At 45.5% G+C, this 144,179-nt stretch overlaps 1 long non-coding RNA gene across 1 annotated transcript; it reads right to left on the reverse strand.

The window, feature by feature from the left end:
- Nucleotides 1-20,673: 20,673 nt before the first annotated feature.
- LOC138467128 (uncharacterized) lies at nt 20,674-85,097 on the reverse strand. The gene is made up of 2 exons (XR_011268059.1): nt 84,763-85,097; nt 20,674-20,820 (listed from the first exon to the last, which is right to left on the reverse strand). It is a non-coding gene; the product is annotated as an uncharacterized lncRNA (long non-coding RNA).
- Nucleotides 85,098-144,179: the final 59,082 nt, after the last annotated feature.

The following is a 144,179-nucleotide window of genomic DNA, read 5'->3' on the forward strand; positions in this document are numbered from 1 at the left end:
TCCCATATTTGCCTTGTAATTTTGCAGAGTAACATCCCTGTATCAACTGAGCTCTGATCTCGTCCTGCTGATCGACAGGCAATAAAGTGACTTCCAGATGGCATAGTAATGCATCATACGCATCCAGTGAGTACGTATCCCTTTAGCAATCTGACCTGAGTTGGAATCTCATAATCCACATTCACTAACAGATTAAAATGCGCTGACAGCGCTTCCATCGTGGCAGCGTAGGCGTCATTGATAGGATGCAGCATACTGAATATATTGTGTACAGATTTACTTTCCATGTCGAGAAGCATACATGTCTTTGCTGTACCTTTACTCGTGATGGTAGCCACACGTGAACCTCAGGATCAGCTTTGCACACCAACGTTTAATGGACTCTACACACTGGACCTTACACGGGAGCCTCATAGTGAAGTCACGAGCTGTTGCTAGGGTGAAGAACACAGGCCTTCAACGAGTCACCTGTGTAGGTGATAGCAGTGGGCGCACGTGCACTCCCAAAGTGACATGCTGCTGCATTCCTGAGATATTAATGGGAGTATTGTGCCACCTTGTATGGGACAGATTTGCAGACGACTAGATATGTAATTGTGTCTATCTTGCCAACTACACCCTAAAGAGCCCCTGCACGCTTTATTGAGAACATGAATGAAAATTAAATACAGTAAATTAGGCTGCCACCAGTCTACACATTTTAGAAAAAGGTTGCCTTGGGGTGAAACGCATAGGGCAGAAGATAGCAAAAGACGCAAAGAGGGTAATGTTATATTAACTTATCTTATTTCATTGGGTTGTATACTGTGCTCTGCTGCCAAGTGCAAGGTCTCTTGATGCTGTGGGTCCTGGAAAAAGGGCAAGGATGCTGTATTTGGTTGGTGGTGTCAGAGGGAACATTTAGCTGTTCTACTACAAAGATATGTGCAGTTTATAATTTTTCTTTTAAAATGCGCTTAATACCAGAGATTGGTTTCAAAAAGCAGGATTGAGATTCGCACCTGTGTTGCTCTGCGTTGTCTTGCTCCCAAGACGAACGCGTTGGCCCTGAGCTATCCCCCCTCACAGTGTGGGATTACCCATGCACTGTGTGTCAGTCTGTTTCTAGTTGGTGCATTTCGAGAACACTTGGAAGTATCTCTGTCCGTAGTGTGAGGACATTCTGGTCTGGACTTTAAGTCGGTTGGAGAGCTGTAGTGTTATGATGTTTTATATGGGTTGGGATGGGGGGCTCACAGTGGTGGATAGTGATATTTTTAACTGAAAAGTCGTTAATGAAGGCGCCTAATATTTGGGATTGACCACGCACAGAGAGGTGGAACGTACCAAACAAGGGGGTGGAGGGGTCCTCCCTGCTGAGAAAGATTTTTAAAGAATGGATTAGGGTGATGCATTTTACGGCACTTACTGTGAAAAACTGAGTAAAAAGCCACAATCAGTTGTGTTTGGTAGCACATGAAAAAAAAAACTAATAGATGCAGTGCACATGGCCATTTTCCAGCTCATTTTCATGATGCCTTTGCCCACAACATATGCCATATATATAACATTTTCATGCTGTCTGTGCCCATTCATGGCCATGCAGACTGCACCAATATATGCCAGGATTACAATACAAGGACTCCCAGCCAGTAAAAAAGTGACATGCCACAGAGAGAAAGTATATCAAAACTTGATATACCAAGATAAGCCAGAGTACCATGTAATCACAGTTATGTATGCTTTATCCCTTGATACTAAGTACAAAAATGCCATGGTACACAAAGACTCGAGCCACCAATGTAAGCCAGTCTACCCATGTAATAACATGTAAAGCAAACATGATAAGTGTTATTATTATGTGGCGAGACTGTCTAGCCACATAATAGCACTTATCAGGTATCAAGTAACTGTGCATCATTGCTATTATTGTGTTATCTTATCATGTTTGCTTTACTCCTGAAGCACAGTAACTGTGCATCAAGGGTAAAGCAAACATTGTAAGTGTTACTGCATGGCTAGACTGGCCTACATTGATTGTAGGCCAGTCTAGCAAGTCTAGCCATATAGTAACACTTCACTTATCATGTTTGCTTTGATCACAAAATCCTTAAAAAGGGAATAAAACAACCAAAATAAATGTAAAACAAACAAACAAACAAAAAATAAACTACAACAAAGGGAGAACACATGGGGAAACATTTGGGTAGGAAATAGTGCACTTAGAACAAATACGTCAGCCATAGTTTGCACTGTGACTAGCTGAATGTGTCTCCAAAGCAATGAAAAAGTGTAAGGTTTATATATGTGATTCTCTATCTGTGCCTCTATAAAACAATGAGCTCTCGAATTTCAAACCGTGCACGTAGGTCAATCTGTTTACGGACTTATGTGTATGCATGATTCGCGATTTCAAAGGAAATAAATTCATTTTTATTTATTTTTTATATTAGAGATTTTTGAATATGTTAAGTCACAATTTGGTTGTTGATTAGATAAGGTGTGGCAAATACTTATTTGTAAGAAGGCTATATGTATGTTTTTTCATTATAAAAATATTCAGACAAATCTAAATTTGAGAATCATTTGTCAAATTTTAGTGCTGCCCACATTGCGTTTTGAATCGTGAAGTTAAGCAAAAAAGTATGTTTTGTTCTCTGTATTGAACTTTTTCCAAAAGACAGTGAAATTATCCATGTTTAAATTCTCCCTTCACATAAACAAAGTTATTTAAAGATTAGGATACAGTTTATAGTTCAATGGGTGTATATATGGTTCTCAAATCCGTGTCTTAATAATACATTATAAATTCTTGATTCTTATTAGGTGGGGATAGAAACAAGGTAAACTTTGAAAACATTGTTTTATCTGGTTCTCGAATCACAGAGAATTATCATATCCCTCCTTTTTTGTTAATTCCCAATCTCAATTATCAAACAGATAACATCTAAACAATATATGAAACTCATGCACAAACCAATATTTGGAAATTTGTATGTAACTCAGATGTGCTGAGAAAGTATTTTTTGTTACTCTAATGAATCCCAATCCAATAAAGTACCGGGAAAAGTAGGAGGGCTATATGGGTATGAGATCAAGATTTGTGATGAGTCGTTGAAGTGGAAATAAAAAACAGAAAGCAAGGATTTCACCTGATATGAGTAGTGTTTTCTCATTTCTATGGATAATGTTCATGAATTTAGATCTCATATCAGCATGTCCCTTTTCCTTGTCTCAGTGCTTTCGTAAATCTCGATCTGAGTATTATTATAAGAAAATAAAAATGTTCATATTTATAGGTAGTCCTTGAAAGGACTTTTGTGATTAAAATGTGTAATGTATATTTTTACAGAAGTAGAGTGGGAATGATTTAATGTTCTGTATGTCCGAAAACCTCACTATCGCCACTTCACTCTTTCTCATTTCAGTATCAGACTACCACCAACTAACACTCCCCCCCACTAATCATGTCTTGCTATTCACCGTCATAGTCCACAACTAACCAACTTCACTCTTCCTCATCATAGTGCCTAACTACCCCACCTCATTCTTCTTAGTCACAGTGCATAACTACACAAGTTCAGTCTTCCTCATCACATTGTCCCACTAACCTCACCACGTTCTTCCTCATTACAGTATACCATTAAAAATCCCATCTTATCTAGTGGACACAAAATTCAGATGAAATACTTGATAAACCCGATGTTGTGTAGCTCAATAACAGATATTGATAACAACGGATATGACATCAGAGATGATATCAGAAATATCTAGCTGTTCCCAGCACTCAATTGCATTGGTTGTTAGCTTTTTTTAGCCTCATTTTGATTCTCAAATCCAGGTGTTCCCACCACTCAATTACACAAATCCAGGTGTTCTTGCCATTCAATTGCATTTGATTGCTATCATGTTTAGCCTAATTTTGATTCTCAAATTCAGGTGTTCTCACCACTCAATTGCATTTGATTATTAGCATTGTCATATTTTGATTCTCAAATCCGAGCGCTCTCACCACTCAATTACATTTGATTATTAGCATTGTTATCCTGATTTTGATTCTCAAATATAGCTGTTCTCACCACTCACTTACATTGATTGTTACTATTTTTAGCCTGATTTGATTCTCAAATCTAGTACTCTCACCACTCAATTGCATTTGATTGTCACATGTTTTGCCTACTTTTGATTCTCAAATCCAGGTGTTCTTACCATTCAATTGCATTTGATTGTTAGCATTTTTTGCCTAATTTTGTTTCTCAAATATCAGGGCTCTCACCACTCAATTGCATTTGTGTGTCTGCATTTTGTAACCCAGGCCTTAGGTACGTTTATCCTTTCTTCTTACTGCTGCTCCATTGTATTGACTCTGTATTTGTAACTTAGGCTGCTAGGTTGCCTGGAGAGTTCCTTGTGCTTGTGCAGTCCTCCCATCTGCCCTTCTCAATCCCCCTTCCCACAGCTATGGTGCTGTCTATTTCTCCTATCTACTCTAATTTGATACTCTATCACCTTTCCTACCCCTCTGTCAAAGCCTGGAAGGAAGACATTTAACAAAGCACTCCTGGTCTCCAATCAAGGATTGCCCATTGCTGACACCTACGCCAATGCCTCCTCCAGTCTGACTATTACTGACATCCTCTTTAATGCTCTCTCCCCTAACCTATGGACTTCCCATATGGTGTCTATCCTCTCCCCCTTTTCCTCCTCGTCCATTAATGGTGGAACCATGTAGGAAGTTCTCTTGCCACACTTCCTATCCTCCAGGTGCATCATTAATGTCTACCAGAATGGCACTATAATGGCCCAGGGCTATCAGCACAACCTTCTCCTTTTTGACAGGCGACTTCCATCTCTTATTAACCTCCTCCCTTCCCCTGCCTCTCCCCTCTCTGCCCCACCTCTGGCCTATTCAGCCCCACCGATGGGTGTACCCCGCCCCTGTGCCTCACCTCAGAAAACCTTAAAAAGCTGTCTGTAGACCCCTCCTGCCCAGTGAACTACCATCCTACCTCCACTAACCCCTTCTTGAGTAAACTCCTGGAGAAGTTGGTCATCTCCCAACAAATTCATCACACTGAATATGTTGAATGCCTTCATGCCCACCAGTCTGGCTTCATAGCAGCCAGAAACACAGCAATGTCCCCAGAGCTCTGGTCCTCCCTAGGCATGGCTATTGCAACTGCCTCTTCCTTAATCTACCTCTCTCCTCACTCTGCCCTCTTTAACTAATCCAGAATAGTACTGCAAGACTTATCCTTGGCCTCAAGCCAAGGGACCACATCTATCCAGCACTAAAACCACTGCACTGGCTCCCAGTGGTTGCAAGGATCAAATTCAAGACCCTGTGCATCATCCACAGGGCTTTTGGGGCCTGGGACCACGCTATATTCAACTCCCTCTCCCCAAATACCTCCCTGCTAGAGTACTTCGCTTCTCTAGCTCCAACTCCCTGCAGGTCAGACATTTCTGCAAGCAGAGAGTGGAGGGTAGATCTCTCTCTTTGTCATGAACCTCCCTATGTAATGGCCTTTCTGCCCCTCTCCATCTTTAGCCGAATCTCCTTAAGTTCTGAAAGCTCCTCAAGACCTTCCTCTTCTCCTCCTCTCTCCCCCTACCCTGCTAGTCTCCTCCTGAGGCCATGACTGGATGGCTGTTGTCCCTTATCATTCTCTCTGGGATCTGGCCATCCTTCTTCCAGTCTCCCCTCTTACCCCTTCCTGCCAGCACTTGCCATTGGGCTCCCTTCCCTGATCACCTTCAGAGGCTGTTCTCCCCCTTGCAATATCACACAACCCTTTGCCTCCCCTGGCACTAGCCCCCCTGGCATGCCTTAGCACTAACCAGCTCCCTGGGTCCCCTCCCTCCAGCACTTCATCTCTCCCACTGGCCCATCCCTTCCCTGGCCTTCCACCCCACCCCAGCAATTCCTGATACTGAACGTTCATGATCTGAATGTCAAAAGGCCTAGTAGAACGATTATTTTTGTTCTATTCCATGTGGACCCCCCCCACCCTTTTGTCTTGTGGCGCCTGGAAATACTTTCTGCTGTATAGGCACCATCCAAATGTTCAATAAATAAATGCAAATAAGCATCACACTCAGCCTTTGCGCTTCGTGGCTGCCCGGACAGGCTGCCCTGGTTGGAATGGATTATATTCCAGTCTCCTATCTGGTGACCCCTAGCACCAGTCAATCTGGATGCACAGTGGTGGTTGAGAGGGGCTTAGGAACGACCCCAGGAATCAGTGTAAGCAGCTCAGAAAATACAGTCACTAAAATGCAGCCAAAATGCTCAGATGCTGACAAAATGGCCTTCTTTGCTAGAGGAGCTGCCCTTAGTACTGGGAGGTCCTGGCCTTAATGGGACACCTGGGAAAGCAAGGACAATGCCTGTGAGAAGTTTCATACGGCTACCAAGAATGTGTTTTTCTGGGTGGTGTTCATACTGGATTTGTGTTGTACTGTGGCAGTGGTGTATATCTTTCACAATGTGGTTGTCTTTCCTCTTAACAACCATCCCTGTGTGAGTGAGTACACATGTAGTGCTTGTCTGTGTAGATGTGCGGCCACTGCTAATAACACTTTTCGATTGCTCTTGCTGCTGATGATGTTCTGATTGCTAGCTCCTTGAACTTATAATAATGCACACCCACATGTTCATGTTGTCTCCCTCAATTAGTAGTGGGATCATCTATTGGAATGCTGTTAATCTGAATTTTTTAGACTTGATGTATCTTACGAGAGGTCTGACATACAGGATTGGATATCCAGGACTGGGATCAGTGCCCTGTCTTTTTGCAAATACGTATCGGAAATAAATACGTTGTTTACTTTCCTAGAATCTGACTCATAGCAACAGAGGTCTTCTTCAATTGTCTTACCTGGCCTTGGCTGTATCTAACGTAGTCTTTGGAGGAACACCATGCAGAGTATATGGAGTACCTACTTGTCTGGGGTAATATAATCCAAGTTGTGGATATAGGATGTTATTGTTCTCTCTCCTGGGCGGCTCGGCAGGCAGGACACCTCTGCCATACAGTAACAGTTTGCTGGATGATGATCCTTTTGTAATCTGTAATTAGTCGTAGGTTTTTTGGGTGAAGCACAAGTATCACTTGAAACCGCTTCATGGCGCTGGGTGAACAGCAAACACCAACGATTAACATGTAAAACATAAATGTTTAGGTTTGGCAGATTTTGAGCTTCATACAAAAAAAGAGTAGATCTGTTTCTATGCACATGTCCAATGGAAGAGGATCCCACTTTTTTGCAGCCAGAAAAACAAATGCTCTGCCACCAAATCTTTTTTTTTTGTATTTGGGATTTTCAGATAGTATGTGTTTGATGATAAAATACATTTTGGATAAATACTTATTTATAATGGTTGGATGAATGGTTTTGTGCTACAAATTATTGTATACACTTCACAGAGGGTTTTATAAGTCTACCCTGTTTTTCAAAAGGCAGCCTTGGAAAAGAAGCAATGACCTGCGGGAATTGTTCATTATTTTTCATTCCAAGGAGGATTCTGATTATTATTATTATTATGGTGGTTATTGAGTGCGTAACTTGCTTCGAGAAGCAACAGAGAGATGTACAGAGGTATACACCAATGCAAATACATAACGGAGCGCGTTAAAGCTGTGTACAACATTGCAGATGCATAACGGTGTGCTTTTCAGTGGTAACACCAGAACAGATATAGAGAGGGGCTAGGATACAGAGGGGCAGAGAGAAGGAGTACAGCTGTACCGGGTGTCAGGAGGGAGAGGGGCAGGCAGAGTCGAGCAAGTCTGGTCGCCAAGGTGTTGAGGAGGAGAGACTCCTTGAAGAGGTGGTTCTTGAGTTCTTTTCTGAATTGTAGGAGCCTGGGGGCAAATCTGATGCCAACGGGGAGGAGGTTCCAAAGTCTTGGGGCGTAGGCAGAGAACACTTGTTTTCTGGTCCTTTCCATTTTGCAGCAGTGGATTTTAAGTCTGCACATGTCCTGGCTTCTGGTCGAGCACTGTCCACCGGAGATGCTGAGTTTATCTGCAAGGTAGCTGGGTGACTTGAGGGCGACTGCCGAATAGATGATGCAGCAAGACTTGAAGGTGATTTGTATGTGCAGTGGGAGCCAGTGAAGGTCGATGAGGGCCGGGACGATGTGGTCATATCTGTGTAGATCCTTGAACAGGCATGCAACACATGGGGGACACTTCTCAGGGGCTCAAGGCAGGATGACAGGAGGCCATGGAGGAGTGCATTGCCCTCATCCAGGTGCGATAGGACCAGTGGTTGAACTGTGGATCGAAAGCTGTCTGGATGGAGAAAGGGCTTGACTTTTCGCAGGAGGGAGAGCTGATACTAAGTTGTCTCTGTTTTCTTAGCTATATGTGTCTTGAAGGAGAGGTGTTTGTCGATGTGGAACCGAGGGACTTGGTGCAGGAGGTGAGCTCGGATGTGAAGCCCTCAGAGTTCATGATTGATAGTCAGGTCTGTATGTCTGGGTGTTCAGTGTGGTTGGTGAGGAGTAGGAATTTGGTCATTGAGGGGTTGAGCTAGACATCCAACACTGGATCAGTGAGAGGCAGGTTTTGAGCCTATGGATGTCCTTGATGGAGTAGATCTTGAGGTATAGCTGTGTATCATCAGCATATTGGTGGATGTGGATGTTATATGTGGCTAGGAGGGATCCCAGCGGCTCAATGTTTAGATTGAAGACCACTAGGGAGATGATGGAACCCTGCGGGACTCCGCAGGTGATGGGTTGGAATTGGCAATCTAGAGGAGTCCATCTGAACAAACTGCTTGCAATTGGCGAGGTAGAACTTGAACCAGCATAGGACAAGGTTTCTAAAGGGTGTCTGTAAGGTCCTGGTGGTCTACTGTGTTGAAAGCAGCCGAGAGGTCGAGTAGACCCAGGAGGCAGGGGTGGCTGTCGTCAAGGATGTTGAGGGTGTCGTCAAACACTTGTATGGTAGCTGTCTCGATCCTGCATCTGGGTCAGAATCTGGATTGGTGGGTTTGTAGGAGATTGTTGGTGTCGATGTGTTGCTGCAGTTGTGGGCTACCACTTTATCAATGATCTTACCTAGGAAGGGAAGATGGGTGATGGGGCGATAGTTGCATAGGTTGTCTGGATCCAGAGTGGCTTTCTTTAGTAGAGGGAGGATTTGTCCTGTTTTGAAGGTCAATAGGAAGGTGCCTTGAGTTAGGGAGCAGTGGATATTTCGATGGAGTGTGGTATGGCAGGATTGTGTAGCCGGTTGACGCACTGCTTGACCGCTTTAAAGAGAGCTGTGCTTTTGTTGTCAGCTTCTGCTATGGTATTCTGATAGTAGGACGTCTTGGCTGTGTTGATTAGTTGTCACTGGGTTCCTTGGAGTTCCGTGAGGAGTGCCAGGTCAAATGCACTACTGAAGCGGTGCCAGGTTTTCTCTTGTTTCCTGCGGACTCTTTTGCTGAGGTTGAGTTCTTGTGTGTACCAGGGTGCAGACGGTTTCGGTTTGCAGGTGCGTTGTTTCAGAGGCACGTGTTGGTTGAAAGATGCTGAGAGGGTGAGGTTGAGTGCTTCTAGTAGAGAGTCACAGTTCGGTTGGGGGTGTTCGGTCCATGTAAGGTGTAGGTTGGCGAGGTCTTCTGTGAGGGCTTCCACTGGGAAGTTCTTGAATGTTCTGAAGGTTTGTTTGCTGGGTTTCTGCTGGGTGTGATTTACTGGGATGGTGTGCAGGATTTTTAAAGGCACAGTTAGGTGGTCAGAACAGTGAAGCGGGAGAGGAGAGCTGTATTGAAGGGAAAACAGTGCAGTGTTGATTAGGTTAAGGATGTTACCTTTCTCGTGTGTTGGATCTTTCGTGTGCTGCATGAGGCCTAGGGTGTCGAGAAGGTTGAGGAGAGCTTCCTACATCGGTTTGGTGGCCTTGTTGCCTGGGAAGTTGCAGTCTCCTAGGAAGACGTTTTTTGTGTGCGTGAGGGACATGGTGGTGACCAGGTTGGTGAAGTCTCTGATGAAGGCGGTGTTGGCTTTGTCTGGTCTGTAGATGAGATGGAAGGTGACTGAGTCAATCGGGGAGAGTGGGAAGTGGCAGGAGAGGACTTCAAAGGAGCCAATGTTGTCGACGTCAATTCTGCTGCATGGCCACGAGGTCTTGTGTATGACTGCAGGACCTCTGCCTGTCTTATTCGGCCAGTCTCTGTGTTGGATGCTGTAGCCGTCAGATGTAGGTGGAGGTGGGTGTCAGCCAGGTCTTGTGATAAAGATGGCGTCAAGGCAGTGTGTAGTGATGAGGTGAGTGATGTCTGCTGCATGGGTGATAGCTGAGGGGAAGTTGGCGAGCATCACCTTCCATGGATGGTAAAGGGGTGTTCATGGGCTTGAGGCTGATGTGGGTGAGGTTGCTGCATTGCGGAGCCCATGCCTTAGAGGAGGGGTAATGTTTTTGACGTTGGCGTTGCCTGGTGATGGTAGGGATGGAGGTAGAAAACACATGTCAGTGCATGCTTACTTGTCGTCTGAGCATGGGTTCGGTCCTGGGTCCTCCCTGTCCAAACAGACTCAAACAGTAATTGCCCTTTTCTTCGGCTGTCCTTCACTTTGGATGCCTTATCTAGAGATGCTCTTGATTTAAGAGTTAAGAGCAGAAAGGAGGAGGCATGGCTAAGAATGTGGGTGGGTCAGGTGACCTAGATCCACTTGCACCTGCTCACCAACTGGAAAGGAAAGGAGGCTGGAGGGCTGCTTAAGTAGGGAAAAAGGACAGGAACACAGGAAGCCGCCAACAGTTTAAGGTGAATGACAGGTGGGTGGGGCTTAGATCAGGTGACCTAGATCCACTTGCACCTGCTCACCAACTGCATTTTGTACTCTCTTCAGACTCTGCATCAGTTTATCGGTTAGGCCTAGGTAGGTGCTAGTCCCAAAATCCAAAGGTGGTGACACAAGCGCAGTCACAGCAATAATTCTTTGAGCAAAGGAATTTCAAGAAAGATAATATGTGTCATAACCTCCATAGTTGGCAAAAGCACAATATTGCCACCTGTGACAATCAATGATGATACTTCGATACCTAACTAAGAAGGAGTAGGGCATGGATCAAAAGAAACAGGCCATGAGAAGGGACTGCCATTGCCTTGATAGCTAGCACTTCAATGTTGCTAGGGTTGATTTTAGATGGTTTGTGTCCATCCAGTTATTTTTATTTTTGCCAGCCATTCTCTCAGTTTAGAAAGTTTTACCTCTCTGTTACAGCACTGTTTTACTAGCGGCTGAAGGTCATAGTTCAATAGTTCATGGCGCAGTGTCCAGACTGCCCGATCAGCTCTATAAAGGGGCTTGTGTATAGGTTGAAAAGATGTGTAGAAAGAGGAGAACTCTGTGATATTTCATAGCCAAGTGATCTAATAACAGAGAGTATCAGAGAGGAAAGTACTCCCTTGTATCATTAGTGACCTGCCTGAAATAAGACATTGGTTATTTAAGAGCAGCAATAGTGATAACATGACTTTACAGATGTTTACTGTGTCAAATGCTGCAGATAGGTTAAGCATGTGCAATTCTACTGCTCCACCTCCATCCGCTTCCTGACAAACTTGGGCCAAAATAGCCATTGTGGCCATTTCTGTACTGCAGCTTTCTTGAGCATAGTTATTTTTTTATTTTTTTATTTTTATTGTATTTAACAGAATTTAACAGTTTTTACAAAAGAGGCCTTTCCTCATGAGCTTTATTTTGTTTCTTTAAATTGGCTTGCGAGGGTTAAATCCTTTGGTAGTGTCCTTTCTAAAGGATAGAGTCCAAGTCGAGGCTTTGCAAGAAATTTCCGATTGCGATGCCCGGTTTTCGATTTAACCCCTTCACCAGGAAAGCCCACCGATAATCTTCATCCAGCCTAGAAAATTGTGAGTATAAGTGGCCAAGATGGGTTTCTCTGTTAGAGACTAATGCTGGGCAGTTGAGGATAAGGTGCTTCAGGCTTTCAATTGTGTTAGACTCGGAACAGAAGTGACAGGAGTTTGTGTCCGTTTTCTTTCGGATTCCCAATATCTCATTTTTTTTAAAGATGTTTAGGGCCTCATTACACGGAAGGCGGTAATCCAGGGTGCTATTAGCACCCTGGACCATGCCGGTAAATTACCGGCACCGCCTTGGCGGAAAGGGGATTTACCGCCCCATTCCAAGGTTGGAGGGGCGGTAAATCCCCCTTCCGCCATTGCCCTTCCCCATTCCCATTTCTGCCCCATAGGGCTCTATGGGAATGGGGAAGGCGCTAATTACGGCACCGCAATTTTGCGGTGCCGTAATTAGCTCCAAGGTCCCTTAGCGGGTTGGTTTTTAACGCCTGCAAGAAGCAGGCGTTAATTCCTCCAATCCGCAAAGGGACCTCGTAGTACGGCGGTAAGGGTTAACGGTCACCGTTGCCATTAACGGTGACCGTTAACCCTTACCGCCGTCCGTGTAATGAGGCCCTTAGTCTTGCTCTCAAAAAGGTTGAGCGGATTTTCTTGTTTGGGAATTTTAGTAGATAGTTGATGGGCTCGTTTATTTTTTGTGTGTAAGTAGGCAGGTGGACAATGGACTTATAGCTCATTGCTTTTGTCTGCGTATCACACCAGTCTGTTTCCTTACATTTTTTGCGGTTTTAGTTGGGTTTGTCAAAAGTTCATCTTCGGTGCTTCCTATCTCTTCTAGGATCGCTGGGTTTTTACTTGGAGCATTTTATTGGTGCCTTTCTTCATTTCCTCATGGATAAGTATGCAGATTTTTTCTGTGGAAGATCTTGTTTTCCTATACAGCATTAGACTGTTGAGAGTCACTGTTCCTTTGAGCGAGATGAGACTAAGCTCTCTTGTAATCAAAGCCATCGGAGTGGAGGCTGGGAGGCGCAGCAATTTCCTCCAGAGAAAACCTTCAAGTTTGATCCAGATGGTTTCAGGGATCATAGGCATGGCTTCCGCTCCATAAGTGAGTCTGGAACCACCTTCGCCTTATAGAAGGTGATTGCCGCTTTGAGCGAGAAACAACCAGATCTTTTGTCCATCAAGATAATTTGATTGGTCAAGGTTTTATTTTTAAGGACCAAGGTTTCTTGCATCGACAATTCTCTAACTTTGTTACTGAAGGTGATTCGCAGATATCTGAAAGTTTTGACATCTTCTAGTCGTTCTTTAGCCAGAAACCATGCACCATGCTTTTTACGTTTAGATGAATTATCCAACCGCATCACTTTGGTCTAGACCATGTTGCTTTCTATGTCGTTGTTTTTGAGATATTCATGCAGATTGTCCATTTGTCTCTGTAGCCCGATCTTGGTTTGGTCAATTAAAATAATATCATTCGCATAGAGCAGCCTGCTGACCTTTTTGGTGCCCAGAGTTAGTGGAAAGGCTTTAACGTCTTCTTCTGAATGTTGATAGTTTCCTGTGTAAGCATTAGACAATGCCGTAGCCAATGGGAATCCTTGCTTGACACCGCGGCTAGTTGCAATATTTGTAGAAAGTAGGCCTGTACCGTTGAGTCGGACTCTCATAGAAGAATGATTGCGAGTAAAGTTCTTTTATCGGTTCCAGCTAAGGAGTTTCTTCCACAGTTTGTCTCTATTGACCTCGTCGAAAGCTTTAGAAAGGTCGATAAAGGCCAGGAACAAATGGGGTGCACCTTCCAGTACTTTGGCCTTAAAAATGCTAAGAGTGAATATGTTGGCCGTTGTGCCAAGGTTTTTTGTGAAGCCAGTTTGGAATGGATCCCAACATTCAGACGAGGAAACCCAGACTTTGAAGCTGTCCAAGAGAAATGATCCAAAGAGCTTCCCGATGCTGTTGAGCAGTGCGATAGGGCGATAGTTGTTTAGGTCGCCTCTTTCACCTGATTTGTATATATCGGCACCACGTTGACGGTCTTCCAAGACGAGGGAATCGATTTTGTTGATGAGCAGGATTCAAAAATTTCGGCCACTAAAATCGACAAAGGACCAGGGTCACACTTCAGGTCCATGTTTGAAAGACCATCTGGACCAGGGGCGCAAGATGATTTAAGCTTTCTGATTTTTCTTTCGATATTAGTTGTGTCAAGTTTGATATCCCATTTGTCAGCTGCTCCACAAAGTGTTATGGTTGAGTGCAGTGGTGTTGTTGTTATTATTATTATTATTATTATTATTATTATTATTATTATTATTATTATTAGGGTATTTCTAGAGCCTAGCTTCAGAAGCAATGAAACGCTTTAAAATCACAGGGGGAAGAACATGGTGAAGGAAGCAGAGAAACAGGGAGAAGAGAGTTAACAGCCATGGAGGGTTAGGGAAGTCATTTTGGCAGCAAGGAATCTACAATCAACCAGGGGAGGAAACAGTGGAAAGCAGATCGCCCAATCTCGCAAAGGGTGGGGAGTTACTGATGTGTGGAACTAGGTGTTTGGAAAGAGCCATTACTGAAGAGGAGGGTCTTGAGCTGAACTGTAAAAGCGAGGGTGCCAGTCTGATGTTGACAGCGAGGAGGTTCCAGAGACCTAGGGCATAGATGAGAAGGCCTGTCTTCTGGTTCTTTCCTTCCTAGACTGGCAGAGTTCAAGTCTGCAAATGTTCTTACTTCTGCTGGATCGTATGCCACCAGAGATGCTGGATTTCTCAGTGAGGTAGCTTGGGGACTTCAGGGTGGCAGCCATGTAGATGATGCAGTAGAATTTTAAGATAATATGGATTGCAGTGGGAGCCAATGCAGTTTGATGAGAGTTGGGGTGATGTGGTCGAATTTGCAGAGTCCTTTGATGATTCATACTGCAACATGCAGGACACATCCCAGGGTACCAGGGTAGTCTCTGGAAGGCCCTCCAAAAGGTCATTGCCACCATCCAGTTGTGAGAGGACCATTGATTGGACAGCAGATTTGACATTGTTTTCTGGGATGAAGGGCTTTATTCTACGCAGGAAAGCAAGTTGGTTCCAATCTGTGTGTGCTACATGCTATTTAAAGGAGATGTGCCTGTTGATTTCAAACCCAAAGGACTCAGTGTAGGTGGCCAGTTGCGGTGTGAAACCCACCAGCATCATATCAGAGCGCCAGGTCTCAATGCCAATGTGTTTGGTGTTGTTGGTCAGGAGTAGGAATTCAGTCTTGGAAGGTTTGAGTTTCAGGTAAGCACTGGACATCCACAGCTGTATCAATGTGAGGCAGGCCTTGAGCCTGTGGATGTCTTCGATAGTCTGTGGATGTTCCCCTTAGTCTGGTAAATCCCGGGGTGCAAATTGCTTTCACGCCCCAGTTGGGGGTGGACATGGGGTTTAACGGCATATTCTCAATTATGAGTATGAATACCTTTCAATCATTTATTTCCAAATGAAATGGGTTTTTGAAAGTTTAAGGCAAATGTTAATCAGATGAATTACAGGCAATATGAAACAAAAATATTAATTGAATTGAAATATTTGTTGTGTTATGGTGTAACGTTGATTACAGTTTACTGTGGTCAAAAGGCATGATTGGTACGGTACAGCTAGACTTCTGCTGCTGTGGTTTATTCTGATGTATTTTTCCCCTGGTGACTGAGTTAGGGTTCATCACTTCTGAAAGCCCTGTAAGGGTTTTTCTGGCCCTGTAGTTATGCTAGGCATGAGCGTGTCTCATGAAACATTAGCACCCGGTAGCATGGTCAGGATGCTGGGAATGCAGGATTCATGTATTTATCTAAGCCAGCAATCCACCCTGTTGGCCGGCATCTCCTTCTGCGTTCCTGAAGTTGCACATTTGCACTCCCCATCCCCCTGCTTTCGGACCACAGATTTCTGTTCCCCTTAGTCCCACTACACCAGTCTCCTGACTGATCTCTTCATACACTTCCTGCAGTGCCGTCTTTTCCCCATCTCCGCACCCATAATGTCGCCACCATTGAAATTGATGAGAGGCTCAGGCTGAAGCTTCCACAGCCACTTGGCAGTGATCTTGAGTGTAGTCTCTTTTTGTGAGAATAAACAGGTTAGAGGCATGGCACAGCATGTTCTTTTCACACACATAACCTGGGCAGTGCGTCATTAGCACCCGACATGGCCCACCTAATGAGGCATTATTAAAAAGAATGTGTGAAGAAACCCTGTAAGAGAGTGCTGGCTGTGGTGACAGTGTGGGGGCTGGAGTGTTGGGATGCATGCTACTGCCATTGCCTGGCTGTTAAATGCGTCTTTCAGCTCTCTGTGGTGCCACAGAATAAGCAGATGCTGCGTTAATGATAATGCTGGAATGTTTCATGTGTGATGCGGTTGTGACATTTAGGTGAGTTGCTTTTGGTCCTCTGTCGCTTTAACTGTCACTGTGGAGAGACGTCCAGATGTCTGGAGTGTTTTCTTTAAATCTAAAAAAGAATAACTACTCAACTAGCAGCTTCATTTTCCAAATAATGATAGTACAGAGATGGGGTTGCGGGGACCGTGGAAAGTAGGAATATGCACACAACTGAACAGCCTATCAGTGATAGGGGGAATCAGGGAAAGAACATTTAGTAATTAAGCACAGTTACTCTTAGGTTGACACTGTCATGAAGATAATATGATATTTTATACCAACTATGTATCTGCCAGAGGTGTTGCGGAGCAATGATGGTGTAAGCGGTTGTTAAAATGGATTTCTAAACTCTGGCCTGATGGGCAGAGGTTTGCGAGGCCACCCTCGGTTTAATGAAATAGGGGAACCTTCTGGACAAGCCAGACCAATCTAGGTAGCTTAGCAGATGTCAAGAATAAGGCCCTGATTAAGTGAAGTGTTTTATAATGGCACAATCCCATAGGAAAACGTTCCATGAATAAGGCCCTAAGTCTCAGGAAGGGTGAGCGTGATCAGAAGCCCACAATGAGCACACACAGCAATGAACCACAAATTACTCTTAGACAAGTGTATATGAAAAATATATATACATTTATTGTCGGCCAGACCAAATAGACACGAGTAACCTTAGCACTAAGAAAAACCCTTATCACACAAATCCTTAACGATATGAGATATATGCAATACAGTTCCTAATGCAATTTCAACTAGAAGAAATAACCACAACCTGTAAAGAGAGGGTTAAGTTAGCACACAAATGGTATTAGGCAATTCTTCAGAGTTCGGTCCCTAACTTTTGAGTCCAGCCCTGAGAAGTGGGGAGCCTTGTGCTCAACAGTACCGTTGTGCGTAAAAACGCACAATCGCGCAGATGAACAAAAAGCGGGTCTTCTTTTAGGGGCTTTAGCAAGTCAGGAAGGGGTTTGAGGCAATGAAGAATTGATTCCCACTAATCGAGCAGGCTTTGACCTAGGTGGCAAAGCAGTTTTCAAATGCAGAGAATAGCTAGGGAATGCAGGCTAACGCAGCCAATTTTGAATACCTTTAAGGGAAACTCGTGCGTAAAAACACTCAGCTGTGCCAGGGTGCCACCAGTAAATTATGCAAGTACTCACCGACCCTCGACACAGTCTGGACCAAACTTCACCATTTTAGTCGAGGTCGCTAGTAAATTCGAGTCCTGCAGTTTCAAGGTGCTCCGGCTCTCAGCGGCTGCGGTGGAGAATGATAGTCTGTGACAGAACAGTTGCCTTTTCTCAGCTTCCGAAGGAGGTATGAAGAAAATTCAAGTGCAGCTGGCTTCAGGGCACAGGAGAGCAGATCAGCAGGGGAACTATAGCGACCATTGCCAACAGGTAGTGATGCGGGAATCGGGATGCGGGCAGCATTATGCACTCTCCTTGTTCTGGATCCATAGGAGCTAGGCCTGCGAAATTTGGCGGGGAATGCATGGGACCACAAACAAGCAATGTCCCCAGTCTCGGGTCTGCAATTGAGATGCGGCAGTGATGTGGGCTACCCGGAGCTAGAGCTGGACAGTTCGCTGGATGACCCAGGAACACTTCCGCAGGGGCTCATTCGGTGGGTAAGCAGGGGGCGCTGTGAGTAGTTGTTCCCACTACTCCAAAGGGGCGAAGTGCCTTGGCAGGACTTCTTGACTGAAGAAGAAAGCAGGGGTCTGACGGGACAGCAGAGGGCGAAGGGTGCCAAAACCTGCCAAAGCATCTCTGGTGTTTTCACAAGTCTGTTTCTTCATTTAGGAGACTTGGCTCCTTCTGTAGTTCGTTGAGAACACAGGTGGTCGACCTGGTGTGGCTGCAGAGCCCCTTCTCTTATCCAAGATTAGCTTCATGCCACAATTGAAGACTTCCAATAGAAGATCTGCTCTCTTGCAGGCATCCCAGAAGTGGACCAATTACAGCCTACAGTGGTCTCAGTCATTCAGGCACTCCAGACATCCTGGCACCAGTAGTGTGGATTGAGACTAGACAGTCCCAGCCCTCTTCCTGGGCACACATACTTGACTGGCAGAAGCCTGCGAACAAGATCAGTTTTTGCAGGAGGCTGAATGCCCAAATAAGGAAAACCTGGGTTACTCGACCTGGGTAAAGGCAAGGGACAAAATGGCCATGGGACAGAACAAAGGACTTTGTGGTTCTGCCATTTTCGGACCTGGCCACAGTCTTGAGCCAAACGCGGTAAAACTGGTTTAACTCAGTAAAAAGAAGTAAAATATTATTAAAAGTAACTGCTGCCACCAGTTTGTCCCAGGCACACTCATACAATCACCAAAACATCCTTCAAAGATATCTAGGGCCATAAAACAAAAAGGGACCTCAGCGAATGGTACTGGAAGGTACATTGTGCACTGTTAAAAAGTTACCAAGAAATGGCAACATAGTCAAAGACTAAGTGAAACATAGTTTCCTAGAACTGACAGTCTGAAGGACGTGTCAGTTTCCCCATAACAAGTAAGCAAAACACCAGGGGAGTTCAGCTGAAGGCTGGGCTCCACTGGAAAAAGTCAGATTAGGATAGCCACACAGAAGCAAAAAGTTTGGGGGGGGTCCATAAATGGAGGCAAAATTGCACATCAATGAAATCTTTCCTAAGAGCAGTGGAATGGAAATTTGAAACATTTCTCTTGAAAGATGAGACAGGACTTTTGTCTTATCTTTTTTTGTCTATTCGAATGGAAACTGTACCCATTAAAATACAATTGGATGCACTCCACTGAATTAAGGCCAATATATGCCCTAATTATTTGCTCCTCATAAAACTTTCAAGAATGGAAGCTGTCTGATGAATTCAATCATGTTTTGTTCACAAGTTAAAATCATGTAAAATTGAGAATAATATTAAAATTAGCCTGTAGAAAGACAGGCTACAACAACTTCTATAATCGTTGCATGTTTGTTTTTTCTAGAAAATTAACAACCAGTAAGCCACCTGCAGCTAATAATATGCTGCAACATCACCCATTGTATAAGAAGACAATTTTAAGAATGCCGATGGTCCTGAAGAAAGTGACTAAATCATATTTGTTGCAGAAACCGGACAACCAAACTCCACGGGATATCCTGTACTTAATTTAGTTACCCTAAACAAAAGAAATATGGAATCCATTGTTTTGTACTAAATACTTTACCAGCAAAGGGCAGAATAAATTGCAGTATCAGCCCCCATCTGCATGTGTTTCTTCTTTAAATCATTGTAAGCCAAGTTCAGAAATAAATAATAAATATTGTGGATAAAGAAAACAAGGATAAAAAGTCCCAGGTTGACCAAAAATTCTTACTTTCCCTTTTAAATAGGTGGCACACCACCACGACCAAGAGTCTGTTTTCTTTACCAATAGGGAAAATGTAGGCCTGACCTACCGGGAGTTCAGGCCCCTATCAGCAGTGTTTTTATTGATGCACCGGCACCGTTAGCAACAGTGCCAGTGCTTCAGTGACCCCATTCCAATGGGGTTCTATCAGATTCCAAGGGAATGGGGATTTACTGTTTCCGCCGCCGGCCATAATATCCTGGTGGCACCAGGAAGTCAGGCGGTGGAAACAGGCTAATGGGGTAGACCGCCGCCTACCATCAGGTTTTACCAGCAACCCATTAATGAGGTCCACTAACCCACTTGATTATGATTGGTTATTTATAACACGCTTAATACACAAAGGTTTCTAAGCGCAGACCCGGGGATCGAACCTGTGTTGCTCCGCGCCTTCTTGCTTCCAGTATTGTGCACACATATTGAAACTCTTGCACACAGAAACACATAGCATAACAAACATGCACACAAGCACTCATGAAATATTTTATTTTAAAAATGTACCTTACCAAATCATGCGCTTCATTCTTCTCTCCGGGCCGGGCAACATTAAGAATGTCGCTATGGCTGTTCATAGAAGAACACTTGGTCAAGCCACGACCAGGACCTTAGTTTGGTTGCCGAGAAATCTGTTGGCAGGGCTGCAGGAGTGGCACTTGGATGTCCCTGCTATGCCCAGCCTTTTCCTGGAAGCATTTCTTGGGTGCAATTAAAGCTCATGGAGAAGGCCACGCCAGCCCAGCAGGCACCAGAGGCGTGTGCACCGGGACGTGAGGAGGTGACCAAGGGTGGCAGCTGCCCACTGCCACCTATCACTGCCCCTGCATACTCATTAACATTATTTCTACTGAAAATGTATGTGCAAGAGCAAGACGTGTATTCCTGCCCACTGGAGGGAGTGGCTTCTTCTACTCCTGTTAGTTTCACTTTGCCCACAGTTTTCAGGAAAGCAGGTATGGGGCCTTCAGGGACGTCATTTGGGGTTGCCAGGGGTCGCAGTTGAGACCCCTGAGTTCTCCTTTGCTACCCCTGTGGTCTCCCTTGCTACCCCTACAAAACAAATTCAAAATAAATCCTTTAAACATTTTTTATTTTATTTGTAAGATCCTGGGCTGTGGCCAGTGCCATGTGGCTCTTTGTTTCTGAGTGGCTGGCTTTCTTGCTCAGGCCTCTTCAAAAAAACAGTGGGTTCCACAAGCGTAACACTTTCAGCAGTGGCACTAAATAAGAAAGAATAGGAAAGAAAGAATTAGAGTAACAAATAATTTGTCTTTCTGGAATTCTATACAATAATTGCTATATTCATTAAAGGTTTATTTCAGGCACACTTCAACTCAGCCTTTCATCATTCTGAGGTCGCTAAATGAGTACCAGCACAGGTTGGGTGATATTGTATGTATATTAGTTCTATATAAAGCGCTTAAGCGTAAGTGCTTTATTATAACACATTATCATTTGGCCTTGAACGTCTGCTTGCAGTCACAGTAATTTGGTATTATGGGCCTATTCGCACTGATAATAACGATACATATGGTGATCCATTCTTGTATCAAATGTATATCACATTATAGTGATATCATGACAATTTTTTTCGTAGTGTATTTGGGAACAATGCTATGTGATGCCACTTCCTGTTTTGTCAAGAGGTGAAAGGTCGTGTTCCATGGCTTCCCGTGATGTCACTTTGGGATGGGGTCAAATGACATCACTTCCTGTGATGTCATCAGAGGACAAGGGCCATGTGATGTCACTTCCGCTACCCCTGGCATTTTGGTGAAATGACATCCCTGGGACCTTTAAATAGAGAACAGCCGTTATAAAACATCCTCTTTTTAGGGGTGGATTCAACTCTGTTTAGGGCCTTTTAGGGCCTGCTCCTGAAACAGTTTATATTGACAGTTGAGTTGTAGGTTTAGGCTATGGCAAATATATCGAAGTCCAAATGTATTTATTTTTTAGATTTCCTTTGGGAGCTTACAGCTCCCTGCCATGAGAGAGTGTTCTTAAAGCCAGTTCAAAAGGACTGCGATGCAGCTTCTGGCAGGTTGGGTTAAATTGTGAAGTCTTCCTCAGGAACACACACTAGAGGTCACTACCTCACCACTATGCTATGAGGATTGGACTAATGGACAGATATTCAGAACACAGGCACAATAAGAACCAGATTTAGCAATCAGCAGAGCTTGACTCCCTAGAAAGCCTAGCATCTTCATTAATATAGCCTTTTCCTCCAAGTCAGAGAGAAGGTGGAGAGAAAAGGAGAGGGATTGGCAGTGAGGCGAGAATCAAAACTAGAGAAGGGGGGAGAAAGGAGAGAGGAGGAGTGGGCAGAAAGGGAAAGGGAACAGTAGAGTGTGAAGGTGGTTAAGAAAAGACAGAAGAGAGAAGACAGCAGGCAGCAGGAAAGGTGGCACAACAGTGATATGTGTTGGTGAAGGAGAGAGGGACCACAGGAGAACAGACACAAGAAGAGTAGAAGGAAAGGCAAGTGTAGCAAAGGCATCAGAAGGGCATGAGTGTGAAGGGAGAAAGAAGAAAAGAGAGAATAAAGTTGTGAAAGAAAGAGAGCGGTAGAGACGGGAGGATAACATGCAGAAAGGCAAAAAGACATGAGAAAGAGAATATGTTGAGCGAGAAATACGTAGTGTCAGGGAAGAAGAGGTGAAAAATAAGATGGAAGGGAAGGAGAGGGAAACAATGGTATAATTTAACAAGATGAGCTAAGACAGTATGGCGAGATAACTGAGGAAAGGAAGGAGGAGCAAGGCCAGATAGAAAAGAAAGGATGCGAAAAAATGACCCTCATTACAACACTGGCGGTAACCCATGGCGCTATTAGCACCATGGTTGCTGCCGGTGTTGCAAATTGCAGTACCGTAATTACCGCGAAGGTCCCTTTGCGGGTGCCTACTTTAACGGCTGGTCCAGACCAACCGTTCAGGTCGGGTCCCGTAAAGGGACCTCGTAATTAGGCGCTAAGGGGTTAACTGCACTGCAACCTTTTACGGCGCCGTTAGCCCCTTAGCGCCAGGGTCGTAATGACCCCAATGTCTGAAAAGTTTTAAAAGACAGAAAAAAGCACTGTCAGACATTCATTTCCAAATCAGCACATCCCTCCCACAACCCAACCGTCATAATATTTACAAACCAAGACCGGGGTAAAAATGCAAAGACCCTTCCAAGTAATCTATACCCAGAAACAATACTACAGATTAAGCCAGTAGCACCGGACACCTTGATGCATTTGTGGCCTCCGGAATCAGGCATAATGCTGCAAATGTGACCTGAAGAACTACATACATTTCTGGGATGTGACATCCTGCAGAAAGAGACATATGTTAGGACTATGAACCGAACAGCAGAAGACTAACCAAATGATAGCCTCATGAACTGAACACGGTAACCACATATGCATCATCAGGAAGTAATGTCCAGCAATTCAGGAGCATTTGTGACATCAAAGAACACTTCTAAGCTATTTGGTTTTCTATCACAGGCCTGGTTGGAGAAGTTGGTCATGATTGGTGATGTGGCTGGAAGTGTGTTCATTTTAAAGTACATGTCTGAAAGTGTTTTTCCTGATTAGTAAATCTTTCTACTATTGTTATTCCTATGCTGTCTCTACTCACTGCACCTATAGCCTCCTTTCCTTCCACAGTTCTCTCCCAGTACTGGCTATCACACATTATTTTCTTTTATTCTTTACTACATGCCCTCTCCTTGCTCCCCATCTCATTTTCCCACCTCTCCTCCCCTGACCCTGCTTAGTACCCTATGAACAACTTCTCTCCATTTTTCCTTCATCCATAAATCCCTGCCTCACTTTTGTCTTTTCCTGTCACACTTGCTTTGTGTCCTTCTTCTTTCTCTCTTTCTCTTCACTACTTCAGGTTTATTTTTCCTCTCCAATCCAATGTTTCTTCTCTCTTTTACCCATACTTAGCTGCTGTCTCTTCCTGTTCCATCACCTCCTCCATCTCTCCTGCTCAGGTCCCACTCTTGCTCCGTTTCCCTCTCCTCCCTCTGTTTCTTCCACTTGTCTCACTTTTTAATTTCTCACCATTCTCTGCATGCCTTTGTCTCCTATATCCTCCTGACTCTCCTCAGTCCTCCCATTTCATCCACTTATCAATTTTCCCTTCTTCTTTTCCCCTTATCATCCAGCCTATAAGGAATTTAGTTTGTGTTGTGCACAATATAAAACCTTCTTCTGCAGATTCCTTACCTCCTCATCTCAGGGCACTCTTCGCTTCTCACCACACCCTCTCTAGCTTGTGCCTAAAGGCTTCGCTGATAGAGGTGCAAGGCTTGCTAGCGGGAAAGCTCTGATGATTGGTGAATCTGATTCCTCTGGTCTGCATACCAGTTGTGGCAAGCCAGAAGAAGGACTCAAACCAAAGGACATGTTTCTACAAAGTTTTTATTTACATTAAAACAACACCTCCCTGTCCCTACTATTAAAAGGAAGTTCCCTTCCTAATAAAACTTAACTAAGGTGCTGGTCTATGGTCAGCATCAAAAGTAGCCCTCGTTCAAGCCTATCCACTTAACTGGCCCTACCACTTAGGAAAATGTAAAAGGAAAAATAGGTTGCGTGCCCTGCACTCTTGGTTCTCCCCAAAGGTGTCTCTGGTTGTCCCAGGAATCCCTTCTGGGTCCCGACTCAATGGTTAGAAATAAATAACAGTTCTTCCCAAAGAACAGTTCTTGTCAGTTGTCCAATTTCTTTAGATGGAGGGATATTTCCCTGATCCCTCTCCACCAGTTGTGTGGCCCTCTCCCCACTTGGTTGAGGTAATAGGTGCCTCAGTGATCCCCTTGTATCTGTTCTCCGCTGTGTTTGTTGGGCCCCTCTGTCTGAAAGACTCTTAGTTCTCTGAGGTATCGGTAACTCCCCTCTTCTTGTGGCTGTTTTAGCCTGTGTGCATTTCTGTGACCATTCCGGAGATCTATCCTATTCCGGTTTCACAGGCTCCTGTAACTCTTTTTTATGCTAGTTTGGGGTTGCCTGCCCCAATATCTCATTTAGTTCTTTAGGGTCCCTATGACCCTTCTCTGCTTTTGGTTGTCTTAGTTTTCTCGGCTCACTGCGACCCTTCTCAAGTATATGCTGCTTGGATTTCATGAGCTCTGGCTAACCCTTTTCCTTGTCTCGTTCTCTCTCTTATCTCAGGTCCCTTTTGACACTCGGATGGGGCAAGGGTAGTACTTCCTTCTTGGTGCTTGCTCCAGTGAGGGTTGATCTTGTAAGCGACAGCAGCGTTCTCCGTGGCATGCTGCTCTTCACTTCTGGATGCTAGTGGCCTTCGCGTTCCACTCGTCTCTGCTCTCTTTCTCTGTCTTCCACTGGATCTCGGTCTGAGAGCAGAGGACCCAGTCCTCCCTTCATCCCTGGACTCAGTGTCTGTTTGTGAGCATTGGGCCCGCCACGTCATGTACGTGGTTTCGCTGCCAGGTACGTTTTGCTTTGCGCAGCTTCTGCTTCTCAAGGCTCACGTGTTGCTGTGTGGGGCAGACAGTGTGTTCTTCGGGCATCTGCTTCCTTCTGCGCTACAGCAGGCTCTGCTGTTTTGCCTGGCTCTGCCCCTCGCTGAAGTTCTCACTTCTGAGGCTTGCTTCTGCGTTGGGTTTCTCCTCTTCCACTCGAGGCTCAGCTGCCTTTTACTCTTGCTCTTGTAATGAAAGGAGGAGTATTGTTTACCACAGGTTGTCAAGCATGTGGAAGGTTCAGCATTCCTTTGAATCAAGTACATACATGTATTGTCAGCATTACCTTGAGCCGAATACTTGGATGCATTGTCAGCATTACCTTGCGCCAAACACATAGTTGTAATGTCAGTATTTCTTATTCCCATGTAGACAGATAATACATTATGCATAGGAAGTTCATCATGGGAATGGGGAGAACCTGCTTCCCCAAACCCCTAGGGAAGGTTTGGCTGAGCAGGCTCGCCTGCCTAGCCTCAAAGGGGCGTGGCAGTCCCCAAGGGGAGAAGGGACACATTCCCTGGATTCCTCACACAGTCCAACAGTATACTCTTCAAAAGCATTGGGACTCATCACGAGTTTGGCAGTGCAGGAAAAAAGGTGAAGGTAATTCCAATTACCTCAATTTTTCCTGTGCTGCCAAACTACATATTTGTCGGAATTACCACTGGTGGAATTACTGTGGTAATTCTGCATTATTTTGCAGGAAAAGTGTAGGATCTACCTCCAGTTTGATCGTGGAGTAAGTTCTTCACTTTTCCTCCAAAATTCGGTGGAATTCCCACTAGGTAATTCCGTCAGTGGTAATTCCACCAAAAATCCCCAATAGAGTCCTATGGACTCCAGAAAACAGGAATTTACACCACCTACCACTGTTACACCATATTTGCATAATACTGTCTGATTATGAACATTTGCCTACGAACATTCTCATTGTACAGAAAACCCCATCTAAAATGCCCTGAATAGGATTGACGAGAGCTGCCATTTTGGAAACATCCACCATTTTGATTCTAACTCCTGCTTTCTGTTCTGAAATGATTAACTGTGTTCCAGCTGCCAGTGAGCAGAGTGACCTTTGAGCCTATCTCAACATTAGGGCTGCCAAGAGCAGAATGTTTGTTCTGTGAAAAGAGACCTTGTAATCAAGATGAACTGCCATTCAAAGTGTTATCTGTGTCTACAGCCTCATCCTCATTCAAACAATGGCACACAATTCAAAGTAACTAAAGCAGTGTGCTTTGGGAGGAACCTTTTGTGCACATTTCTTGGAACAGGACTTACCCTAAAACTCAGTGAACAAGGAAAGATCCACACAGCCGACTACAACAAAGTTTGCCTGCATTGTATCTTTAAGGGCAAGACAACATGTTAAAAGTGTAAACCAATATTGTCATATTTGCCATGTGAACTGGGCATGGACCCTATTTTGTAACTTATTAGTTTGGAGATGGGCTGGGCCAGGACTTGGTATAAATAATGCATGATTTGTAATGTTGAGGACTCTATCCCCTCACGGTGTCTGCTGGTACACACTGCGAGGCGCTTGAGAGCCAGATAGCTATCTGCTTTCATGTTTGTATCTGTACAGAATAAAAGTTATACTTATTTAACTTTGACTTTGTGACCGGCAGATTTCATTTTTGGTGGTACTAAGCCTCGATATTCCTTGCTGAACTATCAGATGGCACCCAAATAGGCACCCTCACGATTGATGTCACCTCGCTGATCAAGGACGCGGCTACCGGACTGGGATCGGAGTGTGAAAAGGGGCCCCTTTTTGTATGAGACGCGATACTTCAACAGTACTGCACGATCCGATCCCTGGACGGTGAGCAAGCGGTTTGAGAGGACATCTTGACGAGAGTCCCCATATCAAGGCAGATATTTTTGCCGAAATCGCCAGCCACTTCGATCCTTTGTAATCAAATCGGACCTCCTTTGTTTGAAATCAGGTGAGTGGTGCCCCGACGCCTAAGAAATCTGATATTGGTCACAGATTTGTTCTTATGAGTACAAACGACGCCAGGTAACACCAGTAATCTGACATGCCTGGGAAATTGTCTTCCTGTTTCAGGGTTTATTCCGCAGAGATAGACAATCTTTGGGACGAGGTCAACTGGCACCACACATTGGGTCGCCGGCTTGTTTAATGTACTGTAAGTACAGCCTAAATAGTATTGTATTTAATGATATTTGGCACAGACAAACTAGACATGCTCATGAATTCCAGTGGCCAGTCTAGGGTAGTTTTGAAATTGCTCACATAGAGTATTTAGAGTTTATATTGTTGAAGAAAAGGGCTAGGCCTGCAACTTTTGATGTAATTAAAGATTGGAGAAAGGAAGCTATGCAGCAACTTAAGAGTAAAGAAAAATATGCACGTAGACACATGTCCAATACTGAAAGCATTATTGTATGATCAACAGAAAAAGTCATAATCCATTAGAAGTATGGATAGGGCTTTTCAACTTGGAGTACAAAAAATAAATCCGTGTCAGGATTTTCATACCTCAGATGAGCTGTTTAATAAGCTATTAAATGAGCGTAGAAATGTTGCAACTGCACCTCCTCCTTTTGTGCCTCCTCCTGCTGTTGCACCTCCTCCTGCTCTTCCTGCTGTTGTTCCTATTCTTCCTGCTGTTGCTCCTCTGCCTGTTGTTATGCCTCCTCCTGCACCTCTACTCTTACCAATAGTTACCATTCCCTTAATTCCGTCTCCACCATCAAAGGTAGTGTCTCCAGTACCTATTGAGCAAGATTTGCCTGAACTTTCTTTTCCAAGTGGTTCTGCTCCACCTCTAGTGATTGAAGGAGCAAGTGCTGATTCAAGAATAGTAACTCGTAGCACAGTATCCAAAGCTAGAAAAAGAGAATTGTATGCATGGGCTAAGAAATATATTGAAGAGGGTGAAGGATCAGATGTTGTAGTTGTGATTTCTGTCCAAGAAAGTATTCCCGAACAGGCTATATTGATAGAAGGGATGGGAACGCACTTAGCTGATATTTGGAGTGATTGGATGGACATGAATGTCCCACAGGGGTTGAGGGATTTGAATGCCCTTACCCATTCAAGGGACAGTGCAGAGAAAGTACATGAGCATGCTGAGAAGGTTTTTGAGTTTAAAAGGGAGCTAGATCGGTAACAGAATGATGAATAAGATGGTAATAGATTGGAAGCCTCATATGTGCAGAAACAATTTCTTGCTTCATTGAAACCAATGAGTGAAGAAATGCGCATTTGCACAAGGGACGCTCTTAGATGGATTTCGGGTGTTTCAATTTCTCCCACTGAAGTGCATGACACGTTTAGTCAGTATGCTCTGGCAATGCAAAGGAAAAAGTTACAGGTGATGGTAGAGTATCTACAAGATGAGTTTATGAAGAGAAAGGTTTGTCGTCCCACAGATTTGATGGTCATTTATAAGAGAGCATTTCACCGGATACTGCTTTGACTACTTTGTCACTTGATTTAGCTTTGTTGCTTAATGAACGTTCAGAATTGCCTACTTTACAATTGCTAATGAGGGAGGTTCCGCTGACATTTGTTCCTAAAGTAGAAATTCCAGCTAACACTGCAACAGGTGCAGCAGCCACTACTATTGAAGCACATTATGTCTCACAGTTTGTACATGTTCCATTTTCCAAACAAGTAGTGAATACTATTAGACAAACAATTCCAGATATTAGGAAGAATCCAACAGGATTTTATAAAGAAATTGAATCTGTCTTGCATTCATCAGTTTACACGCTGGATGATATAGATGTGATGTTCCCTGTGATCCTACCTGCTGATTTATGGAAACAGATTAGAACTGTAGATGATCAGGCAGTGATAGGTGATACATGGGTTAACTTGGTGCAAATAGATGGGGAAAGGAACGCTGGTGAGAAACCGCCACAGGTGATATCAATGTTGCCAGACAGAATAGTAGCTAAATTGAAAACCTCGGTTCCAGAAAGAAGAATAGTTTTGGACAAGCTTACAGCTTGCATCCAAGGGAAATCTGAAAGTGCTACTGAATTTTTTAATCGATTTGAACAAGTATTTTCAGACTTCAGTGGTCAAGACTTAAGTACAGAGTCAGGAAAAAGGCTGTTTGTAGACAAGTTTGTGCACGGACTGTTGCCTGAAATCCAATCACAAATTATGACTTCTGAGAGCGCTTGGCAAGCAAAATCATAATCTGAAGTATTGCATATGGCTCAGTATTATAAAAATAGAGTTAATTCAGAGAAAGAAAGAGTGGAGAAAAAGAAGGGAGACTTGAAAACTAAAGTACTGTTGTAACAGATTGTTAGAGGGGCCAGAGGTGGGACTACGCAGTTTAGAGGCCAATTTACATGACAGAGTAATGAGCAACTGGGTCCTGTACAGATGAACCAATGTGCATATTGTAGACAGGAAGGTCATTGGCGAGCACATATGGTGCCATAGGTAGGCAATCCATGGGCCGTCCTGGGATAGGGGTCCTGGTAGAAGTCAGTTTACTCAGAATCAAGTCATCTTCACAGGATATTCAGCAACATAGTGTCAAAAGTGGGAACATTTTTCATAATCCTTCGACTGTTTATTTTTCTGAGTAGCTCGCATTTGAATATATACTGTTCCGCTAGGACAGCCCGAAGCAGAGTCTGGAACCAATGCCTATTCCCGTTGATCCAAAAGGGTCCTACGTTGAGATGCACGTGGGGAATAGGAAGCATCTATTTTTGATAGTTACAGGAGCACAGAAGTGTTCCATTGATCATTCACGGGTTCCGGATATTCCTCTGTCAGGGCAGAACAACATTTCTGTAGGGTTTTCTGGTACGCCAGTTGTTAGTCCGGTCTCTCAGCCGGTACCGATTGCACTGGGGCCATTTACTGATTCGTGTCCATTTCTTTTGATGACAGATTGTGGAGAACATTTGTTTGGGTTAAATTTGTTGAAAGAATTAAATGCTGTAATTTACTGTTCTGCGGATGGAGTGCATTTAACGAATTCACCTCAACAAACTTCAGTTTCACAGTTTTTGTCTAGACCTTTACCATCTGAATTAGATAAGGTTTCCACATGTCAATGGGCAGTTAATGACAATGACGTTGGTATTTTACAAATTGAACCAGATAAAATTGTGTTGAAACCTGGTGTTAAATTACAACTATTCCGCAATATAAGATTTCGGTGGAAGGTGAACAGGCTTTGAAGAGCATTGTCTCTGATTTTGTACACATTTTGGTATGATTGAGGAAATTGCAGGGAGTGTGTTTAATAGTCCAATTTTACCTGTGTATAAGAGAGGGGATACTGTGATTCCTTTCCGCTCCATTATTGATTTGCGTGCTATTCATAAGATTGTACCCCCAACAGTTTCCGATTGTACCTGATGTAACTACACTATTGACAATGATTCAAGCCTTAGTTACTCATTTTAGTGTTGTGGATTTAAAGAAGCCCTTCTTTAGTACTCCTGGACATGTTGACAGTAGATATTTGTTCGCGTTCACCTTAGGGGGACGCTCATTTACATTTACTCTTGTGCCACAAGGGTACACTGAGAGTCCAAGCATTTATAGTAGAGTGTTGAAGGAACAGCTTGATACGCTTGTATTGCCTTCCACTTGCACGTTGTTGCAGTATGTCAACGATCTTCTTCTAGCTGCAGATTCTGAAGTTGCTTGCAAGGAGGGCACCGTGTTGCTGCTTAATCATCTAGCAGAACATGGGCATAAGGATAATTTAAAAAGTTTCAATATTGTCGACAGGAGGAGACTTACACCTGAATGGATACAAAGCATCTCTAGCATGTCTGTCCCAAATACACAGAAAGAGGTCAAAGCCTTGATAGGTATGGCTTCATACTGTAAACAGTGGATCCCACATTTTCCATTGTTGCCATTGACAAAGAAGGGCATTTCTTTGCCCTTACTGTGGAACATGGATTGCCAGAAAGCTTTTGATCTGCTCATGGCTGCATTGTGTTCAGCGCCAGTTTTGGGCACACCAAATTATGGAAAGGCCTTTCTGTAGTATGTACATGAATGTGAAGGATGTGCTTTGGCTGTTTTAACGCTGGAGCATGGGGGAAAGAATCGACCTGTGGTTATTTTTCCTCCAAGCTTCACCCTGTTGCATGCGCTTTGCCGAGATGTTTGCGAGCTGTTGCTGCCGCCGCTCGATCTGTAAAACAGAGTGAGGGTATGGTTCTGTGTCACCGCCTAACCGTGATGGTACCTCACTTTGTAGGCATTCTATTAAACAGAAAGCAAACACAACATCTCACATCAGCACGATTAGCAAGATACGAGCTGATTCTATTTGCACCGCATATTCAAATTAAGAGATGTTGATCATTAAATCCGGCCAAACAATTGCCTCTCCCACAAGAAATTGCTTGCAGTGACAAGATGTCACATGACTGCCTCTATACCACAAAGCAAGAAACTGAAGGCATAATTGATTTCAATGATACACCCTTAAAGAAACCACAAGGGGAGCTGTTTTGCGATGGCTCCTGCTTCTAAGTTCCGGATGGTACATCCACTGCTGCTTATGCAAGCACCACTTTAAGCACGATAGTGGAAACCAAAAGAATTCTGCATAATTCTGCGCAGGCCGCAGAAATGATTGCCTTGACCAGAGATTGTGAACTTTCTGAAGGGCTTAGTGTGAACATATATACGGACAGCCAGTATTCCTTTGGGGTGGCTCACATCTTTGGTCGACTATGGGCAGAGAGAGGTTTCTTGACCTTGCATGGAACTAAAATACAACATGGCACCTTGATTGTTCGGCTACTTTCAGCACTTGCGCTTCCTACACAGTTAGCAATAATGAAGTGCGCTGCACACCAGAAAACAATAGACGATGTGAGAAAAGTAAACACTTTTGCTGACAGGATAGCCAAAACAAACTGCCATTAATTTACATTCTAAAATGTATGTACTGGACCGTATAAAAGGGGTCAATAACACTTGCATGATAGATGAAAGGATTGGTTGCATAAATGAAATTCAGGCTGACGCTACTCCAGATGAAATTAAACAGTGGGCTGAGGGTCCAGCAAGTTTAGATGATGAGGGTTGTTGGGTAGACACTGAAAAACTAAACTGGATGCTGCCCAATCCTTATGTTACCACTATGGTGACAATGACTCATGGTCCAACTCACATATGTACCAAAAAAGATTTGCAAAATGTTAGAACCTGTCTGGGTTAATGTAAATATTCCGAAGACTACTGAGCATCTTGTCCAAAGTTGCATAGTATGCCTACAGCACAATAGTGGCAGAGGAACTTCGACACCAAGGGGTAGTTTTGGCCTCCCTTCTAGGCCATTTTTAAGATACCAGAGCACAAATTACTGAAAGATGTCGAAAATGCACTTCTTTCTGACTATTGTTACCATGTTACCAGTTAACGCAGAACTTGTATTTTGATTCATCAACAGGTGCGAGAAGCCCTCCCAGTAAAGTACAAGGGTCCAGGTCATCGACTTCGACCTGCTGACTGGGTGCTCGTGAAAGTAAAGAGCTTCCTGTCTCGCACCACGCTGGAGAGGACCACATCAAGTCCTCCTGGCCACACAGACTGCCATCTGAGTGACTGACAAGAAGAACTGGATCCACCTGACACACGTAAAGAAGATTCCTTTTCCTTTGGCCTATGATGGAGGCAAGGAGAAGGGAACTGTTGACCTTGGTGCTCACAACAAGCCTGTTCTAACGGACACTGAGGGTGTCCCAGAAACCCTTCCTGAGCCTGCGCGGCCTGGGGAGATTGCTGCTTTGTCAACGGAAACCCTTCCTGAGCCCGTGGGGCCTGGGGAGATTGTTGCTTCTTCTGCAAGATCTTCTTCACCATTGAGCAATCTTGCTTCTGCTCCTCGATTTTCTTCATTGCCTTCAGAAAGCGACGACACTCTGTTTGCAGATCATACCGTACCTGGAGTCTTGAGGTACGATCTGTGGCCAAGAAACCGAACTTACAGCACGACATTGGCTGTGCCTACGATAGACCATCGTTGAGCCAGTCCCTCATCACTCTTCTGCTGAAAATAGATAAGATGCAGGGACTGGCAAAGTTACCTTCAATCAAAATAGGCCACGTGGTCAGGGGCCACCGGCGGATGAACTGTAAGCATAAGAAAGAAAGAGAGGGAGAGACATAGATAGAGACACACACACAGAGCGAGAAAGAGAAAGAGAGGGAGCAAAAGACATACGGAGAGAGACAGAGAGAGAGTGAGAGACATGCAGAGAGTAAACAAAATGTATTGAAAGACATAGGGAGAGACCCATTCAGAGAGAGAATAAACAAGGGAGACAGAGGGGGAGTGAGAGACATAGAGAGAGGGAAAGAGAGGATAGATATAAAGAAAGATAGGGAGAGATATAGAGAGAGGTAGACATAGAAGGAGACATGCACACACAGCACAAATGAGAGAGAAAATGGAAGGGAGAAAGAGTGAGAGACATAGGGAGAGAGAAACAGGGTGAGAGAGAGACTGAGAGAGAAGACCGTGCTAGAAAGAGAGATATAGGGAGAAAGAGAGGAGACAGAGGGAGTGATAGAGCGACTGGAATCTGGGGTTTATTTTGCAGATACTGTACAGCTCACTGCTCATGAATCCCAAAATGTAGTCCCCCAGACTGAGATCAGGAATACAAGTCATGTGCCTGATTATGTATCCACACACTAGTATTAAGAGTTAGTAAAGGGGTATGCAACCTGTAGCTCTTCTGATATTTTGATACATTAGAGTACAGCTCCCATGATCCCTTACCACTGACTATGTTCTCTAGAGCTGATGGGACTTGTAGTCTAAAATATATAGAGATCTAAAGTTGTCAATCAATGAGTTAGTGTAATGAAGTATGCCTAATGCTGCATTATATGAAAAGGGACAAGAAAGCCCCTTTTTAGGCTATGTTTTGATGGTTTCATGTATGTTGTCCACTTCTGCTAGAGCTATGGCATGATAAAACTGAGAAGGTTAATATTCTGGTATGCAGACTTAATAAATCTGCCAATTGGCATGACCATGGTCATCTTGTTTCTCAAAGCATCAAAGCATCAACCACTATTTGCTCAACAGCAGTGCTGACAATAATTACAGACTCTGTCATTGTCAACTTTTAATGTTTTATTGTACTTCCTAAATACTTTCCTTCTAGAGCCCTCCTCTCGTCCTCCTCCAACTCTCTACGGGTGAGCCGCTTTCACAAACATAGATTTGGGGGTAGATCGTTATCCTCTGTAGGTGCCCCCCTGCCTCTCTGCGTCTTGAGCCGGAGCACCTTAAGTTACAGACATTGGGCCTCATTACGAGTATGGAGGTAGCCATGGCGCTCTTAGCGGCATGGCTACCCCATACCGGGTACCGGGTACTGGGTCCAGGTTCCAGGAATGAGGAATTACCGGGCCATTCCGACCTTGGAGGGCCAGGTAATTCCCTTTCCTGGGACATGGACCTGGTACATCCCCATTACCATTCGATCCCCCATAGGCTCAATGGGTATGGCGAGGATGCTAACAACGGGCCCGTTAATGACAGGCCCGTTGTTAGCATCCAGGTGTGCTAGCGGGTCCCGCTAAGGACGACTGGTTTTACCAGATGTCCTTAGCAGGACCCGCGAGCAGACCTCGTAATCAGGCGGTAGAGGGTTAACAGCGCCGGCAGTTCTACTGGCGCTGTTAACCCTCTACCGCCTTCCTCGTTATGAGGCCCATTGTAGTTTGTAATTGCTAAATTGTGTGTAGTAAAAGATCTTTTTTACCATTGCCCACTATTTCATACACCTATGCAACACCATCGCCCCCAAATTGAACCCCACAACTCATGACACATGACAACTGATTCTGGCTGCTAGCAGCCCCCAAAGATCCATTAGAGAGGTGGTTGGCAACCACTCCCATGCATGGCAATTAAAATGACTTATGGGGAGGAGTAGAGAAATAATAACAATACCTTTCATGAGCCACCAAAGGGAAGCCACTGGCCTGATAGCAGTCAGTTCCTGAATAGTGCTGAATGTGTTACCAACAGGAGAGCCCTAGAAAAATAAATCCCCCCCCCAACTAATGGCCAAGGCACATGAGACAAATCTGTTCAATGCAAACCACAGATCCAACAAATCAATTCCTAGAAATGTCTCTTTTTTCACCAACATCTTCGGAATACCAACCCCATCAATTCTACATAGGAAATTCAATAGGTCGGTCTGATAAGAGTTGAAGTTTGAATCATCTCACAATCTGCAGCTACAGTCGGCATGTTAAACCCTGGTCACCTGCACTTAGTATTTGTTCAGTATGCTTTATGTCATAAATCCTCTTGACACGTATTATGATTTTCTTGTACATATTTATTGAGGTTTCATACATAAGAGCTGCAGCCTCCTGCTCACTTACCTTCTCTCTAATAGGTCTCCCAGTCATCTCAACCCGTTCTCTCATCAACATTCCATGTCTTGAGAGCACGGGTATTTCACTGTAAACATTCCACCATCACTAGGCAACATGGCCTTGCATGAGACAAATGATCATAACTATTTGCAGCACTTTAATCCATAACACAAAACATACCATAGGTACAGTATGTTTATTAATGGTTGTAATGACGAGCAGTAGAAACAGGACTCCATCTGTAAGAATGTGTATGTTATTAAAACATAAAATAATAAACACACTAATAACAACATGTACCCAACACATCAAGGGATAAATAAAAACAATAAATAGTGAACAAGTAAAAGCAGGGGATTAATAAAAGAAAATAAATAAAACAATCAATAACACAAATGTAAAATGTACTATTTACTGAATGCATTAAAAGTAACAATGATGGGGCAAATCAAATCCAGGAACTCAATTAGACATAGGGGTTGTCATGTTGTGATTAGGGCATGGAGCCCACCCTCATCGTTGTGAGGGAAGGCCAATGTTCAGGCCAGATCAATGGGAAATTACGTTGGGCTAGGGAGGGGTTGGGACTTGGAAAAAAGGCGGCTGATTCAGAAAAGACATTGGCGTGCAATAAAGATGTACGTTTTGCCCCGGCCTTCGTCTCGCCTCATTATTGAAGGTAATTAGGCCACCCACCTGAGAAGCCCTCAGCGCGGGACCAGTAATATTTGACAGGGGTCATCCCGTTGATGGGGCATTCTCCCAGCTGATGAAGCCCATACCAAGTTTGAAGCCTGCGCCCCATTCTATTATAGATGGACCAGGTAGACTTTAAACCCTAAAGCTACCGCTGCTATAGAACATCTATGTGCTTGAATGGAGGCCCACACCACCCTCTCCTCCAACTCGCAAAGGTCCCATTGGCAGGGCCAGTGAATTAAAGTATGGGAGCATCCACTACCTGTTAGTGGCAAGTTTCCACCTAGTCATGAAATGATTAACAACATCTTTTAAGGCTGCATATGGGATGTATCAAAGATGAATCAGGGCAAAAATATTGTTCTCATGTGTAGGCAATGTCACCAAATTAAAACCATTTGTTCAAAATTGTAATTCTACAGCTCCTTTTCGTAAAATCCGACCAAAGAAAGTGACTGCCCTCCTGGTTGTCTTCTGCCCTGAAGGTATTTAGGAATAATTAAAGAAAGAGTGAAAGCATTGCAAAAATGTCTTAAAAATATTAGAAAACACAAATTACAACTGTAAGCATTGCTTTCCGTTTTTCTGTTTTCATCAACAAACACGTTCCAATCTAAGAATCGCTGAAGGAACATTTTCAAATTGTCCAATCCTCTCTTAATCCCTGTTGTGCCTGTAATTCCTTAATCTCATCCAAAGAAATAATGCAGTTGTTATTTCTCATGTTGAGGCTATTCACAATGATTTAATTTCTCAGAAACTGTAGGTTTCCCCTTCCATGATTCACGGTACACCTGTGACAACTCCCCAATTTGACTTCCAGCTTGTTTCCTCAGAAGAAGTCCAGAAAATTCTACTTGTTGGCAGGACGATTGCTTACCAGCTTTAGTCACTGTTTCTCATGCAACAGTTCTGGCTGTTCCCGTTGATAGCTTTTTTAATCTTTCATTACAACAGGGAGTTGTCATTTAATAACTAAAAGAAATTTTAATACCGAGGCTAAAAAAAACTCACTTGACCAGACAAAATTGTAAGCCTATTCTACTATTTTGGGCCTGCCTTAGCCTGCAAAAATACTGAAAATGATTCTCACTTTGCAGCTTCAGAATCATATTGGAAAATGTGGTATTTGCAACAGTTTTCATTTGGGTGGCCATCTAGGGAGGTCCTGCTTGCCTCTTGTCTTATTGGACCTCTGCGGCATTCAATACTGTTCAGCCTGATATTCTTATAAGTTGATTGGATTCCTTGGTCGAAGTCTCAAAGGCTGCTAAAGCTTGGTTCAATTTGTTCTATCTGGAGAATCCATGCTGTAAAACTGGGCCCACCTCCTCTCAAATCTTTCTGGTGTGCATTGTGAGATACCCCAGGGGTCACCCCTTTTCTCTTGGTTGTATAATATTCACATTAAGTATTTAATTGCCCTTTTTTCTATATCCAGGATTCATTAGCACTCCTATCTGAATGATACCCAGGTACACCTTTACGATTATAGGTATAAGTACCACACTATACCTCTTTTACAACAGTCTGAATAAGAGTCTGAATAAGATTAATAACAGGAGGCTGCTTAATGGTATACAGATGAATCCACCCCCAACCTAATATATCTATATATCTTTTTGGGATACACACATCTGACTAAAGACCCCACTTGAGCCTTTCCTCCATTCCTTTTGGACTCCCGACCGTCTACTGGGAAAAGAATAAGAATGTATGGGCCATCTGTCATTTTTATCTGAGTAGCCACTCTCAGATCAGTAAAGTAGCTAAGACAGCTTTTTTCAGACTGCTGCAACTTTGGCACATTCTTCCTTTTATTTTTATTGGATCTTTGATCAATTCACAGCTGGATTATGCAAATGCAATCAACCAGCTGCAATCTGCCCAGAATGCAGCAATTCGGTTGGTTGTCGTACATTCTCAGTTATATCTTTTAAGAAGTGCCTTCTCCGGCTCCCGGTAGGCCATACAATTTGCTTTACATTACTATTAATTACTTTCAAATGCATCAATGGACTTGTCCCTAAATATCTTTCTAAGAACATTTCTTGTTATCAGCCCAGTCGAAATAGCATTCAACACATGACCTCCTTCTTGTGGTCCCCTAGACTAGCTGCAAGAAATGAGTGACAGGAGTTTATGAGTTCTTGGACCTCACTGATCAAATTCCCTTTCCATCCTTCTTCACAGGCAGCCATCATTGCTGTCCTTCTGCAAAGCTTTAAAGATGTTTTTGATAGATTATGTATTTTTTCTTCTTCTTTGTAATTAATGTCTTTATTTGTGCCTTCAACGCCTGCCCCAAGTTGCAGTGGATTCTGCTCATCTCTGAGCAATATAAATGTACAAATATCAACATAACAATGAACATTAACAAAATTCTTTCTCTATGGCATTGTGTTTGTTATGCCCAATATTTCTTTGCGACTATATTCTGCTATGCAAATCCACTTCTGGGACTCTGAATGATTGCCTTCACATGAAAGGCTACCTTTGTCCAATTCCTTTCATGCAATTTGGTTTAGTTTGCCTTGCTACAGCAGGCACGAAAAAATATGCCTTCTCACTGTATTAATTTCCTTACATCTTGTATGGTGTTTCCCCTATCCGTTGTCTCCTGCTGAACACCACGACCACCCCAAGCAAGCTGCAAACCTTCTGAATTTTCTTGAATGGGGGTTCACCCCAGCCATGCCCACATTTTGCTCCCCACTCATAGACTAGAAATGCCAGTATCAAGTTTGCTTAGGAACTCAAGCGTGCATTGGCCCAAATTCCTTGACCTGTTGATACTGAAAATTGGGACTTTAAAACTACTTTTGTCCACCCACTTCTGAAATATGTAGTGATTCAGTCAATCTGTGATTTTGATGATTGAATGTCACTCAAATGGATTATCACTAAATCTGCAAAACCCAATGACTCACAAAAACAAAGATAGAAACCCCAAAAAGATTCCTGATTCAGCCACCTTTAAAGCAGCTGGGGTGAAGACTACTCATCCATTGGATTTAGAGATGGGGAGACAGAGTTTTGCTCCAATAATGTTAAGGATTAACAGACAGAGAAGATCCTCTGTTTAAAGGCAACAGACCACTTTACAACCAGGCATTGTGGCAAGGCCAATAATTTGGCCATATCAAGAGGGGACCAGAACCCATCTCAGCTGGGTATGGGAGGCCTACCAGGGAGCCATCAAGAGCCAGTCCTACTCCTGAGGTGACGGCGCTAGCAGAAAGGATCCCCGTTGCTGACTTCCCTTGTGCCGAGCTGCTAGTTTGCAGACCTCTGTTAACTCAAACCATACCTCTGGTACAAGATACCTGCAAGCCTTTCTCGTTTTCTGACACAGAGAAGCATCTGAGATGTCTTGAACCCACAACACATATTCAGAGAACCAGATTGGCCGGCAAAGCACCAGAGTATCACCCCAAAGTCACAGAGAGCATTGACAGCAGACATCATCACCACCAAGAGCGACAAGCAGCAGCGAGAGAACCAGCTGCAGAGAGTAGGCAGCATGAAGCGTGGCAGACCGCAGATCTAGGATGCCTTGCCTTAATGGAACAAAGAGTTCATGCAAGAACAGACAGGCCCCCCTAGACTACTGGAGAAAAAGGTGAGAAGTGGATTCCTTTGCCCCTAAGCGACTTACCGAGACACAAGACCCCAATGTCTGGGAACGTTTACATGTATACTTTGCGGCCCTGGCTGCCAGTTTGGAAATGAACCCTTTTCTCATTTGTGCAGTATTAATGATCTTCTCAAAGAGTGTGAGTTGCCGAACCACTTAGGGTTTAGCATAATACCCTTTAGTCGCAGGTATTCAAAAATTCCTATATTTCCCTTTCCCATCATTTTATGTACCTCCTTAAATCCCTTAAATTTTACCTTGGAGATGAACTGTACCACCGTTTCAAGTCCTATGTCCAACCACCTCTGCGTCCACCTGGATCTCAGTTGGCGTAAGTCAAACAGTGGACCCCAAAGTGAGAACAGGGGAGATGGACATGATGATAGATGCTTATTTCCCCGATTAGCGTTCTAAATGAAGCGAATCATCCCCCTACCCCCACTCCCCGGCAGGTATGGTGTCTCTAAATTTCTTAGGGAATTATTCTTTCAGGTGCCCAGAAAATATCTGTGAGCTTTTTCAGATGGGTTTTACAGTCTTCCAATAATAATATAATAATTGAAGAAATCTAGAAACCCAAAACTGCCTTCACCTTTCGGGACGGTCAAGGTCCCACGTCCCACTCACTCCCTTTTAGATTGTAAAATAAACCTATACAATAGGGAGTCTATCTCTTTAAAGAATTTCTCTGCAAGGGGTGTGTGAAGCATTGTGAACAGGAAGTGGTGACTCAGATAAATGTTCATCTTAACTTCTTTCATTCTGCCTGACCAGGAAAGAGTCCGTTCGGATCACCTTTTCAGATCTTGTTTGAATGCTTCCACTATAGAGTAATAGTTAAGTCTGTAAAGTGTGCCCAAGTAAATTGGTACCTTAATTCCCAAGAACATTATAATGTGTTCCTTAATGGTCATCCTATACAAATTCTCTCTCGTCCCAGGTATCACTCTATTTTTATCTATTGGGAAGATGCAAAAATTGTCATAACATATCTTAAGAACCGCTAGAGCCCCATAGAGTTTCAGGGTCATTGTCATATCCCACAGGGATTCCATTGGCCAGCCAGATACCCCAGAATGTCATCCGCGAACAAGAGGGTTTAAATTCTATCTCACCCCATTCAGTGCCCTTTATTCTGGGGTTCTTTCAGATGGCTGCTACTAGAGGCTCTATTACCAGGGCAAAATAATTGGGGACAGAGAACATCCTTTATCTCTGGAGACTTCACTATATATGGACCTGTAAGCCTTTCGGGTACATTTACATTTGGAATGAATTCAATATAGTCCCACATAAGGGCATGCCAGAATGTTGAGAAAGAGAGAAAGTTTGGATGATCTGTTGATAAAGAGTAAAGGTGAAAGAACACCTGGTGGAAATCCGCCAAATACTAACACAGATACAGAACAGAGGGGCTAAATTACTACTACAGAAAGTACAAAGGTAGGAACTGAAGTAACCTTTAAGGTCATGAAATCATAACTGAGCCCTTTGACCCTCAGCAAAAGAAAGTCGAAGCTTCACTGGAGTTGAAGCAACCCACAAATGCATGTGAATTATAAAGCTTCTTAGGACTGGCCAACTACAGTTATAAATTTGCAGAGAATTATACAGAGCTCACGCAGCCCTTAGTCCATCTATCGAAAGCAAGGCTAAAATGTGAGTGTCGTGATTCACAGAGGCTGTGAACCAATCGAAAAGAACCCTTCCCCAAGCTCAATCTTTGGCTTATCCCATTACAACAAGGAGTTCTTCTTGCAAACAGGATTTTCTGACCCATGTTTAATTACAGTATTGTATCAGGTGCAATAACATAATTTCCTATGCGATTATGACATTGGGCTTCATTACGAGGTTGGAGGTTGCCATGTCCTTAATAAGCACTTGAAGGACTACTGTTCCTGATTGATATATAAATGTACACTTTCTACTAACATCCACCAGTCTCTCTTGCTTTGTTCTTGCCACAACTCTCTTGGACTGGGGCACTTTTTGAAATGAATGAAAATGTATTTCTAAGTATTTATGCCCCTTCTCAGTTCTGCAAAATATCCTTTACTCAAGAAATGTTGTTAAGCAGTTACCTTTTACAAGCCTAGCACTACATTTCTAGTTTGTTTTCTGTTTTTTTTTGTTTAGCTTTTCTTTTCTTTGGATTGTAGAACAGACTTGAGACTTATGCTATATTAATGTCTACAGCTCCCTTTCTTTCTTTGCCCTTCCTTGATATCAGGACACCGCACTTTGTTTTTTTTGTGCTGTTTATGATATAGGAATACAATTAATTGCATACCAAATTCAAAGTATGGTCCAACTTTGTCAGGCGGCTACCCCCTGTGTGACATACTGTTTACCCCAGCCTTAGGTTCCGCCTTTATGGTCTGCCACTTCAGTTTACATGTCCTTAATAAGGGCATGGCTACCCCAAAATTCTGGTCCGGCTCCGGGTCCTGCAAAAGGGGAATTACAGGGCTATTCCGACCTTGGAGGGCCTGGTAATTTCCCTTTCGCAGGACCCAGAGCCCTTACGTCCCCATTCCCATTTGAGACGCCATAGGGCTCAATGGGAATGGGAAGGATGGTAGAAGCGGTACCATTCATAACGGTACCGTTGCTACCATCCAATTCTGCTCGCGGGTGCTGCTCTGCACGCCTGGTTATACCAGGCGTGCAGAGCGGCCCCTGCGAGCAGAACTCGTAATGTGGCAGCATGGTAACAACGGCGCCGGTAGCACTACCGGCGCCATTGTTGCCTTATCACCACAGACGTAATGAGGCCCATTGTCCGGTTTGGAAGTTAAACTCAGTGAATGTGAAAAAGCATTCCAGGCAATAGTATGGGCATTGCAAAACTACCACCTATTGATCCATGGGAAATATATTATAGTTAAGACCCCCACAAACTTCTGAAATATTTGTAGAGTGACGGATACAGGCTGGCAATGTCTCCAATTCAAGGATTAACTCCTAGTTTCGTTCTATTCAAGGCTACCATGTAGAGATATGCACAAAATAAAAAGTGCCTGATGGCCTGAGGATTAGCAGACCAGACGGATTATGTCGCAAATCATGGTCAAGAAGAAGATTGAAAAGCCACTGATAATATGGAGGCATATCTAACTTCCCTCACAAAGTGTATGTAGAAAACGCATTGCAGGGGATGCCCAAAGTTTATGTGGATGGATGTTGTTCTTTTCCCCTTCCCCCTCTCCCATGCACTTGCACGTTCTCAATGTCACTGGGTCTAGTAAGATCGTTGTTTTGTTCTCCCCTGTTTCCCCCTCCCTTTCCTTGTCGCGCTCTGAAACACCTGTGTATGAGCACGATATACATAAAATATCATATCATATCATGTTATTACAGTATCATTGAAAATGATGAAAAGGAATGAATACTTTGCCTCGAAAATGCTTGAGGGTGGGAGGAAGACCCCTGAGCCCTCTGTCTGGTACAACATTGGTCCCTGGACCACTCAGGTAGCAGAGCTGAGGGCCATCTATCCAGCTGTTCTCACTGCCATAAATCATCAAATATAGGAACTTGTGATACTTATCAATTCAGATTATTTCTGAAATCGATTTGTTTGAGCTAAGAGCAAATCCTTAAAACATGGTAAGGTGAGAAACTGTTCCAAACCATGGATGATTTGGTGACGTCAAACACTAGGATGATGTATTGGAAAAAGATTAAAGGTCACTCTACGATAGGGGGTCCTGACTAAATGGGAAATGATTACAGTCAGGCATGAATGTGAAAGGGGGCAGCAGGTAGGACAGAATACTAAGAGGCAAAAGATATGCTTTAATTCAGCAAGAAAACACAGGAATAGTGCTGAATGTGTTGACGACAAGAGAGCCCTAGAAAAATAGATTCCCCCCACCCAATGGCCCAGGCACATGAGACAAATCTGTTCAATGCATTTGACAGTAGGTCCCAACCACAGATCCAACAAATCAATTCCTACAAATGTCACTTTTTTCGCCAACATCTTTGGCATACCAACCCCATCAATTCTTCATAGGAAATTCAATAGGTTGGGCTGATAAGAGTTGACGTTTGAATAATCTCGCAATCTGCAGGTACAGTAAGCATGTTAAACCCTGACCCCCTGGACTTAGTATTTGTTCAGTATGCTTTATTTCATAAATCCTCTTGACACATATTATGATTGTCTTGCATATATTTATTCAGGTTTCATACATAACAGCTGCAGCCTCCTGCTCACTTAGCTTCTCTCCAATAGGTCTCCCAGTCATCTCAACCCTTTCTCTCATCAACATTCCATGTCTTGAGAGCACAGGTATTTCACGGTAAACGTTCCACCATCACTAGGCAACATGGCCTTGCATAAGGCAAATTATCATAACTATTTGTAGCACTTTAAGCCATAACACAAAACATAACATAGGTACAGTATGTTTATTAATGGTTGTAATGACGAGCAGTAGAAACAGGACTCCATCTGTAATAATGTGTATGTTATTAAAACATAAATAATAACCACCCAACACATCAAGGGATAAATAAAAACAATAAATAGTAAGCAAGTAAAAGCAGGGGATTAATAAACAAAAGAAATAAAAAAATCAATAACACAGCTGTAAAATGTACTATTTACTGAATGCATTAAAAGTAACAATGATGGGGCAAATCAAATCCAGGATCTCAATTAGACATAGGGGTTGTCATGTTGTGATTAGGGAATGCAGCCCACCCTCATCGTTGTGAGGGAAGGCCAATGTTAAGGCCAGATCAATGGGAAATTACGTTGGGCTAGGGAGGGGTTGGGACCTGGAAAAAAGGGGGTTGATTCAGAAAAGACATTGGCGTGCAATAAAGATGTACGTTTTGCCCCGGCCTCCGTCTCGCCTCATTATTGAAGTTAATTAGGCCACCCATCTGAGAAGCCCTCAGCGCGCGACGAGTAATATTTGACAGGGGTCATCCCGTTGATGGGGCATTCTCCCAGCTGATGAAGCCCATACCAGGTCTGAAGCCTGCGCCCCATTCTATTATAGATGGACCAGGTAGAGTTTAAACGCTGAAGCTACCGCTGCTATAGAACATCTATGTGCTTGAAAGGAGGCCCACACCACCCTCTCCTCCAACTCGCAAAGGTCCCATTGGCAGGGCCAGTGAATAAAAGTATGGGAGCATCCACTACCTGTTAGTGGCAAGTTGCCACCTAGTCATGAAATGATTAACAACATCTTTTAAGGCTGCATATTGGATGTATCAAAGATGAATCAGGGCAAAAATATTGTTCTCATGTGTAGGCAATGTCACCGAATTAAAACCATGTGTTCAAAATTGTAATTCTACAGCTCCTTTTCGTAAAATCCGACCAAAGAAAGTGACTGCCCTCCTGGTTGTCTTCTGCCCTGAAGGTATTTAGGAATAATTAAAGAAAGAGTGAAAGCATTGCAAAAATGTCTTAAAAATATTAGAAAACACAAATTACAACTGTAAGCATTGCTTTCCGTTTTTCTGTTTTCATCAACAAACACGTTCCAATCTACGAATCGCTGAAGGAACATTTTCAAATTGTCCAATCCTCTCTTAATCCCTGTTGTGCCTGTAATTCCTTAATCTCATCCAAAGAAATGGTAGACACATTTAATGCAGTCTTTATTTCTCATGTTGAGGCTATTCACAATGATTTAATTTCTCAGAAACTGTAGGTTTCCCCTTCCATGATTCACGGTACACCTGTGACAACTCCCCAATTTGACTTCCAGCTTGTTTCATCAGAAGAAGTCCAGAAAATTCTACTTGTTGGCAGGACGATTGCTTACCAGCTTTAGTCACTGTTTCTCATGCAACACTTCTGGCTGTTCCCGTTGATAGCTTTTTTAATCTTTCATTACAACAGGGAGTTGTCATTTAATAACTAAAAGAAATTTTAATACCGAGGCTAAAAAAAACTCACTTGACCAGACAAAATTGTAAGCCTATTCTACTATTTTGGGCCTGCCTTAGCCTGCAAAAATACTGAAAATGATTCTCACTTTACAGCTTCAGAATCATATTGGAAAATGTGGTATTTGCAACAGTTTTCATTTGGGTGGCCATCTAGGGAGGTCCTGCTTGCTACTTGTCTTATTGGACCTCTGCGGCATTCAATACTGTTCAGCCTGATATTCTTATAAGTTGATTGGATTCCTTGGTCGAAGTCTCAAAGGCTGCTAAAGCTTGGTTCAATTTGTTCTATCTGGAGAATCCATGCTGTAAAACTGGGCCCACCTCCTCTCAAATCTTTCTGGTGTGCATTGTGAGGTACCCCTGGGCTCACCCCTTTTCCCTTGGTTGTTTAATATTCACATTAAGTATTTAATTGCCCTTTTTCTATATCCAGGATTCATTATCACTCCTATCTGAATGATACCCAGGTACACCTTTACGATTATAGGTATAAGTACCACACTATACCTCTTTTACAACAGTCTGAATAAGAGTCTGAATAAGATTAATAACAGGAGGCTGCTTAATGGTATACAAATGAATCCACCCCCAACCTAATATATCTATGTATCTTTTTGGGATACACACATCTGACTAAAGACCCCACTTGAGCCTTTCCTCCATTCCTTTTGGACTCCCCACCGTCTACTGGGAAAAGAATAAGAATGTATGGGCCATCTGTCATTTTTATCTGAGTAGCCACTCTCAGATCAGTAAAGTAGCTAAGACAGCTTTTTTCAGACTGCTGCAACTTTGGCACATTCTTCCTTTTATTTTTATTGGATCTTTGATCAATTCACAGCTGGATTACGCAAATGCAATCAACCAGCTGCACTCTGCCCAGAATGCAGCAATTCGGTTGGTTGTCGTACATTCTCAGTTATATCTTTTAAGAAGTGCCTTCTCTGGCTCCCGGTAGGCCATACAATTTGCTTTACATTACTATTAATTACTTTCAAATGCATCAATGGACTTGTCCCTAAATATATTTCTAAGAACATTTCTTGTTATCAGCCCAGTCGAAATAGCATTCAACACATGACCTCCTTCTTGTGGTCCCCTAGACTAGCTGCAAGAAATGAGTGACAGGAGTTTATGAGTTCTTGGACCTCACTGATGGAATTCCCTTTCCATCCTTCTTCACAGGCAGCCATCATTGCTGTCCTTCTGCAAAGCTTTACAGATGTTTTTGATAGATTATGTATTATTTCTTCTTTTTTGTATTAATGTCCTTATTTGTGCCTTCAACGCCTGCCCCAAGTTGCAGTGGATTCTGCTCATCTCTGAGCAATATAAATGTACAAATATCAACATAACAATGAACATTAACAAAAGCCTTTCTCTATGGCACTGTGTTTGTTATGCCCAATATTTCTTTGCAACTATATTCTGCTATGCAAATCCACTTCTGGGACTCTGAATGATTGCCTTCACATGAAAGGCTACCTTTGTCCAATTCCTTTCATGCAATTTGGTTTAGTTTGCTCTGCTACAGCAGGCACGAAAAAATATGCCTTCTCACTGTATTAATTTCCTTACAACTTGTATGGGATTTCCCCTATCCGTTGTCTCCTGCTGAACACCACGACCACCCCAATCAAGCTGGAAACCTTCTGAAGTTTTTTGAATGGGGGATTCACCCCGGCCATGCCCACATTTTGCTCCCCACTCATAGACTAGAAATGCCAGTATCAAGTTTGCTTAGGAACTCAAGCGTACATTGACCCAAATTCCTTGACCTGTTGATACTGAAAATTGGGACTTTAAAACTACTTTTGTCCATCCACTTCTGAAATATGTAGTGATTCAGTCAATCTGTGATTTTGATGATTGAAGGTCACTCAAATGGATTATCACTAAATCTGCAAAACCCAATGACTCACAAAAACAAAGATAAGAACCCCAAAGGATTCCTGATTCAGCCACCTTTAAAGCAGCTGGGGTGAAGAGTACTCATCCATTGGATTTAGAGATGGGGAGCCAAAGTTTTGCTACAATACTGTTAAGGATTAACAGACAGAGAAGATCCTCTGTTTAAAGGCAACAGACCACTTTACAACCAGGCATTGTGGCAAGGCCAATAATTTGGCCATATCAAGAGGGGACCAGAACCCATCTCAGCTGGGTATGGGATGCCTACCAGGGAGCCATCAAGAGCCAGCCCTACTCCTGAGGTGGACGGCACCAGCAGAAAGGATCCACGTTCCTGACTTCCCTTGTGCTGAGATGCTAGTTTGCAGACCTCTGTTAACTCAAACCATACCTCTTGAACAAGATACCTGCAAGCCTTTCTCATTTTCTGACACAGAGAATCATCTGAGATGTCTTGAACCCACAACACATATTCAGAGAACCAGATTGGCCGGCAAAACACCCGAGTTTCACCCCAAAGTCACAGAGAGCACTGCTAGCAGACATCATCACCACCAAGAGCGACAAGCGGCAGTGAGAGAACCAGCTGCAGAGAGTAGGCAGCATGACGTGTGGCAGACCGCAGATCTAGATGGCCTTGCCTTAATGGAACAGCGAGTTCATGCAAGAACAGACAGGCCCCCCTAGACTACTGGAGAAAAAGGTGAGAAGTGGATTCCTTTGCCCCTAAGTGACTTACCGAGACACAAGACCCCAATGTCTGGGAACATTTACATGTATACTTTGCGGCCCTGGCTGTCAGTGTGGAAATGATCCCTTTTCTCGTTTGTGCAGTATTAATGATCTTAAAGAGTGTGAGTTGCCAAACCACTTAGGGTTTAGCATAAGACCCTTTATTCTCAGGTATTCAAAAATTCCTATATTTCCCTTCCCCATAATTTTCTGTACCTCCTCAAATCCCTTAAATTTTACCTTGGAGAGGAACTGTACCATCGTTTCAAGTCCTATGTTCAACCACCTCTGCGTCCACCTGGATCCCAGTTGGCGTAGGTCAAACAGTGGACCCCAAAGTGAGAACAGGGGAGATGGACATGATGATAGATGCTTATTTCCCCGATTAGCATTCTAAATGACCCAAATCCAACCTCCCCTCCCCCGACCCTGGCAGGTATGGTGTCTCTGAATTTCTTAGGGAATTATTCTTTCAGTTGCCGAGAAAATATCTGTGAGCTTTTTTAGATTGGTTTGACAGTCTTCCAATAGTAATATAATAATTGAAGAAATCTAGAAACCCCAAACTGCCTTCACCTTTCGGGACGGTCAAGGTCCCACGTCCCAATCACTCCCTTTTAGATTGTAAAATAAACCTATAAAATAGGGAGTCTATCTCTTTAAAAAATTTCTCTGTGAGGGGTGTGTGAAGCATTGTGAACAGGAAGTGGTGACTCAGATAAATGTTCATCTTAACTTCTGTCATTCTGCCTGACCAGGAAAGAGTCCGCTCGGATCATCTTTTCAGATCTTGTTTGAATGCTTCCACTATAGATTAATAGTTAAGTCTGTAAAGTGTGTCCAAGTAAATTGGTACCTTAATTCCCAAGAACATTATATCGGGTTCTTTAATGGTCATCCCATACAAATTCTCTCTCGTCCCAGGTATTACTCTATTTTTATCTATTGGGAAGATACCCAAATTGTCATAGCATATCTTAAGAACCACTAGGGCCCCATAGAGTTTCAGGGTCATTGTCATATCCCACAGGGATTCCATTGGTCAGCCAGATATCCCAGAATGTCATCCGCGAACAAGAGAGTTTAAATTCTATCTCACCACATTCAGTGCCCTTTATTCTGGGGTTCTTTCAGATGGCTGCCACTAGAGGCTCTATTATCAGGACAAAAATAATTGGGGACCGAGAACATCCTTTATCTCTGGAGACTTCACTATGTATGGGCCTGTAAGCCTTTCGGGTACATTTACATTTGGAATGAATTCAATATAGTCCCACTATAACAATATACTTCCGGGCATGCCGGAATGTGGAGAAAGAGAGAAAGTTTGGATGATCTGTTGATAAAGAGTAAAGGTGAAAGAACACCTGGTGGAAATCCGCCACATACTAACACAGATACAGAACACAGGGGCTAGATTACTACTACAGAAAGTACAAAGGTCAGAACTGAAGTAACTTTTTTTTTTTTAAACATATATTTAATGATGGTCTCGACAGTTGCATTGGCACACAGTGAACACAATATACAATCGCATACATAGCAATATCTTCGTTAAATGATTAACAGTTGTCATTTAAATATTCGTTTCAGTGTCTGAAAGCATATCGCAGAGGTACGCCCTGAATGGGCCCCAGATGTCTTTTGGCCTACTCATGCTTGGTTGGGTCAGTACATATTGCTCCTCGCATTCATTTATGTAGGTTAACTCCCGTAGGAAGGCGTCCATTGTGGGGGCGGCCGGGCTCTTCCATGCCATCAATATACATTGTTTAGCTATGACACATGACACATCAAATAGCCTTCTGAATTTTTCGGAACATTTACCAATATCAACGAACAAGTATTTTTGTGGGGTCAAGTGCGGGGGGATCTGTGTGATTTCGTTTAGCATATTCGCAACCCTTTCCCAAAACCGCGCCACGGCTGGCCACTCCCAGTACATATGATAGGATCCCGCTGCCGGGGACCCACACTTGGGACACTTGCCTGGGTCGTCAGGCGTGAATGTAGCTATCCTAGCAGGGGTATAGTGCAACCTGTTTAGAATTTTAAACTGTATTTGCCGAAGCCCGGCATTAAGGGAGACTCTTTTCGTGAGCGCACAGTATCTTACCCACTTTTCTTCTGGTATTGGCATTTTCATGTCAGTTTCCCATTTCTCCCTCACCTGATTTACCACAACGGAGTGAGTCTGTATTGCCTTATAAAGTTTGGAAATTCCCAACCCGCCCTGTGTAGTGGCCAGCCGCAAGCACGGGTGAACAGGGGGTTCGTCTGGAAATGACGGCCAACGCCTTTGATATGCAGATCTCATTCGATAATACTGCAATGTCTTGAGCTGCCCACCTCCCACGCCTCTAGTGAACTCCGCAAGGGTCGTAAACTTCCCCTCTATGTACATGTCACCTATTTTCATCTCCATGCCCGGGTCCCAGGTTTCCTGAATGTCGGTGGGGGGGAGGCCAGGGTATTTCCACAGGGGTGCATCGGGGTTATACGGGGTCTCTATTTTCAGTCTTTTGTGTATTGCTTCCCAGGCTTTCACCGTACAACTCACAGGGTCAAATTCACAAGAGTCTTTGTGCCCAGTATTAAAAATCACTGACCTAATGTTCATGGGCTCGGTGGTGTATTCTTCTATTTGCGTATGAGGGGAGTTGTCACAGTCATCGTACCAGTACTTTGCAAATTGTGCTTGTGACACATTGCAATAGAGCACAAAGTCTGGTGCAGCTATTCCCCCCTTCTCATATGGCTCTGTCATCTTCTCCCAGCTGATTCTGGCCGTCTTCCCATTCCACAGAAAGGACACCGCCATAGAGCGAAGTCTAGAGAAGAACTCTCTCCCCGGCCATATAGGGATATTTACAAATAGGTATAATAGTTTTGGAAGTACAATCATTTTAAGAATGGCAATTCTACAGTGTAATGAAATTGGGAGACGCCTCCAGACCTGCAATTTAATGTTAAGCGTATGCAGCGCCTGGTCATATTTATCAATGTATAATGTTTGTTTATTACAAGAGACCAGCACCCCAAGGTACCTAATGTGGTGTTCAGCCCATTTAAGGCCACACATGTGAGCTGGGCATTTTGTGGAGGGGGTGAGCGGGAACACTTCTGATTTGGAGCTGTTGACCGTGTATCCCGAGTATTCTGCAAACTCGTTGATGTCTGTCATGATGGGGACAATGTTTTTTTCGGGTTCTCGAACATAGAGTATCGTGTCATCCGCATATAATGATATTATTTGGGTGGCTCCCTTCAGCGTTATGCCCCTGTTGCCATGTCTCAACCGTATCGCCGCTGCCATGGGTTCAATCGTCAAAGCAAAAAGGATAGGGGAGAAGGGGCACCCCTGCCTGGTACCTCTGCCCAGTTCAAATCTTTGAGACATGGTTCTATTCGTGTATACTTTCGCACACGGAGCTGTATAAAGCAATTTGACATATTGAATGAAATATGGGCCAACCCCAAATGCCTCCAATACCAAGAACAAATACTCCCAGGAAACCGAATCAAACGCTTTCTCGGCGTCAAGGGAGATTGCCACTGCTTGTTTGTTCGGATTAATCTGTGACATTATGCTGAATAGCCTACGCAAATTTAGGGCGGTGGACCTTTGGGGAATGAATCCGCTTTGATCTGTGTGTACTAATAATGGCGTGATGGGTAGCATACGGTTTGCCAGCACTTTCGGAAAGATTTTTGCATCCACATTTATCAGGGACAGGGGTCTATAGGATGACATATCTTGCGGCGGGCGCCGAGGTTTAGGCAACACCGTGATTATGGCCTCGCGCATTGTTTGCGGCAGCGTTCGTTTACCGAGGGACTCCCCCCACACCTCCAGCAAAACAGGGATCAGTTCTTCCCGGAATTCCTTGTAGAATTCCACTCCCAGGCCGTCCGAGCCCGGTGCCTTACCAGACGCGAGCCCTTTGATCGCCTCAGTGAGCTCCTCAGCGGTGACAGGTTGCTCCAATATTAGCCTATTTTCTTCTGTGAGTTTGGGGAGCTCCAAGGTGGCCAAGTAGGCTTTGATCTCGTCAGGGGATTTCCTATCTTTATTCGCATATAGTGTTTTGTAAAAACTCTACAAATTCATCATTTATTCCCTGTTCGCTTGTTACCATCACATTTTGCGCTGTGTGTATCGATGCAATCGGGGCCACATGATGTTCCTGCTTAACCAGGTTGGCCAGCATTTTCCCTGCCTTATTCCCCTCCCCGTACCTCCGAGCTCTTGAGGGGGCTGCTATATAATGTACTTCCCTTACCACCAGTTTGTCAAATTCCCTGAGAGATTTGTGTGTTTCAGCAAGGGTGTCTCCTCCACGTGTCCGACCATATGTCTCCTCCAGTACGTTCAGATCCCTCTCCACCCTCTCCATGTCTCGGCGTACCTCCCTCAGAAGGCCCGTTGTTTTGGACATTAGGACAACTCTTACCCACACCTTAAAAGTTTCCCAGACTGTCGAGACATGGTCAACAGACCCTATGTTGTCTGCAAAGAAATTGGTGATGTCTGTGTGCAGGCCTTCCGCTACGTTTGGGTCCTTTAATATACCAATAGGCATTCTCCACCTTCTAGCCTGCTTAGGGACGTGCCCGAGGGTAATTTCCATGGTCACGGGAGAGTGATCAGATAATGTACGTTGGAGGATTTCGCAACTCTGTAGGGCATGTGTCGTATTTGAGGGGACAAACCAATAGTCTATGCGTGACTCACTGTCATGTACGGAGGAATAGAACGTGTAGCGCTTGCTTGTTGGGTGGAGCACTCTCCAGGCATCTAGCAGGGACAGCTGCTGTGTTATCTATTGCAAAGCAAGTGCCGTCCTAGACGGTGGCCTAGGCGTCTTGGCGGACCTGTCCAAGGTCTGGTCCAGCACAACATTAAAGTCCCCCCCCCATAGTATGGTTGTCGCTTCATGTTTAGCAAGGATTTCAAAAAGTCTGGATCTTCAAGATTGGGACCATAGGTATTTACCAGGTTGTCTGTTCTCCTGCAATTTCCCCCCAAACAATCACATATCTGCCCGTCGAGTCCACCAGGTGGCCTTTCTCGATGAACCCTAACAATTTGTGAATCAAAATGCTTACCCCCCTGGATTGTGAGGAGTAATTTGTATAATAGCGCTGCTTGCCCCATTTTACCAGCATTTGATCATTAATGGAGCCCTGCGCATGTGTTTCCTGTAGCATTAAGATTTGGAGCCCGTGCCTGCTAACGTAATTGCCCACCTTTCTGGCTTTCATTGGATTGTTTAGGCCTCGGACATTCCATGTCATTAGTTTAACCTTTAACCCTTCACCCATTTCCTACGTGTATGCATTGTATTGTATTATGACAACCATAGATGTATGTGCAATCAGGGCTGAAATGGTGGCTGCATCTGTGAGACCTTTTTCCAACAAACCTGCAATCTTCAACTGTGCAAACACTCCTCCCAGCCTTAAACTCATCTGGGCGGTGATCGCAACAATAAAAGTTCCCTTTTTGCCCTTTCCCGCCCGCCACCCACATCATCTGCCCCAACTTGACGATGAACCCAAGTAACTGATTGGAACGTTCCTGAGGGAGCTTCGTTGCAGAGCAATGCCCAGCCGTCTGGCCGCCCACGCGGGAGACTCTACGGCTCGGTTACATGGGTTTTGGTCCAGTTTGGCTGTGTCGACTGTACAGCAAAGAGGGCATGTTTCAGTTAGCAGGGGGGATGCCTCATCCGTCCGCCGGATCTCCTCTGCCTTCACCTGGGCAGGGTCTTGCATTTGGGTCTCTTGCGCGATCTCTAGGGGGCAGCGGAATAGAGGCCTCAATATATGCTATCGCCTCTGCAGGGTTTTCAAAAAAGTGGGCTCTGCCCCCATGCTGGATTCTCATTTTCGCAGGGAAAATCAATGCATAGGGTGTATTGCGGAGTCGTAACTGTTTTTTGACCATCTCGTAGGATCTGCGCTGTGCTTGTATACTTGCAGAAAAGTCCGGGTAAATGTGTATCCTGCTGTCTTCATGATGTAGTGTCCCCTTTTCTCTTGCTAGTCGAAGGATCGTGTCTCTGTCCCTATAATTCAGGAGATGTGCAATGATGGTTCGGGGTGGAGCGCCCGGCTTGGGGGTTGGTGCCTGGGTATGATGGGCCCTTTCGACGAGGAAGTGGCTTGACAGGGAGTCTTCCCCTAATACGGATTTCAATAATTCTTCTACACTCCTTTCCATGCAGCCCTTGCCAAACGACTCCGCCATTCCAACAATCCGGATGTTATTCCTGCGGGACCTGGATTCAAGTTCCTCGCACTTATTTTGCGTCTTACAGAGCTCCGTCTGGTGTAGGGCTATATCACGACCGTGTTGTGTAAGCACGTCTTCATTCACACCTATCCTGTTCTCTGCCTCCGAGATGCATGCACTTTCCTTTTCCACTCGCGCTTTCAAGGAACCAATCGTCGCCACTATGTCATCTAGTTTCACGTTGACGGCCAGGAACCCATTTTGCACAATTGTTGCCAAGCAGTCCAAAGGGTCTATGTTTGGGCCTTCGGAAGTTTGTGCTGCACCTCCTGGTGTCTCCTGTTGTTGGGAGCTTGTGTAGGAATCCATTGGGCCGGTCTTTCTTACCCCTGCAGCTTTCCTCTCAGTGCGGCCCATTAGGCGACGCCGCAACTTCCAGGATGGACTGTGCTTTCCCACGTGTGTGTGTTGCTGGCTGTCGACGACTGCCCGCAGCGGTTTTGCTGTACGTTGTTAGCACACTACAGTGGCAGACAGTGTTTGTTCCCGGGAGGTCCTAAGAGTAGGATTTCCACTCCGGAAGTGCTTCTATAGCAGGGTCTCGCCCCCAAATCTGCACCGCTCGCCCCCACTCCCATAGCAGTGTATAGTGTTGACCCTCGGTGTCTCCGCCACCCCGGTCGGCCCACTTATTTCATCATCTCAGTCCTAGCTGGGCTTAGCCACGGGGGGGACCAGGAATCAAGGGGGCAAGCGTTGTCGTCTCGACGTAACTCCGTCGGGCTTCTCCTGCCTCCCGAAGTCCGGTGTGGGGAGGTCTGCGCTCCTTCTTCCGCACAGACTAAAGGAGAGGAAGCGGAACGTCGCCGCCCACGGGCAGCACTTGTGTTTCGGCAGGCTGCCCCTCCCCCACCAGGCCGATCTGCCATTACGAGCCTCGGGCTTGAGTGAGAGTCGCCTGGAGCCCGCTGGCGGCCGCGCCGCGGCTCAACAGGCGCTGCAGATGTAGGCAATGATATCTCCGCCGTCCCGGGGTCTTCGCGCACTGCCTTCGCAGGGTGTCTTCCGAGGACCTTCCCCCGCACTATTCTGTAGCAGCGCGACGGCCAGCGCAAACCTGGACGGATTTAGAAGTTAAAGGATTTCGATCGAGCTGGAGCTCTTCACCTAGGTGGCCATCTTAGCTGTGCGCAACAGTGCCCCCCCAGAACTGAAGTAACTTTTATAGGTCATGAAATCCTAACTGAGCCCTTTGACCCTCAGAAAAAGAAGGTCGAAGCTTCACTGGAGTTGAAGCAACCCACGAATGCATGTGAATTATAAAGCTTCTCAGGATTGACCAACTACAGTTATAAATTTGCAGAGAATTATACAGAGCTCACGCAGCCCTTAGTCCATCTATCGAAAGCAAGGCTAAAATGTGAGTGTCGTGATTCACAGAGGCTGTGAACCAATCGAAAAGAACCCTTCCCCAAGCTCTCTCTTTGGCTTATCCCATTAAAACAAGGAGTTCTTCATGCAAACAGGATTTGCTGACCTATGTTTAATTACAGTATTGTATCAGGTGCAATAACATAATTTCCTATGCGATTAAGACATTGGGCTTCATTACGAGGTTGGAGGTCGCCATGTCCTTAATAAGGGCATGGCTACCCCAAAACTCGGGTCTGTCTCCAGGTCCTGCAAAAGGGGAATTACCGTTCCATTCCGACCTTGGAGGGCCCGGTAATTTCCCTTTCGCAGGACCCAGAGCTGGTACGTCCCCATTCCCATTTGAGCCGCCATAGGGCTCAATGGGAAATGGGAAGGATGGTAGAAGCGGTACCGTTCATAACGGTACCGTTGCTACCATCCAGTTCTGCTCGCGGGTGCCGCTCTGCACGCCTGGTCTGACCAGGCGTGCAGAGCGGCCCCTGCGAGCAGAACTCATAATGTGGCAGCATGTAACACGGCGCTGGTAGCACTACCGGTGCCATTGTTGCCTTACCGCCACAGACGTAATGAGGCCCATTGTCCGGTTTGGAAGTTAAACTCAATGGGCCTCATTACGACCCAGGCGGTAAGTTTCCGCCTGGGTCGTACGTTTACCACCATGGCGTAAACTATGTTTACGCCATGGTGGTTGGCGGACTTACCGCCCCATTCCGAGGTTGGCGGGGCGGTAAGTCCCCATTTACCCTTCCCCATTCCCATTTTTGCCCCATAGGGCATAATGGGAGTGGGGAAGGCGTTAATTATGCCACCGTAAATTACGGTTGCGTAATTAACAACAAGGTCCCTTAGCGCCATGGATTTTAACACCTGCTAAAAGCAGGTGTTAAATCCTCCATGGCGCTAAGGGACCTCGGAATCAGGCGGTAAGGGTCGGCACTGTTTACGCCGCCGTAAACCCCTTACCGCCTGGGTCCTAATGAGGCCCAATGAATGTGAAAAAGCATTCCTGGCAACAGTATGGGCATTGCAAAACTACCACCTATTGATCCATGGGAAATATATTATAGTTAAGACCCCCACAAACTTCTGAAATATTTGTAGAGTGACGGATACCGGCTGGCAATGTCTCCTATTCAAGGATTAACTCCTAGTTTCTTTCTATTCATGGCTACCCTGTAGAGATATGCACAAAATAAAAAGTGCCTGATGGCCTGAGGATTAGCAGACCAGACTGACTGTGTCGTAAATCATGGTCAAGAAGAAGATTGAAAAGCAACTGATAATATGGAGGCATATCTAACTTCCCTCACAAAGTGCATGTAGAAAACGCATAGCAGGGGATGCCCAAAGTTTATGTGGATGGATGTTGTTCTTTTCCCCTTCCCCCTCTCCCATGCACTTGCGCGTTCTCAATGTCACTGGGTCTAGTAAGATCGTTGTTTTGTTCTCCCCTGTTTCCCCCTCCCTTTCCTTGTCGCGCTCTGAAACACCTGTGTATGAGCACGATATACATAAAATATCATATCATATCATGTTATTACAGTATCATTGAAAATGATGAAAAGGAATGAATACTTTGCGTCGAAAATGCTTGAGGGTGGGAGGAAGACCCCTGAGCCCTCTGTCTGGTACAACATTGGTCACTGGAGGACTCAGGTGGCAGAGCTGAGGACCCTCTCTCCAGCTGTTCTCACTGCCATAAATCATCAAATATAGGAACTTGTGATACTTATCAATTCAGATTATACCTGAAATCGATTTGTTTGAGCTAAGAGCAAATCCTTAAAACATGTTAACGTGAGAGACTGCTCCAAACCATGGATGATTTGGTGAGGTCAAACACTAGGATGATGTACTGGAAAAAGATTAAAGGTCACTCTAGGATAGGTGGTCCTGACTAAATGGGAAATGATTAGCAGCACTGCAGCTCTGCTGAGGGAATCTATTGACAAACAACACCTCCTGGGAGATAGCCAAGTGGAGGTCTCACCCGGATGGGAACTTTCTGCCATTCAATGTGAGGGGTGCTCCAGATTTCAATTTGATTAATGCTTAAAAGGAAGATCCCCTTATTGATCAACGGCATTAACATCTGCATGATCCAGCAAATGTCCCCCTGTCAGACCAAGATTATCAGGGGAATCAATCATAAGTTTCATGTTAATTTTCGGGAGGATACCTCAGGGGCAACGTGCTCTCGTTGGAAGCAAAATGACATGGAGCACCACAGGTGCGATTCCCGGGTCCGCGCTTAGAAACCTCTGGGTATTGAGCGCGTTATAAATGACCTGTCATATCATAAGTCATGCCCTTGATGTGGGCATCAAACATCATAGGGGCTTTAAATTAAAAACATAGAATTCTACGTGAGGTCTCTTATTGGATCAAGACTAGCCCAGCATGGTGAGTAAGGGAAACACTGACTTTTGTCTTTTTTATATTTTTAATAAAACAACAATAATGTGACTGAGGGCCTCATTACACGGTAGGCTGTAGGGATTTACCAGTACCGGTAAATCCCTGCCGCCTTACTACGAGGTCCCTTAGCGGGTTGGAGTTTTAACGCCTGCTTTTTGCAGGCGTTAAATACCAACCCGCTAAGGGACCTCGGAGCTAATTACGGCACCACTAAATTGCGGTGCCGTAATTAGCGCCTTCCCCATTCCCATTGAGCCCTATGGGGCAGAAATGGGAATGGGGAAGGGCAATGGCGGAAGGGGGATTTACCGCCCCTCCAACCTTGGAATGGGGCGGTAAATCCCCTTTCCGCCAAGGCGGTGCCGGTATTTTACCGGCATGAGCCATGGCGCTAATAGCGCCATGGCTCACCGCCTACCGTGTAATGAGGCCCTGAAACAGCCTGTTTGTGGTCCTAGATTGTGGGGTGGAATTGTTGATGCAGGGAATGTTAGAATAGTGCCACTTTCATCCATAAAGGTTTAACATTAATTAATAGAGGTAATCGATTTCTATATAATCTAATAGGGTGAAACTGATACATGCTGGACATGTATACTTCAATGTCTACAGTGACAAATGGCATTATGGACTGTAAAAATGTCCCGGTGTTTCTAAATAACTACATGTAATTACTTAACTTCCAATAATGTTATGATAAAATGTTGTGATACACAACGTTATGGAAGCACGCAGAGTGTGTAATTTATTTACAAACACACGTGACGCATTGCCACATATGATGGGTAATGGGGATAACGTGAATCTACCAACATGCTACATGGATGTATTGTTATTTTAAATAACATTTCCTGCCTAACAGAACGATTTTGCTACAGCATCATCTCTGATATGTCGTGTACATATTCTCATCGTTTACTATATCCACAACGCAATGTTCACGGGGAGTGGGCCATCTAGTGATGACCAGGTCATGCTCATACAATGGAACACAATGATACAATGCATCTTTCCAGGGGCCTACATCGGTTTGCTTCTGATTACAGACAGACAATGGTCTGTCTGTAATCAGGTCTAGAAAATGCGAGTCACTGATGTTTCAAATAGTGCAGAGTGCCACATTGCATCGTTCGTCTTGAGATGCTGTGTGGTCTAGAGTGGGTCGCTTCTGATTTGGCTTCAAAAGATAAGCGTTGTCACCTTTCTATCTATTGATAACTTCCATGCGACAGCATTGCCAGTAAGTAAAGCTTTCAAAACGCAAATGCACCTGATAAATAAACGCATATATCATGGAATCAAAATGAATGCAATAAACAATGAGGTTTAAGAGATTTAAAAAATTGCCAGTATATAAAAACAGGCTACATTTTACAGCAATTTTTGAGGATTGATGAGTATGTTTTGAGGATTTGCATACTCCTTTCATGCAGCAATTTAATTCCATGATTATTTAAATGGAGTTTCACTCTTTGTCTAGGAATGTCAGAGTAAACAGGACATACACACATAAAATGGTGTATTGGAGTCCGTGGAGTCAGTGCAAAATATGCAGTGGTCTGAGAGATGATAATTGGTTCATGTTTGCACTCAATCTCATTCTAATATACAATGACATTGCAAGTGGCCACTCAGTGGCTGCAAGGGTTTGTTCAAATCCGCAGTTAGCTTTAGAATATAAGTACGCCTCACTGGTAGATAGAGCAAGAGGCTTCGTCCAAAGTTTCTGTTGCATCCACTCAGAATAAACCTCTGTACATTTTTGCTTACATATTCCGTAAGTCGCGGGAGGATTCAGATACATATCTTCACATTTCAATATTTTAGAAAATGTCCTGATATTTCAAAATCAAGACAAAACACCAATTTGATTCATAACATCGGTTACGGGCGGCCTCTCTACAGGTTGGAAGACAAGGGGGGTCATTCCGAGATGGGCGGTAAGGGTTTACGTGCACTGGTAAGGATGCCGGTGCCGGTAAACCCTTACCGCCCTATTCCAAGGTCCCTTAGCGAGTCCCAGCAGGAACGGCTGGTCTGACCAGCCATTCTCTGCGGGTCCCGTTAAGGGACCTTGGAGCTAATAACGGGCCTGCAATTTGCGGGCCCGTTATTAGCGCCTTCCCCATTCCCATTGAGCCCTATGTGGGCTCAAATGGGAATGGGGAATGGTTTACTGAATGGGGACTTACCGGGTCTCCAAGGTCGGAATGACCCGGTAAATCCCCATTCAGCCAGACCGGACCCGGGTTTGGAGGCAGCCATGGCGCTAATAGCGCCATGGCTGCCTCCAAACTCGTAATGACCCCCAGGGTTAGTCCAAAGTTGAACCCAATAAAGTAAAGGTTTATGATTTTATGAGCAACAAGATGAGCCAAACTCTGTAACGCCGGCTCCATATATACTGAAGCATTGGCACTGCTTTGGGGATTGCAAAGAGTTTCTTTAAATAATTGCTTTCGATAAGAGACACATTTCCAACGTACAAATGTCCCCATATTTCGGCACCATAACATGCAGCAGGAATGGCTTGTGCTCTATAGACCTCTAGGGCTGGGGATGATACATTATTTCCAAAAGAAAGTACAGTACTGATTTGTATGGCTAAATAGTGTTCGATTTTTCCATGTTTTCCCCCCATAGAATCTATTGTACATGTGTGCTAGTAATACTGCCGTTGGGAAATCTTTCTACTATATATACAATCCAGCCTTCATATATGCCAACTCTGCAGTGCTCTACAGTGCTCTACAGTGCTCTACAGTATTCTACAGTGCTCTGTCGGAATATGATGATCTTATTAATGTGGCTCATCATGGCACTTAATACTACTTGCAGTACTTTGCAAAAGGTTGCCTGGTTCAGCCACCAAACGCTACAGTTCTTTGGTGGAGACTGTGGCATACAAATGTAGCAGAGACAGCACCTTTAATAGAGCAGGAACAGCTGTTGAGATATTACTGCATGGCAGGCAGGGGCGTTGCTAGGGGGGGCTAAGGGGGCTATAGCCCCTGATCTTTTGATTGTAGCCCCGGATAGAATCTCAGGAGCTACAGCCAAAAGACTAGCTAGCCCCCACTCCCAACAGTTCCAACATCAGCATAGCCCCGGGTCTTTTCCAGACCTAGCAACTCCGCTGATGGCAGGCACCAAATAATTTGGTTAAGTTTGAAGAGCTACAGGGTACTGTCGCCATCAAGTCTATACGACTCTATGAGTTTTTCTTCTGAGGCATCAAATATATTCAATCCTGCCCAGTATATCCTTTCCTTCTTAGGTCACCTGCACCAGCAGCAACAGACTGGATCAGATCCTTTTTAGCAGACAGATCCACCTGTGTCTTTATGGATGACCATGCTGCCCCACCGACACCAGTAACCTGTGGAGTCCCACAGGGGTCCTGCATCTCCCCAAACCTGTACAACGTATATGCCAAACCCTTTCTCTGATCATCTAGATGGTCTCGGCATATCCTGCTCGAATTATGCCAACGACACCCAAATCCTCCTCCCCCTCTCTGGTTCATATCACCTTGACGCCACAACCATCAACCCAGTTCATACCATTGTCCAAAACTGGATGGCAACCCATCAGTTATGCCTCAGCGATGACAAACCAGAGATCCTCATTGTAGGCTTGCACTCCACCCTCCACAGCATTGACCCAGCCTACAAAACCTTTGACATAGACGGCAACCGGATCCAAACATCTTCTGCAGACAAAACCCTGGGCATCTACGTAGACTCCACCCTTAACCTCTTTCGCCAGGTCAACACCATTGTTTCCTCAACTGCCTACACGGCAAAACTATTGACTGCTAGCAAGCCATTCCTCACCACAACCAACCGACTCACCATAGCCAGAGCCATTACCAGTGCCAAATTGGATTACTGTAACACTCTCTTTGTAGGAACCTCCGAACGCAACGTGTGGAAGCTACAAACCACAAAAACCATGCCCTCCGAGCAGCCCTATGTTTTTCCAAACACGACCACGTCACAAAGGCCAGGAAAGATGCCCACTGGCTCCCGATCTGTGAAAGGATTACATTCAAGACCCTCTCCATCGTTCACAGGTGCACCACAAACACTGGCCTGGCCTACCTATCTCAACGGGTTGAGAAATACACCCCTATAGCTCTCTAAGATCCACAAATTGCCATCTCCTCAGAGTGCCCACCTTCACCAGACAGACGGCAGGAGGACAGAGCTTTCCTGTCATGGGCGCCAAGTTCTGGAACAATCTCCCCATCACCCTGAGAAAGGAACCCTCCTACTGGACATTCAGAAAAAACTAAAACCGTGGCTTTTCCCTAAAAGATCCCCTGAGCGTACTAAGACTTTCAGATACCTGTCTCCCCCTCCTCCACCCCTGCTCCTCGGACCAAGACTTTTAAGACACCATGACACTCCTCCCACCACGTCGGGTTTTCTAGCTTGTTTCTTGCAGTCGCTGTACTCTGTATTTTATTTTTATCTCACAATGTAACTAGCACCTAGATACCAAAGGGTTCAGTGTGCTACAACAAATGCAAAAATAAATAAATAAAATAAATATGCTTTTTTATTGAAGGCAAACAAATGTTTTCTCCAGCCAGTTGTTGGGAAGGAAATTATCATATCCCCCTAGTCGCCGGCCGAATTAAATACACTCCATATGGAGATAAGGGGGAGCAGCCCCCACCCGCAGGGCGCATATAAAAGCATGATAGTGCATAGAAGGTCTACACTTTCACAGTGTGCGCATGTTGATGCCACCATTCCATTAGAAACATCCAAGGAATGTAGGAAGCCTGTACCAGAGGTAGGTGGCATGCCTTTCACCATCTGCTCCAGAAACCAAGAGTGGTTAATACCTAGGGGAGTGACAAACACATAGGGAAAGTGTTTTAAACCAGCGGTAGGAAGGAATGTGTACTTGTTCTTTGAGCCCTGTGCCACACTTGCTGATAGAAAGGAGACATTCAGTGTTCCAGAAGGTTCAGTAATGGTATATTATATTTATTTAGGAACAGAGTGGCATTTGAAATAGAAAGGAGATTCATAGTAGGCAATAATCTAAATCAGAGGCAGCCCTAGGGTAAGATGTCCTTAGATAAGAGCGTTGGTGGATTGACTGATGTATATAGGATGGTGAAGGGTTAAGAGTAGGAACATAAACCAGGGTAAAAGACTGGAGGACATAACAATATATTTAACATTGAGAGGCTGAGGCCAGTGTTGAAGTATTTACACATTACTCAGACTAGGCCTGAGAGCGGAATGCAGGAGAGGCGGGTTGCCTGGTTAGTTTGGATAGGAGGGTGGGGCATTTGGGGGCTCCTTCCATTGCTAGCAAGTAGCGTTTGAGCCTCATTTTGAAAAGTACAACTGAAGAGATACCTTTATTGTGAGGAGTAGAGCATTCCGGTTAAGTGGGGCAAGTACGGACAAGGAGAAAAAGTGGGAGGAGGCAGGGAATGTCAAGGATTTTAAGAAACAAGAATCAGAGGGCTTGATCAAGCTGCATGCAGAGAGGTAGTGGGGGCATGTTCCTGGATGGATATATAGACAAGTAGAAGGAATTTGAAAGGAGAGCAATATTGCATGGAGGGCAATCAAGCAGGGGGAGAGGTGAAGGATATTGGTATGCCGAAAAGGCTGCATGTTTCAAAGTTGAGGAGGGAAAGGGAAACAAGTGCATGGGTAGACCAAGAAGTAGGATCATGCTGTAGGCCAGTTTACTGAGCACAAGGGTAGGCTTTTGGTTTAAATAGTGCATGAGCAGTGGATTACTTTTTCTAATGTGCAAGAGGAATATCTGAATATCACCAGGGAAGAGAAGAAAGTTAAAGCCAAAGGAGGAAATGAGTTTGCTGAAGAAGGGGGGGTGCATAGAGTGAAAATGAGCGGACCAAGTACTGATCATTGAGGAACACCCAGGAAAAGGGGTGTTGGGGAAGAATTGCTGGAGTCTCATGAGATGAAGGAGCAGTCAGAGAATGGTAGGAGGGCACCCAGATAAGTATGGTGTTCTTGAATCCACGTAGAGAAGAGTTTAGAGGAGGGAGGGGTGATCCACAGTGTCAGAGTCAGCTGAAAGGTCTAGCACCATAAAAAAGGAGGAGAGGTGAAAGTGGCAGGCAGTGGTAAGAAAAATAATGAAGTGGACGAGCGTAGTTTTGGTGGAGGGACTGGACATCAGATTGGAGTGGGGGCAGCAAGCAAGTGTTCCTCAAAATTGCTAGCAACCATATTCATGATTTTAGAGTGGTAGTGAATGAAAGAGACAGTCTGTAGAGTTGGACGTTTTGGTGTCAGCATTTGATTTCTTTAGAAGAGGTATGACTGAGGCAGTTTTGGAACAGGCCTGGAACATATCAGTTGAGAGACATAGGTTGAACAAGGCGTAGAGGTGAGCAGATGTGTGGGTGCACGTTTCTTAATAATTTGTGGTGCAAAGGGGTTAGTTGGAGTACAGGATAGGTTGGTTAAGTGAAGGATGGGTAGACATTCCATGGGGGATTTTGATGAGAAGTTAGCTAAAGAGGAGAGTGTGGGGAAGATGAAGGGAGGGGAGAATGATGGACTGGCGAGAGAGAGAAAGGTGGACATATTTTGGTGAACTTATTGGAGAAGTAGGAGAGAAAAGAGAACGTGCAGCAATTCATTGTAAAGGAAGCCTGGCTGCTAGAGTCATGGATAGTTTGCTAAGGTGCGAGCCGAGGGACGAGGAAATAGGATTAGTGTAATAGGAGAATGTGGCTGTGTCCAGAGCTGGGGTCAGGGCCAGTAGAGTTCTTGTAGGCAGTCGGAAGAGTGGGAGCTTGGTCTTTGCACCAGTAGCATAAGAAAGGATGCGTTTTTGTCCTCAGCAAAAGGATAATGGCTGTGGAGATTCATGACTGATAATGTGGGCAAAGCGGGGTGAAGGACCAAGCAGGCTGGTGATCATTACAGGGGTAGATAGTGCAATGATGAATTTGGTAAAGGTGAGTTTAATGGAATGAGCCCGAGGAGGAAAGAGAGCTTAACGCGTGATATTGACTTGGTTAAGGTAATGGCCAATGAAGCGATGCTTGAATTTACATTTGGTGATGGATGAGGGAGGGGGGTGAATGGCAGCGGAATCGAAAAGATGAAGTGAATGAGAAAGGGTCAGAGGGGTAAAGTTTAATTGTAGGAGCAGCAGAGACCAGAGCGAGAGATAGAAAGATGAGGTTGAGAGAGTTGCGCTGGGTGTGGGTTGAAAAGTTACGTATGTTGACTACTGAGTTGTCAGAGAGAGTGGAGTGAAGTTGGGGGTGCTGGGATTTAGTCATATGGGAGAGGTTACGGTCATCAAATATGATTACAGGGACATTAGCTGGGCGTGTTAACAGCACAGTGTCACGCGGTGAAGAGGTTGAGGGTGCCTATTGGGCCATAGATGAGGAAATGAAGAGGAATGGGTGTGAGCATTTGGAGTGAGATATGCCGCAAGGAGGAGAAGGGGAAATCAGAGAGGGAAAGGGGTGCCAATGGGGGGTGCTTGCTGATCATGGATCCATGAATGATGAGGGGAATGAGAGAAAGTGGTAAAGTCGGTGTGAACGGCTTCCAGGTTGGCAGTGTCATGGATGGGAATCTAGGTGTTGGTGATAGACATGCGAGAGAGGGGCCAAGAACAGTAAGAAGCAGGATTGGCAAGACTGGCAGAAGCTGGTAGGCAAGCAGTGATAGGGTTGGTGTAGACGGAACCACATGGTCCAATGCAGCCATAAATGCAATTTAATCAATCACAAGACTCGAGCAGACTGACTAGTGTTATTTATAATGTGCAATTGGGGCGTAGCTCATTACTGTGACTGCAGATTTAGGACATGGAAAACACTGCAAAACCCTTGACAGGAGGCACTTACAGGAATTCCTGCGCCCCCCTCCATGCACCATTTAGGAGCAGATGAGGCTGCGTCAACGTGTTAATTGAATTCAGAGCCGCGCTGTCGGATAAGGAAGTCCAGGAAGCAGCGGGAACCATCAACAGCATTTATTTATACATGTTAGAAGACGCCGTCGCCTGGGGGGCACCACAAAAAAGATGCTCCTGTAACACATGTGCTGGGGATACAATACTATCCTCTTTCAGTGGAATAGGGTGGGCATGGCATAGTTCATCTCCCTGTGAGATTAGTATGCTCCATTTTATACTTTATTCTCTGCCTGCTGGGATTGGTGACCCCTGCAAGAGTGGTATTTATTTTATTTTATTTTATTTTATTTTATTACATTTGTTATACGCCCAGACCCGGGGGTATCACGGCGTAGTTACAGACAATGGGATAATGCAATCTTAGAATGAGCATAGAGGTGTACAGGTATAACAATCAAAAATATACAATAGTAGGAATCAACAATATACACTAATATACAAAGTAGTCAGGTGAAATAATTGATTGGAGGGGGTTAGTGCACTGGTTCAGTTAGAACTTGTTGAAGAGCCAAGTCTTCAGAAGGCTTTTGAATTTGGGGAATGATCCGACTGGGTTGAATCCTTCTCGATTCTCTGCTGAATACACTTTTGGAATCTTCCTGAAGGTGGTTCACCCATTTGACGTCATGGGGGCCATCCGTTCCTTCACTGGTGGTTGTGGCCCTCTCCTTAGTCCTTTGTCTATGTTTGTGGCTGTGTCTTTTCTTTCATAGAGGGCTACATGGCTGGTGTTCCGTTATTTCGCCGTCTGCCAATGTAACTGCGTGGCTGGTGACAGCTTGCTCGCTGGCAGAAGCGTACTTGGAGTCATTTTCCAGGTTCTTCTGGAAAGCTTTTTCTTGACCCATTCCCTCTAGTGAAAGGCACACAGTTTAGTGGCGTGCCACCTGTTGAAGTCCACGTCATGGTAGCATTTAACTCAAAAGTGTCACATGGCTGTCTCTCTGCTGCCATAAAAAAAAAAAATAAATGGTCACTCACCGCTCTGTGCCAATTGAGTTACTTTTCACCAGGGTCACCGTCGAGGCCTCTTTCTTTCGATGTCACTAGGAAAAAGGGAATCCGTTGGAAGCCAAGCCAAGGAGTCCAGGATGCTGTCCAATGTGTATTCTCCTGTCTATCTGCGTCATGACCTTGATGTCTGCTTTGTATGTTGGCGATGCTAAAGCAGATTATGAGAACAGAGGAGACGTAATCTGACATGATGGTGGAGCCAAACTTGTTTCTTCTGTTCAGGAAATAGATCCCGTTTGTTAGCAGATTACATCCGGCCACGCAGTCAAAATCCCTAAATGATTTCCCCAAATGCTGGCGAAAGATTGCTCTCATATTTATAAATCTGCTTCAATGAAAGAAAAAAAAAGCATAAAATGTATCCAGAAACTGCCTGAGCTCATAAGCTGCTGTAAGAAGCAAAGCCGAAAGGGATTTTAGGCGGGAGAATAATTGGGGTTTTAGCGTGAGGTAGGTGTCAAGGGGCGTCAGAGGGATTATGTGGTGTAAGAAGAAGGTTGAGCGCAAGGAATGCCAACAGGAGATGTGGAAAGCGCAGGCCCGCACCTCGGGAAGGAAGTGTCTCGGCAAAGGGCCGCAGGGACACACGGCTGCGACTAAAAATATAGGCAGGAGAAAATGAATAAACCATATTACAGACATTGCTTTTTCAATCATGCAATATACATTACACTGCATATTGACGATGTACCTTGCAGACTTAGGAATTGCCAGCAAAGCCTTGTTTTCAGCACAGCGGAACTGACATGTTGAGGACGCGCGCGAAACCACAAATTCGCTTAGCAGCGGCAACACAATTGGGGGAAGAACAAAAGCAGAAGAGGGTGTACTGACTTTTTAGTTTTGGCTACTAGGCGGTGTTGTAGCATCACCTATCAACCAAAACTATTGAATTGGCGGACAGGTGGGGGATATCATATGGGAAGGAAAGGCACAGGGACTCACAACTTTCAGCTGCGTGGTTTTACCCACGCATTGACCATCCATGACTATGCTAAGCTCTATGAGCATTCCCACCACTTCCTGCCCCTCCCCACCAAACACACATCCTCCCAGGATCTCTCTGAGTTAGCAACATCAAACGTCATGCTGTATAGAGCTTGTTCCTGTTATTTCTAATCAGTCTACTGGCTTAATAAAAATGTCTTAACCAAGTGTGCCCTTAGCTGCTTGATTTGAAAACATGGCCCGATGCATTGAAAAAAGTGTGCATTTCGCCCGCAATTGATGCGCACTGAGAAATGCACGCCCGCAAATTCATGTAATTTACTGAGCAAAGTAACCGTAATCACAAGTAGCGCCTGGAACGCCCCGACACGCCCCACATAAAGCATAAAAGCCAGAACAGCTACCTTTGCGTGCTCCCCATGCACAAATACACGCATCCTTCAAATGGTGCATGGGGTCGCCCACAAGCAGGCCTGCTTCTCAGGGACCCTGCTCAGGGTCCCCCGTAACTGTTTCCCCACTCTGACACCACGAGCATGATACTTCGTAACTCGGGTTAATCTCTGAAAAACTGCATGTGAACCCCCGTGAACTGTTCCTGCACCCCTCAACACTGCGTATGCGCACCCATAAATTAGTCGGAAACCCGGTTGCGTATATGCACCCCTAAATCCGACATGCAAACCCAACTCTGTGCTGCGATTCCTATGCACAAGTGCCTTTAGGCCTGCCTTCGGGTGGCGTGGAGATCGTAGGATTTGCACAGTCATTTCTATGCTGAGAGAATGCGCGGGTGGTTCCATGAATACATGTCGTTTGGTGAAATTGTGTGCATGCGAAGGACAGCCTGTGGGCCGTCCCTCGTAACACCCACTGTTCCTCATGTTCTTCCCCATTTTCTGTGTTTTGCCCCCTTCCCAGCCCTCTGCGCAAGCCATGCCCACCCTCTGCATAGTGTCTGGGGCAAGACACTACACAAATAATTCCATGAATTCGGGCCCAAAATTGTTTTCCTCACATCTGTTCCTTGCACTGAAGTCGTGCTTAAACAAGCATTAGCCAAGCCAGCAGTTGTTCTTGTTTATAGGTGCTGCATGGGCATTTGTCATGGACCGACATCATATGCCCAGGTACTCACACCTTTTGCCGGCTACTTTCACCTCATGGCCAGGTAGTGCTGTGATGGAAGTGCCTCGCATATGCCTATCCCATGCCTAAACAACAGCCAATGTGACCGTTAGCTGCAGGTTGTGGGAGGGGGCGCATGGTATGGGCAATAACCTTGTCTTCCATCGTTTTTTAAGCGTCCTTTCTTGTTTGGATTTCCAGTGTGAACCACTTCCTCGTACCCATCCAAATAGAAAACCGATGGCGAGGGAAGGCAGGGCGCCACAGGGAGAAGGAATGGCCAGCGAAGATTTAACTGTGGCCAGAGATTGCAAAAACAGCAGCTCTTTTAGCATGAAGCCAGCAGGGTGGGAGGCTGTTTCTCCTTTCCGCGCTGTGCGCCGAAAGCCTGCATATGCAGAACAAGGCCCTTAACCAACTGGCAAACACGCCACGCTCTTTCTGCCCCCTCTGGGAGCTCTGGCGGCCGCTTCTCTGAGGGGCGTCACGCTCATCAGCCACCATTACCCCCCAGCAACGTCGGATAAGGTTCGCAGGTCTTTTGCGGACCCGAATCTCTGCGCCGTGGCGGTTTGGATTAAAACATCCTTACAAAATGATCTCGATCTCGAGTAGTACTAGAAGTGATTGCCATCTGTGCCAGAGCCTGTTGCTAGGGCAGTTTCTGGCATTCATTCAACCTCAGATTAAAAGGCCAAGGCTGCTCCTCTCTGAGTATTCCGAGGGGAGCTTCTGATTCAATCAGGCTGCCGAGGAAGGGCTCGGAAGCGTGGGAACGATTTGATAATGTTGAACTGCCTGAATTAGAGGCTGCGAGGGTTCATACAAGGCATCCATTCCATGCAGATGTTGCTCCATCTTCTGAAATAGAAAAAATGTATTGTACACCAGTTGCCTCTTCAGAGTACCAATATTGCTTTCACTAATGGGGTGTCTCTGGGAGGCACTAAAACGTGGCCACGTCACAGACGGATTAAAGACACCTTCACTTGATCCGGTTATGCTAGTCATCTACCAGCTGGACACCGCTACATTTTCAGGCAACTTTCTTGAGCTAGGAATATCTAATCAATTGAACCAATCTGCATTGCCAAATAATCTGTTGGACACCAGTAACTTGTTATTTATTTATTTATTTGTTTGTTTGTAAAGCGCCGACAGCTCACGGGCATCAGGGCACAGCAAGAACACAAATAGACAACAGTTAGAACGGGACAGGGGGTAAAGAGGCTAGAGGTCAGTTTTCATGGGTTCACTTGAACAGGTGAGTTTTCAGGGTTTTTTCTGAAAAGCTTCCGGTTTGACATGAGTCTGATTGTAGGTGGTAAAGCATTCCACAAGGAGATCGCTTCGACTAGAAAAGACCCTTGGATCATGCGTATTTAGGTCCCTGAATATGGTCTGGGGTAGAGGATCGTAGATTTCTTGTTGGTTGGTACAGAGGTACCAAGACTTTGAGGTATTCTGGTGACACGCCATAAAGGCAGTGGTGTACCGTGGTGGCCATCTTAAAGAGAATGCGTTCATGAACGGTCCACCCTGGCTGCAGTATGGAGACAGCCACTCTGCTGGACAACCTTTAAACAAACTGGGCCATCCCCTGATTGTTTTTGTTTCTCGGTTTCTTTACTCAAAGTGCGGGGTAATGATAAACAGAACTAAGCCTTCCTCGTAAAAAAAAATGGTCTACTTTCATTCTAATCAAAAAAGGCAAAAAGACATTGAATACATATGCACGTAGAACCTTTTTTCTTGTATAGTCAGTGATACTTCGTTTGATGTATACTTGAATCTTGTGTATTTAGGGCCAGATTCACAGAAGTGTTTTATAATGGTGCAATCCCATAGGAAAACACTCTCGCCCCGATTCATAGAATCCTGTGCAGAAAAGGCACAAGCACCGCGCTCTGAGAAGGAGTGTGCGGCAGCCGTGGCACAGTGAAACAATTGCGGGGCACGCATATTCATGGATTTCCTGAAGGCATCAGTAGCCGTGACGGAAGGAACATCAAGCTGCTCCAGTAACGCCCCCAACACGCCCCCATGCGCAGTAAAAAGCAAGCAAAATGCCTAACATGGCGCAAGCCCCTGCGTCATCCCTGGTCCAGCATACAGCCCCCCTGGTGAAATTGTGTGAAAAACCTTCGTGAACCCCGCCCGCACCCTAGAGTAATCGTGCAAAAACACCTTGCCTACCCCGGCCGCACCCCAGCCAAATCATGTGAAAACTCAGTGCATACCCCGGCTGCACCCCGGCCAAATCGCATGAAAACTCAGCGTGTATCCCAGTCGCACACCAGCGTAATTGCATGAAAACTCAGCGCGTACTCAGGCCGCACCCTAGCGTAATCGCGTGAAAGCTCAGCGTGTACCCCGGTCGCACCCCAGCATAATCGCATGAAAACTCAGCACGTACCCCGGATGCACCCCATCCAAATTGCATGAAAACTCAGTGCATACCCCAGCCGCAGCCCAGCCAAATCACGTGAAATCTCACCCCGTATCCCGGCTGCACCCCAGCCAAATCACGTGAAAACTCAGTGCATACCCAGGCCGCACCCCAGCTGAATTGCGCGAAAACTCAGCGTGTATCCCAGTAGCATGCCAGCGTAATTGCGTGAAAACTCAGCGCGTACCCAGGCCGCACCCTAGCGTAATCGCGTGAAAGCTCAGCATGTACCCCGGTCGCACCCCAGCATAATCGCATGAAAATTCAGCATGTACCCCACCGGCACCCCAGCCAATCGTGTGAAATCTCAGTCCATACCCCAGCCGTACCCCAGCCAAATCACATAAAAACTCAGCGCGTACCCCCGCCGCACCCCAACCAAATCGGGTGAAAGCTCAGTGTGTACCCCAGCCGCATCCTAGTGAAATCGCTCCAAAACAGCCCGCGATCCCTGCAGCAATCCACTGGAAGCACCCCAGCCTGCAGGCAGCCCCCGCCACATGGGACACCCCAGCCCCCATCATCTGTGATGCCACCCTGCAGGCATCCCCACCACATGGGACACCCCAGCCCCCATCACCCATCACCCCAGCCTTCAGGCAGTCCTCTCCACATAGGATACTCTAGTCCCCATCACCCCAGCCTGCAGAAAGCCCCCTCCACATGGGACACCCCAGCCCCCATCACCCCAGCCAGCAGGCAGTCCCCTCCACATGGGACACCCCAGCCCCCATAACCTGTGACCCCAGCCTGCAGGCAGCCGCCTCCACATGGGACACCCCAGCCCCCATCACCCATCACCCCAGCCTGCAGGCAGCCCCATCCACATGGGACACTCTAGTCCCCGTCACCCCAGTCGGCAGGCAGCCCCCTCCACATGGGACACCCCAGCCCCCATCACCCGTGACCTAAGCCTGCAGGCAGCCGCCACCACATGGGACATCCCAGCCCCCATCACCCATCATCCCAGCCTGCAGTCAGCCCCCACCACATGGGACACCCCAGCCCCCATCACTCATCACCCAAGCCTGCAGGCAGCCCCCTCCACATGGGACACCCCAGACCACATCAACCCAGCCTGCAGGCAGCCCCCTCCACATGGGACACCCCAGCCCCCATCACTCATCACCCAAGCCTGCAGGCAGCCCCCTCCACATGGGACACCCCAGACCCCATCACCCCAGCCTGCAGGCAGCCCCCTCCACATGGGACACCCCAGCCCCCATTACCCATCACCCCAGCCTACAGGCAGCCCCCTCCACATTGGACACCCCTGCCCCTATAACCGCAGCCTGCAGGCAGCCCCCCCATATGGGACACCCCAGCCCCCATCACCCGTGACCCCAGCCTGCAGGCATCCCCCTCCACATGGAACACCCCAGCCCCATCACCCGTCACCCCAACCTGCAGGCAGCCCCCTCCACATGGGACACCCCAGCCCCCATCACCGGTGATGCCACCCTGCAGGCAGCCCCCTCCACATGGGACACCCCAGCCCCCAACACCCATGATGCCACCCTCCAGGCAGCCCCTTCCACATGGGACACCCCAGCCCCCATTGCCCCAGCCTGCAGGCAGCCCCCTCCACATGGGACACCCCAGCCCCCCATCACCCATCACCCCAGCCTGCAGGCAGCCCCCTCCACATGGGAAACCTCAGCCTCATCACCCTATCCTGCAGGCAGCCCTCTCCTGACCGGACATCACCTGCATGCTGGATGCTGACATAGTGACACATGATTACTCCATCGATGGCGTGTCGTGAACCTTGACTGCCATGTAGTGAGACCACCCTGAACATCCAGGTCAAAATATATCCTGCAAACACAAACAAATGCATAGACCTGGGCCTCATCCTTGAGTGTGGCAGCTGTTCAAACACAATTTCTGTCTGCAACCATCTCCCAACATATACATCAGACAAGATAATGGTAAGGTGAGGCCCTGCTGCCCATGTGACAAAGTCAATAATCCCCATGGAGAAATAGTCACACAGTGACAGAATTAAAAGCAGCCTCAATCTGTGTCACATGAACAGACACTGACCAAGCGTGTCACAGCCTGAGCCTCAATGTGCTGCCATTACCAGAACAGATACCCTAATAAACACATCACTGTTCCTCCCATGTGTGAAGGACATGACATGAAATCATATCAAATGACATGTCATACATAATGCGCCCATACACAAGTGTCCGAAGGCACAAAGAGTCTGTGGTGGGGGAACACAGTGAAGACAGAGGCAAAGAACTTGGTAGGGCAGGTGACATTGAGATGGCACCAGTGCATGAGAAGTGGGGACGGAGAAAAGTGCGGGATAAGGGGGAATGGGCAGTGCAGTACTTGGGAAGGACATAATAACAAATAAAAAAATTAAGAAAACAATCAAACTGCGGCCAACTGGTGGTAAGTACAAATCTTAGTGCAGACATCAGGTGTGAAGTGCAGGTAAGGGGCTGTTGGCATACATAAAAACAGTCCAAGTGTGGGGGATGCCAGGGAGATAGTGCGGGTGTGCAAGTGGTGGCTGAGGGAACCTTGGCCCAAGATCAGAGGGTAGCCAGGTGACCAGTGCAGATTCAGACAGGAGTTCAGCAGGGCAGAGGAGGAATGACTTCAGTTCTGATTGAATACATGGCAATCAGACAGCTCGCTAGGCACCGAGACTGTTGCATTGGTCTGCTGATGTGTAAAAACAAAGTAATGGCAAAATTGCATGCCAGTGCAAGATGCAGAACAACACCAGAGACAATGATAACCGCACAAACACATGCTGGTGAAGAGCAAAGCACGAAATGTGCATTACACAGCATCAAGCAAATCCTGGCCAAATATTGTGACCATGTTACACTCCCACAGTCACCCCACCCACCACCCTCACAAACACAGTGAGGGCCAATACACAGCAATGCTGCACATGTGAAAGCAAATGCCACTTGACCGTGCACATCCAAATTCCCCCTTCACACTCATCTACTGGTCAGCCACATGTGTTTATTCACCATTCAAATGGATAGCAAACATATCACATGCATGCAAGTAAGCACACACATGACCAACAATGGTCAGTACCAGGGACACCAAACCAACTAACAAAGCGGCATATTGCAAAAAAAAGTCAGAGAAACAATGACTGTGAGTAAACAAAATAAATTATATTGTACAGTCGTATTGTGGTCATACACAAAATTGCAAAATAAGTACATGAAGAAATCAAAAGAAAGAAAAAATGTCCATGTCCATAAAAGGTATCTCCAATAGTAGCAAAATGAGAAAATAAAACCATAACCGGATGGTGAACAAAAAAAAATAGAAAACCCAAGTAAACTATGTACAAAATAACATGGAGCAAAGTCCCAAGTGCACTCCAAATAATGAAATAAATAAAGTCAAAACCACACATTAAGAACTATGTACAAAAAATGGAGTAAAGTCCAAAATCTCCAAATAATAAACAAAACCAATGGAAACTTATATATAAATAACTATTTACAAAGGCAGCAGGCTAGTCCTTCTCCTCACCATCCTCCCTCAATGTTTCTGCCAGGGCATCATCGTACACTGCGTCCACTTCCCCTAGGCGAGCCTCCGCTCTCTCCTCGAGGGCTTGCAGGGACTCTAGCATGGCCCTCTCGATCTCCTCCCACTCCCTGCATGTTTCCTCGAGGACCTCAGCCCGCCTCTCTGCCTGACGCAGTGCTATCTCCACCCTGGCTATGGTGAGTCTTGCCTCACGAGCCCGCTGCCTCTCTGCCCCGATTTGCTGCCCGTACTGCACCAACACAGAAGACATCTTTCTACGAAGGTCCACATTCACGTCCTGCCTGACGCCGGATACCTGCACCCTTTCAATGGTATGCCCTGTGAACATACCATTGAAAGGGGTCACAAAGCCTTCTACTCAGAGGCTGCTGCTGCCTTAGTGCCCGGTGCCTGCATTGCCTGGCCAGCCTCCGGCTGATGAAATTACCTGGGCCCATCTGGCCCATGCCCTGCTCCTGGATGCCTGCTCTACCTCCATTGTCCCAGCTCCCGTCGTAGCCTGGATTGTAGCCTGGATCGGCGTGGTGACCACCTCGGCTCATCTAACATTGACTCACCAACACAGGCAGGGATGTGATCTCCACCAGATGGGTTGCCATGGGTGGGACAGGTACACAGGGTCCCTCGTGGCATATGGGCCGAAAGGCGCTAGGGAGGATGACTGGCACACAGAGGAGGAAGACAAGGAGGGGGTCGTATAAGTGGCCAGCCCATGCACCCAATTCGAGACCAGGAACATACCTAGCCAGTTCAGGAGACGCCAGACCTCATTGTGATGATGTGCAAGCACACAATTGTAAGTCTGCACATCATCACAAGTGACACCTGTACACCTCGTGATACCGGCTAGCAGTGGTTCCACCCTGTCTCGAATGGCGAGATCCGCAGCCATTGGTGTTTCTGTTTGTGTGAAAACATCCGACACCTGCGGATGGATCCTGCCTGGCGCATGCCGGCAGGTAGATACTGGTGCAGGCGCAGGCCCCGGGGCAGGATTAGACACAGGCACCTCCACAGCCACCTGCACTGCCTCCTGCCCCAGAGCCTGGACTGCACCAGTCACACCCACCTCAACAACCCCGCTGGGCCCTATGGACTGGGCTGATGCGGTCTCATCCTCCTCCTCCTCCCCCGCCAACCTGGATGCCTCCCCAGCCACTTCCGCAGTGGATTGCCACTGTGTGAGCTCACCTGTCCCCCCCTCCACTGAGGATTCCACTTCCATCTTCGCCCTCTTCGACCTATCCTCAGCAGTTGAGGCCGATGTTTCAGATGCGGCACCAGTCTCCTATCTCCCCGATGATGTTGATGCCAGGGGGTGTGACTGGGCCCTGCGTCTCTGCCTGGTCGTGGCATCCCAGCTGCCTTGCTCCACAGCACCTTCTCCGCCCTCTTCTTCCAATGCTGCTGTTGATAAGGAAACATAGAACACATACATCAGGGTACTGTACCTATGTGTGTTTGGATCAAAACATATGCACATGAAGTACACTGACAAAGGTCCCAGCCATCATCACCCTTCACAACACACAGATACATGCAATGTACATGCATGCACATACATGTCTGTCCTCCACAACAGACAATCACATCCTTGGACATGGCACCGTCAGCACCTACAAATTGTGCATGCTCCTCACATGCATCATGGGACATACACATGTCATTCACACACATCACCTGACAGTCCTGAAGTAGTGCACACATTCAGGTGCACCAGTTACATCCATCCAGGAGTGTTGGCCAGTCACACAGTCACATCTCAGACATGTACACATGTACACCAATGCTTTCCATGATGCTGACAACAGCACCCATGTGTCACACCTCTCTCATGGGCATGTCTCAGACACATGTAAGCAACACGCGCACGTCCTAATATGCAGCATCACAACACACATTGCAAAAGTAACACAGTTGGAATCAAGCATGCTTCATAGAACACATATGCAGCACTTTCTGGGATATGCACACAGACATCTGTACAAGAGGCATACTTGCAGTAAGGCCAAGGTGCACATTCGCACCACACATCAACATGCACATGCACTGTGGAGGCCAGCAACACATGGACACTTACCAGATGACTCCAGACGGTGCTAAAAATCGATGACCTAGGCATGCAGTGCTGAGGAAAACTTCTCTAGGACCCGCATGTCGGTGGTGTTCAACCGGCGCAGGGGCCTCCCTTGGTTGTCATCAGCCTGGAGGAAGCACCAGGCCTTGTTGTGGGTCATGGATTTGAGGTCCTCCCAGTGCTTGTGCACATGGACGCAGTCCTGAGGTGCCACTCCCTCCACATTGATGGCACCCACAATCTGGTCCCAGATCATCTTCCATCCTTCCTTGCCAACTTGCGTTGGTCTGTGGAAGAGAGCATCATAATGCCCCAGGACATGCTCCACCAGAATGTCAACTTCTCTGTCGGCAGTGAAGCTGACAGCCCTCTGCATCGCTGCCTTGGGGTTGCCACTTGCCTCAGAAGATGTTTGTCCAGACCAGGCAACCCCAGAGGCAGGTGTGGGTGGGCAAGGTGGTCCTTGGGCCGGGCTGTGGAGCAGTGATCTGGCACATTGGGAGTCTTCTGGATCAGCAGAGGTGGTCACAGGGCCGACGACAGGAGCACTGGCAATGGCTGTACAGCAGGCACTGAAATTGCAGGGCACGTGGGCAGCAGGCACACACAGTGGGCAGGCAGCAGCAGATGGCTCATATGAGGCAGCTCAGAGCAGTAGGAGGCAGGTAAATTGGCTGGTAGACAGGAGCGTGGGTCTTCTGTGTTACTTGCGTGGGCAGCCGGAAACAGAGTGATGGGTAATCTGCACGGGTACGTGACATGCGCTGAACGTTGGGCGTTCGCATTCAGAATCGGATAAAAGAGTGCGTAGGAGAACATCACACGCTTGTGCGAGTTAGAGCGAACGGAGGTATGGACTTCGTAGATAATAGCGTTTCCACGCAATCTTTTCACTACTGCTACAGTGCAAGCTTTTTGTTTTGGCGGGGCATTTGCCTCTGTGCACACGTGCGTGCACTTTTCCCTATTTTCTGAGGCTAACGGTGAGTCGTGTACACATTTTGCATACTGTGGGTGCCCCTGTGTGTCACATTACCCCATTCTTAACATTACAATACCTTATGTGCCCTTCGCATATGCATTCTTTTTGTTGCTGGGTGCCACAGCGTACTGCATAATGTTTATTCTTTTCACTTGAGCTACCGAGGGATCGCATACACATATTTTTCATTTTTGAGGTGCCTGTGCATTACGCGTCCTGTTTATTTTTACCCAGGGGTTACATTGAGCCTTGCTGGAGCACACAGGTATGTTTTACATCAGGTACACTGCCTCCTCACTCAACTTGCCGAGAACAATTGATAGCTGCACCCCCCACGGCACTAATCCATAAGTGCCATGAGTAGGAGGGGAACAAGTGGGAAGGGAAGCAGAGGTGGCAGAGGTGGCGGAGGTGGCAGAGGTGTCCAAGATGTCTGAGGTGGCGGAGGTGTCCGGGGCCGTGCAGGGAGAACTATGCCCCCCACCAAACAGGGTCAGGGAGATGCAGCTGATGCTGACGTCCCCAGCACCCAGGGTTCAGGAGCAGTAGGGGCAGATGCAGTCCCCACCACTCAGGCTCAGGGACCACCAGCCATGGCTGTAGTGTCCACGGCCCAGGTCCAGAGAGACGCAGGGGTAGATGTTGTCCTAGCATCAAAGGGCAAGGGACGTGCAGTGAAAGGACTTGGCACCAGCACCCAGGGTCCGGGAGCTGCAGGGTCATCTGCTGTCCACACCAGCCAGGGTCAGGATGCTGCAGGGGCAGCTGCAGCCTGCACCACCCAGGCTCAGGGTCCCTCAGCCAGGCCTGTAGTGATCACAGATATGGTCCACAGAGACGGAGGGGCAGATGTCGTTGTGTCCAAGGGGAAGGGACGTGCAGTGAAAGGTCCTGGCACCGGCACCCGGAGTCCAGGAGCAGCAGGGTCTGACCTGGCGGGCAGTGCAGCACCCCTAAGCACAGCACGTCAGATGCACTGGCACCACTCTGAATGGTGCCCGTGCATCCGACGTCCCATTCCCATTCAGCCCTATCGGGCGGAATGGGGAGTCCCTCATTACCGGCACCCGCCAATGGGCAATTATCGGGTCCGCCAAACTCGGCATGACCCAGTAATTGCCCATTCGCGGATGCTGGAAACAAATGGATGCCGGCAGCAGCCGTGCCTGTAATACAGCATTATTACTTTGTGTGGGTTAACAGCACATCACTACAATCTTCCCTCCCTCTCTAATGTTAAGCCACAAGCAGCATGTGCAACAGGAGGTCACCAAGTCACTGTGCCCCCCCTCCCCTACCACTCCCCTTTGTTTAGGCAGGCTCAGGTGCTCACACCAGGGTGCCAAGGCACTAGCAAGTGCTGCGCCCTCAGATGGAGGAAAGACAGGAAGAAGGGAAGTGGCCAACAAAGGTGCACAACAAGGTGCTAATGGCTGTCAGAGCCAGCCGGCCGGGGGGGGGGGGACAACAAAAGACCCCAGAAACACATGCATAGCCTAGGGCAGAACTGAAAGGATAAAAGGAGACACCAGGGAGAGAGAAAGCAGTTCACTGACAGGCCACTGTGTTCAAAGGGGATTTCAACAGAGAGGCCACTGTGTTGAAGGGGGGTCCAGCAGAGATGTGTACAAAGGGGATTCCAGCAGAGAAGCCTCTGTGTTCAAAGGGGATTCCAGCAGAGAAGCCTCTGTGTTCAAAGAAGATTCCAGCAGAGATGTGTTGAAAGGGGATTCCAGCAGAGAGGTCACTGTGTTGAAAGGAGATTCCAGTAGAGAAGCCACTGTGTTCAAATGGTTTTTTATCAGTGAGGCCACTGTGTTGAAGGGGGGTCCAGCAGAGAAGCCAATGTTTTAAAGGGGATTCCAGCAGAAAAGCCACAGTGTTCAAAGGGAATTTCAGCAGAAAAGCCACTGTGTTCAAAGGGAATTTCAGCAGAAAAGCCACAGAGTTAGAAGGGGATTCCAACAGAGATGCCACAGAGTTCAAATGGGATTCCAGCAGAGAAGTCGCTGTGTTCAAAGGGGATTCCAGCAGAAAAGCCATGGTGTTCAAATGGGATTCCAGCAGACAGGCCACTGTGTTCAAAGGGGATTTCAACAGAGGCCACAGTGTTCAAAGAGGATTTCCGCAGAAAAGCCATGGTGTTCAAATGGGATTCCAGCAGACAGGCCACTGTGTTCAAAGGGGATTTCAACAGAGGCCACAGTGTTCAAAGAGGATTGCAGCAGAAAAGCCACTGTGTTCAAATGGTTTTCTATCAAAGAAGCCACTGTGTTGAAAGTGGGTTCCAGCAGAGAAGCCTCTGTGTTCAAAGGGGATTCCAGCAGAGAAGCCTCTGTGTTCAAAGAAGATTCCAGCAGAGAAGTCGCTGTGTTCAAAGGGGATTTCCGCAGAAAAGCCATGGTGTTCAAATGGGATTCCAGCAGACAGGCCACTGTGTTCAAAGGGGATTTCAACAGAGGCCACAGTGTTCAAAGAGGATTGCAGCAGAAAAGCCACTGTGTTCAAATGGTTTTCTATCAAAGAAGCCACTGTGTTCAAAGTGGGTTCCAGCAGAGAAGCCTCTGTGTTCAAATGGTTTTCTATCAAAGAAGCCACTGTGTTGAAAGTGGGTTCCAGCAGAGAAGCCAATGCGTTAAAAGGGGATTCCAGCAGAGAAGCCATTGCATTCAAGCTCTCTTTTGCAACCCATTCTGTTCTTCTCACATTGGCCTCTGTTTTTTTAGTGACTCGTTCATCTTACAAAGGTCCAGCAATGACTCCCCACTTTTCTCTCCAGCTTTTGTGAGATGAGGACACTTGGACGAAAACACATTCGAGGTGTATTGGGGCAGTTGCTATTGCAGTAAAATCTGCACTGCACCCTGACCGAATCTGTTACCACCCTAGTCAAGCATGGGCAAAGGGATTTTGTCTACCGTGGCCTTGAGCCAAGAAAAGGAACAGAACCTCAAACGACCTCCTGCGCTGATCAAAGAGGCAACTACAGGGCTGTCAATGGGATGTGTTTTCTGTAGTCCTGATGGTTTCCACTGACAACCCTGAAAGCTGAGATGAAGATGTGGGGCCCAGCCCAGCTCGATTGCATGACCAATTGTGCTGTGTACACCCAGAATGCTAGAATGCGCAAGAAAATAACACTGCGTTTTGGAACCGCATTGTTCAGTGTCAGAGTTGGCACCAGTTTATGTGTGTAGGGTACAACAATATCCTGTTGCACTGTTATAGTAAACAGAGCAGAACAATGTCCGGCAGCGCATTACTTTTGCTGAGTCATCAATAGAGGGGGTAAGAGGTAGAAGAATTTGCACATAACCTGTGACAAGTATTTGTAGGAAAAACCACAATTTTGAAATGGCGCACTGGCACGCTTTTAAATCAATCACCTTTGTTCGATTTAAAATCAATAGGTACACATTTCATACACTTGAATAATTCCAGCATAACTATATATATATTTGTGAAAGTGTGTTTGTATGTTTCGGTTGGCTCCAGCTCCATAACAGTTGGTAGGCTAAAATGTTGGCCCAAGGGATCTGGGGTGTACCGGCGATGGTGAAATCTGACTAAGCCCACCCATTTGCCATGTGCTATCAGTATAGGTGTTTTCGGGAGATTACAGATTTTGCAAAAATATGAAGTTATTATATAACAGGAGCATTTGTAAAGTGCACATTTACCCCTGAAGGGGCATCTTGGCGCTAATAATAGATGTTCATTGTTACCCAACTTAATGGTACTCATTTTATCGACCTCGGAAGGATGAAGGGCTGAGTGGACCTGCCGGGATTCGAACCTGTGACCAGGAGGTCAAACACAGGCCCCTGTAGTGGATGCATTAGTTCACTGAGCCACACACCCCGAAAAAAGTTATTATGCAATAAAATATAAAAAAGGCTATAACAGACCCCCACGTGCATGTCAGCCAGGCCAGATGTATGCTTGTTCCTGTATGTTTGTCTGAAGCAGTAGCTTTGCCTGTTGTCGCGCTAGAGGGAGCTGTTGACTTAGGATATATAATGGTCCTATTGTGTTAATGTACACCTGCACTTTGGCCTGTGTTCATGGGCTTCTACACTAGTATAATTATAAAAGGATATAAACAATACATTAGCAAGAATGACATTCCTTGATTTTGTTGAGTCAGCACTGTGTCAGAGACTACTAGTGAAGTCGATTATTTCTTCTTTTACCGCCTGTACCTTTGGCAAACTCAACTAGTGTTTTACTTCTGGTCAGTAAGGTTGACTCTGCATTGTGTGCGGCAATCTGAAAGTTGGGGATTAATCAATGTTGTTTGTTTGCAAAAACGTGCTGCTCTTGTTGCAATCTTCTGCAGAAAAATTGAAGCATTTTTGAAGCCTACTTGTTAAAATGACAGTAATTTCTGGCACCCTTCCTAACATACGGGCTCATTTTAAGCCTCGTGGTCCATCAACAGTGCATTGCTGGCACTTCGGTATCCAGTGGCATTGCACACATTCACCAAGCATTGATGGTGATACTGCATGCAGTAACGTCTGCAGATTCCAATGTTGTTGGATTGAGGCCAGGAATGTCTGTGCACGGTAAGAACAAGTACAAACGTCAATATGCATAATAGAGGGGTAGAGGTTGCGTTGGCAGCTACCATTATCTAGTTCCCCTGTGTGAATGTTGAGGACTTTGTGCACTGCAGAGAGGTGTGACGGGGTCACTGAATGCATGCTGTCACATCCGGGAAACGACATGAGCTTCCCCAGGCATGGGGTACCTCCGAACATCAGCGCTTTAAACTAAAGCACTTTACGTAGGACATATTTATATACATTACTACGCAATCGAAATTGCTACTCATTTAACGACCTCAGAAGGATGAAAAGCTGAGTTGGCCTTGCCGGGATTAGTACCTGCAACCTGCAGATTAAACAATGATCACAGCAACGAGCGATTAACCCGCTGAGCCATCTTAACATCTGTGTTAGCTCCATGGCCATTCAGGCCCATTAATCACCACATGGGCCTGTGTATATATCTTCTCCACTTCATTGTATTTTCCCTTGTTCCCTCCCTTGCCTTGAAGCGCTTTGAAACTCATTGTGTATAGGCGCTATATAAATAAACTATCATATCAAATCACTTGTTTAATGTGAGCCACACTTTCAGTGTCCCCTTAAAAATGTTTGATATCTTATAAGTTCGGACATGTTTCTTCAATATTTGCCGGAACAGCAGGTGCTGGAGTATGCACTAGCCACTTGTGAAGGCATCACATGCTTTATGGTTCGACACAAATATTCCCTTAAAACTGCACCACTATTCGGCTTATGCATTACGAAGACTGACAAATCAAATGGACGTCCGCTCCATGCGGAATCTTCAAGCTCAATTACCGAGGAGCGCAGAAGTGTGCATTGTGTGCAAATGAAAAGCAAATAAAATGACTCGGAAACCATGAGCTCCAAGTTTGCACCTCAACCACCTGGGTCCCAAATTAGTTCAAACATTCCTTCCTAGCGGTTCATGTGGGCAATAGCGTAGCGTAGAGTAAAATCCATGCGTAAAATGTCAGCATAAACATCTCACGCATGACGCATTCATTTTACTATGCACCACATTTTCATTCATTTGTATGAAAAGGATGGGGTCCAGATCGCAAGGAATGATTCTGCAATCTCCTTCCTCTCCACCACACAAATACTCCTGCATTTACACCAGTGTGACTTTCCGATGCGGCCGTAAATTCTGTGGATTCCAAATCCACCTTCTTTTTACTCCAACGAAATGCAGGCGGATTCCCTAGGAAAACATTGTAAATGCTGCCTGCTCTGCACGAATAGCAGGGACCATTCACTAATTTTGCACAGAGGAGTGCAAAAGGGAGGCATACAGGCGAGTATGCCCATGCTTTGGTCCTCCCGTTTACACTCCGATGCAGAAATGATGGACTCTAAGGCGATAGGGACCTGTTTGCACGCAAGCCCATAGGTGACAGGCTCCCCCATCGCATTAAATTCCATCATTTGTATGCATTGTGCAGCACCCTGGCTTGGGAGTGAGCTATCATTAATCTCTTTAAAATTACATTGTCTGATTTAGAGGTCTCTATCTTGGTGATTTGTATTTATTTGCTGTGTTTGGTGTTATATTCGCGTTATTTCCTTGTACCAAATGACCTGCAGGCGATGCACTTGGGGAGGTAGATGAGCTCAGGAGCCACTTACCGCAAGCAGGACCCAGGCCTCCGGGCAGGGTGTGCCTCCGGAATGAACGTCTGATACACAATGCTGGGAAGGACAAGAGGCCAGGTATGGCAGGGCAGGACGGGACAGGCACTCCTGCAGCGTTGGCTGGAAAGGATCAGGCTCGGCGCGAGACCTGCCCTGCCTGCAGAGAATTCCAGGGACCAGGCGTGGCAGAAGCGCGTCTGCCAGAAGACCTGAGGTCACCTTCATGGATGCAAGGTGTTCACGCTCAAAGCCTGCCCTTCTTAAGCGCCGTGGCGTCACAATGGCGTCTTTCCTAAATGGAGGCGCTGGAGACAATGGACGCTGAGCTCACCGCAAGACATCAGATGGCAAGAGGATTAGCGAGATCCCACCTGTAACCTGCAATCACTGGCTAGTCATGCAAGGGAGAGTGCGCAGGCGCCAGCCGGCATCCGCTCGATCTGTATCACGCAATCGCTCGCTAGGTATGCAATGGGGAATGCGCTGGCGCCAGCTGACATCTGCCCCACCTGTATACTGCAATCACTTGCAAGGTACGTGTGCAATGGGAAATGCGCTGGCGCCAGCTGACATCTGCCCCACCTGTATACTGCAATCACTTGCAAGGTACGTGTGCAATGTGAAATGCGCTGGCGCCAGCTGACATCTGCCCCACCTGTATACTGCAAACACTTGCAAGGTAGGTGTGCAATGGGAAAGTGCGCATGCGCCAGCTGACATCTGCCCCACCTGTATACTGCAATCACTTGCAAGGTAGGTGTGCAATGGGAAAGTGCGCATGCGCCAGCTGACATCTGCCCCACCTGTATCCTGCAATCACTTGCAAGGTAGGTGTGCAAGGGGGAGTGCGCAGGCGGCAGCTGACATCTGCCCCACCTGTATACTGCAATCACTTGCAAGGTAGGTGTGCAAGGGAAAGTGCGCAGGCGCCAGCTGACATCTGCCGCACCTGTATACTGCAATCACTTGCAAGGTAGGTGTGCAAGGGAAAGTAAGCATGCGCCAGCTGACATCTGCCCCACCTGTATCCTGCAATCACTTGCAAGGTAGGTGTGCAAGGGAAAGTGCGCAGGCGGAAGCTGACATCTGCCCCACCTGTCTACTGCAACACTTGCTAGGTGTACAGTGAAAAATGCGCATGTACCTGCAGGCATCGCTCCACCGGCATCCTGCAATCACTTGCTAGGTATGCAATGGAAAATGCTCAGGCGTCTGCTGGCATCCATTCCACCTGTATCCCACAATCATTTGCTAGGTATGTAAGCGAAAGTAAGGAGGCACCAGCTGACAGCGTCTCCACCTGTCTCCTGCAATCACTTGCTAGAGTTGCAATAGAAAATGCACAAAAACCAGCTGACATCCGCTCCACCTATATCCTGCCATCACTTGCTCAATCGCCTCTGGGTACTCAAACCTGGGTATCACTGATCAGGCTGAACCCTAGAGGCCCTTTTACTCAAGGTGACACATCATACTATGGATGGGACAGAGAATAACTTCTCAAACTAACCAATAAGACTGACAAATAACTCTGTTTTATTAACAATTGTCTAAAACAGGGAGTACAACAGACATCGACAGACATCGCACAGCATAATCTCAAAGCATCTCATAAAAACAACACATATACTAAGAATTTGTCATACATGACATCATACTATATGGCAAATTAAGAAAACATACACAAGATTGTGGTTGGCTCAAAGGGAACGTCTAAGTATACTTTCTATATGGGATAGGATCGTGATTGGGTCTATATAATCAGGTGGGCACTCACGCCCTCCCCAGGTGATTGATTGATTGGTCATTTACAACACCCTTAATACCTGGAGGTTTCTAAGCGCAGACCCGGTGATCGAACCTGTGTTGCTCCGTGTCGTCTTGTTTCCAAGGTGAGCGCTTTGTCCCTGAGCCATCCTCCCGAGACAAGTCATACTGTCTCGGGAGGTTAGTGCAAGCCATAGTGCAAGTCATCTTCAATAGTAATTAGAAACACAACACTTCATTGTCTCTCAAACTATGAGGCTCTTTGTTATACAGCCTTCAATAATTGGTTCGCACACTTGTACCCTTCTGGAACATTCAACGCTCTGGCAGCACGTAAGCTGGTACCTCAGGTGCTGGTGGGTGAACTTTACCGTATCTCCCCACCCAATTAGACCAACATTTCTCATCACTCATGCCGTCTGGCATTCACATTGGGCCTCATTTCGAGTCCGGTCGTAGCCGTGTCGCAAAAACCGGCAGCCTGCCGCCAGACCAGTATTACCATTTCGCCTTCGTGATTGCCAGAATCGCTGGGGCATTACAACCCCGATGACCTGGTAATTCCGGAGGCGGAATTTTGTAAATCCCCATTCCCATGAAGTCCCATAGGACTCCATGGGGATGGGGAACATGGAAACACCGGTTCCGTCTACGACAGAGCCAGTGTTTCCTTGTCCGCCTGCAGGCAGGTGGTGTTAATCCCGCCAGGTCAGACCTTGCGGGAGTGACACCTCCCAGCCTGCAGGACTCGGAATCAGCTGGTCCGGAAACAACGGTGGCGGTGGTTTTACCGCCACTGTTGTTTCCGGACAGGCAGGGTCGTAATGAGGCCCATTGTCTTTGAACTCGGCCTTGTAGTAGCTTCTCACCTCTAGGAATATAAGGGAGTGTGAGCACTCGCTATCTTCAATCTGGTTTAACATGCCCATCGTCTATTTTCACCCTCAGCTCACTTGATCAGAGACTGTGAATTTGCTTGTATGCTGTTCTTTAATTGTCCTTAATAAAGAAGCTTGGCACTCATGGGGTTCTCTACTTTCAACTTTCTAAAGGGATGCCTCTGCTTCTCACGTATGCTGTTCTTCGCAGGCTGATAACCAGTTCTTGGTTGCTTCCAGTCTTTGATATCAAGCCATACAGCCTCGTTAGTCTTGCTTCAAATTCGAGCCTTTTCTTTGCTGCGACACACGCATAGCTCTCAATCCGTCTTTCTTCATGGAGACTCTCTTACTAAAATTGAATCATCAAACATCGGGAATTCTATATACATATATGTTTGGCGGCACTGCCTGCAGTCTATATACTACGTATAGCCAGCCTTATGAATACATAGTCTACTTACGTTACAGCATCTGCACAATTGTAAAACGGCTTGTGTTTTCTGTAGTGCTCTTCACACGTGCAGTCTTCATTCCACACATAAAGCCTTCTCGATTCTTTACTTTGTCATCAAATTCTATACCACCTATGCATTCTCTTCTTTGGTCATCCTTCCCAATACGTCACTCTCATCTTTTGTGATGTCACCAGCTTTTGCTTTTTACGTCTTTACACTTCTTCAGGTGCTTCTCTCAGGGGACCATCAGTCTTTCGGGGCTACTTCACATAGCGACTTCCCAAAGGATACCTTGTCTCAAAGATTCTTTGTGGTATAGGTATCATTACTGGCGTTGCACATGTTACAATTTCCGTTTTCCAACATATAGGCAAAATAGGGGCGGAACTTCCTGTAGAGGCATCCAGCTGCTCCTCTGCAAGGCACTGGCCTGGCTGACCTCCTTTCTCACTGATTGACCCTCTCAGGTCCAGCCGGGGTCCTTCCTCTCTTCTTTCTGTCTCTCTACTTGTGGTGTTCCCCAGGGTTCTAACCTGTCTGCCTGGCTATTCAACCAATACCTGGCACCTCTTGCACACCGCATCGCTGTTCTCTGCTCCAACTTTCAGTGTTATATGGATGAGACCCAGCTATCTTTCAGGCACCCCTCGGCTGCCTCTACTCCTTCTCTCATTCCAGACTGTCTGTCCGCAATTCAAGAGTGGTGTGCCACCAATGATCTCTGCCTTAATGCCAGTAAGACGGAGATCCTCCCCATCGGAACACCAGCTCCCTCTTTTCCTCTATCTCTCTGGCCGCCCACTCTGGGCCCTCTTCCTGCTCCTACCTGTGAGGATAAGAACCTTGGGGTCATCTTCGACTCCACACTCGCCTTCTCTCCTCACATCTCTGATGTCTCTAAGAAGGCAAACTATCAGCTGCACCTCCTCAGAGGTATTCTTCCTTTCCGCACTTGCCCCAGAAGCTCAGTGTCTCCAGAGCTCTGGTCCTCTCTAGGCTGGACTACTGCAACAGCCTCTTCCTAAAACCTCCTGCCTCTACTCTCCGTCCTCTACAACTTATCCAGAACTGGACTGCGAGACATATCCTTGGCCTCAAGCCCAGGGATCGTATCTCTCCAGCCCTTAAATCTCTTCATTGGCTCCCAGTAGCAGAAAGGATCAAGTTCAAGACTCTCTACATTGTCCACAACGCTTTCTGGGGCATGGGGCCGCACTACCTCCAACTCTCTCTTCCTAAACATTCCCCTTTTCGAGCTCTCCGCTCATCCACCTCCAGCTCTCCCAGGATCAGTCGCCTTTCCAAGCTGAAAGTTGGAGGCAGATCTCTTTCTTCTGCTGGGGCCCCCCTCTGGAACAGCCTCCCTGCCTCTCTCAAACTTGAGCAGAACCAACTCCGGTTCCAGAACCAACTCAAGACCTTCTTCTTCGCTTCCACTTTCTCTCTCCCTTTCCCCTTCCGATGACTCGTCTGCTCCACTCAATGGTCACCTGATCACCCTCTGAACTTGCATCCAGGTCCCTGCGTGTCCAGTTGCACCTTGCACTGCCTCTTGGCTCCCCCAGTGCTTGTGGTCTGTATCTGTAACCCTAGAGTCCCTTCTCTCTGCACTTGTGAGCCACCTGTTGGCTGCACTTTCTGATTAACTGCACTGAGCCACCCACTGGCTGCACTGTTTGATTACCTGCACTTCTTCGCCCCCTGGGCACTTCTCTGCTTCCACTTCCCTCCACTTGCACGATCTGAATGACACAAGGCTTAGTAAGATTGTTGTTTTGCCCTCCCTCTGTTTCCCCCTCCGTGTCTTGTTGCGCCTAAAAACACTTGTGTACAGGTGCGTTACAAATGTCATATCATGTCCTATCATAGGTATGCAATGGAAAATGCACAGACACCAGCTGACATCAGACCCACCTATTTCCTGCAATTTATTGGGCCTGCTTACAAAAATATTTCAGTGGGACTTTCCCAAGTTAATTTTTTTGTAAATAAGGTCCATTGTTTCAATGCATTTTTGCATCTGGGCAATAGCTATCCTGGTGCTAACAGCGAACAATGGGCCTCATTAGAAGTTTGGCGGTATCCTGGCGGTATATCCGCAGTATACCGGCAAACTGTGTTATCGCTACCGGCACTCAGTCTGGGCAGTATTGCCGCCAGAATAAGAGTGCCATTATTTTATTTATTTATTTATTTATTTATTACGCGCCGAAGCTCGCAAGCATCAGGGCGTGACAAAAAGACTCTGGGACAATAATTTCACGGGACAACACAAAAGAAGGGAGAAGAGAAGCAAGAGAAGCGACCCAGAGCGATGAAGTAGAAGCCTAGTTATTTGAAGAGGAAGGTCTTCAATTGCTTCCTGAAAAATAGAATGTTGCTTTCCAGTCTAAGGCTGCAAGGCAGTTTATTCCAGTGAGAGATCGCCAGGTTTGGGAAAGCTCGACCTAGGCCGGTGGCTTTGCCTGGGGGACAGGGATTGATCAATCTTTGTTTGGTAGATCTCAGGCAGAGACTTGGCTCATACCAGCTGAATTTTCTTTTTAAATATGCTGGCGCCGTGCCGTAGAGACATCGGTGGGTTAAGGTCAGTGATTTAAACAAGATCCGTTCTTTCACTGCCAGCCAATGAAGATCATTCCTGTCCTTAGTAATGTGTTCTCGCTTAGGTTTGTTTACAATGGACCTGACAGCATTATTTTGGATAGTCTGGCGTTGTTTCAGGCAGTTGTTACTGGCGCCAAGCATTAATGCATTTCCATAGTCCAAGCGAGACAGAATAGTAGCTCTCCTTATCGTGGCACTATTCTTGGTGTTTAAGAATGGTCTGATACGGCAGAGGGGCCTTTGATAATATTGGCAATTTCGCTTAAGATAAGCGGTCTGGGCTTCTGCACCTAGGGAGGATTGTAGGTAAATACCTAAGGTTTTGACCTTATTTGATACCTTGATGGTGGAATCTTTTAGAGAGAATTCGGAGTAGTCCAGGCCAAGATTGTTTAAGGCTTTTGCATTTCTAAAAGTCATGAGTTCCGTTTTAGAACTATTGAGACACATCCAGTGTGTTAACATCCAGTTGTCTATGGTGTTATAGATGACCGATAGCTTGTCGTTGTCTATAGAATGATTTCCACTCAATTCCATAATGAGCTGTGTATCATCAGCAAAATTAGTGAAGAAGATTCCAAGTTGTGATGGAATGTTGCAGAGGCAACGAATATATAAATTAAAGAGTAAGGGAGAAAAATGAGCTCCCTGAGGGATGCCACAATCTACAGGTTTGGGTGAGGTGGAATGGCCTTCCCAGTTGAATTCCTGTCTTCTAGGAAAGATGAAACCCAATCTATTGCATCTTGGGAGCAGTTTCCAGCTACACCTAGGGCCTCTCAGAGCTTTTCATGATCTAATAAATCGAAAGCTGCCGAGAGGTCCAAGAGGATTAACAGTCCTGTCTTGCCTTTATCCAAAATGCTCAACATTTCGGTCTGCAAGACCAGCAGTGCTGACTCTGTGCTGTGAGCACTTCTAAAGGCCCATTGTTGGGGGTGTAGCAGGCCGTGTTGGTCTACATAATCTTGCAGTTGTTTGGTTGCTACTTTATCAAGTACCTTCAACAGAAAATGACAATTGGTAATGGGTCTTAGATTAGTGGGGTCTTGTTGATCTAGTCTGGGTTTCTTGACTAAGGGAGTGACTGTGACAGTTTTAATTCCAGTAGGCACTTTACGATCTCTAAAGGAGGCATTTGTCATACGACAGAAAAGGGGAAAAGATTTCAGCGTTGTCCAAAATCAGTTTTGGAGGTACAATGTTTTCAGCACAGGTGGTGCAATTCATGGCGGAAAGTGTGTCATTCATGTCTTTAGTAGAAATTGGGGAGAGTATGAATTTAGGAATGTTTAAGTCAGGGTTCGTCATCCTAGGTTGCACAGATGGAGGTGGGATCGATACATTGCAACTTATGGTGGAGTCTCTGGCTTTTTAAATTTTATTTGAGAAGGCAAGTTGAAATGCTTCACAGTCTGTCAAAGTTGGTTGGAAGGGAGAAGAAAGTGTAGGTGGTTTTTTTCGAAGGATTTTAGGATTTGGAATAATTTCCCGGTGGAATTTAAGGCACTGGTGATTTGAGTATTGTAGAAATCTTTTTTTACTTCCGTCAGTTTAGCTCTGTATAAGAGATCACATTTTTTCCAATTGTCTTTATTTTCCTCTGAAGGGGTTTTAAGCCATGTTCTTTCTAATTTCCTTTTAGCTGTCTTGAGAATGCTCAGGTCAGGCGTAAACCAATGCTGGTGGTTGGGATTAGGGCGAGCGTGTTTATTTTTAAGTGGTGCATGTGTGTCAAGTAACTCCAGGAAGTGATTACTAAATTTGCGGATGATGTTCTCGCAAGAGTAATTATCAGTGGTACTTTTCATGACATATATAAGACCTTCATTAAGAATGTCATGTGTGATTTTTTTTAAAGTTTCTGCATTAAATCCTCATCCCAATAAGAGTGCCGGTAAATCCCCATTCCATTGAGTCCCGTTGGACTACATTGCAGGTGTTGGTAATACATGTGATTTTTGCCAGTAAGGCTCCAGAATTACTTCCAGCAGGTGCCCCACTGGCATACTTGTAGTTGTCCGGTGCCGTAACGTGCCGGTATGTGTTAATACTGGCATGTTATTACCACACTGCCCAATTTATAATGAGGCCCAATGGAAGCACTAGAAAAATATGGTTCAAAATTCCACGGAAGGAATACATTTTTTTACTCTAGGACCATTTCTTTCTCTACTGCTAATGCTGTGCAGAATTGAAGTTGCTCTCGTGAAAAACGTCCATAACAGGAGTGAGTGCTGTGGAGCTTTTCCCAGGGCCTAAGCATGGTAAATAAGGTGAATTGCAGCAGGGGTAGCTGACCAGTAGCAGTTAACATCCTTACTAGACACTGGAGAACACTGATCAGTGAATGGTCTTTTTAAAACCTCTGTTTGCCTTCATTGAAGGCGCATACAATTCCAAAGTGTCATAGTAGGGAAAAGTTCGCTGTGATGAAGAATTAATCTCAGGTGGGTCATGTAGCAGAACGGAAGCTAACACCAGGCATGTATAGTTGGACACAAACAGAGATAATTATTATTAATATTATTGTTTTACTGAGGTCTTGCTTTTAGTAGCAGACCAAGCACAACACTTCCTTTCAGAAATGAGGGAGTGGGACAGTTAACTAAATGACAGAATTGAAATAGAACTCAAAACGTGACCATCCGAATTGATAAATACATTGTTCTAGGCACAATCGCATCCCTCCTATTGGCTGGAATATTTCATCTGCTCTGATTAGCCAGAATGCTTCAGCCACTGCCATTGGACTGGGCATTCCTTCTAGGAGGGGTATTCAAATGCAATAGTGAGTCTTTGTGAGTCTTGATTATCTGTCGGAAAGGATGACAGAGAATGACTACCCAGCGATCAGGTTCAGCACGCAATATCTAATTTGTGATACCATTAGGGCCTGGTGCACGAGATTTAGAAAGATGAGTAATAATGTTGAGTATGTCATCCTCTGCTATCCTCAAGGTCCACGATGTGTGACTCCTAAAAGATGGTACACAACAGATATCTGTTCTGCACTTGAAAAGAGGAAAGACGGAAAGTGGATTGGCCGCTCCAGCATCCAATCAGTCGGGCTATTTCTGGGTATTCACCATGAACTATGCGTGATTCAGATAAAAAAAAAACATATGGCCTTAGAGTCACCACTTTTCTGCCGTAGCACTACTCGTGGGAACCAAATCCCTGGATAATCTGTGGGAATTGGGGCACCAATGAGAATCCGCTGGACAACAGAAACACAGCATGAATGGATTAAACTACCACACACTTTTTAAAAAGAAACACAGACAAGGCCCCATAATTCACACCCAGCATCCGTAGACCAAGAAGCAATAGCAGCATTTGCTGGAGATGCTTTGCTCCACTCGGGGTCCCTTACCCATCAGCCACCTGCATTCATGTTGTAGAGGACAATAACACACTGCTTGCTGCCTGCTGTGCATTGTCTGCCCACTGCACAGGTGTTCTCGGAGTCCGTCCTCAAAAACCTCCCCTACACCAACCAAGGCTCAACCTCTGCTGTGCCATCCCTGTCCTGTCAAGCCACCGGCTGTTGCCCCTGTCTGCAGTCAGCACTTTTGTCAACTCCCATATCCTGAAGCCTACCATATCCTTCTGTGTCTGATTCTATCTCCATTTTGCTGCTCACTCCTACCACCCCATAGCATATGACGCCATGTCAGGGAAGGGACAAAAGATCAGACTCTCCAGCAAGGGACTAGGAGGCCAGGTGGGCAATATCATACATGAGGAAGTAAACCTTCCTGGGACACTAATTATCAAAACGCCTCTGCCCATGAGGACCCACCTGTGGGACGCATTCTGCACCCAGGTGAATACCACGGCCTTGTAACCCCACGTTATCAAGGACCTGAAGAAGTGATGGACGAACCCAAGTGGTGCATTATCTGCATGGTGCCTAAATAGTATTGGGAGTCATTCAACACAGGAGGTCGCCCAACATTCCAATTAAACAACTTGGCCATAAGAGTAGGCCATGCCAAAAATGTAACTGTCGGGCCGTGAGGGAGTTGGAGGTCTGGAGACAGATGAACAAGATACGTTATGGTATGCATGTCACTCAATCTTGTAACTCCTACTCAGCATGGATGTAGAAGGCAGAGCACCCCATACTTTTTACAGGTGCTATTCAGGACACAGCAGCAGAGGGTGAACAGGAGAAGGAAAATGGTGGGGCACTGGTTGCTGATCCTGCTCTGCCTCAAAAAGAACCTGTGCTTCCAATCCATTCTCATACACCATGCAGTGCCACACTCAATGCCTCAAACCACAATCAATGACACAGTTGACTCATAGGTTGGGTAATAAACTGCGGGTGCTCCCCACTGTGGGTGATGACATACCAAAAGGCTATAGCGTGAAAGGCCAAAGGGACAGTAGAACACTCCTGAAGCATGGGTGACACCAGAGGGACACAGGCTCACCAGACCTAACAACTAAACATCCCAGTCCTGTCCATACACCATTTGATGAATCTTGGGCTGGCCCCGCTGGTGTGGGTTCCCACTGTGGAAGAAGGCAGAAGCGGCAGCCAAGAAGAGGAGGACAGTGGAAGATATGAAGTTATGAAGGGCCTAGCTCAGGTGTGTGTAGGAATGCAGGAGAATGTGAACATAGTAAGCACCCGGAGAGAGGGCCTTTGGAGAAGCCATGTGAGCTACACATGGAAACCCCCGACCATCAGGAATTATCTGAAAAGCAGACCCCTTAGATACCTCCAGCATAAGACCAGCACCAAACATTCAACAAAATACAAAGTTCCTTATGTCAACTGCAACCAAAAGGAAGATGCACCCATACATTAAAGGAAAATATCAGGGGCCCACCCATACTCGCTACCAAAGACTATGGTAAATAGACACACATGGGACAGACCACACATAAGCAAAGTTGAACTGAATGAATGCTACCACAAACATCCACCAGACTGTCCTAATCATTGCATGGGTGGATCCAATAGTTTTGCTCCAAGAGGGTATCCAATGTACGTTTCCCTGACTACTTGGACCCATCATTTGTCTACTCACCTCTCCCCCCGACAAACCCACTTCCCTCTAAAATCTCTTCACACCTTACACCACCACAAATGGCCAGGACAGGCCTATCCTTTAAGACATCAACATTAATCGAACTGTGACTAAGGTTTCCTATTTAGCCCTGTGGCACGTTCTCATTGTAGTACCTAGCCAGACCCAATAATATTTCGGGATAACATATTCCCAGTGGTCACCACCAAAGCTATAGAAACCAAATTGGCAGTCAGTTCTCAGGTAACATGAAAGGTATTGCATCTGCCTCGCACGCTGTCCTACTAACAACAGCTCTCCACTTTTCTTTCTGATCCTCATGCAGCATTACATTACTGGTGAGCCAAGGAAGGAGACGGCAGCTGCCAGTGAGCAGGACTGGAATGATGTCTGACTAAACCAAAAGCATGCCTCGTGCCTGTTTTATGTCCCCTCAATGTCTCAGTGTCTGCATCACAGGCCTAATGCCATCTTGCTGGCATCATCACCTGCCTCAGCAGGCAGCTGGATTGTGTGACACAGTGAATGTCTAGCTTCACGTCACAATGTCTATGCTGCTGGAGTGGCAGCTGCTGTGCCTCTCCCTTCTTACCTCCCACTGCCTTGTTTAATTATAGACCCTTGATTGGATATGTCCTTCATTCTGGTACCACCGTACTACTCTTGTTTTTCATTGTTTCCTTATCAGCTCACCCTCGTCCTGAAGAGTATTGCGTGCCCACAGCCCAAATTACCACAAAAAAGGAAGACGGTATACCTGCTGGGCAGTGTCTGTTTCACCTTCATTAATGGGATCACTGCTGCTTTAGTAGTAGTGTGGGGCTGAGTAGGCAGTTTGACACACTACCCATCCCTGTACTTCTGCAGAGCAGTAGTCATTTCATCACACTGGTGGACAGCGGTTGGGATCTAGCATGGACGGTGTCTACAGCTTAGTCAGCCCAAATGAATTCACAACACAGGCAATACGAGAAAGACTGACAGAGGATTTTTGATTTTTGGCACAATGGAAGAGAGCATGGATTCCACAATGGGGCTGAAGTCAAGCGCCCTTCGCAAGCTGTCTCAGGAAAGGAGACTCCTCTGTGGCAAAAAGGCTAATAAACTGGAAATGCTTAAGCATTCCAAGCATTTGAGGAAGCAAGGATGACTGAGGAGACCCTGGGGTCGGGTAGAGACCTTAGGCCACAACTACAGTTACACATTCCAGTTGGGGACGTCAGAGTGGATGAGGACAGCGACAGCGACAGTTGTTCCCATCATTCTTCCTAAAGAGTGGGTAGTGTGGTTTCCCAAAGATCCCAAGTTTCACTGAGGTTCTTGGTTTCAGTTGGGTAATGAGTTTTTACCAGTTACCAGGATAGCCACAGTAGGGCTGACCTGGCTTCTAGAATGCTCCTTCTGGAAAAAAGTACAGACATGCTTTTCCTTTGTACTGGCAAAGACGATGTTACCATACTATGTCCTGCACACCCAGACACTGCTGGGTTGTCCACCTGCCTTTTCAACCTACAGGCCGTTCAACCTACAGCTACCCAAAGATAGCTCTTAGGCCGAAACACTTTTGTGTTGACCTAGATTACTTGTGTTGTAAACACTCCACTATTGTATAGCTTCTACACACTTGTTTGTTTATGTACCCCGATTACATTCCTACCACTCTGATTTTTTACCCTCAATAGGGAATACAGGTTTTGTAATCGTTGGAAATCTATACCCGAAATGCATTTTTGGGCCATGCTACTGATGTATCATGCTATGTATTGTATTCATGTTTTATGTTGAGTATCCTATGTCTCCACAGATGTATATGTAACACTTGTTACTTTCATATTAAATAAGAAATGGAGTAGCGTAAATTCTGAATTCATTTTTGAATTGTTTATCAGGATTGTGTTACGCTTACCTGGTATCCACGGGGACGCCCTTATGCCCTGGTTGCCGGATTCACCCTGGACGTTCCCAATTCTGGACGATGCCTTCTGTGGCGGTCGGGCCTGAAAACACAGGAGGACTGGACTTAGGAACAGACTTCGTTTCCTCCTACCAGCCCCCTGGACTCGACGTGATGGCCCACTCCTCAACTTGTTATGATGTCTGGCGTGCTCTCTGTCCTGCCTTCTGTGCAGGGGCGCATAGTCTTCTGCGGGTTGAAGCGACCGAGTTAACTTCACTGGTGCTAACCCATTCAAGTGTCTGTAAGGAGGTAAGTCTGGTTATAGCAGTCTTTAAATGGCCTTGCTTTCCTTTCTTGCTAATAATGTCTTTTTTTGTTCGTTTCCCCTTAGGTGCACAGAGGTTCGGTCTGTGCGCTACTTGGATCAGGCTCCTGCCAGGATGATGGACACAGGAGCGTATGATGGATGGTAGGTTAAGCGCGAAGTGCGGCGCGGTAATGTCTTTTCTTGCTAACCTGTATTCTTTATTCCTTTTCAGGTCGCAATGGTCTTTCTGGGCGTGTAAAGATTTCCGGAGCAGAACCAGTCAAGAAATGCCCAGCCAAGTGAGGATTTTGTGATTACAGCCGTGAATGCTGTGAGTAACCTGTTTAACGTTGTCCTTCTTTCTCTCTCCCTCCGGGTGCTTCGTTCCGGTGCGAGAGTGGTGTCCTGATGATGCTGCCAACTGGATGGAAGACCACGAGCAGCAGGAATCGATGGATGGAAAGTTGCAGGTAAGCATAGACTGCTAATGATGTTCTTTTGTCTCCTCTGCAGGTCCGCTATTCAAGGATCGCCGGGTGCTGGTCTCTGAACAGGATGAGCGTCACACTGCTGGCTGCAGAATAACGCGAATCACGTTCTGTAGCTTTGGTGCGGTTTATATTGCCTGTCAAGGGTTTTGACCCATGTTGAATCCTTAGACTGGGTAGATGTGGGGAGGGGATGAGCTGTCGCCACCCATTATTCTATCCCAGAACAAACTAAATCAATAGACTGGGTGGATGTGGGGATGAGCTGTCACCGCCCACATTCACACCAGAATCCAGGAGAACTGCGCAGTTGGCACAAGACCACTCCAAAGATACAACCTTCTTGTGGGGGTTCCACATCACCACTCTACTGTAAGAATGCCATCAAAACAATGTTAAGCAAGGGTCCTATACTATCAAGCAAAAGACCACTCTATTGAAATGCAATAATTCAAGACAGATCCCAAAAATGGATGCAATACCGGTACTCACCACTATCAGAAAGCCGGCATTTTAAAACCACCAGACTTTTGTGTAAAACTGAACAGAGGAACCCAAACCAGGCCAAGGAAAGACTTGCTAAGAGGTGGATACAATGTAAAACTATATTCTGAAATGACTTGAAGGAAGTAATTATTTAATGTACATGTAAAAATTGTAAGTTTTGATTTAAACTGGGAACTAAAGTGACATTCAGCTGAATTCTGCCTGACAACAACCCCCGACAGGAGTTGAAACTTGATCAAACTGCATTCCCAGGCCTGGCTGCCTCCTGCTTCCCCACCAAAAGGAGATGACACCTCTCTGATTAGATTAGGGGAGGGGCACCTGCAGGAGGTTGAACAAAGCCTTGTCCTGGACTCAGGCAAATGTTATATTGGAGGGGGCCGTGAAGTGGCTTCCTCTTGGGAGAAGTGGGAGGAGAAGTGCCTGTGAGAGCCAGCTGAGCTTGGGGGAAGTGGATAAACCAGTTATTCCACCATGTGATGTGGGAAGCCACACCCCTTTTTGACCAGGGCATAAGTTAAAAAGATGGATAATTCATAGTACGGACTTGTCAGAATTATATAAGTAATATAATTATTCTTGTGATTTTTCTGTGCATGTTTTAAGAGGTGTTAGGACCCTGTGGTGTATTCTGGGGGGTTGCTGGCGGAAAATAGGGTCTTACTCCAAATGTCTGCACGTTAAAAATCTGACACTTCATCAATTAATGTCCATACTCCTTGCGCACATGTGTGTAATTTTTGGTAAATGTCCGATATTGGTAAACCAGTCAAAAAGCGCAAAATGGTGTCATTTTTGAATGCAAGCCCCCAGGAAGATCAGAGGCGGACAAGCATGGACCATAAGGAATATATAATGTGTACATGTAATTTCAACAAATTGTGTATCTGGGAAATATGTATTTGAATCAAATATAGATTTGTGGGCAAATTGACCAGGGCAGGATCCTCTGACCCATAAACAGACCTCATCATGATGACAATCCATTTCCTTCCCCCAATCATGGGAGAGGGGAGAATTGGGCCAATGACAAGTAGAGAGGGGCAGGCTCAGTTATGCCACGCACACACCCACTTCCAAAACACATAAAAAGAGACTGCTGGGACAGGTAGAGACATTCATTTTCCATTTCTGCGGAGCATTTTGACGGCCGACATCCCATCCAGACAGAGACCAGAACCAGGGACCCATAGACTACAGAACTTTGAACCTAGAAGGCCCACTGCAAGCAAAAGTATTCTCAGCAGGCCTTCAGAATCCAGCAAACCTAACCAAACTATTCAACAGCCGGGCGAGATGTTTGAAATCTTTGCCAAGAACTTTTGCCGGAACCGCAGACCAGACCCAGACCGCTGTGAGCAGGACCAGAGATCCAGATCGCTGTGAGCAGAACCGGTGCCTGATTGACCCGCCGAGCAGAGAGAACCGCCGCTGGACGTGTTGACCAGATCCTTGACGAGGCCCATTCATTTCAAGATTAGGAGTGAGTATCCGCCAGAACTGTGCAGAACCCAATCTCTTAGTTAAAATAATCTAATCCAAAGTATTTTAACCTAATTAGAACAGCCTCCTAGAAATCGTGTCATCTGTCATTTTTAAAGCTGCACAACTGTCACCTGTCAATTCTGCAGCTGTAAGCTGTCATCTGTCATTCTGAGCTTTAAAATTTCTAACCTGAAAAACTACCTTTATTAAATAGTCCGTATCTCTGGGACCGTTTGTCCTAGGAACGAGATTTAACTTTCCTCTGAAAGCTTAGAATCTAAACTTTCCAACAAGCCTAGAACCGACTTCCTTATACTTTTACCGCAATCGCGATTTACGCACTTGCAAAATTTAGCACGATTTGCGATTTGGCCTGATTTCGTCATCTGTAAAAAGATAGCCGCTTTTGCCTAAAATTCGTTTGCAACCTAATAACCATCCCTGAACCATTGTTAGGGCTGACCTGAACTGATTTAAAGTGTCTACCACTCACCCTGAACCTCCTATAGGGAATTAAAAGCAATTTTAGCATTTTTCACTTCCTTGCCACCACATTACAAAGCACTCTTGCCCGTGTTTTAAAAAGCATACCTGATGTCTAAGCTTGCTGGGGGGGGGGGAACTGAATTCCGTATTGTATTTGATTGTATTCCTGAAGACTGTGTGTGTTACTTCCATCTCCTTGCATTGCATATAGGGGGCGGGGGTGAATTGCCACCAGGGGAAAAGTGAACATATTATCTCTTGTGAAACCATATCAGTTTATTTTCTGTACTGCATTTATTCCACCTTGCATTTCCTTGAACCCATAAAGCATTTCAGCAACCTCATCCTCTATACTACTTCTAAGTAACCAAATCAGTTTACCAGTAGAACATTATCCATTGTTGATCACTGTCATATTTTAAGTGTGATATCCAATATTAATTTATTATAAAAGTGTGATAGATATATATTGTTATATTTCTCAAATAAACCTTTTAAATTTGCAAAACAGACCTACTTCTTGGCTCAGTGTGGTCAGGGGGATTCTAAGAGAGGGGTGTTATATAAGGGTTGTCATCCAGAGTACATGAACTGGACCTAAAAATATATCAATAAGGGTTTCCCTCAGCATCCCAGACTAGGCATTGACTTAGCTGTAGTGTTGAAGTGAAGCCACTTAACATGCCCTCTGTAAAGTCCAGGTAAAGTAGTCCAGGCTACCACACCCTAAAATACTGCACCGCACAGTCTGGTTCCTATGAACTAGACTGTATGGGTGCCTCCATGTTGGCTGCAGGCCTTCACAGGAAAAGTAGTCCCTTCAAGTCCCTTCAAAGTAAAGTCCAATCTGAACATGTACCTGGTGCCAAAGGCGCCAGGGCTGACTCCAGGAGAGTCTATGATGATAATGTAAGGCCCTTGGGGGCCCAAATGAACCCTGAGTCCTGATCCTACCTGGCATGTGGCCATGCCAGTGGGGTTCTGGGTCACGGGTCGTGACAGATGAGTGTATTTTTCCACTGGTCAGGCTCACCACATGACCTTACTCAATTGTTTTCTATAAATGTTTACTCACCTGGGTAGAGTAAGGCATTAACCAGGAGCCCTTTGTTAAATACTAGTTTGCTCCCTTGCCAGCACTTTCTTAAAAACTGTGAGGCAGACTTACACCAGCATCTAGTGGACAATAATATCACAGAAACTAGGGAGCTTGTAAAGGCAGGTACGTGAGTACTCATATCCTAAAAAGAAAATAATGTTTCTGACAAAAGCAAACAAAAGGCTGTGACAATGTTTCTTACCCAAGCCCTCCAAAAATCTGATGAGAAATCCAAGCCACATGTCTTGTCAGCTTCCAAAGAAAAGAAGAGTGATGGTACTTCCAGCACCGGTGCAACAGCACTCTCAACACCCAAAGGATGTTTTCTGTATGGGGATTTGACCCAAAGGAAGGGAGATTTTTGGAGTAGGCCAAAGATAATGCAGGCATCCTAATGGATGATTTCCCACTATCGAGGTAGTGAACAAATGTTCCTTATTTACTCTGAGTGGGAAAGATACTGGGTTCGCAGAGATGGGCTAGTTCCCATAAACAATCAGATCTTTTTGGAGCATGTCTTCATTAATGGGAGCAGAGCTCTTGTGCTATGTGACACAGCTGCTAGCGCCACAATAGTCAGGCAACAGCGGGCAGCTCATCTGGCTCCCAGACTGCATGGTGAGGGGGTGTGATGGGCTCAACCAGTGCCCCATGGCAGTGGTAGAGTTTAGCAAGGGGTGGGCGCACTCAGAGTGCTGCATAACAGTTTAAAACTCCATTCCAGTAACATATATGTCAGGGAATGACCTTCCTGTCCCTGAAAAAATCATAGCGGTCGCTAGAGTGAGAGCTCTGGAAGCAGCGAGAAAAACAGCATGTGAGGCTATGGTTGCAAGGATCCTCCTGCTGGGGACACAGAAGTCCCTATTAGCGTCTACTGCTGCTCCTAAGTCCACAGAAACACTTTGGCCATGTGAGGGAGAACACAATAGCGACTGAAGTGCCTAATCTTGAGGCACAGGACTCTGTGACCTCAAGGTTGCCTGGAAAGTAATCTGAGATGGAGGACATGGTAGCTTCAGACCTCGTAGGCTTGCCTGAACTGGACAAGTTGTCCTCAGCTGGAGACCCCTGTCAGGCTTACTTTTGCCAGGTGCAGAGAGACTGTCCCACTCCGGTAGGTCTGCGGAATCAGGCAGAGGAACAGGCTCAGGGCGTGGCCCCTGGGTTGTTCAAGTTATACTGGGAGAATGGCCTTCTATACTGGGAGCTCAAGAATTCTGAGACAGGAGGCTACTGGAGTTTGGTTGGTTCCTTGTACCACAGGAGGGTGTTACCGGACTTGGCGCAAGACAATGCTTAGGCAGTTCTCTTAGGAGGGAACATGACAGTTGACAGGTTGTATGTCCATTTTGACTGGCCGCAGATGGGTGTAAAATCACAGAATTTGTGCCACAATTGCCAAACCTCTAGTTGATAAGGCAGAATACCTTTAAAGAGAATATGGATGGGCATTTTGGTCCTCAAACTACCTCAGGAAATCAAATACATTATGGTAGTGGTAAGATCACACCACACATTACCATTAAGTGATCCTCTTCAGGAGTGTCAAAGCCCTTATGGTGGCAAAGGCTCTGATAGGAATATTCTGTCATGTGGTCATGCGGTTTTACCCACAGAAGTCATCTCTAACAGGGACTCCAAAATGATATCTGTGTAAATGAATGTGATGTGGGATGTGTGTAGTTACATACAAGCTCTCTACAGCTTTTCATCCTGAAACCAATAGGATTTTCTAGAGATTCAACAATACTCTGAAAGCATTAGAGGTGCCTTAAAAGAGCAACTGAGGAGGGCATTTGCTGTTTTCCTGCCATGCTTACTATTCGCCCACAGACAGGTACACCACAATAGTCCCTTAGAGCTTTTATTTGTTCATCGCATTGGAGGTCCTCTCTGTCTAGTGGACGAAGGATGAGATAGTAATCCCTGAAGTACTTCTCATAACATAGTTGATTATGTACTTGGTTAAGATCCAGAATAGCCCAATAGATGAGAGAGTTTCAAAAGAATCTGAAGGCTACCTAGGAATTCCTGAAACACTGGCATGACCATAAAGACTCAGTGACAGAGTACACACCATGATGGTTGGTTTGGTGTAGTGAAACCTGTCAAACCTAGGGAACCTCAGGACAATTGGACTGGATCCTACCTTGTTCTTTAAAATATCAGTGAGGTTTACTGCCTCATTGATAGAAAGGCTCCTGAGTAGATGGGTTGAGTCTTTCATGTCAACTAGCTGAAACCACATTACAGATGGTTAACTTTATGTTGGATCTGGTGATTGATGCCGACTCTGAAGAGGCGATTGATCCTCTCATTAGGTTGCTACACCCAGAAGTCACAGATGAGTCCATATAGGGGGTTAAAAACTCCTCTTACTTGACAGAACAGCAATTGCAAGACTGCCAGTGCCTGCTCGGTCAGTTTCCGTGTCTGTTCTCATTCTAGGTCATACAAACTGGAGTGTCCAGGGATTTTATGTTAAAATTGCGAATATAAAACACGGAAGCCGAAAAGCCATTTTCCGAATTAGCTTTTCGAATCTCTTCTTTTTCTTTCTTTTATAAATGCAGCAGGAGATCTTCCCACATCCCCTCACCATTTTAAATGCCCTTACCCAACCCCCCATGTATTTATTTTAAAAAGGTGCAAAAATCTCACACTAATTCGGTCTTAAAAATGTGTTATTTCCAGTTTTAGTGTTTTTGTGTTTGTTTTTTGGGGAATACCGTGTCCAGGGCATAGACAAAGGAGACAGTAGGCCAGTGAAAATCAGAATTCACTGGATGTCTGACAAGCTGAGGGACACTATCCAGGAGGAATTATACAATATGTTGTCCCTGGTGTCATAGAGCCTCCCCATAGTCCATGGGCTAGCCCGGTGGTGCTTGCTCCTAAAATGCCCAGCAATGGTATAACTGTAGTTCGTTTTAGTGTGGACTACTGAAGGATTAATTCCATGACCAAGCTGCAGGCACTCCCCATGCCTCGTGCATATGAACTTGTTCATAAATAAGAAGCTGCCAAATACATGAGAAGCTTTTACCTCATAGTCGAATACTGGCAGGTTCTCCTAGCTCAGAAGGCAAAGGAGAGGTCAGCATTTTCCACTCCCGGAGGCCACTAACATGTCACTGTTATGCCCTTTAGTATGCACATCTCCCTGCCACCTTTCAGAGCAACGTAAACCAGGTGCTATTTGCATAGGAGGAAGCTAGCATTGCCTATTTAGATTAGGTTGAAGTATTCAGCCAAACCTGGGAAGACCACTTATGCCACTTGAAATAGGTGCTACAGGCCATGCATAATGCTGGACCGACTATCAAGACTTCACAGTGCCGGATAGTGCTGGGTACTGTGACTTGCCTGGGACACCAAGTGGTAACAGTAAGAAACAGCCTCTCCAGGCAAAAGTGCAAGTAGACCAGGACTGGGGCATTGCAGCCTCTCAGATCCAGGTGAGGGGATTCATTGGCCTCACTTTGTATTACCGGTCTGCCATGAAGTGTTATGGGATAATTGCCCTCCCTTGAGTGATTTAACATCCATGAAAATGCCAAATAAAGTCACTTGAAGTCCTGCCTCACAAACAGCTATTCAGAACCTAAAAGCTAGTCTGTGCAGGGTTCCAGTTCAAAAGTTCCAAGATCATGAAAAGGAATTTATCATCCAGACACACATGCAAAATTGGTTTTGGAGCAACAGTACCACAGATAAACACAGAAAGGGCTGAACAGCCCACTGCCTACAGTAGTAGCCGAATGACCAAGAGAGACAGCAACTGGAACACAATTGAAAAAGAGGCATTTGCAGTGGTTCAAGCCATGCACAAGTTAAAATGCTACTTTTCTGGTCTCACTTTACCGCCCAAACAGACCACTGGCCTTTCAGGTGGTCAATGTCTGGAAATGTGCACCTGGTGTAAAGCATATTATGCTGTCTGCTACAAATATTACTGAAATATTGAGTTTGGGCCATAAGATCTCTTCCCAATATGTTAATAGGTGTCTTCCTGGAATACAGGAATGGGATAGCTACCATCTGTTCACCTACTGTCACAGTATTTTGTTGTCCCAGTGTCAACTAAGAAAGAGTCTGGTCGCCTACAGATACCTCCACCCTCAGTTCATGTTCAGGGTCTGTGGTTACTGATAGGATAGGGCACATCATGCTATTCTGTGGGCTGTCCTATTGGGGATACATATTCAGTCCTGTCCCTCTAAAAGGGTTGCCCCTGACTGCTCTAACTCCTCCTATCCTGGGTGTCTGTGGAAAAATGTTTGTATCCCACTGTGTCACTGCTTGTTGTGATTTTACTGCATTGTGTGGTTGTTGTATCAACATCTGCTGTGGTTGTTGTGGTGCTATCTATGGCTGTACCTGTGGCCCTTGGGGCTGCTGCACCTGCTGTGCTTGTGTCTGATATGGTGAATATTGTGTGTAGTCATAATAACCATAGACTTGCTGTGGTGCACCATATTTATTATTTCATTTTTTTATTTTGGATTTGTAAAGCACCCTGAAGCCCTTGGGCATCGAGGCACTGTTGCAAGCAAATGACTTAGTTACAGTTTTATGGAGGATCGCTCAATGGTTACAGAGAGCCAAACCTGTCATAAAGAGCAAGAGACCAATTACATGTGTAAGAGAACAGCGAATAACTTATACAATAATGCAACAACAAAGGAAAATCAATTTGCAATGGGCAGGTGGCCAACTAAGACCAGGAGCAATTTATACAAAAAGCCAAGTTTTGACGTCCTTCCTGAAAGCTGTGTGTGACTCATTGCTCCTTATGTTTGTGGGTAGTGCGTTCCATTACGAGGCAAAGATGAAGGGGAAGCTCGAGCCACCTGCATGGGACCTGGACATATGGTGCTGGATATGCCATTCCCCCTCTTTGCCCATACTGCTTTTCACCTTGCTGCATTGCTCCTCTACTTCTACACACTGTGAAATGTGTCCTACTTTCCCACATGTCCAACATACTGCTCCAGTGCCCCCAGGTCCTCTGAAGTGGAGCTGTCCCCCACCCAACCCAAATCCTCTCCCTCTGTGAACAAATCCTCTTCCTCCTCTGGGGTAAAAACTACTCTCCTCTCTTCCTGCACAATAACCACCCATGTGCTGCTGTGGCATGACAGCTATCTGTCCATTATTCATGTCTCTTGTATTTATCAATACCGCCCCTTCTACTGCCATTTTGGATAATTTCTTCTGCACCAACTGTGTCTCTTCCTTTTGCCTTTCTTCTATTTGTTTTTTACCCTTCTCCTGCTTTAACCTACAGTGATGGACAAAGGTCAACTGTATCTCTGGCCATGGTCTCATTTCAATCCCCACAATCTTTTTCAACTGTCAAAGTACCTCTTCAGGTAGGCCCTGACATGAAATATGATAAAACACTGGTATATGTTTATCCCAATGGTCTTTAGTTTCCAAACGCCACCATTCTTTAATGTCTTGAATATAGGCAGCAGTGTCCTCAGTAGACCCCATCTTCCTAGTCATTATGGCGCTCATGTCAGATTGGTATAGAAATAGCACCCTCAGTACCTTCCATACATTAACTCTACAATTATTGAATGGTGACCAGTCAAATTTTGTGGTGTTATGATCTGTCACTGCAAAATAGCCTGCTTTCTTTCACACGTCCTCTGCCTGGTCACCCAATTTGGATGCAAATAGGCTTTTCATGTCACCTATAGCTAATTCTATCCCAGCTGTCTCTCACTCTAGCTTGTAGATCCAGCTGCTCGCCCCTGCGGTCAGTGATGGCAGCGTATCTATCAAGTTATTTTTGTCTGTCTGATTCCATGGAGTATAGTGGGGATGCCCTAATCCCTTGTTGGGCAGTGGGAATTGTGTTATCCCTTCCTTGTGCAAAGGTGATGTTGTACGAGTTCTCCTTTTCAATGTCTCAGCTACACGGTGTTGCTGGCATTCAGGCAAGTTACATTAGAAATATGGTGATTTATGGTCATCATTTATGGGGAGTACTGATATGAGGGGTGGATATAGGCTTACATTTGGCCACACAAAATCTGCTATCTCTCCTGTGGCTGGTCCTGTGGCATCCATTGGTCGGGTGCCTCCCCATCTGTATCATCAATGTCTACCCAATCTGTCTCTGTCAATTTCTCCACTGTCGTCATCCTCAAGTATGACATCAAAAACTCACTTCCTTAACAGGTTCCCTTACATATGTTCCACTCATCTCTGGCAACAGATCACTGCCCCTGATCTCTGGGATTATTGCCCCACTCCCTTCTCCCCACATCTCTGGCATCATATTTCTGCTCATCTTTTGACTCATCTCCTTCCTCATGTTTTCCATTTCTTCCTTTTCTCTTGCCATTCTCCTGTTCTTCTCATATAGCCTCTTTACATACTCATCCCTTTCTCCTACCTCTCTTTTCCTTCTTTGTCTTTCCTGTTCCTCTCTCTGCATCTTCTCTACTGCTTCTCTCTGTTCCCTCTCTTTCTCCCTTTGTGCATTTTGCTCTATCCCTTCCTGTCTCTCCCCCCTGACTTCCTCTCTGGCTGCTTCCTTCATTACTTCATACTCCACTACCTTCACATAATTATTTTCTGTGCCTTTCCCATTGAGTTTCAACAATAGTTTCCCCCCTACCCATTTCTCTGGTTCCATCATAGTCTCTCCACTATCTCCATTACCTATGGGTATGCTTATCACCCTGTGACCATCTATCTGCATGCCTCTCACTCTCTGGTGCTCTTCCTTGGCTGCTCTTAGCTGCTTTTCTAAGCTATGTAGCCCTTTATACTCTTCCTCATCCCTTAACTCTGTCGCTTAGCTGCGCCATGCTTCATTCTCCATTACCAATTTCGTCCTCCTCATACTATCATCACTTTCCTCATCAGGGGATCAATATCTTTGATTGCTATACCCTACAGCTACTGCTTGTACCGTGTATATTCCTGGGATGATCGGGGCTGGTGTTCACTCCTCATATGGAGGCGGTACTGTGAATTGTGTGTGGACGCCTGCCTCAGCTGATCATGGCGGGGCTGGTGGCTGTGTGCGAGCGCTGTCCTCACAGGGAGGAGGCGGCGGCGCTGTGCGCTGCTTGCGTTTCTCCTCACATATTAAGCATCCATTCCTTCTTAGGCCCCTCTGTCTCTTCCTCTAAGGCCTTCCAGAGCTCTAATATACCTATCCTGTTTGTAAGCCTCCTGTCTTTGTGTATGGCGTGTAAGTATGTGCACATAAGTTGGAGTACATCTTTGGAGTGAATGCCTTCTTGTGACCATGACATGTACATCTTTCCACAAGTCCCTTTCACCCACTCAGCATGATACTTAATGATGTTAATACTATAACTAGGGAACGCTTTGCATAGGTGAATTATTGGGGTATCTTACATACTGACAAACTTTTAAGCAGTGCGCAACTTGGCACTTACACAGAATAAACAATCCAAATAGTGGCCAGCTTACCAATAATCAGAACACAAATATTCTTTACAATTCTCTCACATTTTTCCCATATTCACACCTCCTCCCTGTCTTCAAATATACACCTATTAAATCAGTTTTCAATACCACGCCCCAATATCCAAATCCTACCTCTGGGTCACAACAACAAAGTCCACTCACAATCTAAATGTTCATACTTACCCCATCAACCTCTACCAAACAATACTATCTGCTATGCTCACAACACACAAAGAAAAACGCCTTTACAGGACCTGCCTTACAGCACAACACAATTTCGGCAATCAACAATTTAATCAATTAAAACAGAATACAACACAATAAAATACAGCTGTTTTCTGTTTTTTTCTTTTGCCTTAGGGTATCCATATCTTTCTATCTCTTTTACTCTACCCTCAAAAGAAGGCTGGGCCCTCAGGTGCCCTACTGCACAGCCTTCCAAGACCTTGTCGTAGAGCTATCCTTGATCAACTACACTGTTTCTTAAATACCATACAATACATTTCCCAACCCCCAAATGTTACCATGAACATAGCATACTCACTTTCCGTTAACTTTTGACGATTGTGGTTACCGGAGTCCCCTCAATTTGCCAGCTCCTCCTTTGCTTCCAGGGGGCGGTGGAAGACCAGGCAGGATTCCACTCCAAAGCCGGCTCCTGTTGTCCCCCTGTTAAATTGTGCACAAGAAATACTGCTCTCCTGACCGATCCGCTGTCCAAATTGTCAAAAAGGAGGTTGGCAGGGGGCACCCCAAAGTCCACAAAACTCCAACCGTACTCTGCTACCAGATGAAAATCAGAGGTCCAAAAACCATATAGCTCGCTGGTATTTGTCAATAAAGAGACAACACAAAGTGGATTGTGGTATGCCAAATGTAAGATAAGGCAGCTTTTATTGGAAGAATGCAGCTGGGGAAAACACAAGATCAACAGCAAGGCTCTCTCTCTCAAATTCCTCACCTTTTTTAACAGAAAACATGGTTTATATAATGCTGGTGAGTCACTCTGATGTCATCATAATCACTGAGCTATGAAAACCTATTTCTACTGCTCGTTGGTCCTAATTGCTAAGCTACATATGGTATCTATATGTCTCACCCTACTGATTTGGTAACTCTATCTAAGGTCCCACCCATAAAACATCCCATAAAAATGTACGACCTCGTCATTCTTGTATATTATTGGCAAGCTCTAATTTACTTCTACGGTGAAAAGGACATATGCTTATCGGTTAACATGCAGTCACACTCTCCATGAACTGGCGGCATGATGACATGTTTATGTAGGTGGGAGGAGAGGACAAGTGTATCGCCTTAGTTCTTACTTAAATAAAACAGCTCATGTTATCTCTGCCATGATGACTCTGAGTTGCAAGGACTTCTTCTTTGCCCACTTACAGTAGTTCTGGCCCTCCCATGTCTTGCAACAGTAAATGCACCATTCTGTCCTTAACACATTTATGAATAACTATCTTGTGAGTCATGCTGCTTTCACCATGTGAATATTGTGTTGCAGTAATTATTTGTCTTTTTAGTCACGCCTAGCCGATCACTGAGAAATTAATCTGTCTGCCACTTAGGACATTTCCTGAGATGTTCAGTTCGTCCCATGGACTTCAAATACTCTGCTGTGTTGTCATATCTTGATTTATCTTAATATTTGAACGCTCACAATGGTATCTTGTTCCATTATGTAAACCTCCCCTGCAGTGTCCCGGGCCTTGACATTTCTTTGAGGCAGCTACCAACCAGCCACTGCAGCATTTTCCTGAATTAAATGTATTTTTTTCAAATAGCATGCTTAGCTGGGTGCCTCTCTTAAACTACATAGCTTAATTTTCTGTTGTGCTGGTGCAATTTAAAATGCCAACTGCCTGTCATGTTTTTTCCTCTGCAGCACACATTTGCTTTGCTATCTACTGATTTCCTGGTGCATGCCTGTCACATTATTTCCCCTCCCTATGGGTAGTAGCAACCTTATCTGCCTACAATTTTCTGCCCTACTTGTGTAGTGAGCCCCTATCTTGTTTACACACCTTCCTGTCACCTAATCTATTCTATTTTAAAACACACTAATTGTGCAAGCTAATGCCTTATCTGTTCCTTACTTGTGTGGTGCAAAACAAACTATTCTTTGGGGCTGATTCATGGAACTATTTGCGCCGAAAAACGGGGATTTGCGTGCCATTCTGCCTGCAAATCCCCATTTGTTAAACAGGGATTTGCGGGCAGAATGGTGCACAAATCCCTGTTTTTCGGCGCAAATAATTCCACGAATCAGCCCCTTTGTGGCAGCTGCATTTCCAGGAGAATTTAAAGTGCAGTTTCATATGTGTCCTTTCTTATCTTATAATTTCGTTTCTTCTGAGGAAGGCAGAGGGGCAGAGCCTGAACATGCACTCTAGTCAATAATTCCCCCACTACAGAAGTATTCCCAAGCAAGATGCGAAAAGTACTTCAAGACCTACCAGGAGACATAAACATCAGTGAAGACATACTTGTTAATAGTCAGTCCCCAGAAGAGCACTATGAATGCGTGGCCTACTTACTCCAGCACCTCAAAGAATCAGACTTGATGCTCCATGCAAAAAAGCGTGAGTTTGAAAAGGAAAAACTAGTATTTCTTTAGTACATATTGAATGCCAGCAGAGTGTCCCCAGATCCAGTGAAGGTAACAGATGTTAAGGGTGCTGACCCTCCTATATCAGTGTCCGAAGTAAGGAGCTTCCTTTGAATGTCCACATACTGTGCCTGTTTTATCCCTGATCTAGCGACAGTAGCAGCACCCCTGCGAGAACTAATATGGAATGGAGCGCCCCAAGAGTGAGGCCCCGAACAAATGGCTGCATTCCAGAGAATAAAGGACACACTGCTAATGGGGAACACCATGGCATAATTCAAAAAAATAAAGAAAATGGAGCTGCTGGTAGATACCAGCCCAGTAGGCCTTGGGGTGGTCCTAACCCAAGTGGACAACTAAGGAACCATTCACCCAATTGTTTTTGCCAGCTGAGCACTCACGAAGATGGAGCAAAACTACGATCACATTGAGAAGGAAACGTTGGCCATACTCTGGGGCTGTCTTCCATTCCATGTCTACCTAGTGGGACATCTGCTAAAAGTGTGCACAAGCCACAAGCCACTGGTGCCGATATTCAAAGGAGCTGCCTCCCACCCGCTGGTTAGGCTAGAATGGTGGATGCTGCAACTACAACAGTTCAATATCGAAGTAACCTTCCGGCAGACTACCTATCACGGCACCACAGAATGTGAAGCCGCAAAAGAAATAGAAGAACATGTCTGCCACATCGTGGCATGTGCAGAGAAAAAGGCCATGGGGCTAGAAGACATAGTCGACGCAATGTCCGAAGATACCTGTTTACAACTGGCCAAGAATGGAATATTATTAGGAGAATAGACGGATTTCATCATGGTGGTAACAAATTGCACCCTGACCACTCAGGAGATGCTCCAAAGGTTATTCAGCATCAGGCATGAACTATCCATATCCCCAGAAGACTTCAAATTAAAAGGGCACCAAATCGTCCTGCCAGTAGCTCGGAAGCACTGACAGTTTCGCCTGGCACGCGAATGTCACCAGGGTATTGTGAAGACCCAAGCATTCCTCAAATCATGGATGTTGATGCCTAACATCCAAAAGAAGGTGACAGAGCTAGTAGCAGTGCCTGTCAATCCACACAATGGCAAGACCCCCCACAACCCATTGCAAAAAAGGTGGGAATCAATAAGTATTGATTTCTGCATGATCGCTAACTAAGCATACCTGCTAGTTACAGTAGATGAATGCAGCAGGCATCCAGAGGTGGAGCTAGTGAAATCGACAGATGCCCTATCAGTGGTTATGGCCCTGTAGAAGATGTTCGCAATACTTGTCATAGCCTGACAAGTCAAAGCGGCAATGGACCACCATTCAAAGGGAAGGAGATCCAAAGATTCTTTGACAACCTGAATATTCTACACCACCGGATAACTCCATATTGGCCACAAGCAAATGTAGATGCTGAATGATTCATGGCATTTATCAACATAGTGGTGAGAATTACAAAAACCCAAAGAAACGCCTGGCTGCCAGAAGTCTAAAGGTTTCTCCGATCAGATTGGCAAACCATGCATTCCTCCATGCAGGTCAGCCCAGCAGCCTTAATATTCGGAGTATCCATACAAGTAGGTTTACCACTACATGAAAGTTGGGATGTCCCCGAAGTAGCTAGCAAATTAGTTGAATGCAAGAGACAGACTCACAACACAAAAGAAAGCCAAGCGAGGGGAGTCCAACGCCATAATCTGACCATCGGAGACATTATTCTAGTCAAGTCAAGTTCCCCACAAAAGAATATGATGCTATCGTATGAGTCCACACCATGGACAGTAGTAGAAACCAATCACGGGAGGATCACTGCAAAGAGAGGCCCTGAATCAGTGACACATAACTCATCATGCTTCTGGAAAGTACCCCCAATCATGTGGAGAGAAGAAACAGTGCAAGCAACCGCACCGCCTCAACAACATCTGGAAAAAGTTAAAGCAGGGATCCGAACAAGTGCCACTGGTGTAAAACATCCCATGGCAACCAAGAAAAGCAGGAGCAAGCCCGGCAAGACCGAATCACAATGAAAACAAAGGCGTGGTCAGCGAGGTCGACTCAATGCCACAAGAAGACAAGACACCTCAAGAGACTACCACACCCGCTCGGAAAAGTCCATCCCGATACCATCTGCGAAAGCATCCAAAACCATCTACCAAGCCCGTAGGCCACGACCTTCATGGGGTATACCAACAAGCCAGTCACCAAGGGAACTCATAAACGTTTTCTTTTTGTCCCTTGTCCCTGTCACACTCCTACTCCAGTCATGTTCTTGCACCCTCTTTACGCCTCTGTTTGAGTCTGGATTTTTTTATGAGCCTGGGCTTTAAGAGCATGGCACTCTGAAACAACTCAGTGATTCCTACCAATATCTCAGTATAGTGGTTTACTGTTAAGCATTTAACTTTAGATTTTGTTCTGTCATCCTAATCCAACCATCTCTCAAAGATGCTCATCAATCACATATTGTTTCAGCATGTTTTTGACAACAATATTGAGATGTACACAAAGTTGGCAATCAATAATCTAATCTCACTGTGCTTTACCAGCAAAAAGTGTCAAATGTGTGTTCATATGGCGCTGGCAGATTACATTATTTGCCGAGGATCAAACACTTTGGTTAACCAGCAACATTGTGAATCTTTCACGCAAACTTCCAGTTTGTTGTTATGCATGGGTTTAAGAAAATGTGAGTATCCATACAAAAGCGGACTTTCAAACTAGCAGACATCATAGATAAAAAATAGGAGTTGAAAAGGCAGTTGTATTATTGCTCGCTTTCATGGTCCTGTAATTAGGGATTTGGGAGGAAACTGGAGCTGTGTGTGGGAATTCAGTCGGAAACATATCCATCGCAATTCCAGACACTTAAACACTTAAACATTTACTGTCACTGCTAAGGACAAACCATTTTTTTAAACGGGTTTGGGCAGGATTTTTTCAGTACTGACTGCACAAGACTGTCCCAAACAAGCCAGTCCATACTCCACATGAAAACTCAATTGTCTCAAGACCGCCCATTTAAAGCACTGTAACTGGAGAATGAGAAGAAGCCAGAAAGTGTGCTCACACCACACCGACAGCTATCGCACCAACAGCTATCGAAATCACTTTACATCACACATGTCTGACTTTTTTTTAAATTATAATCATTCATGTGAAAGAAGCTGCATTTCACAACCTGGTCATGGAGCTTCTGGCACGAGGTCCTTTCACACGCTGACCTTAAGCTTTGAAAGAATAGGACTTCAAGGGCGATCTGATATGAGCACTTTAACAATGGATCGTGTCAAAAGACAAATAATACAGAGTAAGAAGAACCCTCGGCGGTTTAGGCCAATACATCACTCTGCACAAGGTCAGAAGCACGTGATCAATACGATGTGGATGTTTACACGTTTGTCTTGGTTGCCATCTAGTGGATAATATCTGTATCTGCAATCATTAAACACGCCTAGAGTAAGCAGTGTGCGCATCTGGTACACGGTTCTTTGGCAGGATGCCCTTAAGCATTGACAGCATCACATTTTAAGAGTGAGCTGTAAGCAACATATAAACAATTAATCAAGTCACGAGACATATACTATCATCTAATAAGAGACATCCATGGAATGGACTACCCACTCTGCACAAGGCCAACAGCAAGTGATCAGTAAAGTCCGCAATTGTACATGTTTGCCTTGGCTGCCATCTGGTGGATAGCTTCTTTAACTGCAATAATCTGTTACCTGCAAAACCAGCGCTTCTTTAGGTTTGTTGGTATTGCAATAGTGTACACATAAGTTTTGTCGTCCTTGATGACGTCAATGGCTGACATGTATTATGCTGTTTTTTGTACTACCGCATTGTTTTTGCTAACAGAAAATTGATCTTTTGAGCGTTTTAAACGTCGTAAAGGTTGGAGATTGTGAAGCACACATCTCTATATTAGCATTCTTTGCTTCCTCATATCCAGGGCTTTAAATGAGCTAAGAAATTGAGAAGGGGGTGTGGGGACTAAGCTATCACGAAGCAACCTTATTTTATTATTATCGTCTGTTACAGTTTTCACACTCACCTAGAAGGTAAAAACAGAACAATTTAAAAAAGTACTATAACGATAACATACAATGACTAATGCATTATCACTATACACTTTGATTAGGAAATACTAGATCATTTAAAATAACAGCTTAAAAGATCAATTCTAAAAATATATCAATTCATGTACTTCCAGGTATAGCTCCAGTTGTTCAACAAAGATTGGTAGTATTTGTTTCATTGATTTTTCATGGTAATGCATAGCAATGAATCCAAAATATAATATCATATAATCATGGAAAATTCACCACAATGCGTCAATTAGGGGCAAAGTGCGCAGTGCAGACATAGACCCTAAATTCTAAAATGGAGCTGATTACTCTGACCACTGCAACGGTCAGCGAGGTCTGATAACCTGCCGATATGAGATTCCAAAAATAAGCAGAAGCCAACATATTCCTAGACTCAAGTGCGAACATCGCATATTTAAAATGCCGGTGCAATCACCCAACAAATGCTTCACGATTCAACTTGTCCCTCGTTTCCACACAATCTACACATGTGAAAGGGGGTCTCTGAGTAGCTCGTACTGATAGCATTTCTCCAGTTCGTAGTGTGTTAAATCTAAACCTCAAACATGTTTTCCGGAAACAAGCTGAGGGAGATCTCAACAGATATTGAGCTAAGATCCCACATTTTTTGCATTCAGGCCCACGCTCCTTTTACAGTTTGTATTTAAGGATTCATTGGTGATCGTCATATTCCCACATTTCTTTCTGAACCTTGACTGGATTATCAATCAAGACATTTTTATCTAAGTTTAGGGTTTCCAGAATTAATTCATATTTCTCAGACAATGATGTTAACTTTTTGGAATCTCCAGCATCCATTGATTTACATAAAACTTCAAGCAGTGAGCCCTTCAGAGGAGCGATGATTTTTCGGTATAACCATAGCGTATTCCATTGGACATGATACCTCACTGAGTTAATGCCCAGTTTATACTAAATGACAACAGGTGGCACAGGAAGGAATAACAAGAGTGTTTTACTCCATAAATATTGCCAATTAGGGCCAGTTGTCAAGTGCCGAGCGGAAATAGTGTTACCGCCGGGTTATGCAGCGTTATCAGCGCTGCATCACAACCTGGCATGATCAAACATCCGACTCCGGCGGTAAAGCTATTAGCGCACAGCGGACACTGCACCAAAATACGGTTTTCTGCCAAAATCCCAATGCTATTAGCGCTGGCGGATATTGCATCATCGCGGGAACAGGAAGCATTACAGTGGTGATTTTGAAAAACACAATCCATTAAATAACTCCACTTCCTGCAGCCATTCATTCCTGGAAAGAAGCCAGAATGTTTTAGGAGAGGATCAGAGGCAAGGTGGCAAAGAAACCATCTACGGAAATTAAAATATTTATTGAGGGGGAGCTGGTGGTCCTCACAGATGGGGTTATTGCCCAATGAGATGAACTATATGGCAGTCGGCAGTGTAAGACTACAGGACACCACAGGACAGCCAACTGGCATGCCATCAGCCAGAAGGTTACTGCAGTGGCAGGTGTACCCCGTAACGGAGATGACTACCGCAAGCAGCGGAACGACCTGAGGGTCAGGGTGCAGGGACTGCTGTCGCAACAACGCCAGGAGTCCCTGGGGACTGAAGGAGGCACTGTGAAGCCACAGGTCCTCACCGCTTGGGAGGAAAAGTGCAGCACAGTGCTGGACATGGGAGAAATAGAGGGAATTGGCAGTGCGGAGGCGGGTGCCATGTGTCACACACTCATTGATACAAGCATTCCCATGATGCTGGGCCGACATGCAATCTCTGCTGACAAATCATGCCCACATGCCCAAATGTGTGGGGTCTCACTCATTACCATAGCAAATGTGTCTTGCATGCCAAAACACGTGGGGGAACCATACCTGACAACATTTCCTATGTCACCTACAGGCACTCATGCATCACCAGAGGCATCAGAGGAGGAGGAGGGTGCAGGCCCATCTGGGAGTGGTGCATCAGGCCCTCAACGTCTGCCACCACAACCACCTCCCGTAAAGGCCCTGTCAGGCTACGCGGAAGTGGATATCCTGCCATGAGACACCACAACACAGCAGGCCCAAGCCAACACCCACTTCACAGCCCACCAGCGCAAGGCACACTGCACCCGCTCCCGCAGCTGGAGGGTCAAACATCAAGGCCGCACTTGCTGGCAGAGTTACTGTAGAGGCACAGGAGGACACCAGCTCGATGTCACTGCCTACAGAGCGTCCACAAACCCCAGATAGTTCTCTCCAGTACCAGCATCATCAGACCCCGGAGAGCCCTCCCCGCCACCAGTGTCAAAAGAACCCGAAGAGCCCTCCCCATGGCCAGCTTCAACAGACCCCAGAGAGCACTCCCTGCCATTGGCATGCTCATACACATTGACACACCCTCTTATGGCTCCCCTGAATAGAGCCCAGGGCCACTGCATAGCACCTCTCCCATACGCCACACACCACCTACAGGTAATCCTTGACTGCCTACAACTGGTCACCCGCAGGATTGTGCAGAACATGATGAGGAGCTGGGCGGAAGCAGCTGGCAGTACGGCCGCCCTAACAGTATATAGGCAGAGGGTCAGGGAGATGGCCAAAGGTGTCTCGGCACTCACTGAGGCCATCTGCCAGAGCAATAAATTGACACACCAACAGCCCCATGGGACAGTCTCCATCCCCACTTCTAAAACTCCCACAGAGGAGCCTCAGCAGGGCACACCGAGGCATCAGTCCCAGTGCCATCTCTGCCCAAGATCACTGGGGGGTATCAGGGGGCAGGAGAGGCCACGGTTGTAGACAACATGTAGACACTTATTGCCCTGAGTGGCCATGCTGGGAAGTTGGTGGTGGGAGGAGGATGGGGGGATAGTCAGGGCACATTGTTAGAATAAAATAGTTGAACTACATCAATGCAAGGACATTCATGATTGTGTAATTGTGGAGGTTATTTACAGAAGTGACAGTCACACAGTGGTGCATGGCTTGTGCCAGGGAAATGATTTAGTAGAAATTGTCAATCAGTGCTTGGTGAGCCAGTCTCCCATCCATCACATCATCTCGGACATTGCCTGGTGTGGCCCCTGCTTCAGGAACTTCGTCATCATCATCTGGGGGTGGCATGTCCTTGTCAGGAGGTAGGGGTACATTCCTCCTTATGCAGATGTTGTGTAGCATGGAATACACAAGCACTATTTTCCCTATTTTCTCTGAAGCGTACATAAGGGCTCTGCTTGTATGATCTAGGCAGTGAAGACATGCCTTCAGTAGTTTGAAGATGCACTCAATGCACACACGAGTCCTGCTGTGTGCAAGGTTTTAGGCTGTTGTGCGGTGTTCATGGATCATGCACAGGGGTCATTAGCCAAGCCAGCTGTGGGTATCCGGAGTGACCTGCATGGGGAGAGCTACAGACATTAGACACTGTGAAATGTGTGGGGGTAGACTTACACAGTATCATGGCAATGGTCATCATGCGCATGCATATGGGGCTTCATCCATGGCATGTGCCTGTACAAATGTCTGTGCATGCTGTGTCACTGGTATCATGCATTGTTTTGGAATCACATGCACCCTGTTACGTTGCAGCTGATGTTTCGTTTTGCGTCTGTCGATTCCATTTTTTCCTGGTGGGTGTCTTGTGGCTGTGTCTTGCTCTCGTGCATATGGCATGCTGGTTTGCCTTTTGGCCTTCCCTATGCTTCTGGGGCAGTGTGTCAGCCTTGCGCGGTGGGTGTACATGAGAACATGGGTGTGACACTGGTGGTGAAGCTGTTGTGTAAGGTAATAAAGCACTTTATTTGTTATTGCTTAGGATTATGCATGATGCATTGTGCTACCTGTAGTCATGTGTGCGGTATGACATGCTGCTGTCTGTGTTCACCAGCATGTCCATCCAGGTGTGTTCAACATGTGCATGCTCCCTGGGCTGTACTCTGTTGTTGATGCAGGAGCTCGCTGGGTACTGGTTTTGCATTTCCTTGTCATGCCATGCTTTGTATCATTTCCACTACCCCCAATGTGGTCAGGTGCTTCACAGTGCATACGTGCTGGCAGTTTTATTCACCCACTATCCAGGTCTGTTGTCCATGTATTCTGACAGTGTGCTGTTTCATAGGACCATGGAGTTGTGAGTGAAACTTGGGTAGCGGGTAAAGCAGTTGGTGTTGATGTGGTTGGGGTTGCAGGTCAGCTGCCCATTGCTGGAGAAGTAGTGCTTGCGATTTCGGTACACTGCCTTGTTGTAATGCATTTATATGTTCAGATCTGGAATAGTACAGAATTCAGCACTAACCTGAATCGATGCAGCAGTGGGTGATGTGAGAAACCTCCTGGTTGCCTTGCCTCCTCCCGCTGAGAACAGCTGAGATGGGGTAGGGTTTCCAGGAAAACCCCCTAGGGAATGAAACCCTGTGGCATCTAACATAAAGAAGCCTCCTGTCGCCTCCCGTGTTGTGGGCGAGGTGCTTCAGAATTCTGTTTGCTTGGTGCCGTCTTCAAGGTCAGGATGGAGTCATGGAACTACAATAAAGAAGGGAATTAGTTTCTACAGTACATCCCAATATACCCGTGAATAGTAAGGATGTTAATGTTATTACCCAGGTTTCAATGTGAGCAGAGGTTCTGTGGTCCCAGAAGCGAGTATGTGTAAAGTGTGCGGGGCGCGTGTGATTGCACCTGTAGTTACTGCTCTTGGTAAAGCTGAAGTGAGAAGACAGATAAAATGTGAAAAAGGAGCCAAAGGAGGTACATAGTTCATGTGCGAAGAGAATGCTGCCTACCGGTTGTCAGGGCAGATAGGGTGGAGTATGGCTCTGCCGAGTGGCGATCGGGAGAGTTATCAGCATTTGGAACGACACTGTATTCAATAGGGCTGTGCGGAGTCTCTGAGCATGTTGTACCGGTTGCTTGTAACTGCAGGCAAGCAACTTCAATTTACAAACGAAAAGAGAGAAAGCTGGTTAGAATGCAGAAGCATGTAGCGCGGGTTACCTAGGTAACGCAGACGCAAACCCTACCTGGAATTATGGCGTCAGTATGCTTCGGCTGTAAGGATCGGAAGGTGTGGGCTGCTGGTGATGAGGTCTGAAAAGGAACGTTAGAGATAGGAAAGGCAATCAGAGGGAAAAGGAGATCGTAGACCAACATTCCCTAGTAGCTAACTTACGATGAGCATGCTGGAGATGTCCCTTTGGTCGTTGCTCCCTTTGAATCACTTTGGCCGGAGGGGGTGGAGTCCAGTGCTTCCACAGCAGTGAAAAGACTGGTCTGCTGCAAATGAGATTAGCCACCATTTTGGAGGTAGACCGGGAAACCACTGTAATGTGCTTCCAGTGCTGCCACAAGGACAACCTGTGCCTCTGCCACATGACAGTATGCCCCCTGTGAATGGAAAAGCCCCCCAGCTTGCCAGGGTGAAATAAGTTGAAAATTCTGACCAGACCAAGGCTCGTGTACGGCAGAGGCAGGCTCCCACAACCTCTCTGCCGGGTAGTAGCCCTTTCAGTCCACCAGGTAATGGAGAGTACCCCTGCGATGATGGGAATCGCAAAAGGCTGAGACCTCAAATTCGGGGCCAGAAGCAGTAGATACTGGGGTAGGACCAGCCACCACACCCTGGTGGAATCAATCCAGAACGTCTTTCTTGAGTTGGGAAACATGGAACACCGGATGAATTCTAGACCAAGAAGGTGGAAGAAGCAAATGAAAGGCCACCAAACCTTTATTTTGTAGGACAGGAAAGGGCCCAAAGTATCTAGGCGACAGCTTTGAAGGAACCAGATGATGATACAAAAATCAGGAAGCCAGCCAGACATGGTCACCCACCTGAATCAAGGGCATGGGGGAACAGTGTCGAACAGCAAAGAACTTGATTTGGTCTTGGGAAAACTGAAGAGCTGCATTGGCCGCCTTGTGGCCATTCTGTATGGCGGTCACTGGGGCATCGACATTGGGGAATGGGGTGGCCGTCGGCCGGACTGTTGGAAACAGGAAGGATAGAATCCGTAGGTGTAAAAAAAAGGACTGGACTTTAGTGAAGCATGTGACACATTATTATAGGCGAATTCAGCGAAAGGAAGCAGTTCTACCCAACTGTCTTGGGCTGCCAAAATGTAGCAATAGAGGTATCCTTCCATTATCTGATTGAGCCTCTCAGTCTTTCTGTTTGTCTGTGGATGGTATCCTGAGTTAGGGCACGATTGACGCGTAGAATCGCACAGGCGAGTTTCCAGTAACGGGAGGTGTACTGGGAACCTCTATCCAAGATTATTGTTTCCGGGAGTCCGTGTTTGAAAAAGATGTGCTTGATGAATATACGGGCCATACGAGAAGCAATGGGTACCCCAGGTAGTGGGACAAAACTGGCCAACTTAGTCAGAGTGTCAGTGGTTACCATGATTGGAGTGGCACCCTGGGAAGGTGGCAGATCCACAATAAAATCAGTGGAGATTATCTGCCATGGACGATTTGGCAGTGGCATCTTGACCAACACACCCGCAAGGGAGACACGTGGACTCTTACTCTGAAGACAAATCCCGCAAGAGGAAATGTAGTGCTTGACATCAGCTTGAAGCGAGAGCCACCAAAGATTCTGTTGTATCAACTCTGTAGTATTGGTAATTCCCCTATGACCAGCTGCGAGGGAATCATGGCGCAGGCGAAGTACTTCCTTCTGATGTGTCTTTGTAGGTACAAAGACTTTCTGGTCTCTGAAATAACAGCCTTGATCCTTTACCAAACCATGTTCTGTGATGAATCCGGGACTTTGAGTATCCAGGTGTCGGGATAAGATTCAATCATATGCAAAAAGTCTTGTATGACATGTATGAATCTTGCCTTCGGAAAGATGGGTTCCGTGTGAAACTGCGACACAAACGCCGGTGGAGAGAAGAACTGGGCCCATTTTGCCTGACGGCTATTAGGTGTTTGTGAATTTTGCAATGCTTTTAAATTATGATTATCCATCCGAACCTCGATCGGGTACTTGGCTCCCAAGAGCAGGTGTCTCCACTCCTCGAAAGCTCTTTTAATGGCTTGGAGTTCTTTCTCCAGTACCATGTAATTAGTCTCTGAGTAGGACAGGGTTTTGGAGAAATAAGCAATAGGACATTCCAGACCTTGAGTGTCTTCTTGCAGGAGGACCGCACTTAAGGCATAGTGGGATGCATCGGATTCCAGGATAAACTTCTTGTTCTAATCAGGGGAACATAACACGGGTGCTATAGTAAATGTTGATTTTAATGTGTCAAAGGCCTGTTGAGCGTCCAAGGACCATTCAAACTGGATCCCCTGGAGTTAGCTGACAAATACTCGCCAGGAGTGAAACGCCTGTAAAAATTTGCTAATCCCAAGAAACATTCTATGTCCATAATTGACTTTGGGGGTGGCTCGTCCAATACTGCTGACACCTTGGAGGGAGGGATCCATGGAGATGCCATCCTTTGAGAGTACATAGCCTGTCGAATTTGCACTTCTCAATCTTGCAAAAAAGATGATTCACTTTCAAACGGTTCAATACTTCCAATACATGAATGGTATGTAACTGTGAGATGGTTGAAAAGACCAGGATGTCATCTAAATAGACTATGACATAATGTAAGAGGATATCCGAAAAGATGTGGTTCATGAACCTCTGGAATATCGCAGGGGCGTTGGAAAGGCCAAAAGGCATTGCCCTGTACTGGAAGTGACTAAACGGGGTGCGAAAGGCAGTCTTCCATTCGCCTCCTGCTTTGATTCTGATGATGTGGTATGCTCCTCTTAGATCTAGCTTTGTGTATATGACTGACCCCTTGACGGCCTCCAGGATGTCAGGTATGAGTGGCATGGGGTATCTGTCTGGCACAGTGATTTTATTGAGGCTGCAGAAATCGATGTATGGACGCAACACAGTGGTGTTTTTCTTGGGGATAAAAAACGGTGATGTCCCTGTGTGTGACTTGTATTCAGTAATTAAAACGTTCCAGAGATTGGTTTGCAGGTATTAAAGACTTCCTTTTCTCAGGCAGATAGGATATACATCCGATCAAAAGGTAATGGTTGGTCTGGTATCAATTCTATAGCCCAGTCATCTCTGCGATGTGGCGGAAGTTTAGAATATTCTGAAACAGAGAAAACCTCCTGATGTCATAAATATGGAGCAGGTGTCTCTTGTATTTTATTAAGAACTGTGGCATCGGCATGCGTAGGGTTTGGGATGGACGGGACATGAAATCCCTGAGACAGGCAGTGGGAGAGACAATATTCAGAACCTAGAAAAAACGTTCCGGCTGTACAGTTGATAAAAGGGTTATGTACCCCCAACCAGGGTAAACTCAAGACAACTGGTACATGAATAATAAACATGGACTTGTGATGCAGCTGTGTTTGCACCTCCTGTGGCTGGCTGTAATAGTGGCGGAGCAGTATTGGTGGCGCTAATTCTGCCACTTTAAGGGTTACCGCAGTACTTGTGATGTGGACCTTAATCAAGGGTAGGAATGGCAAAAGGCAATAACTAAAATGCAATCTACGTAGCTGGGATACAAATATCAGGCTTTTTATTGACAGAGGAAAGAATAAGTGACCAGAAGGTTTATCAAAGATATTTGATAACTGGCACACCTTTTCTATATTCCTCCATTTAAGCAACCACTTAGAGCTCATATGCTTTCTAGTATTTGCAAAGTGAATTGTTTTGGTTTTCTCTATGTTGATCACCAATTTATTTTCAGGGATATAAGCATATAGAGCATCCAGAGTTTGCTGGAGATCCACTGCAGCTTGATCTAATATTAGACTGTCATCAGCGTATGCTATCCACTGAATACACTGCTCTGCTAGTTTAGGAGGGAATGTTCTAATTGTTTTAAATGCCCGACTTGAATCAGAGATGAATAGGTTAAAGAGACAGGCAGAAAGTTTGCAACCCTGTCTTACACCACGTAGAGTAGGGATCAAATCAGTCAATCTTCCCAACCCATCTAGCCTTAAACTAATAGTAGAGAGTCTACCGGCAAAGACAACTTCGCAGACATTGCATTTGTACCGTGAACTCATTATCTCTAATCCATATATGATATGATATGATAAGTCATTTATAAGGCGCCTGTACAGAAGTGTTTCATAGTGTACTTAGTGGAGAAAATTGATTGAACCAAATATCTTCAGAGGTAGGATTAATCTGCGTTTTCTGTTGGGTTCCAATTTATAAGTTTGTAAGTTTCCAGTATTCATCTGGCTGATGAGACACCAGTGAGTAAAGCATACATTGATTATCTTTATTGTATAGTAGATGGAATCTATGGTATTTAAGCCAATTCTTATAATGTTGTTGAAGCTATCGACATCTATATATCCAGGATCGCCCACACAAGCAGAAGCTCTCCATCTGCTCATTGAGGCTCGCAGATTTCTTTTTTTATATTCTATGTCTTCATCATATTGGTGCAAAATCCTTTTGGTAAACCATGTTTTGGGGGCCCTGCTCTACTTATTCAGAGAATTGCTGGTTCTGCATTTCCTTTAATGAAACAATGAAATTGAGTGTGATATAAAAGGTCTAATTAATGTCTCATTTCCCACATTCAAAAGAGAGCTCATCCTAATATTAAACTTGGAGTTATTCCTATAGTTCCAAATCAACCTATTACAGTGGCCAGAGACTGGGAGAGCCTGGAGTTTCATAGTGGGTCCTATGTCATCATCTTCATATTTCATCTGAGTCTGGCAGAATTATGGTCACTCTGGGTCATATATCTTACACAAAAGTGAGCACAAAGATCGTAAACACTCAAGGAGACAAAGAAAAATCTATGTGCGATGAAAAAGACTGGTTATGTCAACTAGGGGCTGCAGGTATATTCCCTTACATGTTTCCGTTCATTCTAATCAAATGCCAAGTGGCAAAGAAATAGGCCCACTTTTGTCCTCTTATCATTGCTCCCTTTAAGCAAGTGGTTAGTGTATTGGATTTTCCAGCAATCATTTTCCCCTCTTAGTCCGGGCAATAGCTGTTCAAGTCTCCTCCCAGGAAGATATTATCTGCGTTTCCTTGTTCAAACCATAATGTGAAAATACAAGAAAGATCATCTAGGAAGTCATCCAATTCTTGGTGAGCAGGGTTCCAAAATATATTGATTTTTAGAAGATTTTGGAAGGAGCCGCTACTGGAGAATTTGTCAATTATAGCCAAAATTTCAGGGTTACTGGATGGCAATCTTTAGAAATTATTGAACGTATCATTTTCAAACAAAGTCAAGAAGCCACTAGCCGGTCTGCCCTTCAAACCAGCAGAATAAGGTGAAGGAAGACTGAGAAGCCATGAAGTAAGGGGCAGATGGTGAGCCATACTTCTTCTAAGTTCAGAGCAAAGGGCACTAGAGGCAGATTATCAACACGTTCATAGTTTCATATCTTAAAGAGATTGGTTTATTGGCCATGAAGACGCTTAATTGGAAGCAAGTGCAGCCAGAAGTCAACACCAATCATCTAAAACCCCCTCTTCTACCTTGGAGTCCTGCTCGAAATGAACCGTGCACTTCATTATTGTGTTCGTGGGACAACATACTATGAAATCATAACGTTTTGATTGTATTGAAGAAACAGTTTGTTCAGTCTAATTTTTCCCAGGTAGCTGTCTCTCGTTAAACATAAATAGATCACCCAGTAAAAGTAATCTTTCCCTTTCATCTAGCAGTAAAGAAACCACTATCCATGAATTCAAATATGGTCAGACACGTGTGTCATTAAAAATCTGAATTAGATCATTATCTTTAGAGTTGAAATTGAGCAGTGTTGGTATTTCATAGAATAGTGATACAATATTTGATCTATTTAACAGCACTGATTCCTTTGATGTAAATAAGGATTCTATGCCTAATTTTAGAGACTAGACTTTAAGAATTGTAAATCACATGAATGGGCTGAATTCATATTCTTATATAGATTGAACATAGAGTTCGAAGGTGCAAATCTTCCTGACCCATATGGGTCTTTTCAGCAAATAGGTATTCCATATTTCTCTGCTCCACTGTTTTGGGTACCCCCACTATTCTCAGGTTATTCCTCCTGGTTCTGGACTCCAAATCCTCTTGTTTATCAGCTAGCTTCTTGAGGGCCCTTTTCACTAGCGTCATGTCTATGGCCGTAGATGTGAATTCATCTTCCACATTGGACACCCGTCCCTCCACTTCATCAAGTCTCTTCCCATGTTTGTCAAGGCAGACCTGCATATGGTCCACGTTACAAGTGAGAGTGTCCATCTTCCCATCCAGAGACTTATGCAGTATTGCAACTAGTTGAACATTTCATTAATGTCCTGGAATTCTCTTTTGGGGTCTTGGAGGGCGAGTTGGGGGCACCCCTTTCTCAGGATCCATCCATCGGCCTGTCCCTTTAGCCTAAGAAGGGGTGTTTAGAATGTGGTTTAGACTGTTGCTTACTTTCTTTGCCTGATGTTGACATCCCATGAGTGCTGCGTACCACGTCTGGTGTACGCTGCTGTTCTTCCCCCTCCCGGACCATGTTATGGCCTCACAGCTTCCCAAAATCAGCCTGTTAAGTTGCCAATTGCCTTCCGGATTAATCCTTTGTGTTTCGTGGTCCTCCCACCCTCTTGCATCTACAGGTTGCCCCACATTTGATCGGGGGATGTATGTGTCCGCTGCAAGGCCTATCTGCTCTCAAGGTCCCTAACCATGGACCGTGCCCCACCTTGATGTCGTTATGCCCTCTGGAACAGTCCTTTGTGCTGCTAGGCCCTTCCACCCTCATGCACTCGCAAATTGACCCACACTTTGATCTGGAGCAGAGGGGCGTATGTGTTTGCTACTGAGGGTTCTGCCCTTAAGGTGTCCAACCACAGGCCACACACTGCCTTAGTGTCACTGTGGCTGTCTCCTCCGTTATGCCTCACCAGGATCGCTTCCCTATGTTATTTCCCACTACCGATGCTACAACTGGTGGGGGGAGCGAGAATGGCGACCTTCCCTGCAGTGTCTTCCTCCACGGTGGCATTCTCCAGGGCCTATATTATGCAGTGGTGCCCATAAGTGAGTTGGCTAGTCCAGTCCCAGTGCCACCACAATGAGCCCGCTGCACCAAACGTTCTCCCCCTTGTTCAGTCACTTATCTGCAGTGAAGTTATCTCTTGCTGGGGTGTTGCTCTCCCTTCTCCAGACTACATTCTCTGTGCTCCAGATCCGCAATGTGAGGGTAGAAGACCACAATTCCCTTTGTCTGTGAGGGTTAATTGCAACGTGATCCATGCTACATGCACTCGTGTTTGATGCAGTGTCTCTGTCCAGGGCTATGGTCTTCGCCGGGACTCTACGCTTGCCCGCTCTGGAGTGTATCAAACCCTCCCCACAGGTCTACACCTGATCCATCCTCAGTGGAGTTGCGGTCACCTCTCTACCCTGCGGTCAGGTACCCGGCAGTACCAGTGTCCCAATTCTCCCTGTGTGCAGGGTGTTCCGGAGCGTTGTCTTCTCCAAGCGGGGTGTTAGAGTCAGTGATCCTTTCGCCTGCACGGTGTTAGGCGGCGCCGGTTTCCCATTGCTGTCAGAAAACCTGCGTACCATGTGACAAGGCCTCCGCTAGTCACCTATCATGGTCAGGGTGTATCCATGTGATATTGCCTGGAGGACGAGGTTTATGTTCACTTGCCCCGCTTGATGAGGTACTTGCACCGTTGCGGCTGCTTTGCTGCTCTCCCCGTAGTATCCTGTTCATCCCGTGGCAGATTGTGGGTAGTGCTTTGTGTCTGGGGTCGGCTCCTCCTCTGCTACGTCTAGGCCGTGGTGCCCAGGGAGCCCAGACGTGGCAGTCCCTATCTGTTTGTTTCAAACACTGCCAGGCTCCAGATTTCACCCGAGTGTGGCCGAAGGTATCACACACCCCGGAGCCATGTCTGAGTGATCGGGCTAGTCGGGAAACATCAGGATAATTACCAGATTGAATTGTGGTGCTTAGGAGTTCACAGGCTGAAGGCCATCTTGGCTGGGCTCTTTAGCACCCCCTCCCCATCAACCTTGTACTTAATAATATTAACTCCTTCTGCTCCAATCCAGCCTAACTTGACCTCTGATCTCTGTAACAAGGACTATGAAGTACAAATCACAGACTTCTTTCACTGTGAAGGGCCCTTGGTGGATGGAGCACAAGAAGGAGCCAGTGAAGTTTTTAAAACTCCTATTAAAGCAACCTTCAAACATCCATTAACGACTGGTACCTCTGGTTCCCTAAATACCTCTAATTTGTTTGAATATTCAGGTGGACCCTTTTCTAATACTCCTTCACTCACCAAACTAGTGGAACTTGCATAGGGGGCAAACATGTTACCTTACAAGATTCCCTAAGACAGGGATGATCCAATTAATTTGTAGCTCTTTGTTTAGTGCTGTTCTCATTGGTCAAACTGTATGCCAACATTATTTCTGAAGTCAGAACTCATACAATAACATTGACCCGGGTTGAACAATGCTTAGAGAAAAGGAAGACTTCATATAAATCATCAGTGCTCACAGTTACTTCTAGTCTTAGTGAATATTTTTCTGGAGCACTACCTATCCTCTCTCCTGCGGGTAGTAATCAACTACCATCTGTTATTGCTCCAATTGCACTAGACCTCTCAGATCTGAATGCAAGTTGGCATACAGTTGTAGAGGTTGATTCTACAAGCCCTAAACCTCGGAGGCACACTAAGAACCAGGGCAAGAAAAAAATCCAAGAACTGTAAAAACCTGAAAGCAAGGCAACATAAATCATCACAAAAATTCCTACGTTCTGTTGATAACTGTACAGCCCATGAGGATTGTTCCATTGACTGAGGACATTAAAGGAACTATTTTTATTGGTACTAAGGCAAAGAAAATTTAAAGGAATACGAAATTGGGAAAAAAGCTTGTAAATCAAATCCTTCTCTCAAATCCAGCATCTAGTGAGGGTAGAATTACACATTATTTTACTTCTGCCTTAGCACTAGGACTGGACGAAATAGTGAAATTCCATTTCACCAGTCGCAGAATATGGTTCACCAAAATCCGCCATTCTGCCACCCTGAGTATCAAAAAGAGCAACGTGATATTTCTTGTGTCGTCTTGTAACTCGAAATGAGCTGTGCAAAGTTTCTTGTGCCACTGTGCAAACCTAGTATGACTCTAAAAGAGCAGCACAAAGTTGTGTGTGCCTCTGTGCGAACCTAACATAAATCTGAAAGAGTGGCACAAATTTATTTGTGCCGCTGTGCGAACTTACCAGGAATCAACCAAAAAAGCTGCCCAAAGTGTCTAATGAGTTGCGCGTACTCATGCCGCTGTGTGAAACTAGTGCGAATCGAAAAGAGCGGCACAAAGTTTTTCATGCCACTGTGTGACCCTACCACAAATTGAACAAAAAAGCTGTGCAAAGTTTCTTGTGCCGCTGCACGAAATTAGCACAGATCTGGGAAAAGCATGCAAAGTTTCTCGAAAAAAAGACCTGCATGAAATTTCTCATGTGGGAAACCTAGCACGGATCAATAAAGGAGCTGCACAAAGTTTCTTGTCTCGCTGCGCAAACCGGTCACAAATCAAAAAACCACCCAAAGTTGATCTTGCTACTACACGAAACTGGCACAGATAAAAAAAAAGATGGCACTTTAGCCAATTGCTTTAATCTGAATCCAGGTATCGCCCCACTGCATTTTAGCCAAATGTATTAATTGAATCTAGGTGTTGCCCCACTGCATTTTAGCCAAATGTTTTATTCTGAATCTAGGTGTTGCCCCACTGCATTTTAGCCAAATGTTTTATTCTGAATCCAGGTGTTGCCCCACTGCTTTTTAGCTTATGTGAACCACTGTGAATCTAGGCATTGCCCACTGCATCTCAGCTTAAGTGTACCACTTCGAACCCAGGCGCTGCCCCACTGCTTTTTGCCAAATGCATCATTTTGAACCTAGGTGTTGCCCCACTGCATCTTAGCTCAAAGGTACCATTCTGAATCTAGGTGCTGCCCTATAGATCTGCCCTATACCAAGGTCAAATTAGCTATCTGCAAGCCCTTGCTAATTTGTTCTTGAACCAAGTCACTCTTGCCTGTCAGCACTGTGTGCTGTTATATTGGCCAATATAAGTGTACCTGCCATTTGTATCCCCTAGTACAGATGGGTATGTAAGACGTTTCTCATTATAGCCTGACTGTGTTATATTGATGACTGTGTTTTCCCACGCTCTGCAGTGTGCTCCTCCAGTCACTCGAAGATGCCCCGCTCTCTGCACGCAGCCTTTTGACAGCCTATCTGGCCCACCACCAAAGCCATACCTTTGATGGCTGACCGCTTTACAACACATTGGACCTTTTCACCTGTAGTTATTCAGTGAAAGGAGTACCTATAGACCAGCCCAGTGTGGCGTATGGATCTCTAAAACAGTGCCTATTTATTGCTACATAGCTTAGACGTCCCGTGTACAGAACCTTGTCCTGATGATGGCCGTCCCAAAGATGAGGCTCATTTAGCCCAATTCTAAACGGCCGAAACACCTGGTGTAGACATACTACTCCCCAAATTCACAGCACATTGATTGCTGTTCACACATGAAAAATTGTATCTGTTGCCTCTTAGTTGTTTTACGTTGTCTTTAGAATTCCGCTTTGAATTGTTTCACAATTGAACTGTGTCTGTTTTGACAAACCTCCACAGAGGTTGGGTTTGTTGCACACACACCATTTTCAACTTTGTCCCAAGCATTGGTGGTAAATGGTGTTTTAAAGCATTTACGTTTATGTTCTGTTATGGTCCAACAAACCATTTATAATGTCTATTCTCTCTCTGTAAATTGTGTTGTTGTGTTTTTGACTCATGCAATTACAACATAAAAAGTCCTCTAGAGATCTTTCTCTATGATAACAATTTCGAAGAGTCATTTTTTCAAACCAATTGTGGGAGCCCTTCGTCTATGAGTACCCTTGAACCTATTCATTGGTGTATTTTGTTTCTGAATTAACCCTCCTTGGTAGAATAGGTTCCATACCAGGAGCCCGAATTTTTTGATTCCACTTACAATCAGGCAATACTTAAAGCACTGAATAGCATCGCCCCTTTAAAATTGCGGAAACCTAAACCGCAACATCATCTGAATTTGTGGTTCACGCCGCATCTAAGGGAACTGCGCAAAACTAAGAGAACTGCAGAAGCACACTGGAAAAAGTGCCCTTCAGTAACTAATAAGAATGCGCTGACCTTAGCTTCATCCAACTACAAAGAGGCCATTATACTTCCTAAAAAAGACACCTACAACAAAAGGATCATACAAGCGGAATCAATTATAAAAGAACTTTTTAAGATTCTAAAAGAACTGGAATCTCCTATCGCCCCTGTTGACAAATGTATCACAGATGCATTATGGTGTACTAACATCCAGAAGGCTCTATTAGATGAAATAGCTCTGCTACAATCTAAAATGAACGTGAAAAATGTATGCTACTCTCTGACCCTGATTACAAACAATATCCTAATAAGACCTCCACCTATGAACCTACTTGCAAACCATTTAGTTTCTCACCCCTGTCAATCTGGGAAGTGGAAAATATCATTAGGAAACTCAAACCATCTAATTGGCAAGGTGACGGCTGCCCTGCTCCGATCATCAAAGCAGCTGCACATGACCTTGCTCCATTTATCAACAACCTTATCAATGCCTCCTTCAAAACTGGAGTAGTGCCTGATAACTTAAAAGACGCTTGGGTCATTCCTCTAATCAAAAAACCGACTCTTGACCCAGCCAACCCGTCTAACTATAGGCCTATAACAACAGTACCCTTTTTACTAAAAATATTTGATAGAGCAGCTTACCTGCAAATACAGGCGTACCTAGAATCTAACAATCTATTGGGACTGAGGCAATCCGGTTTCCGACCAAGACACGGCACGGAAACTGCCTTGATAGATCTCACCACTTAAATTCAAGTACTAAAGACAATGGTAAACTAGCACTCCTTTTACTGCTTGATCTGTTAGCAGCTTTTGATTTGGTTAATCACCAAGCGCTATGCCACCATCTGAAATCTGCAGCACATTTCTCCGACTCAGCCACCTCTTGGATCAGCTCCTTCTTAGCTAACAGAACTATGAGGGTCTTCTCTCCTACCGACTCTGCTGAACCTTCCCCGGTACTCTGTGGGGTTCCGCAAGGCTCTTGTGTGTCTCCTATGCTTTACAATGTCTTTACAAAGCCCCTATTCGATATCATTGACTATCTGGGTGTTACGTATACTAACTATGCGGCGACACCCAGATACTCATTCCCATCTCTGGAGACTATGCAACTGACAGAAAAACCCTTAACGAAATCTACTCAGTGATACAATCATGTTATGTTATGTTACCTGGACTTATAAAGTGCACCGTCGCCCAAGGGCATCATGGCGCTTGTGGGGAAGCTACGAACAAGAAAATCAGTAAGAGCCAGAGAGCTAGAATAAAGTGGTTTTCAGGGCTTTCCTGAAGGCCAGATGGTTAGAGATAGACTTGAGTAGCAGTGGGAGGGTGTTCCACAGCCTGGCCGCAGCAATGGAAAAAGCTCTGCCACCAAGTCTTTCCCAGTTGTACCTGGGAACTACAAGTAGGTTGGTGGTTGAGGAGCGGAGATTGCGTTCCAGAATATAACGGAAAAATTTGGTTTGAAGAAATTCAGCTCCTAGACCCTGGATTGCCCGGTGGACAGTACACAGGGACTTGAACTTAACTCGCTGAGCCACTGGAAGCCAGTGGAGTTGACGAAGCACTGGTGAGATATGCGCTCCATAGGGAGAGCCTTGCCTAGTTTAGCTGCCAGGTTCTGCATACGTTGGAGTCGCTGTAGAAGGCCCACAGGCTGAGAGAGGTACAAGGAGTTACAATAGTCCAACAGTGAAAGGACTAATGCAGCCACCACGGGAGGGTGCATAACTTCTGGGATAATAGGGAGGACCCTCTTAAGTACCCTAATCTGGTGGTGAGCATGGATGGCACAACATGGTCTTTGTCTAAACGACGAAAAAACGGAGTTGCTAATCCTTGGGCCACACGCTAAACTGAATAAACTAAACACTGCCTTCAAATCATTTACTATAGATGGCAACTCCATTACCGTCTCAAACAACACTAAAACTCTTGCCATTAATCTTGACGCCACCTTATCCTTCTCCAAACAAACTAACGCGGAAGCAACACCATCCGCATATACTTGTAAATTAATCACAGCCTGCAGGCCTTTCATTACCACACCTAATTGCATCACACTTGCTAGAACTCTAGTTATGTCCGAAATTGATTATTGTAACGCCCTCTACTTAGGTACTAGCCATAAAAACATTAACAAGTTACAAGTAATTCAGAATAATGCCATCAGGGCAGCCCTCAACATCCCTAAGAAGTCGCATATTTCTGAGACTAGACGCAACCTGCGTTGGCTCCCGGTAGAGCACAGAATATCGCTCAAAACACTTGCCCTAACACACAAAGCTAGGGCCAACCTCGCTCCTGCCTACCTTACTAATCAACTCACCTCGCATACGTCCTCAAGACCACTTAGAGCGGCCCAAGTACACACAATGTCCATACCGAGATTCAAACTCCATAACTCGGGAGGTGCTAGCTTCCCTGTACTGGCATCAAAGTTATGGAACACACTCCCTGCTTCCCTCAGATCAGAACCCTCCTTCCACTTATTCAAGCGCAACACTAAGCGCTGGCTTCCGGATATGGATACAATGACAGTCTAACTTCCTTAGATCTTTATGCTTGTCTTCTGGCTTACTGTATTTATTGTATTTCTTACATATTTATTTGCTTTACCCTTATTGACGTGTTTGCTTTTCCATTATTTTCCTTGTAAATGGGAGAGCTAGAGTCTCCTGCCTTGATCAACTGTATCTTCCTTATCTACTGTATGTAACTGTAATGTTCTGTAACCCGCATGTAAGATGATGCGCCCGGTTGCCCATGGGCCTGGCTGGGCTTTATAAATAAAATATAACAAACAAACAAATAAAACAAACAAACAAACAACACAAAACTAACATGGGGAAGAAGCACCATGCTCTGCGCGATACCACAATAAACCGAGCTTAATTTCAGAGGCATTGAAAAAGAAATGATGATTTTGCAGATCTGGCAGAAGCAGAATCCAGCGCAGGTTTTCGAACCATTCACTTCACAGGTGAACATTTTGCTCACCCTTACTAAGCACCTCAACAACCTGGAAAACCCCCATCGTCAGTAGATCCATTGCACAATTCATCAATTTTATCCTCAACAAGAGGATTTGGAGTCCAGAAACAGGAGGAATAACCTGAGAATAGCAGGGGTACCCAAATCAGTGGAGCAGAGAAATATGGAACACCTAGTAGAAGAGATACTGCGTGAGGCATTGGGACATCAGGACTTCTCAGCAGTATTTATAGTGGAAAGGGTGCATCGAGTGCCGAGAGGGAAGAAGCCGAACATTGGGGCCCCACCAAGCCCGATTATAGCCTGCATGCTGAACTATCTGGACAGAGATCCTGCTCTCCGTAAAGCCAGAGAAAAGGGAACTGTGACCTATAAGGGAGACACAATCAGATGCTTCCCAGTTTTTTCAGACAAGGTACAAGCTTCTAGGAGAACGTACATAGAAGTCAAGAAACAAATGCGGGAGAGGGGCATCTGTTATGCCACGCTGTTCCCAGCCAAGCTACAGATAGAATATGAGGGACAAGCATTTTTCTTTCACACCCCGGAATAGGCCAGTGCTTTTCTCGAACTGCAACCAAGGAACCCCAGTCAGCACAGGAACAATGGGTGGAATTGCAGCCTGAGTAGCATATCCTTATGCACTGAGTGATGCACGAGACAAAGTGGGCAACTTGATCCGAGGGCAGTTGGGTCACAAAGGTTAAGGTAGCAGAGGTGTGATGGAATAGCTGTGCACCAAGCCACCTCTCGTGTGGAAGCTCAAATTCGATGTACAGGATGAGAAAGGGACGATGCTGATAAGTTGAGGAGATCACTGGCGGGCGTGGGAGGGGGCTTGGAATACTGGTGAATTGTGGTTGTTGTTGGGGGTGGGAGGAGTTAAGGGTGAAGGGTGAAGAGGAAGGGGTAGGTATGAATTTTAAGGTACAGTTAAATCATGGAGCATTCGGTCATGGAAAACACCTGGGAGGCATGGGAGTAGACTACTTGAGGTCTAAGAAATCTGGAAGGGATCTGCTCTCCAAAGGACACAATGTCAGCGACACTTAACAACATCACTTGGAACGTAAGAGGGCTGAACTGCCCATCCAAGTGTCATAAGGTCCTGCTATACATGCAGCATCATCAAGTGGGAACTGCGTTCCTACAGGAGACTCATTTAATATCGGAGGTAGAATCCAAAGCTGGGGGTGTCTTAGATACTTCTCTTCCTACTCCTTGTATGCAAGAGGTGTGTGCATTCTCATCCATAGCTCTGTTTGGTTTTGCCAGACCACTGTGGTTAAAGATTGGGAGGGGAGGGGTCTTGTGATACAGGGGTAATTTATACACCCTAGTCAACTACTATGGCCCGAACCAAGATAAAGTAGAGACACTAGACTGGATTGAGCTTCAGTTGGGGAAACTCCCGCCTGGGTAGATCATCTGGGCCAGGGACTTCAATTCGGTCATGGACCTGGTTTGTGACCGCACAGGGAACAGTCACCAGCGGCTACCAAAGGGACAGGCAAAATACAAGTCATGTGCCTAAAATGGGAGATTGGGGATGTATGGAGGATTAGGAATCAAGGAACACACCACTCCTCAGCCCATGACTCAGTGTCACAGTTGAATTTCTTCTTGGTTTCACACACACTGATGGAGAGGATCACAGGGACAACAATCCTTGAACGCACATTATCAGACCATGCTCCGGTGTTGATGACGGTTGAATTAATGGGTCAAGAGAGGGCAAGGTCACCCTGGATATTTATGAGTGAAGGCCTTACTGACACATTGTTCTGGGACAGCCCGACCGAGGCAATAGACACATTTTTTTTAAATTAATGTTGGATCGGTGAGTGTGGCTGGGACCTTATGGGAGAGCTTCAACTGCGTAATGAGAGAGGAGTGCATATCGAGGGAATCCAGGGTACTACGTCAAATTAGAAGGGAATTGGCTATTAAGGAAAACTGTACACAGGCACTACAATCTGCAACACCCACGCCATCACACTTGGAACAGGCAGAGATTATTAAATACTTACTGCAGTTTAATGAGTTAGCGCAAAGGGAGGCCAAATTCATATGGGGGAGGGCAGCGATATGGCAATATGGGAAAGGGCAGAAACCAGGTAGGATATTGGCGAGAGCAGCCAAACTGCATAACCTTAAGGGTAGAGTTTCATCAATAGTGGATGAACATGAGGTGGATACATTTGCAGATACAGCTATAATTCAAGAGTTTTACTGGTTCTACAGCCGGTTATATGTGAAGCAGGAGACGCATCGTTCCCTCGGCCGTCGCAGCTCCTGTTTGGTGAACTCAGATCACTATCTGGATTATGTCCAGCCTTTGAATCGTGTGTTTCTTTTGACCACCTTGAAGACAACACAGCTGATACAAACACAGCACCATTCAACCTCTTTTGGCTTTACACTTCTCGTGAGACTTGCCCTGACGAAGGAGATACATTCTCTGAAATGCATTGGCACATTAAGTCTACTCAAATTATGAGATGTGTTAGCTGTGTCCTCACTAAGATTGGATTAGTGATCATTTTTTGAAACTTTTTTTTTTTTTTTGATAAACAAGTATCACTCTTACTAAGACTTGGATTTTATTTGAATTTTTGTGGAATTTATTCTGCTTGAGAAGTGAACATTTATTATTTGGAAGAACTCTTTTTGGAATCGCATTACCCATGTTGGGTTTAAACGGAGAGCGGCTGTGTGACTAGGTTTGTCATCTAGTCTCCTGCTTCACATGTTTTTCGAGTCAGGGTGTCTCCAGACTCATCACAGCCAGCTCCTGTCAAATATTTCTTAAAACCTTATCTTTTATGCAAGATTCTCATTGATACCAGACCTAAAGTGTATCTACTTAGTGGTGCCCACTTATTTTCTTTTGATTCTACAGCCGGTTATACTCATCCCAGACCCAGGCCTCCCAACAGGAGTTAGATAGTCACCTGGATCAGGTGGCCTTACACTGGTGTACAGATGAGGAGAGAGAGTGGCTGGGTCACCAGTTGACACTGGAGGAGGTGTTCAGCACTATTAAGTCCCTCCCATCCTGGTAATCCCCGGGACCTGATGGGTTCACGGCAGAGTTTTATAAGCACTATGCTACCAAACTTGGCCCCTACCTATTACAGATGTACCAACAGAGCCTAAGCGACGGTCTATTGCCTGAGTCCCTAAAAGAAGTGGTGGTGGTATTACTTAACCTGGACAAGCCCCAAAACGATTGCTTCTCTTACCGGCCAATGTCTCTCATCAACCTAGACAACACAATTTTGTACAAAATACTGACCTCTTCACTAGCACACCTAATGCGAACAATGGTGAGAGCAGATCAACCAGGTTTTATACCAAAGCGCTCCACCTCCTATGGGCTAAGAAGGATGTTCGGCTGATCTCAGTGGTGCAACAGGGGAACCCAATAGTAGCCGCCCGGCTGGACGCCAGCAAGGCGTTCAACTCTGTGGAGTGGCCATTCCTGTTCACTATATTATGCCGGACAGGGCTGGGGGAACAATTTATAGCTATGGTGTCGATGCTATACACACGGCCTGTCGCTAGGATAAGAGTGAGCGGTCAGCTCATACCAAATATATCACTGGGGAGGGGCACCTGGCAAGGGTGTCCTCTCTCACTTCTGCTGTTTGCTCTGGCAATAGAGCCACTAGGGAGAAAATAAGGGAACTCATCTGCACTGTGGGGTTCAATTGTACAACCGCAGAGTGGTGATCTCTCTATATGCACACGACATGGTGCTCTTCATCCATGACCCCAGATTCAACCTCAACATGTCCAGCGTTTCGGGGACCTCTCGGGACTGAAAGTGAATGCCACTAAATCAGTTCTGTTCCCACTAACAAAGAACAAGGAGCAATATCTGGATGGGTGGGCGTTCAATGGCACATGTTTCAGACACATTACCCAGTGATCAACATAGCAAGGGACATGTATATAAAAATAACTATCAGAGGGCTTTAGAGCAGGCCATATCAGCAATGGATAGATTGATGAACCTGCCTCTTAATTTCTATGGTAGTTTGTATGGGTGGGTAACCAAGCTACAGTCTCTTGGGACAAGCTGATGGCACCCATACATGAGGGAGGTCTTGCACTGCTGGAATTTGAAACATATTACAATGTGGCACAAGCCGGGTTTCTCCTCTACTGGTTTAGGAAGCAAGGGGACAGAAGACACAGAGAGGTGGAAAGAGCAATCGTGGCACCATCACTCTTGCGATCTATCATCCTCACAGCACCCAAAAGAACACCTCACGCACACAACATGGTAGAAGTCACATGTAGGGCATGGGCCCGTATGGAATGTAAATTCAAAGAGGATGTTCTATATTCCCCCAAATTACTGGTAATACACACACCCGGGATTCCCATTACCAAAGAGGCAAGTTTTGTCACCCTAATGAAGCGACTGGGGGTGACCTGTTATAGTGACCACTTTCCAAAAGTGTCATTTGTAACATTGGAGGAACTGAAAGATAAGGGGGAACTCTCAGCACTGGAAGTATCCAATATTATAGACTGAGGGTGGCCATGCGACAATTGTTCCCAGCATTCCCCAGGCAACCACAGGCTGCTCCCATACTAGACAAAATACTTCAGGGTGACCTCTGCAATAGAGTGACCTCAACGATGCCATGAGCCTCACCTTAAAAGAGGAAATGAAAACCTCCCCCCGGAAGAAATGGGAGTTGTCCTTGGGACAGGAGACCTCAGAGGAAGTATGGAGGTACTGTGGTGAAGGGACAAGGATAGCGACCACCAATGCGAGATTTAAATTAATTCACTTCAAATACTTGCATCAATTTTACTACCCACCGGCCCAGCTCAAGGGTTTCTTCCTAGACACTTCAAGCAGATGTGTAAAATGTGATAACACCTCATCTGACTTGCTGCACATGGCATGGGAATGCCCACCCACACAGATGTTCTGGGAACAAGTATTTGAGACAATCAGTGGCATAACGGGGGAAGGCATTGAACCAAACCCGCTGATGGCGTTACTAGGGTACACCAAATTGATTCCCAAAGACACACAGAAAATAATAGGACTGATCCTGATCCTTGCCAAATGGTAGGTTGCAATGATGTGGGGAGGGAAGCAAAGTACCAGGATGGAACAATGGAGGGCTGACATTTTGGATTGCAATGACATAGAAATAGGATATGGTTCCCTAACCCGCACCCAACCTGGCATTAGGACATGTGGGGCCCCTGCATACAATACTTGATCGGGCGTACCCAAGTCACAGGTGAAGATCCAACACAACCCCCAAAAGAGCAAGGTGAAATGAAACTGTCAAGGAGTTCCCCCCTTCTCACCTGAGTTCGATCTTTGCTGGATTTCTTGATCGATGCCTTCTTGCATACTGCTCGAGTCTGAATAAGGCTGCACGAGTCTCTTCCGACTCCAGCGTGCGTTCAAGTACCGGGATGCAGGGGTCCAGGAATCCAGGAAATAACATGGTGCGCAACTAGCACATGAGTGCAGGAATCAAGAAAGGAAGGAAAGGGACTAGAATTGGGTTAGAGTGGAAGAAGCAAGGGAAACAATACCGGGAGCTACGGAGCACAAGTCTGGTTGCTACTTCGCAATAGCATTGAGACGCGCGGGGCCGTGGGGGCGTAGCATATTTATGGACCACACTACGTCCGCCGTGAAGGCTGGTGCGAGGCGTGTCACGTGATACGGCCTTGTTGGGAGAAACAATGAATGCAAGCCCCGCCGTGAGTACAGTTGTGACGTTACCCAGGATCTGAGATTAAGAATGTATTCCCCCCGAATTAGATGTGATGTACCTGGGGGCGGGAGTTGTGGGATGTGGTTATTGTTGGCACTCTGCTGTTGGTTGTGTTGAAAAATGCCAATAAAAAGAAATATTTTTTTTAAAAAGCATCAGGTTGTATAAGTATAACGTGGTCTAAAGAAGTACTACGTCGTTCGCGTGGTTTGCTTCTAAGATCATACATTTTGTAATTAGAACGAGTAGAAAGAAATGTGCACTTCTTTGTCATATGTAGCGGGTACAGCATAGCAGAGTAATAAGCATGTAGGTATGACTAAGAAACCACTTACAGAATGCTGCGCTCTCTTCAGCGATATCAGCGGCAAGTTGATAGTGCAGGCTGTTGAACTGGAGATTTTGACAAATAAATGTTCAATCATAGACTGCCCATCGCAGCAGCCACAGACTGCAGCTGACTGCACTTAACCATGCACTTGTCAATGCCATGCTTCGCGCGGAGACCAGCGTTATCGCCATCAAGCTCCTCCTTTGTTGAAGAAACAGGTGACAGGGCTTCTTACCTCGAACAGAGATCCATATATAGTGTATCTGCACTTAACCATGCACTTGTCTGCCTTACCCTCTGTGCAGGGACTAGCTTTATAAGCACCAAGCTCCTGCTTTGTTGGTTAAAAAACAGGTGAGAATAGCTCCTGCGCTTGAACAGAAATCCAAATACAGTGCAGTTTACTGCACTTAACCATGCACTTGTTCGTCACAGAGCAATATTTGCAGATAGAGGCTAAGAAGTGTCATGTGTGACCTAAATATCCCAAGTAGCTCAGGACTTGGGCCCTATATCATGAAAAGAGTGGTCTAAAATATGCAGCCATGTTTTCAAGCCTAGAAGGAAAGGAAGTGATATCTATTTTATGAATAGGCATGTTAAATATATTTAATGTGTAGTTAAAAAACTGAAAGAAATAATGACATTTAAATATAAAATCGAAGTCCAATCTAAATAGATCGATGCATGTTCCGATCTATGAATTCCTTTGACGATAATCCACGATTCATATGCCTTCATTTTATTAAATCATTCTAATGACATGACTTTAGTATGATATATTGCAAAAGTCAAACAATCAGGTCTCAATACTATAACACTTTTCCTTTGTTTTAGAAAATAAATAAGCTGATTCCAAATGTCTTGAATGGATTATGTGATGCTAAACATGGCGGATAGTGGCATCCACTGGGAAAGAGCAGCACCCTTACTAATCATCTCTTCATTTATTTTAGTGACCTGGGAACTCAAGTGGGGAAGCCAGTTCTGGGAGACTCAGTAGAGCCCTGGCGTGTGGGCACATTTTGGAGACTGCCGAATTGAGCTCCAGCTAGCTCCGCCCCACTTAAATCCTTACTAATATTGGGGAGAGTTTACTGTATAAGCACATTTTTGACAGACCTGTTCTTATTATACTTTGTGTCTGTGTCCCCCGCATTCTGTCTCCAGTCTGACATTGCTCGCCCTTCATTTAGTCATTAGTCGCTTGTGTTTTAGGCCCACCACTATGAATAAGTATTTTCCAATGGTGTAGTTGCTATTTAGGAATTTAATTTTGCTTTGTGCTTGTGTACCATACCTTGTGGTATACACTGTATCCTTGCGTTGCATCGTTATAACATTTCAATTTACAAAACAGCCTGTCTCTGCTGCCCATCTATGCTTTCTCTCTGAATTGTGAGCTTGTCGGGTCCCTAATGATACTTGTTAAAAGGAAATCATGTGGCATTTGTGAAAACGTACTTTTTTGGGACCAAATATTGAGGTTTCCGTGTGTAGGTGTTCTATCATACTCAGAAATGCCATGAAATAAGAAGTAATGTGGTTCATATCCTAAAATGAACAGCTGTGACAAAGGCATAATGGAAGTAGACAGAGGAATAAGTCAGCTACAGATATGTTATATAAATAGGGAGAAATAATTGGTACCGACTAGGCCAAAGATGGATGCCCACTGATCAGAGGATTTATTTCTGTTGCAAAATTGCTCTCATTGAACCTACGATGATAGTACTGAAGATTGCATGGGTATGCCAAAAGAGCATCTGCACTTGACTACCAGTTATATATGTCTGTGGCACGAGCATGGACAACACTATGATACGCAGCTTGCAATGGAATGTGCTGAGCATATGTGTGCTGCCGGACAAGTGAACTATACATTCACAGAATGTGTTATTGTAGCCAGTTCTGCAATACACATGCTTGTCTGTGCTGCACATTTCAGTGGCAAGCAGCCTATCACGTTAAGGCCAAAATGACCGATAAAAAAGGTCTGAATGTGTGATTTGGCCGATATTTGGGCGTTCGATAATTCCCAATGGCTGAAAAGTTTGACCAGACCACGCATTCGGTTCTGGGGTCTTCAGGGGTGTCCCCTGCACCCTTGCTCACTATATTGTGAGCATGGGTTGCAGGGGTTTCCCCTGAAGCCATCCCACAAAAAAAAGAGGCCCCGAATAAATGACAAAAAAAGAAAGGATCCTGCGCCGCCGGTTCCCGATCACGGAAGTGAAAGGGAACAGGAGTCTCAGGGACACAAGGTAAGTAGGGGTGTTTACAGAGTGAGGTCAGAATCTTTACTAGCACAAGTCGCAGTTTAATGCTGTAGAGCCTGCAATGGAAGAACCCTGGGCTGCAGTAATCAAAAAATCTCCAAAGTCAGTGAATACCACAGATGATGTCCTGAAGATGGAATGCATTGCGGAACTCAAATTAGTTCTGCACAGGCTGTGGTATGGGACAAAAGCTGCAGAACAAGGGGGAGTGTAATCGTAGCCCTGCTAGATTGATCCAAGTGACATGAACAGAAATTCTGGGTTTCAATAATAAAACAACGCTATATGCAACATAGGCGCAACCCACAGCTTCTCAAACATCCAACAAAGGGCCTGATTCTAGAAATATTTTGTGGGGAAAAGAGAGACTTTGTGGGTCATTTTGTGTGCAAACCCCCATTTACGTTGGGAAAAGTCACACGCAAACCCTGCTATCAAACTACCTGATAGCCGGCATAAAGTTGAACGTGCAAAGGATCGAATACGTATAAAGCATGCAATGTACACCATACTAATGTCACACAGCCACAATGAAATAGTTGGAGCCATCGTACATGGACACAGAAGGAGGAGGACGAAGCCCAGGCCCCAGATTTTTGCTCCACACACCATGCTGTTTGGGATGCATGATGACCAGGTGTATGCCAGGTACTGGTTCCCACCCCATGTCATCCTAGACCTTGTCAGGAAGTGGGAGCAAGAGCTAGCA

The sequence above is a fragment of the Ambystoma mexicanum genome, chromosome 4q (genome assembly GCF_040938575.1).
Source record: "Ambystoma mexicanum isolate Mex_15411 chromosome 4q, UKY_AmexF1_1, whole genome shotgun sequence".
NCBI classification, from domain to species: Eukaryota; Metazoa; Chordata; class Amphibia; order Caudata; family Ambystomatidae; genus Ambystoma; species Ambystoma mexicanum.